This window comes from Camelina sativa, chromosome 4 (assembly GCF_030686135.1).
Source record: "Camelina sativa cultivar CO46 ecotype springtype chromosome 4, ASM3068613v1".
Lineage (NCBI taxonomy): Eukaryota > Viridiplantae > Streptophyta > Magnoliopsida > Brassicales > Brassicaceae > Camelina > Camelina sativa.
In genome coordinates, this window is record NC_141883.1 from 20,363,028 (window position 1) to 20,494,776 (window position 131,749).

Sequence of the window (131,749 nt, forward strand, 5' to 3'; positions counted from 1 at the left end):
AACAACAAGTAAATTCCCTGTTAAAAACGAAATAAAAGTTAAATGATTCAGATTGAACAGGTCTTTCTAGGCTTTGCCGACATTTAGGGTTCTTTTTTTTGGCATATTCTTAAATCTCCATTCTGCTTGTATGAGGTGATCTGCTGAAATTAATCCAAACTAAAATTTTGAATACTCTAAAGTGAATAATACACTCTCTATATTGATTTTAATTTTTTTTTAAATGAAGGAAATAAACAGTACGTAAAATAAAAAAGCTACTCGAGTGGTAAAGAAATCTAGGGTCTCATGACTACGAATCAATGGTGACTATTTTACTAGGTCTAGAGTATACTATATATAGAGTTGTGTTAGAAAGATAACCATATAACTTTGCCTCTGTTCTTCCTATTTTTATTTAATTTGTAAAGGTTAAACTTGGAAGAGCTTGTAAAATACGAACCGTGACGTTATTATAATTATGTGAACTAGGGTATTTTCCGGTTATTTTTTTTTTCTCGGAGAAAGAAACGAAGGGGTGAGAGATAGTAGTGGGCTGAGAGGATATAGAAGACGTAAGAAATTTTTAAACACCAATAAAATTGTTTAGTTACGCTTGTTGCTGTGTGGTTTAGAGCAGTTGAACCGGGAAAATGGTGCATTATAAGAAAATTTCCAAATGAAATATAAATAGTTGAATTCGTATCGAAAAATTGACACAAATTAAACTTAGAAGCTTTTATAGCATTCTGAAAAGTGAAAAAGTTGGACTGAGAACAAAAAGAGACGATGTGGTTGTGGCCACTCAGTTTAGTTGTCACATTAGGAAAAGACATCCGTAAATTTTAGTGGATACGTACGTTGTTTTAATTACAAGCATTTTATTTTATTTTGATTTTAACATGTCATTAAGAGAGAAAAAGTTCTATCTCAATTTTGTGTTATACTATCATGATATCTATAGAATATTATAGTTTGTTAATTTGAATATCGCAAAAGTATAAATAGAAGTCACATAATAAAAATATGCATTGATATATATGCTTTAACAAAAAGATTAATGATTAAAATATGCATCTTTATCAAACATATACATGAGAGTTGAAAACGTATATGTCTTGTATTGATGAAACGATCATGAGCTCTTGTTTCTTTAAAGCTTTGGGACTTTTGGTTTTATGTCCAATTTTCACTTACGAATTCTGAGTTTAGTATTTTATATATATATTTTGGTTGCCTTTCGGTTTAGAATTTAAACTCAACTACTGTAGATATAAATGCTATAGGAAAATATAAGAAGTCATCAACAGAGCAAACTTTTATTTTTATGGTAGATATTAAATAATCAGATGAAACAGTTGGTGAGATAGTAAATGCTATTACAACAAAACATTAATGTATTGTATATAGTAGTAGTAACCAAAACAAGAATTATATCTAGGGTTCTTCTTGTGGGTCGTTCTCCGGAAGTTTCTTACCGGCCGAGTAAAGTACGTGCGGTGTCGTCTTTCTAATTTTCCCTGTGGAATATCTTTCTCTCATAGTAAAAAGTAAATTCCTGGTTTTCCTACCTCTTGAATCAACCAATTTCAGTAGTTGTTTACTCTTTGGGCGTGATTTAATTAGCGAAACAGAGAATCTGATTCTTTGTTCTTCTGATGGTTTGTTTATAGAATGTTGTTGTTTGAGTGTTATTAATTTTTCTTTATTAGAAAAGAGTAATAATACTGATTTGGCATTTGTTGAGAAAATTGCTAGGGTTTTCCTTGCCACCTAATTAATTAGTTTGTGTTTCTGCATATTTTGTTTCTTTAAACCGATTACATTGATTTAGGATGGAGGGGCCTCCCAAACATGAGTTCACCTTGAAGAACCATGAAGGGCTTTTACGTGCTCAAGCTTTTTACAAACGGTGGTTTGGGGCAACAGAGATGGGAAGACATCAGCAGAGATTGAACTCAAGTTATCGGACTCCTGCGGCATGGCGATGTTGAATACATCATCATCATCAGAGACTTCTTCTTCTAGTGGGTAAGTTATATAAAAAATCAAAAAAATAAATCAGAACGCTTCTTGTTTTGTTTCATTTATTTAATTCACCGCTTCATTGTTTTAATTCACCGCTTCATTGTTTTGTTTCATTTATTTAATTGTTAGTGGGATCATTGTCGAGTCCCCCAACATCTCTGAGGCCATCACCAAAGTCAGACTTTCCAGTGCCGTGGTCATTCTACAAGAGTCTCCTATGGGACTTAAGTTCAGGGATCCCTTCGGATTCACCTGGACTCTCAGAGAAAAAGAGAGTAAGCCAGAAATTTGTAAACTGGTAAGTTAGTTATCGGTTGTTTAACCCCAAACCATTCATAGATATCCATTTATTTTAACATGTATATCTGATATCTAACATCCACCATTTCATAGTGTTGGTGTGAAGGTCAGGATCATGTTCTGGATTTGTGCTCTGTTCCCAAAACCCTCATGTGGACCAAGCTCCATGATACCATGTTACAGTAAACAGTATCTTTGGTTTTCACTTGAAGAGGTAATTTTTTCTAGGTTCTCTTAACTAATGTCATAAACATACGTATGTATAAACGCGTCTAATGCATTTTTTTTTTCTTTTCTTCCCCTGTAGAAACGGAGGAGACTAGTCAATTACCATCTCAATTATCAAAACGTGAGATTTGTTGAATATTTTACCCTTGTGTATGTTTCTCAGGATTCTCTCGCTAGCTTCGTCAGCCGAGTAAGTACAGTAATGTCAATCGTCTTTGTTTTGTTTGGTTATTGTGTACTTGACACATTTTAGTTGGTTGCTAATCACTAGTTCGTATTTCTGTAGTTGTTTCGTTTGATCTCAATTCTCCGATGGGCGCAATTGGCGTTTTGCGTTCAGCCACTGTTGAACCATCTTGCCACCAAAGAATACATTTCTGACTATTACGAGAGAGCCGTCGATAAGTACGAGGCACTTTTCGCAAGACTTCCACCCCCTGCTCGTGATCCAAGAGTGTTCCGGCGTGATGTCACTCTGGAGTGGATGGACCTAAAGACGACTGTTGCCGCCTTAGTCGAGTGGCTGCGAACTCAGATTTGGGCTATTGACAAGAACAAGGAGGATGATGCCATGTATCACATTCTTTCGACTGAGATTATGTATTGGAGAAACGAGGGATAAAAAAAAGTAGTTCAGTATTGGATTGCTTATTGATGATGTAAAACTCTCATGGAACTGTTTTAGGTCTTTAAATTTGTTGAAAACCTCATAAAAACATCAAGTGTTTAATTAATCCTCCCTTTTGTCTCTTTAAATTGTATCTTATCTGCTGGATGGTCTTATAGTTTTAGTCTTGTCAAGTCTTGATCAGGCAATGCTGGAAAACTTTGCATATGCTCTTTGTCATATTTCCACAAAGCCAAAGACATCGGAGTAACCACACAAGCTTACTAAACGAAACCCAATTTAATACAAAAGTACAGCGTTCAAAACTGCTACTGAAAAAAATAATCCTTATTCTTGGGCCTAGATCTCCAAGAACTTGTTTCATGCTTGTTCCATTAACATAATACGCATTGCTTTCTTTGGATTTCGGTTCTTGACAGACCATCACTACAGCATCAAAACTCCTTCTGACTTGTTCACTTCGTGGTTTATGCTGCTCATAGTTCTCTATTTTGCTCTTCCGCCTTGTCTTCTGATATTGCCTGCATGAGATTCGATTGGCATGAAGTGTTATTACAACATATTACTCTGTTGATACACACAGTTTCTCAGATATCATAGTTCAGGATCAAGGTTTTAGAATATCAAAGCAGAGAACCGATTCTAGAGTTAAGTTGCAGCTAATCTACCTCTGCTTGAACACCGTTATGTCTCCAACACAGAGATTTGAGGGCTTCGGTTAGTTTCTCACCAGATTCTTCTAAACGGCTTATGATTCCAGCTGATGCATGAGCAATAGCATCAGGTTGTGCGTTTCTGATCTTACAAATCACACCATGTTTTAGAAAGAATTTAAGGCTAAAAGTCAACCTCAGTCATTCTTGAGAATAAAGAAAGACCGATTTTGTAGACTGAACTTTTACTGTATTATTTCCTTAACAGACAATTACAGAGTGAGCTCTTATTTATACAACTTTGAGAAACATTCTAGGTTTTTTGACCACTCTCCTAATCTCAAGACAAGTGTTGAACATCTTCCACTTTGTCGTCTTGTTGCAGAGAGAGACAAGTTTGTTGTACTGCTGGACTCTGTTTTTGTAGTGGGCTTTTCATGTTTAGGCCTGAGCCCAAAACACTTTTGTCTTGGACTTGTTGTTGTAGACATTGGACTTGTTATGGTAGACTCTCAATTCTCTTCGCAAAAAACATGGGATGACAACTCCTCATTGTTTCCAAATTTGCCAAAGTCTCCAAGTGATTCATCGGAATCGGAATCATCATCATCGTCGTCATCATCTTCATCCTCTAGAACAGCAACCCATTCCTGAAGTCAAGAATATGGTTCCTAATGAAGCATGCTAATACATGGCAAAAGTATTCCTCTCATAGAATTCCTTTGTGACTTAGTATAAAAGATGAAATAAAATATGTTAAACCTCCTCATCTTCGTCTTCAATTTCAAAGTCACTATCAGATAGACCCATCAGCTCCATTTTCTTGATCATCTCCATTGTATCAAAACCTACTATTACTTGCTGCAATGCATCCACAACATATTAAAGGTTAGTACAGATTAAGGCAGTGAAAAACCTACACAGAACAGTATAGTCAGCTATAACCAATAAAAACATATTGAAGCTAGAAGGCTGCTTACTGATTCATGTGTGTGCGTTTTGATTTAAAATAATGTTGAATTAACAAAACAAAAAAAATGGAAAACGTCACAAGATAGCCTTCTAGCTTTAGCTAATCTAACAGAAAAAAGAACAGATCTCTCATCCGACAAAACTTGGATTCGAAACACATACCATACACATACCCCATTTCGCTATACAAATTACACAACACCAAACACAATGAAACAAATTTCACAAACACAATTAAAACTAAAACCCAAACTAAAACTAAGTTTGACAGTGTTAGGTAGAACAAACCATGACAGGGAACTAAGGATGATTAATTTTTCTCTTACCTCCATTATGATCTGTTATATATGGTAATATCTGGCAAGAGTATATTCTCATGAACTCCATCACCAATTGAACCTGAAAGCATCAGGGTTCCTTTATTGTTCACCTGAACAAGACAATGAATTTGTTTTACCACAAATATGAATATGAGAAGAAAGCCTAAAGAATCAATCTCTGAGACTTTGACTGGTTCCAAGGTTCACAGAAAAAGTATCTAACGTAGTACTAAATTTGACAAGAAACATAACTGCATTTACTACAAAGTATCTATAAACATAAAGATAAGCTATTTATAAAAACTAGAGTCTATTAACATCTTGAGGAAACCAAAACTCACCATCATCAAGAAGCAGCGTTTTATCTGTAATGTTATTTTTGTATAACATTTAGTTACTCAGTCACCCAGTAGTCAGTAGTCAGTAGTCAGTAGTCACCACCACAGGAGCAAACACAAAACCGGAACACATGAAATAAATACGTTGTAACCCATCTTCCAGCCTTTGCGTATATGTCAGAAAGCAATACGCTTGGTTGTAATTCGATTGCTCAGCTGCTAGTAGACCAATGTCTGTTACAGAATGCACCGTGCAAGCTCCTAACTGATAGCGCTCCCCAGACTCTCTCCCTCGTTTGGTTCCATTGACATTTCTTGTATGAATGTGTAAGCTTCTTTGACCAAGAAGATCCACCATACAAGCCAAATGCTCACAACGTAGAAGTGATCTTGTAATGATCTGTCATGGGTTTGAAATAACTCCGACCTTCTTCTAGTAATCCTGTGTGGCTGCAAGCAGCGAGCGTTGTGACATAGCTTGAATCCCTTTACGGTAAAACCCATCAGTTACATAGCTTCTGACCATAACGTTAATGATGATAACGTTTCTGTCAGGAATTTCATCGAACACCTTGCGTGATGATACCAGATAAGCATAAGTCCGACACCCAAAGACGAATTGATCTTCCCAAATGATTCTGGACCAGACTGTTCTATGTGTTCTGAGATCTGGGTAAGTGTCAAGTACCTGACCAAGTGACCAAGCACGAAAGCCTGTCTCCTGTCCAATTTCGGTACGGACGAAGATACATTCCGTGATTCTGAGCTTCAGAAAATGTACAAGACGGAGATCGACATTGATGCGTTCACATGATCTTTGAAATCGAACATCATCACTCGCTTTGATGCGTGACCAAAATAGTAACGGTAAAATTGTTGTGTCTCCGGGTATAGAGGTTATATACATCAAATGTAGTTAAACCGGATCGGACCGGTCTCACATGGCTACTTTAGATACCAAATCAGACCAAGAGCTTTAGATATTATTGTGTATAATCTTGTTTGCGTTTGTCCAATCCAAGACAGGTGCAAGAGTCATATTGCACAATCTAGTTTTACATACAAAACATATTTTACAAAATATTTCCATCTAATTAATGGATCTGACTGGTAACATACGAAATTGTAAGCTTAAACACTAAACTGTTACTCTAATATAATAGTGCTAAAAGCTGAGAGTAAAGTAAAGTTTTTACTAACGTTTTTGTGATTGACTAATTTTTCTAATTGCGTAGTTTATCACTATTCTTATATTTTATCAATTACACTACCAATCTCACTGGTCTTTGTTTAAAAAATAGTTTTAGGTAGAATCTGAAATGGTCACATACATCGTGCTTTATATCATTATACTTAATATATGTTCTCTTTTACCATCAACCATCTTATAGTTGTATAATTTCTCTTCACCCTTCAAAGCCAAATTACCGCAGTTTTCTTAGCTAAAGATCTTTTAGCAGCTCGATGACCCTCTCTCTCTCACCAACATTTGATGAGAAGCTCTTCTCATTTGTCTTTATCTTCTCCTTTTGGTGTCTCTGTCTATCGGTCTGTATTGACAACAAAATTGTCGATGCCATTCTCCCGTTTTAATTGAAATGGTGCATTCTTTCACATGCTTAATTTAACTCGTAATAACCTAAACAACTCTTACATTATTTTCTCTATCTAGAGAAAGTTAGGTTTGAAATGCATTTGCTTTACATGCTATATTGTCCATAGCCAAAAAAGGACTAAAGCTAGTACTTTTTAAAGAATCTAGTTATTTTTTTTTTTGGTCATCTGAAATTTTATTTAAAAAATTGGTTTCACATCAAAAAAGATTATAACGCCCAAAAGAAAGAAACATAAGCCGGTGGACTACATAAATGACCCTAGAGTCAATAGCCCAAAAGAGGAAAACAAAACTCTAAAGTATAGGAAAACATATTAAAACCAAAGGATAATACAAGAAGGAGAAAAACAAACTAAACTCTATATTTGAACAAAAGCACAAGAGATTCCCACAAAGCTTCCCTATAGAACCCCGTTAACGCCGAAAGCACTAGAAAGACCGGATAAGCTTACAACAAAGACTCCTAGAAGCAAATCAACAGAGATGAAAGCACAAATCCAACGCGACCAGAGACCCAAATATAACTACCAGCACACCTCACCAGTCAATTAGGGAGAACTATAAACATTAGGGTCAAGGCAAAAACCTTACGAATTTAAATAAGTATATGTATGTATATAGAGACAAATTTTAAACATTTGTCAACAAAATTAACGTGTACTGATATTTAAACTGAGATTTTTAGATTTATTCTTCTATCTTTACATAGATAGAGATACATAGCTAGCGTACGTGGAATAATACATGATACGTATCGTTAGTTGACGTAAAGAAAAACCTTTATTTGTTGTTCGAAAGAAATGCTTTCATACGAGAGGAAAAAAACAAATTATATGCCTTCAGAATTGACCTATTTTGGCTATAAAAGGATTCTTTAAGATATGGACTTTACACTCTTTACTCATCCTCTCCATTAAACCCAATCAAAGAGTTTTTTTATTTATTTTTTTCCTTGTAAAAGATGAAGTTCTCTGCTTCTTCTTCTTCTACTTCGTTCACATGGAGAATCTTAATCACATTGGGATGTCTTATGCTTTTGTCCGATGCTCAGCTTACTCCTACCTTTTACGACACTTCATGTCCTAACGTTACCAACATCGTACGAGATACCATTGTCAACGAGTTAAGGTCAGACCCTCGTATTGCCGCGAGTATCCTTCGTCTTCACTTCCACGTTGCTAACTATTGTATGTAACAAACTAACAATATGTATCATATTAATGATTTTTTCATGTTTTTATTCATATTATCATTTGCTTTTATTATTTGAATTTTATTATATACTCCTATTTAAATGAGATTGTATATAAACATTTCAATAGTCTAGTTTATTCACGATATTTTATCTTTATTGCGTAAAATAGGGTATTTATGGATTACAAAAAAAAAAAAACACTCAATGTTTACATCGTACTGGTGGTAAAGATTCAACTTTATATTTATGGATGTAATATACTGACTAACAATTTGACAAATGGTAAATTTTGGACTTTAAAAGGGTTGTGACTTGTGATGCATCAATCTCGTTAGTCAACACGATATCGTTTTGAACATAGAAAGATGCATTTGGAAACGCAAATTCGGCATGAAAGCCGCAGTGGAGAGGGAATGCCCAAGAACGGTCTCATGCACGGATACGCTCAACAATCTGTTCTTGTTAAGAAAATTGGATAGGTCGTTTACTATATTGAAAACCAAAAAAAGATCTTATCACAATAATAAAATTGGTAAGACTACGTTTTATGTTAGGAATTTAATTATATATATAATTAAATTTTTCAAGAAAATATTGGAAATTAAGAAAAACCTTCCTTTGAGTAATATCATCTATGAAATTATATAACATGTTTTTATTCTTTACGCATTAAAATTTTTGAATGATATCATAGGCGGGAGGTCCTTCTTGGAGAGTTCCTTTGGGGAGAAGAGACAGCTTACAAGCATTTTTGCAACTCGCTAATGCAAATCTTCCTGGTCCATCCTCCACACTTCAAGTACTTAAAGATAGATTTAGAAATGTTGGCCTCGACCGTCCTTCTGATCTCGTTGCGCTCTCTGGTAAATTAATAAAAGGATATTAAACACCAATTCATATAGTTGTAATCAGCTGAGTTTTGTTATTAATTTGATCTTATGCTCTTTCTTTTGTTTAGGTGGCCACACATTTGGTAAAAACCAGTGCCGGTTTATTATAAACAGACTATACAACTTTAGCAACACCGGTTTACCCGACCCTACTCTCAACACTACTTACCTCCAAAATCTTCGAGGATTGTGTCCTCGTAATGGTAACCAAAGTGCCTTGGTGGATTTTGATCTGCGTACGCCTACGGTTTTCGACAACAAATACTACGTTAACTTTGGTGAGCGAAAAGGTCTTATCCAGAGCGACCAAGAGTTGTTCTCTAGCCCCAATGCAACTGACACAATCCCCTTGGTGAGATCTTATGCCAATAGCACACAAACCTTCTTCAATGCGTTTGTTGAGGCGATGAATAGGATGGGAAATATCACACCTCTCACAGGAACTCAAGGACAAATCAGATTGAATTGTAGGGTGGTGAATTCCTCCAACTCTATACTCCAAGATGTGGTTGATATTGTTGACTTTGTTAGCTCTATGTGATCGATCGAGAATATATAGTTGACTAAAAATATGTGGCTACAAGAATATATATATATATATATATATATATATATATGTCAAAACAATAAATCGCTCTCAAATGATAAACTTGATGAGCAGGTGAAGATCTCAGTAGCTTTCTATTTTCATTTTTATATATGTTTATTTCAGCCTTTGGAGGTGTTTCTTCAGTCAGTCTAAACTTGGTTTTGGATATACTATCCTAATAAAAATGATTAAAAGTATTATGTAAGTGATAGTATTTTATGATCTTTCTTATCTAATCTTATTTAATCTACATGTGATATGCTCGATTTGAACATTCTAAAACCAAACTATATCATCTACAATAAATCACATATACTAGATCAATCCCCAGTGTGGGTATAGAGATACTAATAGATTGGTCAGATTTAGAGGCATACTAATAAAACTTTTGTAAAAAAAAAGTAACCCAAATCTTTTCATCACAGTTTACAGTTGTACGTCTTATGATACGTAGTATCATTTCATGTCTATAGAATTTTGTTCGTCTAAAATAACTTCTTTGTCGGTGTCGTACTCTTAATAGTAATAAGAGTTATGAGTTATCAATGTTGTTGGAATTTCCCGATTAAGAAATATAGCAACCATGCATGCACCTTCAGACCTATTTCCGCATAAGATTCCCAACTCCTACTAGCAAACAGCACATCAAGATTATTAAATGACATGAAGCCGTGATAAGATGATTCACGCTCCAATGCTACCCTTTAACTTGGAGACTGTGATCAAAATATTCAAAAGACTAGTAAACTATTCTCTTAAATCTTAGACTTTCCCCTTGTTTTAGAATTTTTGTGGCAAGGTAGTCTTATACAATTCCAAATCAATTGCAGAGTTTAGGCTAAAAAAAATTATTTTAATTTTAAGACATTACTAGATATTCACTCGCGGTACACCGCGGGACTATAGTTTTTTTTTTTAACAATGCATAAAATTATTTATTTATTATTTTATCTACATATGTAAATAATGTGTTTTATATATTTTAAATGTACTATAGTTTTAAAGTATAATATATTGTATAATTCCTATTGTGTATATCTATTGTTTGTCCACCGGTTACAAATTTAAAATATCATTATTATTCATATAGTTTACCTTAGTAAACTATTATACTGTTGTTATCATTTGGAATTTTTATTTACAATGTATTTAAAGTATATTTGTAACTCTTGTTTTTTATAATTAGATGAGTATACTACAGTTATAAAAATGTTATAAACTATTATACCGATTTACGGGTTGACAAACATAATTTAGGTGGTTTCATCTATACATATTTTAACATTTTTGTATTTATAATTGTGCAATTCGATTAAAATAATGGAGTGTTTTGTAATTGGATATTTTATTTATTTTTATTTTTTTACTTATTAGTATGGATCAAATCTCTTTATTTTAATATATTAACTATTACTTATTAGTATGGATCAAATATTATTATAATATTTTTGCTTTTTGTTTTTTTGTATCCTATTATTATAATATTATTGTTTTTGTTTGTCTCCACCAACTAAATCTGATTGTTTCCAGCAAAAAAAAACGTTAATTCTTTTTTTTCTTATATCTTTGACGTTCTGTTTTTTTTTTTTCAAATCTGAAAAATCATAAGTTCTTTGTTATGATTCTTTCATATTCAAATAAGAAATAATAGATTAGGAAGCCTTTTTAAATTTAGATTCCATATCTCCAAAATTCCATATCGTTTTCATCTCCACAATTCCTCTTATGCATATAAGAGTATCGGTTCCAGGTAAATAAAAAATCTGTTCTTTCTGTTGTTGATTTCTTAAAAGTGTTTCTGATTTTGATGTTGGGTTTCTGATGGACATCGTTTTTGAACTCACATATGGTAATATAAGGGTTTTTGATCACTTGTAGATAACATGTGGCCACTCGTTCTTGGAGACTATGCTTTCCCATCCACAGGTCCGCCATCTTGTTGTTGTCCATGATATCAATGAGCTATACGGCTACCTCTCTGTTCAAGTTCTAGCCATAGCTGGCTATAGCTGCTACGTCGTGACTTTTCTTGTGGGCAAGCGTCACGTGAGACCGTTCAAGCTTTTGTTGTATCCTCTTTTTTCTTTCTCTAGAAATAATCCTACTGTTGGGTGTGTTGTGGGCAACTGATAAGGGAAAACATTTATTAGCAGCAAAGCCAATACATAACCTTGAGTTCTCTAATGCATAAGCTAAATGGAAAAAATGATGTGGGCTCACTCGGGCAAGAACAAATTCAGACTTCAGTTAATCAATTCTTCAGCCTTTAGTTTTCAAATATATGAACATTCTTATTCTTTTTTTTTTTTCTTTTTGGTAGTTTAAGAATTTGGTTGGTTACCTTTTCAAGAAGACTCTGAACTTGAGGATTTAACAAATGCTTCATCAGCTAAATGGTTGGTTTGAGAAGAAATTCTTCAGCAGCTAAATGGTTTGGTTGGAGAAGTGGAAACATGTTCCGTATCTGTCATGCTTGCAAGCCTAATCATCCTCTGAATTTGCCATTAACAAAAGAACAGAGAAACAAAACAATGGTTACTCATCATAATCCTTGTTAAACCACACTATACAGCAAACAAAACATACAACAATGAAGACTAAGCTTGTGGCTTTGCAAGCTCTAAAGAAATCACTTTCATATACAGTTTGCTGGTTTAACAATAGAGAAAAATGGTCCAGAAACCGAGCTAAAACAAAAATACATCACCAATATCTTCTCCCACACATCCTCTGCTTTTAAGCAGTCTTGCGATCATGGTACAAATGAGACACCACCAATATTCTATGGAACACAAGAAGCATCAATAACCTTGTGTAGAAAGAATACTACTTCATACAACATTATTCCATATACTTGGTGTAGCATAAGAATACCACCAATATATGTGGTTCATGTGTTTATTATGTGTTGTCACTGTCTATCAAATAAACTAACGAAGTGTGTTATGGTCAAGAGATTGATAATTGAACCTCTCCGTTTTAAGTCCTAGAACATAAGCAGAAATACACAATTCTGAGATTAACGAATTGTCCTAGAACATAAACAGAAAATATACATTCAACCTCTACAAAAATCAGTATTTACATCAAATCTAGAAAATTGATAACAAAAGGATTATTAGTTCAAGGATGTAAGATGAGTTTACCAGGGAGATCCAATTACGAAATGAAAGCAGTCTCGTGGTTCTTCTTCTGTCCAAGCCAACTGCACCATAAAAACGATAAAGTTAGTCACAGATTCTAATAAGAAATTGAATAATTTCAAATGTCAGAACCATACAAACCGCAAAGCCATACCAAACGCCGTAATATCCTACCAGCCACCGGATCAAACAGCTGCAGTTGAGAAACAAAACAAACCCATAATCATATCGATTGTTTAGAATCAAAGAAAACAAAAACAAAAAACTAGCAGATAGTAATCAAATTTACCTCTAGGGTCGTGATTGGTTTTATCACTGGAGTTGATCTTAATCCAATAAAAACACGATAAAGAACTGCCGCCTCCTCCGCTTGATCCATAGAATTGTGAGTCCCGCAACAACATCTAGGTTTATAATTATTTGGAAAAGGGTTTCGTTTCTCAATTAGTGATCAATAATAAAGAGCCATCCGAATACAATTATAAAGGATCCAGAAAAACACGCGGATCCTTGTTTTTTCCGACCCGTTTGTAATTGATCCAGTGGCATGGCTTGTAAATAATTAACAACTCTAAGATTTATTTTATAAACATCTCCAAAAATATATATATATATAGATGTAAGAGATTGATTTATACTCCGTTTAGATGGGTGGTAAATTTGGCTTATGTGTGGATCAAAAATTTGTTACTTTAAATATAAAAATATAGGCAACGATTTTGGGGTTTATTAATAAAAAAACTTCTAAATCACAACGAATCATTTTCCTCTTTTTAAAATTTTTATTAATAGTAGGTTCCAAATTGGTTCCAAATTTTTAGAAGTAGATATATCTCTATCTAATCGAGATGGTAGAGTTGACATTTGAGATGCATTTAGATATGGAAGTACAGTTGACTTTTCGAATCCGGAACCAAAGTACTGTTGATTTTATAATTTGAACGGTCGGCACAGTAGTACGAGCTTAGTTAAAACTTAAAAGTAAAAATGTACAAGCAAATCAACTCACTTTTTTAATATCCTTTTGATAGGATAATATATTTATACTGCCTACTCGTATTTGTATATCAGTAATCATAATTGATATATCATACTTTTTACGTGTTTTAGCCATGAAATAAGTCTTATTTATAAAATCTTTTGGGAAAAAAGTCGATTAAATCATGAACTTACACAAAAACACCAATTAAACCCTGAATTTTCCCTTAAATCATCCAATTGTGTTGACAAATCTAATTAAACATCACATTTTATAAAAAACACCAATTAACATATCGCGAAAAATTGGGTAACAGAAGAACTAACATCCGTTTAACACCGTTAACATCTGTTAAATTTAACCCGTTAGACTAATTAAAAAACTCGAAATCCCCAAATCATTCGATCCCTAATTTTACAAACCCTAAAAATCGATTTGGTGCCGAAAGTTAAAAACAAGGGTGTGATTTCGTTTGTTGGAGAAAGAGTTGAAGATCCACCGCGAGATGAATCAAATAGTCTAATTATGTATGAAGCTCAAGAGGACGAGGTCGGAGGAGTTGGACCTTCGGAGGTTGGAGCTGTAGAGGTTGAGGTCGGAGAAGGATTTGATGCTTCGGAGGCTGAGGTCGAAGGAGTTGGAGCTGTAGAGGTTGAGGTAGTCGAAGGATTTGATGCTTCGGAGGCTGAGGTCGAAGGAGTTGGAGCTGTAGAGGTTGAGGTAGTCGAAGGATTTGGAGCTTTGGAGGCTGATGTCGAAGAAATTGGAGCTGTAGAGGTTGAGGTAATCGAAGTAGTTGGAGCTTCGGAGGCTGATGTCGAAGGAATTGGAGCTGTAGAGGTTGAGGTCAGAGAAGGATTTGGTGCTCAAGAAGTTGTATCAGTGGCCGGTGATAAAGGTCAAGCTAAAAAACGGCATCGAAACAGAAGAAAAGAAGCGGTGAAGACGAGGCTATTGAGGCTGAAGTGGAGCATGAAGTGGAGCACGACAGTGAAGATGACTGTGTGGCGTATGATGATGACGACTTCGATGATGTTGATGATGGAGTTGGTGGTGAAGATAACGAAATGCAGGGTGTGGAAGAAGATGTTAACGCAAACATTGCAGACGACTTCCCAGAGGCTGTTAGAGGAATAGAAGATGGTTCTGATTCCGACAGCGGTGATGATATATGGGACGATGACAAAATTCCAGATCCTTTGTCATCTGATGACGAAGACGAGGTCCAAGACAAAGAAGATGGAGGTCGTAGAGATGATGACGATCCAGAGGGTTTGTTAGTAGTGGAGAAAACGTACAACTCTCCTGAAGAATTCAAGCTTGCATTGTTGATGTACTCGTTAAAGACAAGGTACGATATTAAACTCTATAGGTCTCAAGCTTTGATAGTTGGTGCGAAGTGTTGTTATGTGGATGATGATGGTTTGAGATGTCCTTGGAGAGTCTATTGTTCATATGAGAAGAGGAAGCATAAGATGAAGATAGAAGTATATGTCAATGAGCATATATATGTGAGGTCAGGCTATTCGAAGATGTTGAATCGGTCTACAATTGCTTTTTTGTTTGAGGAAAGGCTGAGATTGAATCCAAAGATTACTAAATACGAAATGGCTGCTGAGATACAAAGAGAGTATAAGTTGGAGGTGACTCCAGACCAATATGCAAAGGCAAAGACTATAGTTATGAAAGCAAAAAGAGCTAGTCATGAATCCCAGTTTGCGCGTATATGGGATTATCAAGCAGAGGTTTTGCAGCAAAACAAAGAGTCTGAATTTGAGATTGAGACAATCCCAGGGCCGGTAGTTGGAAGCAAGCAGAGGTTCTTTAGGTTATATATTTGTTTTAAATCACAGAAAGAATCTTGGAAAGAAACATGTAGACCTATCATAGGATTGGATGGAGCATTCCTAAAGTGGGATATGAAAGGTCATGTTCTAGCTGTTGTTGGTAGAGATGGAGATAATAGAATTGTTCCTCTTACTTGGGCAGTTGTAGAAATAGAAAATGATGATAATTGGGATTGGTTTGTGAGACTTATTGCTGCAAGTTTGGGTCTTCATACAATGAGGAATATCGCCCTCATTTCAAATAAACAATCGGTGAGTCTACTATTAGTATATTTAAAGTGTTATTTATACTATACAATCGATGATAGGTCTAACAAATGTTACTTTTTTCAAGGCTTGGTCAAAGCTATCCATAGCGTTCTGTCACATGCTGAGCATCGACAGTGTGCTAAACACATAATGGAGAACTGGAAAAGAGACAGCCACGATCAACAACTACAATGGATTTTTTGGAAAATAGGACGCAGCTACACCACATGAGAGTTTAATGATCGTATGGCAGAGCTAAAGGCCTACAATCCTCAAGCTTACGCATCCCTGCAGCTTACTAATCCACTTACCTGGAGCAGCGCTTTCTTTAGGATTGGTACTCTCTGCAATGACAACCTCAACAATCTAAGTGAGTCTTTTAATAGAACTATAAGACAGGCAAGGAAGAAGCCTTTATTGGATATGCTAGAGGACATAAGGAGGCAATGCATGGTTAAAAATGCAAAGCGCTTTGTCATAGCTGACCGGATGAAGACACGGTTCACAAAGAGAGCTCATGCGGAGATTGAAAAAATGATAGCTGGGGCAGGAGCTTGTCAGAGATATATGGCAAGACACAACATTCATGAGGTATATCAGAATGGTGTTGGCTATAGTGTTGATATGAATGAGAGAACTTGTGGTTGCAGGAAGTGGCAAATGGTTGGAATCCATTGTGTTCATGTTGCATGTGTGATAATAGGAAAGAGAGAAAAGGTGGAGGACTATGTGGATGCTTGTTACACAAGGATAAGGTGGAGAGATATAGGGATGGTATTAGGCCTGTCCAAGGGATGCAATTGTGGCCTAGGTTGAATAGGCTGGCTGTATTGCCACCACCATGGAGAAGAGGGAACCCAGGAAGACCGTCTAACTATGCAAGGAGGAAAGGAAGAAATGAATCTTCATCTTCGTCAAATAAGATGTCACGGGAAAAGAGGGTCATGACATGCTCTAACTGCTTCCAACAAGGGCAAAACAAGCATGGCTGCAAAAATCCTACTGTGGTTTCAAGTGCACCAAAGAGACCAAGAGGTCGACCAAGGAAAAACCAAGAACCACAAGAACCAAGGGTTGGGTCACAAGCTCAACAAGGATCCCAAGGACCAACGGTTGGGTCACAAGCTCAACAAGGATCCCAAGGACCAGTGGTTGGGTCACAAGCTCAACAAGGATCCCAAGGACAAGAAGAGCAAGAACTTGGTCGATATGGATCATGGTTTCAGTGTTCCTCCTAGATTATCTTTATGAATGAATTGTTACTTTGTTTGGTTTGAGTGTTCATGAATGCTGTTTGTTGTTGTGTGAACCAAATGTTTTTCATTAGGTTTGTTTGTTTTTGTCTTCTTTGGTTTAGTGTGTTGAACGTGGATCGATGTTATGGTTCAACTAGTTGTGTGAACTAAATATTTTCATTATGAATGCTTTTTGTTTTCAACCTCCTTTTTGTTTTGTGAAACTCATAGCCAAACCAAATTTATTCATTACCAAAGACACAATACAAAGACACACAACTACAACCGATGAGATCCTACACCAAAGACAAAACACAAAGACACTAGTAACCAAGAACAAATGTTCCTTTTGAGGTTTTACACATTAGAATTACAATGACAATTACAGTAACGCAAAGGCATACCAAGCACAATATCATCAATTTCCATTTATTAAGTTCTCTTTTGCTAAACATTGCATCTTCCTTCAATTCTTCAATCTGAGTCTTTAACCCATCAATTTCGACAGCAACCTCAGATCTTGCATTGCTTATCTCATTGTTAATAATGGAGATTTTCGGCAATGCCTCGACAACCTCTTCGTACACACCTTCTTCCACCCACTTAAACAAATGCTCCTACAATTGTTAATTGATTAACTTTTATCAAAGAAAGCTAGAAAACACAAATTCATTACAAAATTAGTTACTTACATCTCCTCTGGTTGGACAACGAAAGTAAGGTCTTCATGGGTTTTGCTTCGTACTCGACATGTAGATGGCAACATCTAAGCCGCAATGACACTTTCTCGGAAAACCATGGCAACCCCGTCCTCTGTTCTCACAATTTGATTGTCCAAAATTGCAACTCATATCTCAAAATCGTGAAAAAGAGAAGGTGAAGAGAGGATGATGCGAAATCGATTTTTAGGGTTTGTAAAATTAGGGATCGAATGATTTGGGGATTTCGAGTTTTTTTTAATTAGTCTAACGGGTTAAATTTAACAGATATTAACGGTGTTAAACGGATGTTAGTTCTTCTGTTACCCAATTTTTCGCGATGTGTTAATTGGTGTTTTTTATAAAATGTGATGTTTAATTAGATTTGTCAACACAATTGGATGATTTAAATGGCCTTAGGGAAAGTTCAGGGTTTAATTGGCGTTTTTGTGTAAGTTCATGATTTAATTGACATTTTTCCCAAAGTCTTTTTGGTATTTTTAGAGTCTTTTGAGTCTTTATAGGATTTAGCATGGATGGAAGTATAATGGAGCTAAATAGGAGGATTTGGAGCATAATCAAGCATTGAGGCTGAGCTACGAAGTTGGGAGACCAGCTCAAGAGCAAGCATCGATCGATGCTTCATATGTGTCGATCGATGCAGTGTCCACAAGACAAATCGGAAGTTTTCCCACAAGTTTTGAAGATTTACAAAACTGCCCCAAAGTTTTCCATATTTGCATCATTAGTCTCTATTCGTATTTTAGGAATATATATATAGGATTTTTATGGTCATTGTTTAGACCGAAGCTTTAATTTTTCCTGCAACCTTTTGAGAGAGAAATCCCTGAGAGATTTTTAGAGAGCTTTTGGAGAGAAGAATCAAGACTCATTCGAGAGAAGATTCAGAACTCCTTTTCTACTTCTTTTAATATCTTTAATGTTATCTATTTTATTCATGATTTGTGTTTTTACAATTATGTCTGAGTAGATCTGCTTGTTAGGTTTAGAGTTTCTCATTAGGGATTTCATGGATTGTTAGATTGATTAATTGTTTGGATTCATTATCTTTCGTGTTCTTCACCATAGGTTGTTCTTAAAGCTAGACTTTTGATTAGTCATCTGGATTTAGATCTTAGGATTATTGATTGATATGAGAATATAATTGATTTTTCTGACAAAAACCTTTGGTGAGCAAAATTACTTTTTGCAAAGAGATTTTAATTAGTGATTTTGTGAACTTATCTAAACTTGATTTTATTGCTGGTTTTTAACTTGAATTTTGCAAAGAGATTTGGATTTTCGAGTTTTAAAACTTAGATAATATTTGCAGTGAGAACTAATTTATTTTACAATTGTGTTTAGAGTTCAAGAACGGTGCTTAATTATTGAATCCTGCTTACTTAATTAATTGATCTGATTTTCCATGATTTCCTAAGAATTTCCCTAGGCCTAGCGTTTTTAATTCCTAAATTTACAACACTTTTGAATTCTGTTTTGCATTGCTTTTAAATTAATATTTTTGTTTAGCATAATTAAAAGATTATTAAATCTATTGTGTGATCTAGAGTCCTTGTGGATATGATCCCTAAGTATTACAATTGATCTCTTAATTTGAGAGAGTAGCTCAGGCTTAAATTTGAGCATATCAATAATAAAACCACAACTGACGTTCGGCTTAAAAAAACTATCAAATGTGCCATGAACAGTATTCTTTCTTTCCAAATCTGCCATAATCGATTAAGTCTTTTCAAATGTGCCACAGCGATGGGAATTGGCGGACAACTTAAATTGGTGGAAAACACTTTTTACATTTGGTGGACAACTTTAACCTCTTTGGTGGACAACTTTAATTTTTTAAGACAATTTCAACCCCTTCGATTGCCAATTTTAACATTTTTGGACAATTTAAACCTTTTTGGTGGACAACTTCAGCCTTCATGGACAACTTTAACCATTTTGGTGGACAACAATTTATGCCATAATGCCAAATATGGCATATTTCGTAAGATTGAAAACAATATTACACATTTGAAATCTTTTTAAAAAAATATGGCAGATTTGACAAAAATCCCTAAAAAATTTACACCGCTTAAAATTTATGTTTAAATATCCTTATGAATTAACTATGGAACACACAAGGTTCAAAAGTATGTATAGTTTACATGTAAGTTGTAAAAAATTGTGTAGTTTTGTTTTAGGGTGAATTTCAAATGATATAAAGTTTGTTCGACACATGATTGAGCTGAATATTCTTTGTTGGGGCTTTGAAATTAAACATTTTTGTCAAATATGCCATATGTTTTAAAAAAAGTTTCCAAATGTGTCATATTGTTTTCAATCTTACGAAATGTGTCATATTTGGCATTATGGCATAAATTATTGTCCATCAAAATGAAAACAAAAAGGTTAAAGTTGTCTACGAAGGTTGAAGTTGTCCACCAAGGGCCTGGGGGTTAAAATTGTCCAAAATGTTAAAGTTGGCGACTGACAAGATTCAAATTGTCTAAAAAGATTAAAGTTGTCCACCAAAGAGGTTAAAGTTGTCCACCAAATGTCAAAAATGTTGTCCATCAAATTATATTGTCCACTAGTTGTCATTGATGTGGCACAATTGGAAAGACTTAATCGATTATGGTAGATTTGGAAAGAAAACACTGTTCATGGCACATTTAATAGTTTTCTCTTGAAATTATTACATTTTTCCCACTCAGGTTGGACTCAAATGAATTGTAATTGTAAAGCTTAAATAGGTTCATGTTGTTGTCGTCAAAAATGATACTAATAAAAAAAAAGCAATCATTAACCTAGATCCAGTTATCAGTTCAATTAAAAATTTTAAATAATCTCAAACCTTTACCAGATAATTTTATCAGCTGAATGGAATATTATGACCCAGAAAATTTTGTTCGAGCTTAAAACTACAAAAAAATTATGAAAGTGGGTCATAAGCCACACATATTTTAAATTATATAACTTTTGCCCTATTGAAACCAGATCGCTCTTTTAAACATAATTGATTCTTATAATTCACATTTTTATAGAATTTTTTTAATTTATAATCTTGGCTATCGTAATATGATATATACCAATAGTTTACTAGATTATCCAGGTGAAAATGATAAATGTTTAGAAGTTCAGAGTTTAGAAAAAATTGCTGCTATTATCTTTCATGGTGATGATGAAGTCGAAGAACCAATTTTTGGATGCAATTTGAAAATACAATACCAAAATGTTTTGATGAAATGAGAAACATTAAAGATGAACTTTAACAAAATGCAAGGTCAAAAATAGGCAAACCACTAGAGTCACATTTTACTAATTTATATATATATATATATATATATATAGATATTATTGATGAGATCATATTTTTACATAGGATTTTAAAAAATATATTATTTTATTAATTTATTGAATTGTGTCATTTTTTATACTGGTCCAACTCGGAACCGAAAAAATTTATTAATTTATAGTAAGTATTAGTTTAGAAAGTATTAATTTATAGAGATGAATTCTACTGTATATTGCTATTATCATCAGGATTTGGGTTTTGTTGAATACCAATTGGTTGTGGAAATTGGAATGGTTCGGTTAACCAGCTATCAAAATTCCGTTTGGGTGGTTCTTTGGAATCGGAATTGCAACGTAAAAATTGTGGTTCGGTCCGGTTGATATGCCTAGACCTAGGTGTGCTGAATATTGAAGGGTAAGAATATCATTGTCATGGTTGGACCCAATTTGATATATGACATATCCCAAAAGATTGAAATGGCAATTTGATAAGTGGCATACAGTAAAACCTCTATAAATTAATAACATTGGGAACATAACATTTTATAAATTTCTAGTGATATTAATTTATTTATAAATTAATATTTATTATTTTATAGTTGAGATTAATAATTATTAATTTATAGATATATTTCAATTGTTTAACTTCTTAAAAACTATTAGTTGAAATAATTTGAGCAAAAGAAGATAGACTTTCGGATGTTATAAATTTTATGGTATTAGAATTGAATTTGTAATATTAAAAAAACAGTATTTACCATAAATTACAAATACTATAAACAATGTCACTTATAACATGACATACATAAATTCAAATTTATGGATAATAATATCAATTGTCTTATTTTAATAGCCTATAAAACTATCAAACTGAAAATGATGTATATCTAGATATTTGAAAAAATTAAAAAGTTAGCTATTTTTATGACATGTTATAGAGTATTTCCTATTATTATAGTTTGAAAATATACATAACAATTGTTTTACAGATGTGAGCTTTTGCAAAAAATCAAAATTTCAAAGCATACATTATTATGGCCCCGATTGGTAACGGTTGTTAATTTTTGGCTGTAGAGACTTTGACTTTAAAATTTAGCTGTAGAGAATTTGGATGTAGTTGCTTTGACTAAATACTTTAACTGTTAAAATATGATTGTTTACCAACAACTTTTAAAGTTGTAGCTATTTTATTATTATTATTATATATTAATAATATAATTTAAATAAATTTAAATTATCTAAGAATTTAATTTATATCGCAATTTAATAACAAGACTAAATTTTATTAATGATAAATTAAAAAATTAAAAATGTATAAGTCAATCAAATATGTGATTTTGTTTGAACATTCTGTTTTTTTTTTTTGGTGATTGATTTTTGATTGTTTTGTATGTTTTTCTTTCATTGAATAGTTATATGAGTAGTCAAAAATCCATTAAACACTAATCAGTGCATTGTTTTGATTTTTGAATATTACTCTCTTACTTATGATGAATTTCATAAACTTTTTTACACCATTATTAAGGATGATGATGAAAAAATAAAAATTATTTTTGAAGGATCGTAAAAGAAAGAGAAAAAAATGAGAATTATTAATTTGTAAAATTATAATATGTAAAATATATACATCAATATTTTTGGAGAAATTTTTAATATAATGAAGAGAAAAAAAGAATATTTTTATAATTGTTTAGTTTTAAAGCATGATTTTTACGTTTTGAAAAAACAAAAAAAAAACAAGGAACAATAAAAGCATGCAAATCAATCACATCGTCCCTGTCGAATCTCTTTCTCTCATAGTAAAAAGTAAATTCCTGGGTTTTTCTATCCCTTTAATCAACCAATTAGAGATGCTGGAGGAGGGTGTGGAGACTGCTGTGATTGATTTGCATGCTTTTGTGGGTGGTCTTGACTGTTTTACTCACATGGACGATGCTGTGCCACCACCTGAACGCCTTATAATGATGATGCAATGGCCAATGCAGCCTCAACTACCTGATGCTTCAGCTATTCATGAGTGTCTAGGCAATGCAGAAACAGATCTACCGCTAAGGATCACACTCAAGGAGCTTGGTATTATTAAGCTCACATCACAGTTTGTGGCGCGGTATGGGAAGCGTTTTCGCCAAGCTTTGATGATGAGAGTGGCTATGAATCCTCTGTTTGAGTTTATGTTTTTTCGCCCTTCTTCCAAGAAGACAATACGTATGAACCTTGAGTTTATGGATCCAACTGAGATCAGGTTCAATATTTTCACTGTGCTTGTTGATGCGTATTCCAGAGTACTAGTGCGTTCCAAAAGGCTGAAGAAGAGTGATGCTTGTACGAGGGCCGTTCTTGAGAACTTTTTTAACTGTCTTCAATTGGAGAGGCTGGAGGATGGAGTTGAGGAGACTGCTTTGATTGATTTGTTTGCTTTTGTGAGTGGTGTTGACTGTTTTGCTCACATGGACGTTGCTGACTATTCTGCTGCCATGCCACCACCTGAACGCCTTTCAGTGATGATGAACCGGTTAACACAACAAACTCAGCCGCCTGATATGCTTTTGCAGCTTCCATTGGGATCTCAGCTTACTAATCACGGTGTTGGTAAACAATATGAATGTATAGGTGATACTTTACGTGCTCCTATTCCAAGAAGCCTAACATTTAGAGTCCCTGCTATGGGGATCACACTCAAGGAGCTTGGTATTATTAAGCTGACAGCGCAGTTTGTGGCGCGGTATAGCTCTGAATTTTCGTGTGCTTTAGAGAAGGTACCATCGTTTGAGTTCTTGGATCCTTCCGATAGCCGTTTCGATTTTTACATGGGGCTGTTTACTGCGCATAGAAAAGTGTTAAAGTCTTCTATCAAGCTGAAGAAGCCTGATGTTTGTATGTTGTCGACCGTGCTTGAGGGTTTTCACCAACGTCTTCAATTATGGGAGATGCACAAGGGAGTGGAGGAGATATCTATGATTGATTTGCATGCTTTTGTGGGTGGGGTTGACTGTTTTGCTCACATGGAAGATAAAGACTATTCTGCTATCATGGATCCACCTGAACGCACTTCGATGATGGTTAACCAGCTAACAAAAATGCAGCCAGCCACTCATCATGAGTGTGTAGGTGATGACGCACAACCTGATCAGGACGCTCAATCCTCAAGGGAGCAGCGTTTAAGACGTGGATATGATTTTCCATATGCATTTGGTGGTTGGATCACACCCAAGGAGCTTGGTATTATGAAGTTCACAGCTCTGTATGTGGCGCGTTATGGGATGCATTTTTGTCACGATTTGATGAAGAAAGTGGTTATGAAACCTCAGTTTAAGTTTATGGAGCCAACTAATAGCATGTTCAGTTTATATAGTGTGATTGTTGATGCGTATTCAAGAGTATTAGAGCCTTCTGATGATGCTTGTACGACGACTGTTCTTGAGGATTTTTTCTGCCGTCTTAGATTGGAGAAGCTGGAGGTGGAGGAGGAAGAAGCTATGATTGATTTGCATGCATTCTGCTTTAATGCCACCACCTGATCTCCCTTCAGTTATCATGAACGGGATACCTGGAATACAGAAGAGGAAAACAACGGTTTCAAGTGAGCGCCTTCCACTGGATGGTAAGTTTGCAGACCCTTCAATGGGGATGATGCCACGACCCGAGGAACCAGAGGCAAAGAGACAAAAGCTTGACGACAACACACAAAAATAGTGTGAAATAATATAGAACTTTTAAATTTTTACCTAATTCAATTGCCGTAAGTTACATGTTTGTTCTAGACAAAATCTTAAAACGTTGTAAATCGAGGGTAGAAAGGGATTTAGGATTGTTTCCACTTTAACCTCTCTTGCATATTGTTTCTTCCATATGCTTTGTCATCTTTGATAGAGCTAAAGAAAGCAAAATTGAGGTCCTGTTAGAGGGGATTTTGGCATGAGCAAGCATCTTTCTAAAGAATGGGTTGAAACTTCAATGCTCAACTTGTGCAGAGTAACCCACAAACTTGAAACCAATTTAAAACAAAACTACAGCGTTCAAAAATCAATTGAAAAATCGCTCCATGCCACAGATTTATTCTTGGGCTACATCTCCAAGAACTTGTTCATGTTTGTTCCATAAACCTACGCATTGCTTTGTTTGGAGTTTGGTTCATAGAACTGTTTTCTCTGGCGCAGCTTGACAGAAAACTACCACAGCATCAATACTCCTTCTGACTTGTTCACTTCGGTTGCTTAGACGGGTGTGTAGTTGGGAATAATAGTTCTCTAATTTGTCCTTCTGCGTTGTCTTCTGATGTTGCCTGCACGAGTTTCGATTGGCATGTAATGTTATAACATGATCAATTACTCTGTTAATACACAGTTATCTTTAGATAACATAAATCAGAAACAAGATTTTAGAATATCAAAGTAGAGAACTAATTTACCCTTGTCGAGAATGCAAACCGCAATGATTCAATTTTAGCTCCTGCGCAAAGCCTGAGGTCAAAACCCAAGGAATCTATCTCAATCAACTTCACTTCCTGCAAAATAAATAATTTAGTTCGTAACACAACCTGAACCTACAGAAATTTCCTGTTGAATTTCAGTTCGTAACTAGAGCTTCTAGAGTTAAGTTGCAGTTAATTTACCTCTGCTTGAACACCGTTATGTCTCCAACATAGAGATTTTAGGGCTTCAGTTAGTTTATCACCAGATTCTTCTAAACGGCTTATGATTGCAGCTGATGCATGAGCAATAGCATCAGGTTGTGCTTTTCTGACATCTTCCACCTCAACTTCAGTCTGTTCCCAAAAGTTAAATGACGCTAGTAAGCATAAGCTTGCAACAAAAAGAAGAATCTAGATAAGAAGTGAAACTTGAAAACGAGAACCATGAGACTAGTGGAATATGAAACAAAGCAAGAACAAGCGTAACACAGGTTTCCCAGATATGCAACAACGGTTAATATAGAAGAGACAAAACATTTCGCACGAACATGAATAAATTTACATAGCATAATTGAGAAGCTTTATTGCAAACCTGATCCCCTTGTGCTGTAATAAGCTGAATTCGTATCATCTCCAGCTTGTAAAATGCCACCACATTTCTTGGTTTTTCACCCTCCGATGAATCTGCAAGCTTCTCTTCTAAGTTTTCTGCATCCTTGTTTCCGTTCGTACTTGTAGAATTGATGTCAGCAAGTCTCTTTTGGATATCTGAATAATCTTCCACTAAGATATGACTCAAAAGTCCCTGGATAGCAAGGCCAGCTGATGGCTGATCCATCCAATCAACAGGATCATTCGAAGCAACCTAAAGTTGACAAAAACAAATGTGTTAAAAGTTAAACTCAGTCATTCTATTTTAGCCTCAGGAGTTAAAAGGTCTTCCATATCGTTTTTATATAGAATCACAACACATTTTTTAGAATTTGAGACTATAAGTTAACCTCAGTCATTCTCTTTGCAAAGAACATGGGATGACAACTCCTCATTGTTTCCAAATTTGCCCAGTCTCCAAGCGATTCATCGGAATCGGAATCATCGTCATCATCCTCATCATCATCCTCATCATCATCGTCGTCTTCATCTTCATCCTCTAGAACAGCAACCCATTCCTGAAGTCAAGAATATGGTTCCTAGTGAAGCATGCTAAGACATGGCAAAAGTATTCCTCTCATAGAATTCCTTAGTGACTTAATATAAAAGATGAAATAAAAATTGTTAAACCTCCTCATCGTCGTCTTCTCCTGTATCCTCACTGTCATCTTCTCCTTCATTTTCATCATCATCAGTTTCAAAGTCACTATCAGATAGACCCATCAGCTCCATTTCCTTGATCATCTCCATTGTATCAAAACCTACTATTACTTGCTGCAATGCATCCACAACATCTTAAAGATTAGTACAGATTAAGGCAGAGAAAATCCTACAAAGAACAGTATAGTCAGCTATAAAGCCTATAACCAATAGAAACATATTGAAGCTAGAAGGCTGCTTACTGATTCATGTGTGAGCGTTTGGATTTAAAATAATGTTGAATTAACAAAAAAATGAAAAACGTCACAAGATAGCCTTCTAGCTTTAGCTAATAAAACAGAAAAATGAACAGATCTCTCATCCGACAAAGCTTGGATTGGAAACACATACCCCATTTCGCTATACATATAATGTAAGTAGGATATGCATAACATACCACATAATTATTTCCAGAAGTAACAGACTGCATGACATCCTCATCTTCCTTTACTTGAAAGTATAAATCTGCAGAACATTAGGGTAATTCAATTTAAGTTTGACGGTGTTAGGTACATTAGATCATGACAGGGGACTAAGGATGATTAATTTTTCTCTTACTTCCATTCTGATCTGTTATATATGGTATATCAGGCCAGAGAATATTCTCATGAACTCCATCACCAATTGAACCTGTAAGCATCAGGGTTCCTTTATTGTTCACCTGAACAAGACACACTACGGGAAATGTTAGATGCACAAAAAAGGATCATGAACAAAAATAAAGACAGGAAAACAGAAAATGAAGGAACATATTTCCATAAACACATATATGAAGATGAATATTTGAAGCAACCCATAATAAAAGCAAGCAAAACTACTAAACTAACTAACATGTGACCACTACAACAACGCATGTAACATAAGGCATTGGTCCAAACACGTTTTCACAAAAAAAGATAGCTTAATTATGCTGATTGAAAAGACGCAATATAACACCTCAATGATGGTTCTAGTAGTTTCTGCAGGTGAAAGCCTGGAATCTCCGGCATTCTGTGGCAAGGAGGCTCTGATTTCTTCTGAAGGATGATACCTTGATTTGCCAGTTTGCTTTTCTGGATCTGAAGCTGAATCTACGTACTCTGCTGTGGCTTGAATTCGATTCTTCCTTGGGAGTTTTTTTGTTAAATAGTCACCTTTGTACTTCAGAAGTCCACTCCTAGTAAAGTGCATATAAGTCAATTAATTTGTTTTACCACATATATGAATGTGAGAATTTGAAATATCTAAGCAAAAATTCAACAGAAACGATCTTTGAGACTTTGACTGGTTCCAAGGTTCACAGACAAAGTATCTAACGTAGTACTAAATTTAACAATCAAAGTTAACAAGAAACATAACTGCATTACTACCAAGTATCTATAAACTAAAGAGCTATTTAAAAACAAAAATCTATCATCTTGATGAAACCAAAACTCACAACCTGTGAAACTAATATCTAATTCAATGACGGAGCAAAGTAAAATTATCAGTACCCATGAATATGGTTTAGACGTTGAGGCTGAAAGACGCGGCGAGAAGCATAATGGAAGCAACTTCCTCCTTCTTCCGAGGTCGAATTAGAATGATACTCTGCAAAGTAATACAAAGCTCTCATAAAGAATGAAAAGAGGACATTCGAATAACATTAGTTGAACAGAGAGAGGGAAATAGAGATTACGGAGTAACGCCGTCGAGGAACAAAATCCGGTAGAGAGACGTAAGGCCATAATCATCGGTAATACTGCTACTGTTATCTCTAACCATTCGCTCTCTCTATCTCTCTATCTCTCTATCTCTGAGTCCTGAGCTCAGAAGCTGAAGAAGAAGAAGAAGGCTTTGCAGATTAGCCTATCTATTTGGTGAATTTTTCATTACCAGTGATAACGTGTCATATTCTCATTGGTCTAAACCCAAAAAGATATTGTCTTTAAAAGTGTAACTCTCACCATCATCCAAACGCTGCGTTTTGATGTGTAATGTTTTTTTTGTTTAACATTTAGTTAGTTTCTCAGTCACCAAAAGTCACCACAAGAGCAAACACCAAACCGGAACACATGAAATCTATTGGTGTCTCTGATGATGATCTCACGAGAAGTTATCTGTGAGATGAGCTTTGCTGCAACATGACAATCTCCACAAATCCTAAGATTCTTCGTTATTCTTATGGCGTTATTACTGTCTTCTTCCACTGTGTTCATGAGAGCAAACACAATGGCTAACTTCTCACTGTGAACAGCTAAATGCGTCTCTTTATCTTCTTCCTCTACGTCGTGAAGTGCTGATTCTGAATCAGGAACATAACCTAACTCTTTCATTTTCTTTACAAAAACATCCAGCTCTCTGTATATCTCATCGGACTGCGGGTGTGTCCTGTCGCCTACTAAGAATGTATGAATTTCTCCATTGACCTCAACATTGCTTGATCCGGGATTTTTCTTTAACCCTTTACTCTTCATTATATGTCTGATGTTTGTCACTTCTTCCCATCTTCCAGCCTTTGCGTATATGTTAGAAAGCAATACGTAGTAACCCGATTGCTCTGGTGCTAACTGGAAAAGTTTATCAGCTGCTAATAGACCGATGTCTGTATCAGAATGCACCCTGCAAGCTCCTAATAGGGCTCCCCAAACTCTCTCGTTTGGTTCTATTGACATTTCTTGTATAAATTTGTAAGCTTCTTTCACTTTCCCGGCTCGGCCAAGAAGATCCACCATACAAGCCAAATGCTCTAACCTAGGAGTGATCTTGTAATGATCTGTCATGAGTTTGAAGTAACTCCGACCTTCTTCTAGTAATCCTGCGTGGCTACAAGCAGCGAGCGTTGTGACAAACGCAATTGTATCAGGGACGAGACCCGAATTTTGCATTTTCGAAAACAATGCCACTGCATCACAGCCTCTTCCGCTGAATCCATAAGCTGAAATCATAGCTGTCAAAGACACAACATCACGTGACTTCATGTTCTCAAACACATCTCTCGCTCTGTCTAAACATCCACACTTCGCATACATATCGATCAGTGCATTCTCTAACAACAGATTTGGTACTAGCTTCTTCCTCTCAATGTATTCATGAATTTTCTTACCAAGAGACAGAGCAGATGTATCTCCACAAGCAGGTAAAACACTTGTGATTGAGACTGCATCAGGTTCGAACCCATCAGCCTCCATTCGGGAATACAACTCCACGGCTTCAACAGGCATCGCATTTTTCATATACACACCGATCATCACATTCCACGAAACCAAACTCTTTTTCCCCATTTTCAAAAACATATCTTTAACATATATAACGTTTTCAGGAGTTGTATTGCTCACTGCAGCTAACAGACTAGCCATCGTGCCAGCATCATGGCTTATCTTCATAGACTCCATTTCCTTACAAACTTCCAAAGCATCATCAAATCTCTGATTTTGCGCATAACCAGTAACTAACGAGTTCCAAGAGACCACATCTCTCCTTGACATCTCATCAAGTACAAGCCTTGCTTCAGATAAAAATCCACACTTTCCATACATAGAAACTAAACCATTCCCAACAAACAAATTCGAAGAGAGCCCAACTCTTGTAGCAGACCCATGAATCTTTTTCCCAATGACAATATTCCCAGAGCAAGAACACGCCTTTAGAACACACGGGAAAGTGTAATGATCAGGTTTAACATTACATCCAGACATCGTCCCAAACACTTGAATACCTTCACGGTAAAACCCATTATTCACATAGCTTCTGATCATAACATTAATGATAATTACGTTTCTCTCAGGAATTTCCTCGAACACCTTGCGTGCTGAAGCCACACCTTTTAAAGTTGCATAAGCTCTCATAAGTTTAACACCCAAAGACGAACTGTAGCGTAAATCTTCAAGAATGATCCTAGAGTGGACTGTTCCAAGTGTTCTGAGATCTGGGTAAGTGTCAAGTACCTGACCAAGCACGAAAGCTGTCTCCTGTGGTGAATCCTGATCGAGTTCCAATTTGGGTAGGGAAGAAGATACTTTTCGTGATTGAAATTTTCTGAATTTCGGAAAATGGAGAAGACGGAGATCGATATTGATGCGTTTCATGAGCTTTGAAATCGAAACCTCATCACTATCATCAACGCGACTAGCAAGCAATAGCAAATAGCAACGGTAAGTTCGGTATGTAAGCCGGTTATAGAGGTTCAACAGTCAAATATAGTTAAACCGGATCAGACCGGTCTCACATGGCCAATTGGGTTTTAAACGTTTAATTTGATGTTTTAACAACGTAAATCTATAGTACATCCGAGTCATTAAAACTTGATTTAGTATAAAGTCATCTTTGAGCTTTGTAATAATCAGTCACAAGGTTCATAGCTTGTTAATTGTTAATTTGTTATATGTCCCTCGGACATTGTCCCATTGTATATATTTTTTACTAGGTAGGTTTAAGATTTTTTCAAGGATTGTTTTACTTTAAGATATCCATGGTCTTTTAATTTAAATCTAAGACTTTTGTTGTGTAGATAGAATTATTGTCTCTCTTCTTGGTACTTGTTGAAGTACAGAGGAAGGAACTTGACCTGCCAGGTGGGAAACTTAGTTCAAATAAGATTATGGATCTGTATCTAAAACTATTTGATGATTATGTTGCTTGCGTATGATTATGTATGAACCTAATAAAACGTGTGTGTTGCTTGAATATGATTACGTTTTGTAGATCTAACAGATTTTGTTTCTTTCTTGTGCTACCTACACATCCATGAATTTATGAATTTGCTTGTTCTCTTTTTATCCAACCATCTATTTATAACAATTATATGAACTTACAGATGCTATTGATACTTGGGGAAAACATATATTTGGATACTAAGTCTAAGGTACCATATAACTTTGCTGCTCTGTTTATATTAATATGAAACGCCCTGTTTTGCTAATTGCTACCATGTCTTAATCCAAACACTTGCCATATTTAATTATTTATCCTCATTTCTCTCCCTTTCATTTTCTTTTTTCTTTTTGGGCAGGGAAGAGATGAACTTGAACAACTATTAACCTTAATCATGTGTGTTCTATCTGCATGGCTTTTGTTTTTTTTGCCCGCGCACCTGCATGAATTTGACCCTCTCTGATTATGGTACAGTTTGTTTCATGTACTACTTATATCCCAATAATAACTCCCTGTCAATTATTACAATGCATGTAACCTAACCTGAGTCGATTCAGTGGTTTCTGATATGTTGATCTCTATCAGTCTCTCTAGACCTGTGCTTAAACGACCGGGAGTGAAGAAGCATTTGGGCATTAATCCAGAGATTCATGAATCTGTGGCTTTACAGTTCAAGATTGATCTCTGCAAACCCCATCTCTTTTACACCACAACGAGGAAAAAGTATATTATTTTTGCAAGTGTTTAAAGGTATAATAAGCATTTATCGATGCCTTTTTCTTTGTCATCACAAGTTGTACACCATACAATAAAATGAATGTTTAAAGGAATGTTTCATGCCATTCACAAGTTGTACACCATTATAAAAATAAAAATAAAAAAGAAAGTGACAATCATATCTATTCAAAACAAAGAACATCGTTTGCATTAAATAATTAAGCAAAATACATAAAGAGATAGACGAAGTCTCCTTCGCTTCTTTTCATTCATCCATCATCACTTACTAGTCTTGATCATTGTTCCACATATATGATCAGCATTTTCTTTTAAAAACTCACCTTGAGAAAGCAAATACGATTACGAACGCACTAATCTTAGATTCTAGATGTTCAGAGTTCTCAATACCGTCGGGTACTACTTATGTGAGTTTCCCAAATTTCTTCTTTTTTGTTCTTCGTAACTACGTTTTCTTTTCCGAACCTTCGGATGCGTGAAAGACAAAAGACATCGATTACTTACTAGAGATCATGTCCCTTTGTTTCAGGTTGTAACTGTTTGAGATCTGTCGTTACTGTAGATTCAAAAGAGGTGGATATATGTTGCAAAGATATGATCAGTGATCTACCAGAAGCTCTTATTTGTCACATCTTGTCTTTCCTTCCCGTAGAAGTATCGGCTTTGACTTCAGTACTTTCGAAAAAGTGGCAGTATCTATTTACTTTCAGACCAAATCTTGAGTTCGATGACGCGGTAATATATCTCAGTCCAGACGGAAAAAGGGATGAGACAATGTTTATGGATTTCGTGGACAGAGTATTAGCTTTGCAGGGTGATTATCCTATCAACAAGTTGTCTCTAACATGCCGACGTTTTATTGATTCACTTTGCGTCTCTCGTTGGATATCAAATGCCATGGAACGCGGTGTTTCGGATCTTGAATTACGCTAAAATGTGAATTGGGCTAATACGATGATGCGTCCAAATGTCTTTGTGAGCAAGACACTGGTTCATCTAAAAGTAGAAACTGGAAACGGTGTCATCATTGATGTGGAAGATGTTTTTCTTCCAAAGCTCAAGACTCTCCATCTTAATAAAGTTCTATTACAACACAGTGATAATGGCTTTGTGAAGCTTATTGCTAGTTGTCATGTTCTTGAGGAACTAGTTATGAAGAATCTATGTTGGGATGGTTACTGGAAACGGGCCGTGTCTTCAAAAACCCTCAAGAAACTATCATTACTTTGTGAAAGCGGTGACAAAAATCCATATAGTGTGTCGTAGATACACCCAATCTTGTCTACTTGTTTTACTATGATTTTGTTGCAAACAAGTATGATGAATTGAATTTCGATTCACTCGTTGAAGCTAGTATCTGTCTTCAAATGACATCAGATCAGCGTGCAAATGTAAGCTATGAACATATGGTCGGTGATGCTACAAAATTTCTTATGCGGATAAAAAATGTTCATATCCTTTACTTATTTGCCAATACCATTGAGGTTTGTATCTTAATCCCATCATTCTCTTACATTTTTTCTGGCTACTTTGAAGTGAAAACAAACAATTTGAACACCCTTGTTTCAGTTGTGTTACATGCCTTGCAAATGAAGTTAATTTGGTTTTTTTTTTTTTTTTTTCAGGTACTTACTTTCTGCTGTGAGCAAATACCGATATTCAAAAACCTGACTAATTTAACTATTAAGACTCACAAACAGGCAGAATGGGAATCATTGCCGGCTCTACTCAAGAACTGTCCAAATCTAGAAACCCTCATCTTCCATGTACCAAACACATATCCTTTCATATTGCATTTGCTTTACACATATTTCTAAACAAAAATAGATTTTGAAGTTGATTCCTCTACGATTCAGGGAATCCATCACAAAGATACAATGAAATGTGAGGATGTTGACGGATGTCTATGCAAATCTTCAGGTTACATTCCTAGTTGCTTATCATCAGGTCCGGTGAAAGTTCTAAAGATATGGAACTTTGGTGAAATTCGTGATGACTATGATGACATGGAGAAGCAGATGGAGTTGGTCATGTATTTCCTAGAGACAGTGCCGAATCTTGAGCAAATAAGATTATACCACCAGATAAAATTAGAAGAAGATGTGATAAACCAACTTGAGATGTTAGCAACCTCGACGAAGTTTATCTAATCTCTGATGCCTAACATCTGCAGATCTGCTATATGCGTGTCTACAAATCATCTTTTCGGTATCGACTAAATGGGAGATTATCTTTCTTTAAATCTCAGAGAAGATGAATAAAGCTTTCGTGATAGTTTGGTGTTTGTTCTGTAACCTATGACTTACACTTTGGCTTTCTCAATGTGCATTTTCACTTTTGTGTTGAATATACTTCACGTTTTTTAATTATACAAGATTTTAGTTGATTTCTTAATTTTTTTTGGGTGATTTAGACAAATGTTATCCAAATTAGGTAATTTTTATTACTAGAATATTTCGGGTATTTTCAAAATACCCAATGTGCCTTTATTTTATGTTATCGGAAAAAACATAATTACAAAAATGTCATTGCTACGTCAGACGTCACGTCAAAAACGCTGACGTGTAACGATAACCCAGCCATAACGCGTTACAAAGGTATGTTGCGGCTGAGTTATAGGTATATTCCGGCTGAGTTATGGAAAAAAAACATTTGAGTAAGAGCGGACGGCTGAGTTATGCTCTAACTCAGCCAAGCGTTACGGCTGACTTATCAAAATCTGGCTCACTTATCAAAATCTGGCTGAGTTAGAGCATAACTCAGCCAAGCGTTACGACTGAATTATCAAAATCTGGCTAAGTTACGCTTTAACTCAGCCGTCCTTACGGCTGAGTTTTAACCCGATGGTTGAGTTGTTAAAATTTTGGCTGAGTTATCACTACGACACTAATACACGACTGAGTTATCATTTTCCGACTGGCTGACTTATCGTACAACTCAGCCGTGATAGGCTGACTTATCGTACAACTTAGTTGTGATAGGCTGACTTATCGTACAACTCAGCCGTCATACGCTGACTTATCGTACAACTCAGCCATTCGACGGCTGACTTAGTTGCAAAAGATTAATTACTAGAATGTTATTGAGTTACGGCTGACTTATTAAACGTTACGGCTGAGTTACATATTTTCAGTTGATGAAGCGGCTGAATTTGGCAGCAATTTTTTTTGCTTTTTAATTATTGTAATGTTTTTCATGTTGTGACTGAGTTATAATTTGTTTGATGGTTGAGTTTTATATAGACTGAGATATTAATTGTTTGATGGCTGAGTTTTATATAGAATGAGTTATTAATGCCACGTCGGACGCAGCATCCATGTTAGCATTCCATGTCATCTTTATTTTTCCTATGGAAATACGAAATGTCGTTCGACTCTTGTTCTTCAACTGGTAAATAAGTGAACTATTTACCTTCTTCTTCACCTTGTTCTTATACTTCTTCACTTTTATTCTTCACCTAGTTATTTCTACTTGTTCTTCATTTTCTTTCATGGATCCAGTTCCGGTACTAATTGTTTCCGGCAATTGGGTAAAGAAACAGAGATATGTATTTAACACCGACGATAGAGGGTGTATAATTGTGCAGATCGATGGTGGCACAACACACGACAAGCTTGTGGAGCTTGTTCTTGAAGACTACGGATTGGACGCGTTTAGCCATGAGTTAAAGCTGAGCTACATGTTCTCGAACAAGGCACTGAAACTAATGGCGCATGATACTCCACCAGTTTTTGTCTCCAATGATCGACAGTTGCAATATTGTTTGGGACTATGGAAAACCGATCAGCTACGTCTCTGTGTAGAGTTTTCGACGAAAGAGTCTACAGAAACTAGTGGAGCTAGAGGAAGCAGTGAATCGAAATTAGAATCTACATACGAAGTGTACGGTGGGGGATTTGAAGGCACTTGTTTTGATTATGGTAAGATCGTTGACAAAGAAAACGAAGAAGAAGAAGAAGCCTCTGACGAAGAAGAAGACGATGAATTTTCAAGCCGATTTGATTTTTTCGACGACTCCGATGGTGAGTCATCTGATGACGAGCAATTTTCTGTATTGGGCGAGCCTCAGAGTAAAGAAGAGGAAGACCCACCTACTCCGCCTCCTCAGAAGAAAGCTCATAAAGATGATAACTTTGCCGGATCGAAGATGGATCCGGAGGCTATTAGGTTGGAGGTGTCAACGCTAAAAATTGTTGTAGGACAAAGATACAGGAGCAAAAAGGAGTTCAGGAATCACGTGAAACTTATTTTGGTTAGGGATTGATTTGATTTTAATGTACCAGTATCAAATCCGAGACAGGTGGTTTTCAGGTGCTGGGTTAAAGGATTTCTTTGGAGAGTCCGTGCATCTGTACATGGGGATGACCCGGATTTTCATTTTCGTCTATACGATTCGGAACACACATGTTCTGTGACGGAACGTTCTATTAGATCCCGCCAATCAACAGTTGATGTATTGGCAGGTCTATACAGGGACTATCTTGGTGATCTTGGTCCGGATGTTAAACCTAAAAGTGTCGAAGTCATTTTCAATAAGCAATAATGGATGACTTATATGTATAGGTTGAGTTTTTTCCATGTTACGGCTGATTTATAGATTATTTACGGCTGAGTTATTCGAATGTATCGACTGAGTTATCTATATGTTATGGATGATTTATTAATTTGTTTGGTGTCAACAGTTGGGTTATTGGAAGGCATATCGAACGCTGCTGAATGCAAGGCTGATCGATCAAGGAACTCCTAAGGATAGTTTTAGCGAGTTGCCTTCTTACATATAGAAGTTAAGAAAGGAAAATCCGGGTACAGTCACGCATCTTCAAATAGATGATGAAGACAGATTCAAATATGTTTTTATTGCTTTTGGTGCGAGTATTGCTGGGTTTGCTTTCATGCGCAAATTTGTTGTTGTCGACGGAACGTTTCTCCATGGTAGCTACAAAGGGACGCTTCTAACAACCCTAGCTCAGGATGGTAACTTTCAATTTTTCCCATTAGCTTTCGATGTTGTTGACACTGAAAATGATGAGTCTTGGTGTTGGTTTTTTACACAACTCAAAGTTGCCATTCCTGACGAAAAGGATCTTGCGATAATCTCCGACATACATAAGTCAATAGGGAAAGCGATTGGTCAAGTGTATCCGTTGGATTCGCGTGGAATTTGCACTTACCATTTGTATAAGAACATTTTGGTGAAGTTCAAAGGAAAATATTTGTTCCCTCTGGTGAAAAAAGCGGCAAGGTGTTTTAGGCTGTCTGATTTTAATGAGGCTTTCAATGAGATTGAAGCACGTCATCCTGAACTACATGGATACCTCCAACGAGTTGGTGTCCGAATGTGGGCGCGTGTTCATTTCACGGGTGAAAGGTACAATTTAATGACAACGAATATTGCAGAATCAATGAACCATGCACTGTCAAATGCTAGAAATCTTCCCATAGTTCGACTGCTAGAATCGATACGGAATATGATGACCAGATGGTTTTCTGAACGGAGAGAGGATGCGAAATCGCAGCTAACAACGCTCACTCAAGGTGTTGAGAAACTGTTACAGGTAAGTTTACATAACTCAGCCATAACAGCTTTCATATATCAGCCGTAACTATTTCCATATATCAGCCATTACCATTATAGTTTCCATAAACCAGCCATAATTGTTTATATAACTCAGCCGTCATTGTTTTCATAATTCAGCCTAAAACGTTTTTTTTTTTTGTTCTACTCCCTACTAGGACCGTGTCACCGCAGCAAGACTTATGGAGGTACTAACGATTGATGTTGTACGTATGCAAGTGAGATATGGATCATCTTTGCATGTTGTAAATTTGGAACTAAAAAAAAATGCACATTTCGTCGTTTCGACCACGAGAAAATACCATGCATCCATGCAATCGCAGCTGCAGAGCATATGGATGTGTCTCGTATATCCATGTGCGATCCGAAATTTAGGAGTGTTGATTTGGTTAACGGATGGGCTGGTTCAATCATGCCTCCAGATGAATCATTCCCTGCTCCTGAAGCTGTGGATAATCAGAATTGCTTGCCTCCGATTGTTGTGAACCAGCCTGGAAGGCCCAAGAAGCGTAGGATTAAATCATCTTTGGAAGTTGCCATTGAAAATAACCGCCTAGGAAGCAACCAGCATGTTCGCGATGTAAGCAAGTTGGGCTCAATGTGAAAACTTGTCGGATGTAGTTAGGGAGAATTGTTTTATTTTGTGTAATAACTCAGCCGTCAAGTCGTATAAACCAGTCGTTTGCTCTCAGATTGTTGATAACTCAGCCGTCAAGTCATATATATCAGCTATCTACTTTCAGATTGTTTCGTGTGATAACTCAGCCATTACTTACTATAACTCAGCCATCAACGAGACCTTTCGTTTTCCCGTAAAACTATAACTCAGCTGTTAAGCAATATTTTGGCGGGAAACCGTAAGTTAACCTAATAATAAACGCGACCTTTCTTTTAATAACCTAATAATAACTCAGCCATTATAGATTGTTTCTTTTGATAACTCAGCCGTTATGCACTATAACTCAGCTGTCACATGACTCAACGAGACCTTTCGTTTTTCCGTAAAACTATAACTCAGCCGTTACTTTATTATAATTCAGCCTCAAAGTGAGAGTAGATACTAAAATATGGAAGCATAAAAGGTGGATACATAGAACATATTAAGGTAAAACTGGAAATCACTGCTGGAAACCCTAAAGGATCTCAGAGACTTTGAAGGACAACCACAAAAGGTAACAATTTTTGCACATGATTTCATAGTCTCCATAGCGGTGAGAATGGAAACCATAATCCAAACAACACATCACAGAACAAGCGGGTGAAGGGAGTAATGGGCTGTCAGGATAGCGATGGGAGGCTGCGTACGAGTTTTTCCTGGCCGTCTTATAACGAGATAACTCAAACAGAAAATCATTACCGGTTACCATGGCACCCGAAGACATCAGAGGATAATGATGTGCATCATACAGCTGGAGGTAATGGACGGCCATAAATACTTAGTATCCCACATGCTAAGGTGGCATCAGCATCGGCCGGTACAATACGACTGAGAATATGAATCCCACGCTGGATATCTCTATCCTCAGCCACAACCCTTAGCCCTTCGTAGTAAATGGCAATGGGGTTGCCAGCGTCAAAGCATCTGACGAAGAAAGGCCTGTACCGCCTTTCAATTTGGAGGCCACCATCAGGGGCATTGGATGTGTTGATTTGTGATGGATCAGTACAAAGACAATAGATAGCAGCTGTCTTTAGAACTTATTTACTGTATAATGCATTTTTTTCCCTACGACCAGCCCTTAGAATAGAACCAAGTGACCACCATCGATCTTCTGCAGCAAGGGAAACGATTTTTATGAAAACGTCGTCGGGGAGATCCGCCATCTTGGGTGCTCGAGCGGACATAGTGTCGTAAAAAATAATTTTATTCTAGTTTGTAGTTGAGAGGTAATAGACTAAAGAAACGGGAATATTATAACTCAGTCACTTGGTTCTATTTGTAGTTAAGAGGTAATTAATAGACTAATAATTTTATTGTTAAGCAATATTTTGGCGGGAAACCATAAGTTAATCCTTTCGTTTTCCCGTAAAGTTTATAACTCAGCCGTGAAGTCATATATATCAGCCATCTACTTCCAGATTATTCATAGTGATAACTCAGTCATTACTTACTATAATTCAGCCATGACATGAATCGACGAGACATTTCGTTTTCCCGTAAAACTATAACTTAGCCGGTAAACAATATTTTGGCGGGAAACCATAAGTTAACTTAATAGTAGACTCGACCTTTCGTTTTCCTATTGTTTTCTCTTTATATTCATATAATTCACTGTATCGTTTCGGTTTCTTCTTCTCCGCTCTATCATTATATTGCATTTCCTTCGATCGTTGCAATATAATGTTTAATATTAATATAAGTATTACGATATCTCAGCCATTACGGACTTATATATCATTATAACTCAGCCATAACTAACTATAACTCAGCCATAATTCACTATAACTCAGCCATAACTCACTATTTCCATTAAATTCAAATTGATTACATTCACTTCGGCAATTCGCCAAAAAAAAAAAAAAAAGCGACAAGCGTCCTATCAGCGAACTGTGAAGGCTAATCACGAGTCTTCTGATCTCGGCACAAACTGATTCCCATCACTAGCATTCTGGACGGTCCTGTAGTCTCAGAATGGGAGCCGGACCGGATAGATCGGACTCCAATGGTTCTTCCACTACCAGCTTGCTCAGATCAGATCGCAAGATCTGACGATCCCTCCTTAAGGCTTCAAGCCTTTCCATCCGCACTTCGGAGCCCTTGGACACCATCTCCTCCAGGAAGGCACATGGACCTTCTATAGCATGGCTTTCGCGGAAGAAATGGTCCGTTGACACCAGGTAGTTGACGTACCGCCTCAGCCTCTCTACGCTAGCTTGGTAGGCCCAGACGTCCGTGATGCGTGGGAAGTCAGACTCTCCCAAAGGTTCATAATCACCTTCGGGTAGTTGGGCACCACAATACGGGAGACCTGTTCTTCGCACAAGGCATGCTCAGCAAGTAGACGAGTCATGCGCTACTTCGCTAGAAAGAAACGTTCGGCGATGAGCTCATCCAGGACTCGGATAGTCCTTTCCAATCGGCAGAGCCGAAAGACTTGCTCGAGTTTAAGACAAAGTGCTTTGATATACGCACCTAGTCTCTTGCGGCGAGCTCGGTACATCCGGAGTTCCATTCTTAAAGGATCCATGGATGGCTCGATGACGTTGAAACTCGGAACGAGTTCATGGGAACGAGGCGTCTCTGTTTCCTCTTGAGGGGTGGCATTATGCAACGGATTTGGATCGAAACCGCTAGCTTTGGCGGGTGTCCGTTCTCGGGCTCGTTTCAACCATGCAGATCAGGTAGTCACTGGCATCTTTGCTAGATTAGTTCTGCTGCCATTTTAACCCGTATAGCCTGGAAATTTTGATCACATATGCCATCGAAATTCAAACCAAGCGCTAGACATTCTACAAACTTTAGAGCGTACGCGCCACAGTCACCAACCTGTACGTTTTGCGGGACCTTGGAGACACTCTTCTTCCTGAAACTGAACTGACTGAAAGTAGGTGTACGCCATTTGTCAGGAACGTTCTCGTTCATCATTGCTGGAATCATCCGCGCAAACGCCCTACAAGCATTCATCATTCTAATATCACTGTCTTTGTTTACTTGTCCCACGATGCTATCATAGCAATCAATATGCCTTCTGATGAGATCCACGGGCAGCGCCACCCAGTGATTGCCTCTAGTTTGTGGAGCAATATACAGATGATCCACATCTTCTATCCACTTCAAATTAGTCGGTTGATCTGAAGGCATCAAACTTTTAACTAAATCTTCGTAAGAGTTGCCATTGAATTTAACCAGTTTGGATTTCATCTCGAACTGAGCATAGTCACGAACAATCGTCATGGTGAACCACGGGTCTACAAACGCAATGCGTTTGTTGTGATACGGGAAGGGATCTCGTTTGTACCTATCCCTAAGGAGACTCATATACCCGCCCATGTGCTGTAAAAAAGGAAACTGAGTAAAGAACATTAACTCATCCATAATGTAATATAAGTCAGTCGTAAACAATAACAAATCAGCTATTATGTATAATAACTCAGCCGTAAACATTATTACTCAGCCGTCAAGTCATTATGTCTCAGCCGTAAACATAATAACTCAGACATCAAGTTAAACTTACTTCATCAGACAGCCACCCAAATGTATCATGCTTCACTGGCCAGTTCTTTCTTTCGGTGATGAGAGTCCTATAGAATTCAATATTTGATGTTGACTTGCTGAATGGTGTATACCTAAGAAGCAAATAAGGACAGGTTAATATAATGTTAACAACTTGTGATTAACAAGGGGCTAAAGGGTCATACTCGGCTGTCTTTAGGTACTCCAAAAGTTTTTTCAACTTGATCGGATCAACCGGTGCCAGAGGATCATATATTCCAGCTCCAGGTACAGAGTTCTTCCTCATGCACGTCAGTCCGTTGTCTCCAATATAAGGAAAAATTCTCGCTTGTGTAGCTTGTTGTGTATTCAATGCACTTCCATCCGGGGACAGCTTAACACTATCCAGCCTTATAGCTTTAATTCTATCAAGCCTAATCTTTTCCTCCTCATCATCCTCAGATTCAGTTTCAAGGACATCGTTTACAGCCATAAACTCGGCTGTCATATCACATATACTGCTGTCAGCAGCGTTGGCACCAGCGTTTGCATCAGCTTTTGCACCAGCTTCGGCTTCTCCCTCATTCAAAACAGGTTCTACAAATTGCAACGACTTCACGGTAGTAGGCTTAGTAGTCTTTCTACCTCTTCTCTTTGGCGGATTATCTCCAACTTGCTTTTCCACCAAGTCTTTGTCCTTCTTTGCCGCCAACTCTTTGGCCTTCTTTGCAGCCGCCGCCTCATCTTTAGTCTTCTTTGTCGCGACCTCTTTGGCCTTCTTTGCATCTAATTCTTTGTCCTTCTTTGCATCTTTGGCATTTTTCCACGTGTTCAGCCGTTGATTTGGTTTCGTAGCAGCTGGAGACTTCTCAACAAAATTAAGAGGATCATCTTTATCAAACTCTTTATTCAGATTCCTACTGACCCCAGCCAAACCACTGCCATCTACCTGTATGACATAGCGAACATAATTCACACAAAATTCAGATAATGATAACTAAGATAAATCAGACATTACCGGAGGACTGTTGACAGAGTAGTTTTTTTGCTTTTTTCCTGGAATGACTGGTGGACCTTTTGGTGTCTGTAGATTTTCCCGAAGGTATTCTGGTAACAGGCTCGTTATTTTGAAATTTGAACACGCATCATAAGTGTTTTGGTCAGTTTGCCCAACACCCATGGAAAGCACTTGCTCTTTCATCTGTTCGAGTTCACTCTCAACAGCTCTAAACCTGGTATCAATCCTTTCATTCATCCGCATTTCTATTCTATCTCCAATCTTATTATCCAGAGCAATGTTTTTTTCAAAAGTGTCAAACCTTGAGGTTAAATTAGACACCAACTCAACGATAGTTGCTACCGACCCATCTTCTCCAGCATCTTCCTCTTCACTAGCACACTGAACAAATACATAAACCGTCGTAAACAAGCTAACGAAAGATTACATATAATATAAACACACTACACACCATAGCACTTACCTTTATTCCTTTCTTATTCTTCTTCCTCTTCTGTGCAGCTCCTTCACCGGATTCACCACCCTGACTGTTTGAAACGTCCACTTTCTGGACTGTCTGCTTTTTTGCGGGAGGAGATTCAGACTCAACATCTGTTTTAGCTTCTCGCTTTTTCTTCTTATCACTCCCCTTAACATCCCAAAAACCTTTTACAAACTTACCCTCATGTATGTCTTGGATCAAGTGCAGGGTCAGCTTCTTGACCTGGCCACGTATGAAATAGCTCGCTTACATCATCCTTCATAACCATTTTAGTCACACGCAGCTGTTACATGAGATTATGAAACTCATCAGTAAGTTTTAACTAGCCATCACTAAAACATAACACAGTCAACACAAAACATTAACTCAGCCATCACTAAATCATAACTCAGCCGTCACAAAATCATAACTCAGCCACTAATAAACCTTACCTCATCAAGCGCTTTGATCTCTTCAGCAATTACGGTTTCCAACGTTGAACGTGTACGGTTTCCACCCCATTGAAGCAATGGTATGCCACCATTTTTTTCTTTTGTTGCATTCCCAAACCAATCTCCAAAGCATTTGATGGACTCATACGCCCAAGCCTGTAACACGGGTGTAAAATCACTAAGGGTGTACGACTTTCCCGTAGGCTTCAACATCTTTATACCATCAACAAGGGCTTCAAATGCTGACCGACCCCACGGATAAGTCTTCATGGCTTCATCATCAAAAACTCTTTTCGCACTTTCGTATGGAATTCTAGAGTTATCATGCAAACCATAAAGTCCAATGTGTTGAAGAAGCAACAGCCCCAACCATTTACGATGATTAGGGATTTTCCATCCCCGACACACGTTTAATGCATCCCTGAGTTCATTCAATGATGGACCTTCCCCACTAGGCACTTGCAAAAGTCTGAAGAACGCTTTGTGTTCATCTTCAAGTTCAAACCGTTCTTTCGGCATTGGGTCTATGTTTAACCCCGTGACATGAGCAAATTCATTCAACCCAAACCTGATAGGTTGACCACCGACTACAAACCAAAGCTCCTTCTTATGTACCCTTAACTGGTTGCATAGTAGGAAATGTACTACCTTACCAGACAAGACGAATTGGCTATCAACTAGCTTAGAGATTATTCCAATAGGTACTTTCTTCGTTTCATCCCATGCATCCTGTCCTATTGATTCTCTAATCGTAGGGAAATCTCCCATCCTGAAATTGGTATTAATTTCTCTAAACTCTAGATTAGAGATTCCTTCAGCGTATAGTCTTGGGGGGTAATCCCTTGCTTGTTCTTCAGAAATAATCACCATCGACATCTGATAAATAATATAATTCATAAGTAAATCATAAAATAAATCAGTCATAACATAAACCAAACTCATACACAAAGCATAACATAACTCAGCCACAAATACATAACTCAGATCTAAAGCACAAAATAACTCAGTCACCAATACAAAACTCAGATGTAACTCAGCCACATCAACAAACAAATCAGCCATCGAATCGAATAAATCTAACAAATCAGCCGTAAACCCTAAAAGTAAATCAGCCATCGAATCGAATAGATCTAACAAGCCAGCTGTCATTAGAGACGGCGACAATCAGCCGTAAATCATCGATAAAAACCCACATTCAGGCGGAAAACTCGAAACTAAACATTCGACACATACTGGAACGTTTAAACGAAGACGAAGACGACGAAGAGAGAGAGAGAGAGCGATGACAAAGAGAGAGAGAGAGAGAGCGACGACGAAGAAGGAGAGTGCAACGACGAATAGAGAGAGAGCGAGCAAAGACGGCGAGAAATTGACGGCGATAGAGTGGACAATGACAGGAATGACCGGCGACAAGAGACGACGAAGAAAAGTTTTTTTTGTAGTATTGGCGGTTTGTGAACAGTGAAAACTGTTCACTTTCCTTCTCTTTGATATAAACAAGAAAAAATAAATGTTGATCTGAAAAAAACTGCTTAATGACATGTTAAATCATATCTGATGTGTATTTTTTTTTTTTTTTGACCAAAATCGAAAAACAAAACTCAAGGGATAAATTGTAATTACGGGCATTAAACATTTGAGTAATTTTCAAAAGATTTATAGATATGAGTAATAAACCAACTTTTGGATAATATTTGAGTAATTTTTTTTTTTATATATTATTAAAAAGTTGTCACTAAGTTTGTCTTTTTCGGTGTGAGGTGAAATGAAAGTAAACCATTTGATATGCATAAGCTCAGTTATTATATCTTTTGCTTGTTTAACTCTACTATCACATTTATCCTTATTCTCTTTAAACCAATTATTAAACACATTCAGATATCTTATAATATGTGGAACTACTAAAAATTTATGTATACTAGAAAACTCATCAGTATAGGATTTGGCATAGAACTCATCAACTAACCAACCTCAAAGCAAAAAAAGAAAAGGGGTCTTTATATACTTAATGAGATGTCCAACGTTTCAATACGTTTTGTTACGATTATTTAAACCTTTCTTCAAGAAACCCTCAAAATTTCCTAAGATGTGTGTTTTGTAAGTAAATTACCAACCAAACCATACGCAAAAAGTGTAATTTCTTTACCGGGTCATCTTGATCTTGATCATATATCGTCAAAAAATTTCTACTTCCACTTCATGAGTCCCAGTGAGTAACTGCAACTGTGACCACTTATGTTACTATTTACTAATCAAGCCTCCTAACCGAACACAACATATAACACTTAACATATGCAATCTTGCGCGCGTTCATTACTCATTAGCTTCGAATTTGTGAACTTCAGTCTCATGATTATATCTTAAACAATTCTTTAGCAGTGTGGCATTATTAATTCACACTTTGTAAACTACATTCAACATTCGTTTATAGTTTATATACAATGAACTCTTAGTCTTGGCCTCTTAGGTTAGAACTATTATAATACATTTGTTGAGCTATATATGAAAATAATCTCAGAAAGTGCAAAAATGTCAATTTAAAGGTTCCGTGTCAACGTCCTGTGAGTGTGACGTGGCACGTTTATTTGTTTTGATATTGCCAAAAACCTCAAATAGTTACATTTAATTTCACATTTGGTCCTGTTACAGTTTTGTCGTCTTCTTCAGTGCAAGCGAGAGATCGTACGAATTGTTTCTGCAGGGGAAGGGTCATGGAACTGTACATATTGTTTAACCCATCGAGATAACATGAGCACGACTCGAGGCTAAGCAAGTTCGTTTCCTCACAAAAAACCCTAACTCCCCCTCGGCTCTGCTCTTCACCGCCGTGTAGAAATTTCGATCAGGTTCGTCTCTCTGTTTCGAGATTGTTTTTTTGTGCTCATTGGCTCTAAAGTTCTCGTTTTTAGTCTATCCCTTGTTGTGTTATGGCGTTTTTGTGCTCCTTGTCTCTAACTTATCTAACTGTTTACAGGGTTTTGAGTAAATTCTGTTATGGCCTTGATACGCACTTTGTCACTCAAATCTTTGTTCAGTGCTCGTTGCTACCGACCATCTTGCACTGGTATCATTCTTCGTGACAATGATCATGGAAAGAAGCCAAATTACTGCTCTTTTATTCATCAGAGATCCTCTACCAGCTCTATTCTCTCTCAGCCTCTCAGAAACTCTTCTTCACATTTCTCTCTACGCCCTCCTTTTGGTGTCTCTATCTCTATCCTCGCTCAGATGTGAAAGGTCTTGCTGGAACTACTATATATTTGGTGGTGGAACATGTGGCTTCGCAGACAACTACAGTCATAAAAAGTTTCTGATGCTGCTATTAATCCTGTGGTCCATTTTGATGTTGTCCAGCAGATCATTAACAATGTGCATACATTGACAGGCTTAAACTGGTAATAAATCCACACAGCTTCTTGCGTTTTGTGTTGGTCAACTTGCAAGTTATGGCCACTCACTTTAGAATCATGTAGACCTTGGGTGTTGTGTTGGGATCACTTTCCTAGTTACTATATAACATAAGGTTTTGAATGTTGTATTACGTTGTGTTTGAAATGTAAATGATTTTGTACGGAATGTTTCTTGCGAACTATCCTATGAACTGTGTAGAATTTGCATGTAAATGCAGCTCACATGTGACGACAGAACCTCTTGTATGATACTCTGCAGCTAAGCTCTTTCATTGGAATTTCATATTAGTTGCATCTAGCATGCTCCTTCATATCAACCTAACTGTTGTCTTCTTTTTGATGATGTAGGTGTGGTGGTCTCTACAGTGGTACTCGTATTCATTGTTTTTCGCCGGATGTGAAGATTATTTTAGGGTTACAGAGTTGGGCGTTTTGCTGCATGGACCTAACAGTAAGAAACTCTATGATGCTTCATAATCTGTTCAGGCATGTGAATATGTGATTTCTTCGTATTTCATTAGGGGCTTCATCCCAGTAATATTTCTTTGCTCCCCAGATCAATAAAATGGCAGAGAAAGTAGCATCCTTTAAAACAGGCGGTGCACTATGCATGGTTCGCTGATCTTACAACGGCTGATACATCATTCATATTCCCACTTCTAACAGGATTGACTTTCTGGATTGCAGTAGAGGTATCATTAACAGTGTTTTCGATATAAACAAGTATATATTCGTGTGGTTGGTTGTGACTGAATTCTTAAGTTGAGCTTCACAGTGTGATGCAGTCGTAGGTTTTAAAGGCTTAATGCTCTCCAAACATTGGACACGGATGTGGATCATTCCCATGTTTGTTATGGGAATATTTTTTTCCAAGGTGAAGTTGTGATTTTTTACCACGTAGGGAATTTGATAAAACTCAGAACAGATGATGATGTTAATTTTGTGTAAGTTGCAGGGTGTGCATTGCTATTTGATGAGTTGCATGTTGTTCTCCATTGCGTTTATGCACGGTGAGTTTTTCAATTACCTGGAACATCTTGTGGGTTGATGAGGTTGCTATATATCTCTGATCTATCTCTTTTGTGTGTAGTGATTCGCCGTCCTGGAGTGAAGAAGCATTTAGGCATTTCAGAGATTCCTGAATATTTGGACAAGAAGAATTTTTGAATGTAGGCAAGAAAGACACATGAGTTTTGTGTAATCGACTGACCAAAAAAGTTTTTGTTTAGCAGTTTGTGGCATTTATTCACAGTTTGTAAGATATTTTCTTAAACTAAATTCAGCATTCGTTTTGTAGTTTGTACAATGAACTCTTAGTCTTTGGGTCAGAACCATAAGAATAAATTTTGTTGAGCTATATATGAAAATAATCTCAAAGTGAAAGTGTAAAAATGTCAATTACTTAAAAGGTTACAGGGTTTTGAGTAGATTCTGTAATGGCCTTGAGACGCACTCTATCCCTCAGATCCTTGTTCAATGCTCGCTGCTAACAACCATCTTGTAGCGGCATCATTCTTCGTGGTAATGGTCGTGAAGAGAAGCCAAATTACCAGCTCGATGATTCTCTCTCAGCATCTCAGAAGCTCTTCTTCACATTTCTCTCTGTGTGATCCTTTTGGTGTCTCTATCTATCATCGCTCTATGTCGACTTTACATTTTCCAGGCTCAGATGTGATGCAGCATATAATGGGCTTTACGTGAGTGTTTACGGATTTGGATCCATTAGATTTGTTAGCTTATTTTAATTGTTAATTATTTATTTTAGAAAAGATTAGGATTAGAATATTTAGTGTTTATATCTTTCCTTAGTTTTAGATTTGAGTTTATCATAAAGGGTGTTATAAAAGGGATCAAAACCTCACATATGTAATAATCGATTATTGAATAAAAAAGTTTTAAAAGAGCTTTGCCTAAAGCCCAGAGATGAGGACTCTCAACCCTAAGAGCTTGTGTTCAAGTTCTACAAGGTAACACAAGCTCTACAAGGAGGACTTGCAAAACCAGGTCCATATTGTTCCTAAGAGCTTGTGTTCAAGCCCTATCATTTTTGCTTCTTCGTCAAGTTACGACGTTCTAAGCAAGATCCGTTTGAGAATCCGAATTCTCCTGGAGATCTAGTGTTCTCGTCCGTTAATTAAGCTTCCGCTCTCTATCAAGATGTGAATGATGTTGCTAGAACTACTATAGATTCGGTGGTGGAACTCCAACTCCTCCTTGAGATCGTGTAACATCCTCTTCATGGAATCAATCCCCTCAGCCAGTTCCTCCGCATTCTCCGAATTGGCGAGACTCTCGTCTTCCCACCAAAACCCTAAATTTTCATCATCGACATCCCGAGTCGGAGTCGGAGTCTCATCAGCGAGGAAAGCAGCGACAATGCTATCCACAGATGAATGTCCAAAAGAGTAAAAAGAGTTGTGTGAATTAGCAGAAACGGGAGTAGTTATGATTGCAATTTGAGCGCTGGAGAGAAGACAGAGCTCCGACGCTTTGCTGAAAAGGCCCTTCCTACGTTTCGAGAATGTAACAGCTCGTGGTTCTTTCCCCTCAATCTTCTTCTCTGTATCTATTTTCCTCTTCAAGCCCCCCCCCCCCCCCCCAATTGTTATTGATCGATGTTTGTTTTCGAGAGACGATCGAGTTACAAACCAGAGAGAGAGACGATCAATTTACAAACTGAGTTTAGGGTTTTCTCGTGTTTTTTGCGTGTTGCGACTGTTGTGTTGAGAAACAATGTATACTATAGTAGTATTTATAGTGAGACTTTAGCCTCAACTCTCCTTTTTCCTTTTTTTGAACCCTAAAAAATCACCTGAACTCCTTTTCCTTTTCCTTTTTGGAAACGTTAGACGTTTAATTAATTAATTGTTTACTTTTTAAAAAAAAAGATAAGTAAATTAGGTTTTAGTAAAAACGTCCTTCACACTATGCTAACCAATCGTAGTATTTGATGCTAAGCTTCTCAACGTTGGACTTTTGTTGTCACATAGAAAACTTGGTACCATCTTGTGTAACCAAATCAAACATTTCTTCTTTCTTGCATATAAAGATAAGCATTTATATTGAATCCATGTAGCTTAAAACTTACAAGTAAATAATTCAAAACAATCAACTATGCTTATTGACTTGGGCGAATGATGATCAGATCATATTAGAGAGTTAACCAGTTCAAATCTGGTGTACGGAACATGGCCAAGATGCATAGATATGTACTAATAAGTACAGAGACATTACATGGCGAACCAGTCCAAATCCTTAGTTCGAAATTTTAACATCACTAGAAGACCGACCTGCTATTGAACCATGATTTATCCGGACGCATCCAGTTCATGAACTTGCCAAGAAAACTACAACTTGTCTTTGTAAAGACTAGTGAGAAGCAGAGCAATGGGGGTTTTCAGAGTCAGGTTTCTTATACATAAGCTTCGTGTGAAGAATAGTATCCAACATCGAAACAGCTTCAACGACATTCTTGCCTTTGTTCAACATCACGCAGCTCGCCCTGCAAAAAGTTTCAAAATCCAAAATTAGACATAAAGAAACTGTAAGTCTTAACCAGGATCATGTTTGGTGCAAAATATTTTACCTTTTGGCATTTGCAGCATCTGTGATCTCAGCTCGAGTTGGAACACCGGATTTAACAAGTGATTCCAGAACCTGAGTTGCCATAATTACCGGTACACGAGCAGCTTTACAGATACCTATAATCTCCTCCTGTATACTAGCCAATCTCTCCCATCCACATTCCACTGCAAGATCACCTCGAGCTATCATAACTCCCAAAGGATTCGAACACTTCATTGCCTCTAACAGAATCAATGACAAATTCTTGAATCCACTTTCCGTTTCAATCTTTAGAACAACACCAAGATCATCTAGTTTCCTTTTCTTGAGTTCTTGCCTTAGAACGGTAATATCATGAACATCGCGTATGAAAGAAATGCCAACCATGTCAGCATGTGAAGCTACATAATCAAGATCTTTGATATCTTTTGATGTAAGGCCTTTGAAACGGATATCGCTCTGCGGAATGTTAATGGACTTCTCTGATCCTAGTTTTGTACCTTTTGGACCTGCATGAGTGATGGAGACAACTACCTCTGAAGGGCTTGTTCCTTTGATTACTCCCCATATTTTGCCATCATCAAAACCAATGGTTTCACCAGGCTTGACTGAATCAAACAAATAACCGGAAGGACAAGTTAAACTATAAGCTCCTGGAACAGTTACTGAAGGTTCATCGAGCGATCCTTCTCGGGTTATGACTAGTAAATCTCCCACTCTGAGCCTTACAAAAGATTCCTTGGGAGGAACATCTACTACTCGTCCAACTTTCTTTCCCTTGATGTTTAACTCAGTTCCTGACTCAATGTAAGCAGTATCAAAACATTCAGCCACAAATCCGGTACTGGAGAAAACATGAAACTCTTTTGAGATTCTAAGTCTCCTCTTTCTCCCTCTAGCGTCACGTAGTCTTACAGAATCACCAATTTGGAGACCAGCAAGAAGATCCTGGTCTTGGACCGATATAGTAGCATCAGGAGAAACATGAGCAGGAGGTTCTGTTCCTGTGAGAGAGAGCCATACCACAGCAGGAGATACAACATTTCCATAAGCATCTTTCTTTGGTGACACTTTCATCACACAGGGACCAGGTTTTAAGGTACCAGTTCTCAGTTTTGGTCCAGCTAAATCCATATGAACGCGACATGGCATCTCTAGCATCTGAGAAGCTCTTCTAACTCTTTCGATGATCTCACCCCAAATGCTCAGATCTCCATGTGCACAGTTTATACGTATAATGGAAGTGCCAGCTTTAACAATATCGGTTATAAATGTTTCACTCAAAGTAGCTTCTTCACCAACCGTTACCATAATATGAGTACTTCTTCCCTCACGAACCTTACCCAGTAATGACTCTTTGTATGATGATACCCCCCTCCCTTTGTCATTCTTTTTAGTACTTTTGCTCTTGGGATATGTATTATTCCAAGACTCTGTCACAGCCTTGTGGTCGTTGTATGAAGAGTTCATCAACAGATTAATAGAGGCGTTAAGGCTAGCAAGAACATCCAAATCGTTGTTGTCTAAACTTGACAGACCAAGAGAAGCTAGATGGCTGTTGAGCTGCTCAATGTCCAGGGACCTCAAAGCCATGTAATGAACTAAGTTTGTTGCAGATTCCAGATATTTCCTGCAACACACGGTATTAGAAAGTTAAACAATAAAAAAGCCAAAGAATTAGTAATGCAGATGGATATGGAAGACTATACAGAATATAAGTTTTTATAAATCTAGACCTGTCACATAAATGAAGTTGAGAAGCATTCCACTTCTCTGCTGCTAATAGATGTGACTGGAGAGCATTCAGTTTATCGATAACACTAGCCACATTATTGTCCCCATTGATTCCAGAGAGGTGTGCTTCTGACTCGAGATGAGAAAGCTCAACTTTAGACTCTGGAAAGTCAAAACTCCAGGTACATTCTGTAGAGGTATCACCAAAGGTAGCTTCCAATCTGCTGCAACTTCCAGCTTCGCCTTTCCCGCGCGCTAAGTTAAAAGTTAAGGTTCTCGGAACACGAAATCTCATCTGGTTAAGTGATAATGAACTAGTAGTAGTCCTATGCTGGTTGTTCATGAGAGACCTGCTGGAGAAGCAAAGGATCTTGCCTCTCAACAAGTGGCTTGAATCAATTCCCACCATATCGAGTAATTGGATCACCTGAGAAACAAAACCCAAAAACCCTCTATGAGAAGAAACAAACAACGTAACAAGACTTGCATCTTCCTCTCTATATATAAAACGTAGAAGCAAACAACACCCTAGGACAAAAAGAAAAACAGAGAAATAGAAACCCTAAACAGTTTTTTCTATATCAATAAAATGGAAAATTCTAAGTTCTAAAGAAAAAGGAAACGTTCCTAATACGTATCTAGAAAACAATAACACAACCCATAATGTCCCAACAATAATGAAAAGCTAGAGGAGACAAAAAAGACATATGCTCAATATCATCTCTTGGACAGTTCAAATTATGAGCTTGGCTAGTTGTTACTGGAAAGAAAGATACATGTACTCACATTGTTGTTATGTGCTGTGCAGAGATTTGTGAGTGAGGTAGCAGAACTCATATACAAAGCCATCTGTTCCCATGATGAGTGAAGATTAAAGTAATCAATAAGAAGAGATTGGTCAATTGGCAAAGAAATCTAAAGCTACAATGTTTAATTGGTTGACACAGAGTCAGATATATATATACTAGAGATTAAAATTTACCTAGGCATAACCACTGAGGCAAGAAACGAAGGAAAAAAAATTTCAAGTTCGTGAACAAACAAGCATACAACAAATCAAAATCCAGGAAACAAATCATGGATATATATGTGTTTATTGATAATCATATCTAAAGCAAAACAAGTGTAATTGAGATAATTTCTCAAAGGAGAAATAAAACAAAATCCACCGAAACTGTCATATCGTGAGGACAAGAACACGAGTGCAAGAGAAAATACCTTTTGTTATGGTGTTCAGATAATGTATTTGCTATCGTCTTGGGGGAGAAGAAATGAAGAATGAAGAAGAAGAAGAAGACAACTCAGAATTTTCAACTCAGAACAAGAATGATGAAGGAGAAAACAATAAAAAAAAGTGTGGTTAAGGATAAAGAGGGAGTGTGGCGAGCGCGTGCCCCAGATTCATCTTCTGGAACCTAGTAACACGGACGGATGCTGAAAGGTCCATTCATAAACGATGTCGTTTTCGTTTAACCTATTCCATTATTTAGACAAAGAGTTTTCAAATCAAAGCTATGTAAGACCGGTTTAACCAAACCAATAGTTATTTTCAATAAATCTCAAGCTTACCAATAATCATTACAAGAACATTTCCCACCTTTGAAATGATGAAAACGATTCAAATCTCTCAACACAATCTCTCTACCAGAGACCGACGATATATATTTCATCGCGTTATGGCAATCTCCGCAGACCCGTAAGTTCTTGAACACCCTTACCGGTCTTGATTTCGCCGTGCTAATAAGCCCAAATGCAACCGCAATTTTCTCGCTGTGCTGATACAGTAACCTCTCCTTCTTTGTGCCATCATCATCATCATCTTCCTCTAGCTTGTGAAGAACAAGATCCGTATCGGGAACATATCCGCAGCGTTTTATTTCTGTAATTAGCCGGTCCAGTTCATCGTATATTTTGTGAGCATTCGGGTGAGATGTGTCGCCTACGTAGAACTTATGAACCTTATCTCCCACTTCTATCCAACTGCAACCTCCTTCTTTAACCAAGTTTCTCTCTTTCATCTTCTTCCTCATCTCCGTAGATTCTTCCCATTTCCCTACATCAAACCATTCAAGAAAGTTTCGCTTTCACACAAACTTAATTGGTAGAAAAAGAGTTTTATAGGTTTTTGTTTGAATTATATAGATACCTGCACTAGCGTATATGTTTGAGAGCTGTATATAAGCTGCAGGCTCATTTGGGTCAAGCTCTAAGATCTTCCTCGCAGCCATCTTTCCAAGTTCTGTATTACTGTGAACTCTACAAGCTCCAAGAAACGTACGCCATACTAATACATCGGCTTGGAAGGGCATTTTGTTAATGAACTCAAATGCGTCTGTAAGAAGCCCGGCTCGACATAGAAGATCAACCATACATGCATAGTGTTCCATCTTAGGTTTGATATTGTGGTCTTGATACATTGATTTGAAATGTCTCCATCCTTCAGAGACCAAACCAACATGGCTACATGCGGATAATATTGCAACGTAAGTGACCTCGTTTGGCTTCACCCCTTCTTCCGTCATTTGGTTGAATGTTTCGAGTACCCTTTCAGCGAATCCATGTTTAGCAAAACCTGTGATCATTGAAGTCCACGAGATGACATTACGATCTTCCATTAGATTGAAGACTTGGGAAGCTGTGTCAATGCTTCCACATTTGGAATACATAGATATCAACGCGTTGCAGACGGGTTGATTGCACGCCAGCCCCAGTTTAAGCACCTGAGAATGGATTTGCTCGCCTTTTCTTATTGAACCAACACTTGCAACTCCACTCAACAAGCTAGCAAATGTGAAAGCGCTAACACCTAATTCTCTCTCAGTGATCTCATTTAAAAGCTCAAAAGCTTGCTCAAAATCCAAGTTCCTGCAGGTCCCGTCAAGAAAGGTGTTATATGAGACCAAGTTCTTCTCAGAAAGAGATTCAAAAGCTCTCCGAGCATCTTCCATCCTGTCAGATTTAACAAACATGCTAATAACCTAGTTTGCAACACTACTATTCGAAGCAAGTCCTCTTTTGAAAGCATGACCAAGAACCTGTTTACCTACCCGTGGATCCAAAAGATTTCCACACGCCTTGAATGCGCTCGAGAAAGTGAAATGATTTGGCTCAACATGACCTTGGGTTATCATTTCACAAAAGAGATTAATAGCCTCTGTAGCGAGATTACAGTTTTGCATATAACCTGTAATCAATGCCGTCCACGACATAACACTATGATCCTGCATTCTATCAAACACCTTCCTGCAGTCATCTACCGAAATGTCCGCAGAACATTTCGCATACATATCAACTAAACTACACTCAACATCATCCGCAAGTCCCGATCTAATAGCCCAAGAATGCAACTGCTTCCCCAACGACAAATTCTCCAACTCAGCACACGCCGAAAACACAGAGCTTAGAGTGAACTTATCTGATTCAAATCCGCTTAAAACCATGTCCAAGAAAAACCTAACCGCTTCCCTAGGAAACCCCATCTGCATACACCTAGTAATCATCAAAGTCCAAGTAACAACATTTAGTTCAGACATTTTATCAAACACCTTATACGCATTCTCAAGACTATTCTCCCCTTTGACAAACATGTCAATCAAAGAACAACCAACACAAACATCGGATTCAAAATGCCCAGTCTTCATCAAAAACCCTAAAATCACTCTCCCAACTCCAACAAACTCCGAATTCGAGCAAGCTCGTATCACCGCAGTGTAACAGTAATCATTAGGCACCAAACCCAACTCCAAAAACTCAACAAAAAGCCTAATCGCATCTAACTCTCTACCGTTGTTACCCAAACAAGCCATCATCGCACTCCACGAAACAACATCTCGCTTACCAAATCTCCCCATAGACACAAACACATCCTCGGCTTTCGCCGAATCTCCAGATTTCGAGTACAAGCTGATCAACGAATTGTATAGAACCGAGTCAGGCTCGATTTCAAACTCCATCACCCGAGCGTGGACGAGCTTCCCGAGGCGAAAATCGCGTGCTCGGATACAAGATTTGAGGAGTGATGAGAAAGTGACTGAGTCGATGGGACGAATCCCGTCACGAGCCATGAGATCGAGAGCTGAAACCGCTCCACGAAGATCTCCGGCATTGAGATGACGGAGGATCAAACGGTCGGCGACGTTGATCCGATTTGAAACGGACGGCTGAGATTTAACCGGAAGTTTGGCGGGAGATGGTAACGAAAAGCTTATCATCGCCATTGTTTCTCCGGTCCGTTACCGTAACGTATCAAATAAAACGTTAACTATCCAAAATTTACATTATAGCCCCGTCAGTTTATGGAAAATTTAAATACGACACAAAACTATTTAATTTAATCAGCTACATACAGATTTTCATAAGCCCTAATTTATAGATATCACAAAAACCTCAGACTTTGGAATCAGTTTCGTCTTTTTCTCTGAGCTATGGAGATTAGTGTAATCGCGTCATCGTCGGTCGAAAGTGAAATTGGAAGCTGGGATCTCAAGACCGGGAACAAACTGCTTCAATTCAAGCCGTGTGCTTCTCCGGCGCATGGTCTCACCGCCGTCGGCGAGAAATTCCTCGCCGCCTCTCAGCTCCGTAAAGAATCTGCTTCTTCTGGCTCGATTTTTTACTGGTCTTGGAATAAGGTTTCTTCAGCCACTCTCAAACTTGAGTCACTGTTCTTTTTGTTCTCTTTTGAGATTGAAAGTTTCAAACTTTGTTTGATTTTGTAGCCTCAAGTCGAAGTGAAGAGCTTCCCAGTTGAATCAATAAAGGCTCTTACAGCAAACAATGAAGGAACTTACTTAGTTGGTGGTGGAACCTCTGGAGATATTTATCTTTGGGAGGTAAAAGGTTTCACAAACTTTCTTGTGGTTTTAAGCTTAATATGAGTTCAATGGCTAAGTTTGTTTCAATTTGGTGAAATTAGGTTGCGACTGGGAAGTTACTTAAGAAGTGGCATGGTCATTATCGTTCAGTAACATGCTTGGTGTTCTCTGGAGATGATTCTTTGTTAGTTTCAGGATCTCAAGATGGAACTGTTAGAGTTTGGTCTCTTATAAGGTTAAAAATAAACTTTGTGTATTCTCTCAATGCTTGGTTTTGCAGGGCATTGCCTTTTTATACTTATTTCCTTGCTCTTTGTGGTTAGTTAGGCTTTTTGATGATTTCCAGAGGCAGCATGGGAACACTCTTTATGAACACAATTTTAATGAGCATACAATGTCTATAACTGACATTGTCATAGACTATGGAGGCTCCAATGCTTTGATAATTTCTTCTTCAGAAGATCGGACTTGCAAGGTACTTATTTGGATCACTAATCTTATGATTTGTCAACTTCATTGAAGTTTAGCTCGTGTAAATACTTAGCGTTAGAAGGTAGACAAACCTATGTTGTTGCAGATTATAGAACCCTGATATAGCTTTTTCTTTCATGACATTGGTTGGATTTCTAAACCCATAGGTTTGGAGCTTGTCAAAAGAGAAATTGTTGAAAAATATCATTTTTCCTTCAGCCATCAATTCACTCGCATTGGACCCTTGCGGGTCTGTGTTCTATGCTGGTGCCAGAGACAGCAAGATCTATATCGGTGCCATTAATGCCACAAGTGAATATGGGACACAAGTTCTTGGTTCAGTATCCGAACAGAGGTACTTCTAGTTCCTTATATTACAATCGTAGTCAACAATCCTAATCACATTATATTCTTCTCCTTTTTCTAACATCTTCCAAATCCTAATATCTTTATTTGAACTGTAGCTTGTAGTAATTTTTGACTAAGATGGTTTTATGAGACCGTATATATATTTGTAGTAATTCTCATATTTTATCAGATCTCTTAACATGCTGCATCTTATTTTTTTGTGATAATGAATTCGCCTAATGGACTTGAGTTAACATATTAACTTTCTATTGATCAATAACTTTTGTCTGAACAGCAAAGCTGTTACTTGCTTAGCATATTGCGCAGACGGAAACCTTTTAATATCTGGATCAGAAAGTGGTATGGTTTGTGTTTGGGATCCCAAATCACGTCGCCCTGTTCGGACTTTCAACCTTGGAAAAAGTATGTTTGTTTAGCATTTTCTTCTTTCTGGGTTTTACTTCTACATTCAATTAACCCTTTCTTATTTAATAAACTTTTTATCTTACAGATCCTGTGAACAATATTCAAGTTGTTAGAAAAACGATAGTTGCTAATTCCAACAAAGCACAATCTTCCTGGAAAAGACGTGGGTCTTTGATACCACCGCCTCTGGAAAAATATGAAAGATCAGGAGAAGATACTATGGATGGTATTGTTACCATCGAGCCGCTGCCATATTCTGATGTTCCTGTTTACAATTCTTTCCTCAGTGCTGACCTTATCGACGAGCAAGTTAAAGAACTTCAGGTTTGTGTTTCCTCTGTTTTCTAGGTAAACAGGTCTATTTGTTTTCTTGGTAAAATGATCCGCAATTTTCTCGGTTTGTGTTGTTTCAGCAACAAGGCTCTGCAGCAACGGAGATCGAAATGGAAAGACTGAAACTTGAATACAAAAGATCTTTGCAGATGAACGATCAATGGCAGAAGAATTACGAGAATTTGCTTCAGGTGGTTATGGAAGAAGAACAAATCGGTGGTTCCAACTGAAAGCTTTTTTATTGTTGTTTCTACACATTTTTGGTATTACATTGAGAGATATATTTTGTGGAATGGCATATGAACGCGTAAGAACCCAAATTTAGCATTACATCATTTTGTAAATTATACCAGCCATTTTGTACAGTAGCCAAGCCACTCTATTGCTGAGAAGCCTGAGATAATCCCACAAAAGGGGAGACCCTCTTTTGTGGACAGCAGCTTTAATGCTTCGGAGAGATTCCTCCCAGTCCTCACAGAGACGATGAGGATCACTTATAACTGTTGGATCTACGAGTAGTGTAATTGTCATTTTATTCATATAACTTTGACAATGTATCGTCAACGCCTAGAAAAAAGTCAAGAAAAACCAGTTAGAATAATCTTGATTTTAGTAGATCTGATACAAGTCAAGCCTCAAGGACACAAAATTGAACAAAACAAAGAATAATATTAGTAGTGTATATATTAACTTACATGGGGATGACCATAAGCACTTGAGGCTATGCAAGTGATGGGATGTCCATAGAAGCTAACTTCTTCAACGGGACCAACCATGTTCGAAAACGTCATCGTTGTGTTTGACATCACTCTGTTAATTATAGTAGCCGCCACCTGCAAATCAATAACCATAACCAAACTCTAGCTAGTGTCAACTAACTAAACAAAATTTCGTATTGCTTTTAATTTTAATGAAAATGACAATATGTAATTTAGTTCTTATTTAATGAAAATGACCTCAATTCCAAGAGATTTGACAATGATTCTACAAAAGACGTATGTTAGCATTGCCCCAAACGAGTTTTTCTTCCGGTTGATGGTCTTGTGGGCTGTTTTGAGATGTTCCAGCGGGTCATTGCGTAATGCGATAGAAAACGGAAAGACTAGGTAGCCAAACCGATTTCCCCACCAACATTTAGACCCTTTCTCCATCATATCGGCTAGATCCTGATTTAAATCGAAATAAGTCAAATTCACCAGTGACTTGTGATCAGATAAGTAAGTGAGCTAATTATATGAATTTACCTGGATTCCAGTTGTGGGTCTTAAGTTTACAAGCAAAGCTGATCTTAGCCTTATTCTTTTGAGAAGATTCTTTGGCTTCCGTTTAGTTTCGTCTTCTCCTATTAGATTTTATCATGAGATCATTGAGTTGTACACGTTAATAGTATGCAATACTCATTAACATATAGAAGAAAATATTGAGAGTCTATAATTTTAATTACCGTATCTTCTCTCCAGGTATCGCGAGAGACTAGCTTGGGTTACTCCAAGTACAACATCGTTGATTGTCTATCCAACCAAAATATACAAGATATATGATCATAACTTCTTCTTTTTCTTAACTAAGTATTTGAGCATTTAGGCTTTCAAAATCCAAAATATGTTTTTTTTTATATATACAACTACAAGAACTTTATGCATGGTAATGAATTAATGATAGCATATCAAGAAATTTTCACAAGATTATATATATGTAAACTAAGAGAATCTAAGGTGAAATCTTACCATATTCATGGCGTTTTTAATTAGTTTTATATCGTCGAGGCTTACGGTGCGATGGACCAAGCGTAGCTGTTCACTTTTCTTTGACCGGAAGTCACCTTTGATGGGTGTCTCCGTGTCCTTAACGAACAACGTCGTAACAAGAAACTCCAAAACATCACAAACCGTGTTTAAACCCAAGATAACAGCTGTCCAGAGAAGCTTAACCAACCATAACAACCGTGAATCACTTCTTGTAGCGGTTGTTAACAGCGATGACGACCGTTTCTGGTACGGTAGACTCGGAAGCTCATCAGGGTTTGATGTTTTACGCATACAAGCGAGGACGAGAGACATGATTGACATCCCATCGCCGACCGAGTGATGGATCTTGAAAACGGCGACGTTTTCAGCGTCTGAGGTTTTCAAGTCGAGTATGTGAAGCTCCCATAACGGCCTCGAGGTGTCCAAGGGGATCTTCATGAGGTCAGAAACGTAATCTTCGAGAAATGCGTCTGTGTTCTCTATGTTTTGTGGTTTGATTTCGGGTACGATGACGTGTTCCTCAACGACCACATCTGTCCGAACCCATCTTTGGTTTAGTCCATTGTCTCCATCGCTCACCTTTCAAGTAATTTAGTAAATTTTAGTTTTATGAGACATTGTAGTTGCACAAAAAAAAAAAAAAATTGCTTTGACTTTTGTGGACTTACTAATTTACTTGAAAAACGAGGATGCCTGATAAAAGTCTGCTTAAACCCTCTCATAATCACATCTGGATCCATCTTACTCTTAATACCAATCACCGATATAATGTTGCAGTTAAACTCCGGCGCGTGAAACAGATGCGCCGCCGGGCTAAGTGGTTGCTCATCTTCCTTCTCGCCCTCTAATATGTTTCGTCGTGTCGTAATCTCCATGCTGTTGGACTTTTTTTTTCACTCTCTACACTCTTGTTTCCATGTCTCAAGCTTTTTATAGCCTCCATGCTTGTTGTGCGGTGCTATTACAGTAATAGTATTTACTTAGGTAGTTACGTGTATCAGTGTACAATATGGGAAATTTGAACTTACTCTATATTGCTTTATAGTATTTAAAAGTACGTTATTGTTTACTTCTTAGTCACGTTAAAATTAAATTAACAAATATATTGGGTGTATGTTATACAAAAATAGACCCTAGAAAATATTTGCATATGATTTGTGTTTTAGTGCTGAGACCTGAGAGTTTTGTTTTTTTTAAAAGACGTTTTTTGTTTAAGAAAAATATTAATTCGAATAGTTGCCAAAAATATACATGCTTAAAGGTTATATACACACCTGACACCTTTAACTTAGTTTCTTAAACTATTGCATTTAGCTTTCAAATCACGACATGTACATTGCATAAGTATTTCTACTTTGATCGAAAAGTCAAATATGAAAACATGTGACATGTGTATTTGATCGAAAAGAAACATGTGACAAATGGGGGATAACTAAGTACTAATCCTTTACACAAGAAACAACAGCTATTTCTGGTTGTTCTCGTTAATTCTTCATATTTTTGTCTGTAGTTTGTTTTGATATAAGATCTTCAAATTCAAGCATGGCAATGCTACACTTAACTTTCATAGAATTTTCCAATTTTGTTTTATATGGAATTGTTAACACTCGTAATTATTTCTAGCAGACATCATCTGGGAGAACAAATAATTCATCATTTATAGAGAGATTTCAATAGTGTACAAGACTTCTCCACATCTTGAATTAAAGTTCTTACATTTTCTTTTTCTTGGATAAAGGTACTTTTGGATAATGCTATTTGTACAGACTACTTTTTAAATCCAAATAACCAAAATATATGTACAGTCAAATATGGTTGATAGTTTATGTTTTGTTGTTTTAAAGCTTGTTTTGTTCTTACTTTCTTGCAAAATCACAGCATTTTAGATTATTTTAGGTTGTACTTTATTCAAATTGTTGTTTCTTAGGTTCTTCGAGAAGGATCATCAAGAAAGGAGTGTTTTTAAGTCCATCTTTTGAATTCTTATTTTCAGCTTTGTTTGATCTTGAATCCTTTTAGTCTTTTGCTTTATTTTACCTTAATTTGTCTTGTTTCGTTAGTCAAGTTTAAACAAAAACCTTCTTATTAAGCTTAGATTAAGTGAAATTGAATGTGTACATTCCTAATGTGTTAGTCTTTGCTCCTTGAGGTTCAATACATTAAGCACTATAACGATAAGATCAAAGGTGCTGCAAGACTTTATTGAGTTGAACAAAACATCAATGAGAATGAAAATAGAAGATGAAAACAATTTAAGTATATACCAAGCCATCAAGGTATCAATTCAATCATAGTTATTTATACATATTGGTAAATTCCCTTTAACCTTATTTCTTATAGTTTCTTTTGTCTTATTTCATGGTTTAAGCTTTGAGTTTTTCTATAAATCAAACATACAACAGCTCAATTTACTGAGTAAAACCTCTTTCTTGGACAGCAGTTTTTATACTTCTTAGAGATTCCTCCAAATCGTCACATAGTTTATGAGGATCACTGATAACCGTTGGATCGACTGTTAAAGACATCGTCATCTTGTTCATATAACTTTGAAAATGCATCGTCAACGCCTAATGTAGACCAGTGAAATCGTAAAATCTTTACAAAACGGGAAAAAAAAAAAAAAAAAAAAAAAAAAAAAATCAGATAAACAAAATCTTACATGTGGATGACCATAAGCACTTGGAGCAATGTACGTGACGGTATTTCCATAGAGGCTAACTTCTTCAATAGGTCCGACCAAATTTGAAAACGCCATCGTTGTGTTTGACAGTGTTCTTTTTGTCATATGAGCTGCCCTCTGCATTCATTTAGATTCATAAGATTGGATTTTACAGTAAAAGAACAGTTAGGTAATTTCTAGTTTGATGGTATTTTAATCTGTTCGGTGATTATTGGATTTTTATTTTGTCAGGTTAAATGAAACTTAAAGTGTATGACTATGGTTTATCTTTGAACTAAATATAAAGGAGTAATATCTAATAAGACTGACCTGAACTCCTAACAATTTGATAAGTAGATTCCCAACCGCGAATGTAAGAACAGCTTCTAACGAGTTCTTTTTCCGGTCGATGATCGACTTGACTCCTAGGAGATGTTCCAACGGATCATCACATAATGCAATGGAGAATGGAAAGAATATGTAGCCGATCCAATTTCCCCATCTACACTTAGATCCTTTAGCCATCATATCAGCTAGATCCTGTTTTTAATCAAAAATAAAAGACATAATGAAGTTTTTACAATTTATATATGTATATATATATATATATATATCTAAACTTGTAGATAAATAAGATTAATTTGCCTGGATTCCAGTAGTCGGTCTTATGTTTACAAGCAGAACTGCCCTTAGCCTTATTTTTTTAGGCATATTACTTGAATTCTTTTTAGATTCTTCTTGCTCCCCTGCTTTCGTCTTCTCTCCTAATATTTTTTTAATATATATATATATTTAATTTTCATGTTTTAGTAAGGTTTATTCATCCTTAACAGAAAATCATAGATATTTACCGTATCTTCTATTCAAATACTTCGAGAGTCCAGCCTGAGATACTCCAAGTACTACATCGTTGACAGTCTACAAACCGGAAAATCAATGGAAGCAAGATCAATGGAATATTTTCATATATGTCGCGCAACTCTCAAATTATAACTATAAATTTTACATTTCATATATAGGACGCATGGAGAAGTTTACAATCAATATAAATACTAAGTTAAAATGTATGGAGAAAGTTTACCATATTCATGGCGTTCTTGATTAGCTTTATGTCGTCAAGACTTACGGTACGATGAACCAAACGCATCTGTTTGCTCGTACTTAACCGGAAATTGCCTTTTATCGGTGTTTCAGTGTCCTTAAGGAACAATGTCGTAGCAATAAACTCCAAAGCATCACAAACTGTATTCCAAACCAACACAACCGGCGACCATAGAACCATAACTAGCCAAAATAACCGGGGACAACAACTTGAACTGGTTTTTAGCGGAGATGATCCAGAAGACAGCCGGTTGTGGTACGGTAGACTCGGGAGCTCATTGGGGTCCGATGTTTTACGTGTACACGCGAGTACTAGAGACATCATAGACATACCGTCCCCTACCGAGTGATGGATCTTAAAAACGACAACGTTTTCAGCGTCAGAAGTTTTCAAGTCGAGTAAATGAACTTCCCATAATGGCTTGGAGGTGTCTAAATGGATCGTAGTGAGGTCGGAGAGGTAGCTCTCGAGAAAAGCATCTGCGTTCTCTATGTTTTGCGTTTCGATTTTGGGAATGATGACGTGATCCTCGACCACAACGTTTGTCCGAACCCATTTTTGTTCCTGTCTATTCTTGTTCCAAGAGTTCACCTTCAATAAGATTTATTTAAATAAATACTTTTAATTAAATCTTACTGTCTTACAGCTATTGAACTAAAAGTCATATAAACGTAAGAGTATTAAAAAAATTAAATGTAAAATATTGACATGGCAACAGAAACGGGGCAATATGTTTGTGATCATAATTAGACGATACCATGGCGTACATATGCATTAATGCATAGTAAATATATGTGTGGCACTCACCAATTTGCTGGAGAAACGAGGATGCCTAATCAAAGTTTGCTTCATTCCTTCGATAATCACATATGGCTCGATCTTTTTCTTTAAACCAATCACCGATATGATGTAGCAGTTAAACTCCGGCGCGTGAAACAGACGTGCCGTCGGGCTAAGCGGTTGCTCCTCCTCCTTTTCTTCCTCATTTTCCACTGTTGTCTCCGACATGTTCTGTCGTCGTCGTCGTGTCTTAATCTCCATAGTTTAGTTTTCTAACTTTGTTTTTCTCTCTCTAACACATATTCTGTTCTTTATAGTGTCCAAAATCGTGCTGTGCCAATATTTCTTTATATAACCGTTTGGAAACTTTCAAATTTGATTATTCGTTTAATTACTTCTACTTTATTATAGTTTGTGAAGACTATAACTTAGTCGTGCGTATACATCGTCAAACAAATACCAACTACAGTTAATGTTTGGGTAAGGTTTTGACTTTTAATCCATGTGACTTTATCTTGAGTTGACTTTCCATTTTTTAGTGTGTGACAATATGTAACATACCCAAATTCAAATGTGGGTCATTTTGAAAAGTACAGCCCATTAAAGGCCTAATTGAACAAAAGTAAAGGGTTTTGCGTCACATTGTATGTTTGTGTACATGTTTATACTCGCATACATCGCCGTCTTTGTTTTGGCGAGAGAAGAGAGTTTGTGAACCCTAAGTCTCTAACCCTAAGCCTCTCTCTCAAGGTTGGATCTCACCATCATCACCGTCTTCCTCATGTTGTTGCCATTGTTGAGAAGGAGAGAAAGAGGTCACGGAGATTTGTTGTTCGCCACCGTCGATCACCACCGTTAGTCAGCAAGCCATCGTGAATCACCGGAGTTTGAAACCATGTGTTAACCACTGTCAGCGGAGATGTCAGCCGCTGTCTCCGTAGCAGCCGTAGACATTGTCGAGGCCGTTAAGGGTAAGGAAATCCTAGATTTATTTTGTAACTTGCGGGATAAGTTTTTGATATTGTCTTGATGGATTGTTGCTTTGTTGTTGTTTAATTGTTGAGTCATGAGGACGTAGCCACCATGGGCTGAACCATCTCGTGGAGCCGCTGAACAGATCCGTCGAGAACAGTTGCAGAGGTAAACGATGAAGCTTTAGTCTCGTGTGTTGTGTTTTGTCTTGTTGATTATTGAACCGATGAGTTACGAAGCTAAACCAAGACACGTACGGGATTAGTATGAATTGGGTTTGTTTATTGATTAATCTCGATTATGTGGTTGTGCAAATAAAATTGGGATTACTGAACTCGGACGTATACATGGTCACATGGGTTTATTAAATCATAAGATTTTGGTTTAATTTAATTATTAAGCTAAATCTTATTAATTTATTTGGAGACATTGGTTTAGGTTGGTTCAATGGATTAAATCATGGATATTGATTTTGTATATTATTGGGAAATAATATTTGAGCGGGAATGTTAAACCGTTGCAGACCGGGATTGTTGTTAAAGCAGGAGTTATTGTTGCAAGTGCTAAACCGAGGATTCTATTTGTGTGGCTAAGGTGAGGACTAGTTGGTGTCTTCTACGTTTGGATAGTTACTTAGTTTAAGGTTAAGCTGAATATACCTATATGTTATATAGTATATAAGTAACGTATATTTGAATGAGTGTATATCTTATTTATATGATTATAAATATATATTTATTATAATATTTAAGAACTAGAATAAATATGAGGATAGAAAATGAATGTGTGTTGATTGATATTAATGTGGTTGCGTGAATTCATGTTGTGGTGGTAAAATAAGTGTTTGTGTGTGAGGAGATAGGTGCCAAGGGCATGTAGAAGCGGGTGAGCCGCAGAGAGTCCTACAAGGAGAATGCGGGTAGATCAAGATTGGCTGACGAGCCAGCGCATTATTGTGCGTGGAAGAAGTGCGAGAAGCACGAGGAATCCAGATACGCAAGTGAAAATGTGCGTGGAAGAAGTGCAAAAAGCACGAGGAATCTGTATACGCAAGTGAAAATGTGCAGGAAGAAGTGCGAAAACATGAGGAATCCGGTAATGCACAACGTGCAGAAAGAAGTGCGAAAGCATGAGGAATCCGGTAATGCACAACGTGCAGGAAGATGTACGAAAGCATGCGGTAATGCACGGGTTGGCGTGTCTTGACACGTGGTATCATGGGACGTACGTAGTTCCATTTCTTTGCTGTGTGCGTATGATTGTGTGTCACAGGATGTAGGACACAATGATTGTTGCTTGTCTTAGGTTTAGACTTTGTGATTGTGTAAGCGTATTTGGGTGTAGAGACTTCGGGAGCCCTAAGGCTTTCCCTCACTGAGTAATTATCAATTGCTCATTCCTCTTTCTTTTGCAGGTTGGTTAAGTTATGAGTTCGTTATGCAATATTAGCTGGTGATTTTGCATTTAAAGAGCTTTTGGGCCGGGCCAGCGAGTCAACCCGTTGACCATCTCCGGATACCAAATTTGGGTATTACACTATATTATTCTTTTCTTTACATTATCTTGTACCAAGACTATATCATCTGAGATAATACAGTAGATTTTCTTGAGGGGAGAGGGCTCAGTTTAGTTTGAGAATTTGATATTTAATATTCGGTTATACGAAAATAGTTTTCAAATAAAACAAAATTTTGTATCAGATCTGATCGATTTGTAGTAATTTAGTTTTGCACAAAATTTTCAAGTAACATAAAGAATTAGGAAAAATTTCATGCGCGGTTTCGGTTATATTAGTTTAGTAGTAGTATATCTCCTATATAATAAAACGAAAGTACACAACATTGTTTTGTAGACTATATAATTTTAATAAGTTGGTTACAAATAGGTTATAAATTAAATTTTATATTATTTGTATAGTCCAGATTTATTGTTTCCAAAAATCTTAAAAATAATATTCTAAAGAATCATTTGATATCATCTAACTTACCATATTAATTTATTTTATTAAATTATTCATCAAATAAAATTCTTTGATATCTAACTTAACATATTAATTTGTTAATTATCATTATACTTCACCTTTCATTTTTATATATGAGTCTATTTTGTGAAACAAATAAATTATCATATTATTTATTATAATTAAAAAATAGTTTTGATTTTGGATATACCATAAATTAAATTTTTAAAAACAAATATTAATGATTCAATTTATAAAATATTCAAGTTTTATTAATATTATTCTTAAAAAATAATATCTATTGAATTAAAAAATTTACAGAGTAATGGGTCAAAATTTGAATATTTAAATTCAGTTTCATACTTTTTTGTTGAATTTTATAATTTTATATAATATAATAAACTTTAAATAATTTATTTTGAAATATTTTTAAAATATTGAAACTTGATAATAAAGTTGGAAACTATAAACACTACTCTAAACTGGTTTGTTATAGCAATGTCAATAATATGTCACTATAATATAAAATAATTTCAAAAAAACAAGTATATTAAAACAAAAAGTATAACAATATATTAAATTACTCATAATATTATAACTTGCTTTTTAAAAACAAAATTCACAAAATTATGTCTTATAATGATATTCAAGTCATGAAGTAGAATATACATTGTTGAAATAACTTCACGTACATAAACTAATACAACATATTAAATTTTTATTTTAAAATAGAAATATACAAAATTACATTATCTAGCACGGATACTTATCTAGAATCATTAACAATATAAAACTTACAAAATAAGTATCTTTTTCAAGTCATCATATTTAGCATATGATTTTATTGCATAATATTTTATCCAAAAAAACTTTCAAAAACAATCACAGAAATTATATTTTATATAAAAATTACAATATAAATAAAATGAATTTCAATCCGTGCTCTAGCAGATATTTTATAACTACAAACCTATATAAAATTTAATATTAAAAAATATATTTATAGCAGATATTTTTAATATCTAGTAAAGACAAATATACTTACACATAAAACTATCGATTTGTATTATCGAAAAAATGTTTATTGTTAAATTAAATACAAATTTAGTAAAAATAAATAAATTTATATGTAATATAATTTTTATCTCATTAATGGAAAGTAGTTAAAATACATCATTTCATTAATGCTCATTTCTTCTATCACAAAATGAAGCAGCTTCACAAACAAATGAGCCAATTAAGCTTTACCAACCAAAATATGTAGTTTTGTTCTGGTTGATAGGATTTCAAAATGCAAGCATTGTAACGTTATATACGGCTTGTAGGGACAAAATGTCGCCAGCGATGTCTTTTTATAAGTAAAACCTACAATTTGGTCTCATATAGCCAAAAAAAAAAGATGGAAGCAAAAAAACATTGGTAAAAATGCTTTTAATCTTCATTTTATATATTTCATATTGTCCTTTTCATGTTTTAAGCTTGTAGTTTTCTTTTTCTCAAAAAAAAAAAAGCTCAATCTACTGAGTAAAACCTGTTTCTTGGACAGCAGCTTTAATACTTCTTAGAGATTCCTCCAAATCATCACATAGTGTATGAGGATCACTAATAACAGTTGGATCGACAGCTAAAGAAATCGTCATCTTGTTCATATAACTTTGAAAATGCATCGTCAACGCCTGATATAGTCCAATCAAATTTTAGTGATTAAACGAAAATAAAAGAAAAAAAATCAGATAGATTAAAATCTTACATGGGGGTGACCATAAACACTTGGGGCCATGTAAGTTACGGTATGTCCATAGAAGCTAATTTCTTCAATAGGACCAACCAAATTTGAAAACGACATCGTTGTGTTTGACAATGCTCTGTTTATCACATGAGCTGTCCTCTGCATTCATATAGATTCATAAGATTGAATTATACTAATAAACTAACATAAACAAATGAACGGTTAGGTATGTAGTTTCTAGTTTGGTGGAGTTTTATTAGGTGATTAATTGGAATTTTATTTTGTTAGATATTAATTGAAACTTTGAAGTGTATGACTATGGTTCATTTTTGAACTAAATATGATAATAATGTATACTAAGACTGACCTGAACCCCAAGCAACTTGAGAAGTATTTTCCCAACGACGAATGTAAGAACAGCTTCTAACGAGTTCTTCTTCCTATCAATGATCGACTTGGCTCTTCGGAGATGTTCTAACGGATCATCGCATAATGCAATAGAGAACGGAAAGATAATGTAGCCGATCCAATTTCCCCATCTACATTTAGATCCTGTAGCCATCATATCAGCTATCTCCTGTTTTTGATCAATAACAAAACAAATTATTTAAAAAAAAAATTATAAACCCATATATCAGTATTTGTATTAAGTAAATGATGTTAAAGATGCCTGGATTCCAGAAGTCGGTCTTATGTTTACAAGCAGAGCTCCCCTTAGCCTTATTCCATTAGGCATATCACTTTTAGATACATCTTGTTCCCCTGCTTTCTTCTCCCCTAATATATTGTTCATAACATATTTAAATTTCTTATTGTTATATAGTAAGGTTTAATGCTCCTTCAAAAAAAAAGCAATCATAAATAATTACCGAATCTTCTCTTCAAATACTGCGAGAGGCCAGCCTGAGACACTCCCAGTACGACATCGTTAACAGTCTACTAACCGGTAAATCAATGGAAGCAAGATCAATGGGTCAGAATATTATCATTTATGTACATCTCTCAAATGTTAAAAATAAACCTGACATATCATATAACTAACTTAAAATGTGTGGAGAAAATTTACCATCTTCATGGCGTTCTTGATTAGCTTTATGTCGTCAAGACTTACGGTACGATGAACCAAACGCATCTGTTTGCTCTTTTTCAACCGGAAATCGCCTTTGATCGGTGTTTCAGAGTCCATAAGGAACAATGCCGTAGCGATAAACTCCAAAGCATCACAAACCGTATTCGAAACCAACACAACCACCGACCATAGAACCATAACTAGCCAAAACAACCGGGGACAACATCTTGAACTGGTTTTTAACGGAGATGATTCAGAAGCCAGCCGGTTGTTGTATGGTAGACTCGGGAGCTCATTGGGGTCCGATGTTTTACGCGTACATGCTAGTACTAGAGACATCATAGACATACCATCCCCTACCGAGTGATGGATCCTCAAAATGGCGACGTTTTCAGCGTCAGAGGTTTTCAAGTCGAGTAAATGAACTTCCCATAATGGCTTGGAGGTGTCTAACGGGATCGTAGTGAGGTCGGAGACGTAGCTCTCGAGAAAAGTGTCTGCGTTTGCGTTCTCTATGTTTTGCGTTTCGATTTTGGAAATGATGACGTGATCCTCGACCACAACGTTTGTCCGAACCCATTTTTGTTCCTGTCTATTCTTGTTCCAAGAGTTCACCTTCAATAAGATTTATTTAAACAAAAATGTTAAAAATCAAGTCAAACTTTAATATAAACAGATAATTCCTGAAAATATATTTGCTAGAATATAGTGTGTTACTTATTCTACACACATTGTTACACTTCTCCGTAAAAAAATGCGTAGCACTCACCAATTTGCTGGAGAAACGAGGATGTCTAATCAAAGTTTGCTTAATTCCTTCGATAATCACATCTGGCTCGATCTTTCTATTTAAACCAATCACCGATATGATATTGCAGTTAAACTCCGGTGCGTGAAATAGACGTGCCGCCGGGCTAAGTGGTTCCTCCTCCTCTTCCTCTTCCACTATTGTCTCCACTGTATGCCGTCGTAGTCTTCGAGTCCTGATCTCCATAGATTTTGGTTTCGATATTTGTTTTCCTTCTCTAATTCTTTCAGTGACGACTAAATAATACTTTCTTTCAAATTCGATTATTATTTTGCTTGCAATCTTTCCTTTTATGTTGGGTTTGAGGTCAAACTTTCCATTGTTATATTATTCCTTTTCTTTTTTGTTATGTTACCTACATCCCATTAACCAGTAGTACTATACGAATAGATTTTCCCATGTTTGCAAAGTTATATTTTGGGGGGTGGGGGGGGGGGGGGGGTGGTGGGGGGTTAGTGTTTGGGAATCCGGCTCGGTTCAGTTTGAGAAATCTGATATTTAATTATTCGGTTATTGAAAATTAGGTCTCAAATCCAAATTTTATTTCATGAGTTTGGTCGGTTTGTCATAATTTCATTTGGTTCGGTTTTAACTTTGGATATGTATAAGAGAATGTTGATAAAATGATAACATAAATAAATTTGAGACAATTGTAACTTGTAAAAGAACTTCTTTGTTGATTCTGTATAATATTACAATAGGGTCTTCTTGTACGTTATTCCCCCATATCAATACAATTACAATTGTACATATTGGTACGTACTCACATCCTCAAATCTATTTGAATAGTTTCTTAATTATTCTTTTTCTTTGAATAAGAAAACAGAGATTTGACTCAATCTAATGAGCCGGAGCCTCTTTCGTTAACAGCATCTTTGATGCTTTGTAAAGATTTCTCCCAATCGTCAAGTAGCCGATGAGGATCACTTATGGCCGTTGGATCTACAGTCAAAGAAATCGTCATCTGGTTCATGTAACTCTGGAAATGTATCGTCAACGCCTATTTAAAGACCAATAATGAAATCGTCAAATCTTGTTCAGTAATGCAAACAAAAAGATGTTAATACTATACATTATTAAAAGAAAAAGAACTTACATGGGGATGGCCATACACACTTGGGGCCATGTAAGTGATGGGGTGTCCATAGAAGCTAATTTCTTCAATAGGGCCAATTAAATTTGAAAACGACATTGTTGTGTTTGACAATGCTCTGTTTATTATCTTAGCTGCCACCTATAATATTCATTTCAATTTATAAGATTGGACAGTATAAGGACAAATATAATTTAATGGTGCCATCAAATAATTCAATACTAACCTGAACTCCAAACGATCTGATAATGAATTTACCGGCGATGAACGTTAGGGCAGCTTCGAACGAATTTTTCTTCCGGTCGATGATCCCTTTGGCTCTTCGGAGATGCTCTAACGGATCATCCCGTAAACCGATCGAAAACGGAAAGACTATGTAGCCGATCCAATTTCCCCATCTACAATTAGACTTCTTGGCCATCATATCGGCTAGATCCTGTTTTTTTAAAACCCAATTTTATGAAATAATATACAAATAATATGTATTATACAATCGTCGTAAACACACAAATACGAAGCCATAAGGTATATGAAATTACCTGGATTCCAGTGGTGGGTCTTAAGTTAACAAGTAGAGCTGATCTTAGCCTTATTAGTTTTGGCATATCATTTGAATTACTTTTAGATTCTTGATCTTTTCCTACTTTCTTCTTTTCTCCTATTAAACACAAGATTATTGAATTTCACTTGTTTAAAACATGAAAAAATGTATATGCATGTCAAGAACGCTCACACACATATATACATCTACTTATTTAATTACCATATCTTTTCTCCAAGTATTGCGAGAGACCAGCCTGAGTTACTCCAAGTACAACATCGTTGACAGTCTACTAAACCAAAAAATAATAATTATATATAAACTTAAATCAGCCGTTGATAATAAACACAAATTAGTACACTTAAAAAATCTTACCATATTCATTGCATTCTTGATTAGCTTTATGTCCTCTAAGCTAACGGTACGATGGACTAAACTCATCCGTTTACTCTTACCTGACCGGAAATCGCCTTTGATCGGTGTTTCAGTGTCTTTAAGGAACATTGCCGTAGCAATAAACTCCAAAGCATCACAAACCGTATTCCAAACCAACATAAGCGCCGACCATAGAATCATAACCAACCACAAGAACCTGGAATCACCCCTTGAAGCGGCTGTTAACCGGGAAGATGTAGAGGACGACCGGTTCTGGTTCGGTTGAGTCGGGAGCTCATCGGGGTTTGATGTTTTACGCATACAGGCGAGGACAAGGGCCATGAGAGACATACCGTCTCCTAAAGAGTGATGAAACTTCAAGACAGCGACGTTTTCGCCGTCGGAAGTTTTTAAATCGAGTAGGTGAAGCTGCCATAATGGCTTCGAGATATCTAAAGGGACCGTCGTGAGGTTGGAGACGTAGCTCTCAAGAAACGCGTCTGCGTTTACGTTACCGTTCTCTGTGTATTGCGTTTCGATGTCGGGTACTACGACGTGATCGCTAACGACCACGTTTGTCCGAACCCAACTTTGTGTTTGTCGTTTCTTGTTTCCATGGCTCACCTTCAAGTAGGTTATATTATTCAATAATAAATGTTAAAAAGATAATAATAAGCTCAAAACTCAAAAGTAATAAATACAGTTTCCGAGGGGAAATGCGAGTGTCGGTTAAAAGAGAAGAATAAGTATATTTGAAAGAAAGTGTAATCTACACATGAGCAAAAACATTTGTGTATGTACACTCGTTTCATTATATCATGAAAGCTAATGTATCGAAATATACTTTTAAATAAATAATATTTTCAAAAAGCTATAGTTCTAGGAAATATGCTTAGATATCATTTTGGGTGGAAATATATTTGTACTAATATTTTGCTAGATTTTCTTATAACCAAAAAAAAGGAAACTTATTCTCCCATTCTCGGAATGCATCCAAACTTCTTATAAATCCATTGTTGACCAAATATATTTCACTGATGATTTGGATTTCTTTCGTACTATTGTCTAATTGTAATAATATTATTCCACTAGTGTCTGAATGTTTCTACATTATTATTTTTATTTTGTTTAAAACGTTTCTACATTCTTAAAATTTTCCAATGTGATATTGTAAAGTGTAGACCAAAAAAAAAAAAAAAACTTAATTAGAAAAACAAGTGCCCTAAAGATTATTGGTCAAAAGAAACACTATGTCCAGTTCTCGTCGACCACGCAAACCCAGAAAAGTCGATACCATCAAAAAATATATATATCTATTTTTTTGATACATACATGATACAACACAAGTTAACACTTTATTTTTTTTAATATTTAGCTTAACCATTAGAATATTTACCAATATAAAAAAAAACTAGAAATTAAAATACGATCGAGCTGATTAGGGGGGGGGGGGGGGGACTCACCAATTTACTGGAGAAACGAGGATGTCTAATCAAAGTTTGCTTTAACCCTTCGGTAATCACATCTGCCTCGATCATTTTCTTGAGTCCGATCACAGCGATGACGTAGCAGTTAAACTCCGGGGCGTGAAAAATACGCGCTGTCGGACTAAGCGGTTGCTCCTCTTCTTCTTCCTCTTTCCTCACGGTTGTTTCTGATGTAACTCGTTGTGTCTTAATCTCCATAGTTTGCTGCCTAATCTTTCTTCTTTTTTTTCTCTCTCTTCTGATCTTTTTTTTTTTTTTTTTTTTTGTAATATTCGCTCTCTTAATATATAGCCTCCAATGGTAGTAGTGTACCACTTACTTTTTATATAACTTTCGGAAATATTAATTAAATCTAACTGAATAAACTAGTAACACTCGGGCCCACAATTGCATAAACCAAGTTTCCTTCATCAAATAAATTAATACTCCCTCTGTGTCACCTAGATGGATGTTTTGACACTTTCACACATATTAAAAAAAATTTAGTTTTTATTTGTAAATTAATTTATAATTACGTTTTGGTAGAGAGAAAGTATAAACCAATAACAATTCAAAATTTTAAATATTTTCAATGATTACTTTTTGAAATTTACAAAACATCAATCTTTGTGGGACAAAAAAATATATCAAAACATCAACCTTTATGGGACAGAGGGAGTAGTTGACAAATATTTTACTAAAATAAAAGTTTGATAATGATTTCTATATTATCTCATATATGTCAAAGTCTTAATAATTATGTTGTTAAGAATTATTTAAGAGTCACCATAATACACCTAATCCATTTCATTTTTGTGGTTATTATGGTTTCAGAAAAAATAAAACTGTATATTTATTGGGATTTTTATACTTCAAATAATAGAAAAAAAATTCTTATAATCATACTTTTAGATTTCAATTTTAAATGTTGAAAATTTATGTTTGTCCATAGTTTTTGAGGTTTATAATTAAATTCTGGGAGAGGTTATGATATTTGATTTTTATAGGGTTTAATTTTGGATTAATTTCTTAACTTTTAAAGATACTGACTATTTTATCAATTTTGGTATAAGATATTCATAAAATATTTTTTGACTTTAAGATTCTTTTAATTTAGTATATACATATTCAAAACTAAATTAAATATTTTGATGAATGTAGTGCAATATAAAATGAACCTATGGTGGTAAAGTTATTAATTGTAAATTGTAAAGTAATTGAATAAAGGGTGATTTTAACTAGGATTTATAAATCAAAGAACCAATAACACATAATTTTAACAAAGATTTAAAAAATCAATGATCCAGTAACACCCCTAAGTGATCTAAATGAAATTTAATGGATAGTGGACATTTTAATTACTGTTATGATATTCATCCCAAGAAATATAAAAATTGTAAGACATTTTAAATATATCAAAATATTAGTAACATTTTAAGTATTTATGTTATGACATTTCACGAACACATTGTAAGAGACGAAATATAAAAATTTGTTCTTACAATTTTGTAAGTGGTATACGATTACGATGGCTTGATTTTCATCCCAAGTCAAGACATCTTAACTTGATTATTCATCAATATGTAAACCTCAAAACAAAAACAAAACAATGGACATTTCGAAAACTTTGGAATACAATGAACTAATGAAGACACGAGAAAATAGATGGTTAAACTTATGTAGTACGTACAAAGTAAGTTACGTTGTTCAACCTAAAAAATTAAAATTACATGGTTTGACCTCATTTACTCTCCATGATGGGGAGGAGAGTTGATTTTTAGGCTTTTAGATACAAAGAACAAAAAAAAGGGACTACGTCGACGGCGTATTGTGGTTCTGATTGGCTGACGGTCATACGTTCCTAACTACTAGTACTAAATTATGAATTACTCCCATAATTAATGGAATACAATTTAAAAATTCTAAAAGGCAATACAACTTGTTTTCTTCTGCAATGGATTAGGTTTTTCTATGCATACGACATTTTTTTTTCCAGTTTTCCAAGATATTTCATATATCAAAATCAATAAAACTATATGACTACGTATGACCGTTACACAAAAAGACCACAAAATTTACTAAATTAATAATATCCTGTCTTCGGTTTCTATATTATATGATATGAATTTATTCGAGTAGGTTACAATAACTTTGTACGAGTGGCCAAAATATACACACGCATGTATAGGAGAGGGGAAGAGGGGAGGGGGGGGGGGGGGGGGGGGGGGGGGGGGCGGGGGGGGGGGGGGGGGGGGGCAAGTGTTCTGAACATATGATAAAAACAATAACAAGATAAGTCCTTTTTTTTTTTTTTTGAACAACAACAACATAAATCCATGGTCTTAACGTGACGACAACACAAATCAATAATAATTACATTGGCCATATAAACCTGTTCATCATCATACGGCCTTTATATTTCACAACCATATATCTATAGTTTACATTTATATATGTAGTTTTATATAGTAGTAAATATATAACTACAATACTAACTTCTTAAATTAGGATACAATAATCTACGTTATACGTCCCTTCTAAAATATATATTAAAAGAAAGTTGGTGGATAAGAGCTACTCCAATACCGGTCAAGTTTTATTAGTAATACTCCCCCTAGCAAAGTTCATGATATAGGTTTCACTATTATGTTTTGATGGGAGTTTAGCATCTCCGCAGATTTTTGAAGACGTTTGATAACTTTTTTTGTGGGGTTTGTGATTGTGCACTACCTCTAATGATTCGTTATTGTAGCGATTTCAGTGGACATTTTTTGGTATACTTTGGTCAAACCCACTTTTAAACAGTCATGGATATATTCATGAACTGCATCCCTGAAAACAAGTCTCTCAAATCTCTACGACTCTTTACCAAATTCATACGTCGACCGACTATTATGAACCAGACAAAACGGTCTATCGTTCTCATTTTGTATGACTTGACATGTGGAACTCCGAACTTTTCTTATATATCAGTTTGAATTAGTTCTCTATGTTTTTTGTTTGTTTGTATTATGTTACATTTACATATTAGTATATTACAATAAGAATCTGTTCTTTTTGTTCTTTTCTGTAATGAAAAATTAGGAGAAACAGAGCAAACCCCAACAACTTTAAACAGAGGAAAAAAAATCTAAAGATGAGCTTTTTACCACCCAATTGTCAATGCAATCATTAATTTTTTTTGTAATGATAATTTTTTTTGTAGGCTTTGAAATTAGAAAATTAAACTCTTTCCGTTTTTCAGGTTTGATATTTTCTGAAAAAGTGGTTCCACAATACTGTTTGCTAAATCTTGTATAAATTTTCTAAGTTAACCATACTAGCTAGCTAGGGTTAAAGATCAATGAAAGTATAAACAACTATTTAACTAGAAAATAAAAGTTTTAAGTGTAGTAGGTATTACCAAAAATGAATCTTATCGATATGTACAAAAATTAAACACCTAACATCATGAAACTTTATATTTTAAATATACAAAAACACAGTGTTAAAAACAATCATGATAAATTGACTTTTAATTAGTAAACTTAGTATAATACCAATCAAAAAGGTGTTTCGCTAAGCATTGAGAAATAGTAATTGGACATAGCGGTTGAAGATAAGAAGATCAGAAAAGTAAACGAGTGGCTCGTCACCATTTAAATGTTGGAAATGGTTAGTCTACTACTCTACTGTCATTCTTGAAATATTCTTGAAAATATTAGATTTAAGTAAGTGGGTCTTGATCGGTCGCCGATGAAACACACAAGTGAAGAAAAATTACTCATATTTTTTTTCTCAATGAACCCCCAAATTATAAGACGTCGCTGGTTTTATAGTAAGGTACAGAACTAGAGTTAGGCCAATTTAAATTTTCAGCCCATAGTCTTGTATGGGGAGAGTGATTGTAAGCCCATGGTAATGTCCGTAACTAGAGTTAGGCCAATTTATCGTGAGCAATCTATACTAATAATAATAATAAAAAGTAATAAAAAGTACGAGCTATAAGCTTGTTCACCTAGGATTTTAAACCACCAATAGAGATTAAACATCTCACTAATTAATATTTTTTAAAATTTCCAGAATTTTTAATATTAAAAATTATTTTAAACATCCTATCAGGATTTGACATGTCATTCATTAATATTTTTTAAATTTCCAAAATTTTTTAGAAAAAAGAAAATTTTAAATTTATGGAAATAAAAGAACTATGTACACTATACCACATCGGTTAGAAAATTTTTAGACAATGGTTCAGAACCATTATATAAATAAGATTAATATGCTTTTAACAACGAATGAGTAGGAAATCTTGATTTATCAGGCGTCCCAGTTTAATAGTTTTATTCGGTTTGATCCAGTTTTTTATTTGATCAAACTAAAACATTAAAAAGTTTCAAAAAATATATTAGAATATTTCAAATTTTTAAAAGTTTAAATATTATAAATATTGAAACTTTTAAAAGTTATAATATTGAAACTTTTTAAAAGGTTCAAATTTTATATTTCAAAACCTTTTAAAAATTTAAAATATTATAAATATTGATGTAATACATAAATTATCTTATTTATCTACGTTTGTGCTTTTTATTTCTTATGAGCTGTAAAATATATTTTTGTGTATGATTTTATAGATGAGTTGATATTATTTCATTAATTTTTTTATTTTTATCTTATTTTTTATTTTTGTGAGAAAAGAAATGATTTTGTTCTTGGAGTTTGATGGGTTAACAAATTGTGTGGTAGTCTAAAAAAAATGTTTTTCAGTGGAAGAATGTGAAGAAGTTGACAAGGAAGAAGAATAAAAAGAGTATAACGAAGAACCAAACGGTAAAAGTAACGATGACAATTACCCCAAAATTTGACAATGAAAATGACAAGAAAAAATATGAAGAATAAGAAAACATGAAATAAAAACAAGAAAACATAAGTTATAGCGATCAATTAAATATGAAAACGAGTTAAAATCATGATGATAAAATTGTTCTATTTTACTGGTGGTCAAAAATATTGTTTAGGATATGTGAGGTCATCAGTTTGATTCGCCTCGCCTCGACATCGAGTTAAATTCATGATTTTTTTATCAGATTTGATTTTATAACCCAACTGATTTTTATATTTTTTAAAAATGTGTATCTGAAATTTATTTTTTTTCTTTAACACTAATTTAAATTTTTAATAAAATAATATTTTATTACCGTCATCAATTATATATAATTTTCATCAAAATATATCAAATAAACCACGCGTAACGTGAATTCAAAACCTAGTATATATTAATATATATACGCATAATTGGCCTAACTATAGTTATAGGCCAATTTATTCTGGTCATTATATCTTGGCCGAACACATGACTCCACGCTTCTTTTTTTTTTTTTTTGGACAAAGACTCCACACTTCATTACCGCAAATATATCATTGATCTGACTAGTCGCGTTATTAAATCCTTTTTTTTTTATTTTCAAAATCTTTTCAAAAAGTCTTCTTGACCATGTCACTGTGTCAAGAAGGAACACTACTAGCCAGCAGCCAAGCGATAAGAACCGGACATGAGTACCGGATTGGGATGAGATTTGTTTGCTCCACAGCACTGGTCGAATCGCTTAGCCCACACTCACCAGCGATCCACCACCAATCGTCTAGTAGCTCATGAAAATCTATTCTGAGCAATATATATTAATATATATATATATATATACATATATAAGAGAAAGTATAATACTGGCTTTAATATAATGACACAACATCAAAACGTTATGTTTGTAGATCATACTTTACAATATGTAAAGGAAGTTTGTGAAAAAAAAAAGGTTCTTCAGGTTTGATCCATTAAAGACATCTATTTGATACTATTTTTGGGTGAAATATTACTGGCTCAATTCATTTTGTAAAGTACTATTTTTGTCTTTGTGTGTTACAAGTTGTGAGATATATAGGTTGTTATGTTTTCATATCGTCGCAACCAAATCACATGGTATGTCATCCATCATCATTATTTTCGCAATCACTATTATCATTGGTTCGTTACAATAATGTCTTTCCTTCGTTGTTAATATTAATTATGTTAACCAAAACAAAAAAAAGAGCCACATGTATTGGTACGTACTATTATACAACATGAGAAAATATAGGATTACAACGAAATCTATAAATAATATATATAGCTGGATCTGTGCATATCCCGTTGATATGTTTATATATGCATGCATAAAGCCATGGTAAAAGTATTATTGACCTTATAAATGAAAGTTTGATTTATTCGGTAGTACAATTATATTCGAATCTATGCATGCATCGTTTACAACTCTATTTTAAAAGCATCTACTTTATGTTTTATTAAAAGATGACTTGACTAGCTATGACTACTTTTCGTTTGCTTAACCCCGAATCATAAGTTATAAAGTAGTATAAGAAAAAAAAAAAAAAGGAATTGAAAAAGAACTACTGCATTCATTCATCCTTTTTATCCAAAAAGAAGAGTAATACATTCATTTCGTCGAATGCCATGCACTAACAACAACAACAACAAAAAAAAAAAAAAAAAAAAAAAAAAATGTAACATGTCTATCTCAACATATAATACTAGATCGAATCCTTAATGGAAACATCGTAGTCTAAAAAAAAACAGATTTTAGATCAGTAGAAAGTATCATGGTTATGTGGAATGATAATTGATATATAATACTAGACCAAATCCTTAATGGAGAGAACTCGTAATCGAAAAACAAAAAGCAAGGTTAGATCAGTATGACGTATCATGGTTTATATGGAATGATTATCTTTAACTAATAACTATAATATGATTAATCTTTTTATATGGATTATAAAGTGCGGAGCCAAAAAATACACAAAACACCATGGTGGTGGGTTCCGATATTGATGACAAAGCATCAACTTCTTATGTACTAAATTTTTCATTTATAGTATTTTTGAATAAGCATAAAAACAGTATTATACATTACAGTGTTGGTAAGTCTATGCTTGGAATTTTATGGCTGTCAAATCAATATTTATAAATTTTAGAATGGTCTCAACATAGTAGATTTACGATAGAGGGAAAAAAAAAGTAGATTTACGATACAAATCGCAACAACTCATTCTACAAAATTTGTTAGACGTAAACGTCTTATGGACGTAAAGTTAAACAATACACTTGCAACAGTATCGCACAATTTACAGTTTACCAATATACTTCCATTAACGATGTGGCTATTCTAGAAGACATTTTATTTGGTTAGGGGTTGCTTCAGATGTAAATATGTAGAAGATCATTTTGGTAGTTCTTTACTCTATAGTAATCTACACTCATAAATTTTTCCTCTTATGGGCTATTAACAAACTGGCCCTTTCGGCACTCATGTACAATACCTACAACATGAATACTTTTTAATTTTTAACATTAGTAGATACGGTCCTGCTTCTTTAAATTTATTTTGACGTTAGTACATTTAACCTCATTCATTTAAATTACATTAGAAACAAGGATGTTGTCACTGTGTACAAACAAGATTCTTCTACATATTGATCTCGCTTAATGTTGTCTATGTTCCTCTTAAAGTGTAGTTCTAGTTTGTTCAAAAAAAAAAAAAAGTGTAGTACTATAGCTTCAAATAGTAAATACTATACTAGCATGAATCCTCTGCATCAAACTCCATTTGAACTTCGTATAAGCCATCCGAAACCATCATATCTTGCACTTCACACATCCGAAATTTTTTGGATTTTGGAGGGTCATGATTACACTTGATCCACCCTTCTGTCGGCATCCTCCATGGCATTGATCTGGTGCTTCATAAACACATTTTGGTTTGTATTAAATAATGAGATTTAAAAAATCCATATGGTCACACGGATAGAGAGGTAGAAATTAAATTAAAGACACCTTATGAATCTTTCCATTCAAGCAACAGACTTTTATCTATGTTACTTTTTATCATTTCTTTTGGAACAACCTTTTCCAATAGAATTTAACTAATTTAGTCAGAGCATTACTAAGAATTTTTGTCTAATAGATATATTATCTTTTCACGATGTTTCTTAACTTTCTTTTTAGTTTTATAACAAAATGAATGTTACATTGTTCAGATCATAATAATACTTTTCATCTCGTGTACATTATATAACCAGAAAGCATTAGTATCGAAGAACTTATTGTTAATTGACGTATATAAATTATGCCACAGCTTAATACTTACAAACAATTATCACATGGATTTCTATATAAAAAACAAGGATTGAAGTTTAATTGGTTAGTTTGGAGTCTTCAAAATAAAATACAGATTTTGAACTGATATGAAAACTTACTCCTTTCTATTTGCTAAGAGAAACTTACTCCTTAAGTTAGCAACTTTTGAAATTAAAAGAGAAAGGTGCGATATAGAACTTTCTAAACATTATTGAACATGTTCTGATACTTGACTAACCATATTGAAAGAGATGGCATAATCACTTTAATTATACAACACACACATCTTATCTATATATGTTTAAATATTCGTTTAAGAAAATTAACGTCTAAAATATATACTGTATATGCTTAGTGCTTTGGTACGTCCCAGTCTTACTGCATAACTACAAAGACAACGGGATTTAATCTGAGTCAATATTTACTTATACAGTTACATATTTTACATAATCAAATTAATATAAGTCTTAAACACGTTTTTGTATTAAGTCAGGGTTACGTGTAACTGGTATATAAACAAATTTCGAGATATATTATCACCCATGTAAATGCATGTCTCATGTCTAACTGGTATAAACAATCATACAGATTTATCATCCATGGAATTCACTAGGTACATCTATTACAAAATAATATAACTAGATTTAATTTAAATCCGTCGATTAAAAGTTATGCCATATTTAAAAAATAAATAAAAAATGAACAACGTTGAAAAAATAAACATGAACAACGTGAGGTGTCTGTGTAATCAGAAACAATGGGGGTCTTTTCTATAGTCGCATTCTGGTATAGTTGAGGCGTTTTTTTTTTCTTTCTTTGATAGGTTGATTTTGGAACAACAGATTGATTTATTATGAAAACAAAATGTATAGATTTTAATATATTTCTATGAACTGTTTAAGTGTTTATAACTATTTCGGAATAGTCATAAGAGAATATTACGAAAAACACTCAGAAAATAATGTTCACTATCATTTCATTAAGATTAACCTTGGTTGGTAGGTGCCAGCTCATGTTCTTTAATAGCCACATTGCACTTATATAAATTATAAGATTTATATGTAAATGTTTTAAATATACCGAACTTTTACTATACTGTATGTTTTCGATCCCCAAATAATCTAACGTAGTATTCATTACTAAATTAACTACCACCAACATTATTTTGATACATTATATCGTAATGTTGGCTTTTAATGAACTGTCGAAACTGAACGGCGCAATTACTTGTATGTAGAAAATTAGTAAATTACTCTAAAAATATTCTCAAAAGATATGTGACAGATTTTTTTTTCTAATATATAAAATTTTTTAATACATGTCGATGAATAGAAACAAAATACGATATATGTTATGAAAAATAAAGATTTGAAAACATAATACGTATGATTTCAAGGAATTTTATATTCTAAAAAATTATGTCGACGAATACAAGCTCACTATCAAACGAAAGAATAACACAAGTAATTAGAACTAGGACACAAGTAAATTGATAAAGCAAATTTTGTTCTTATGGTAAAATGAATAGTTCAATGACGCGTGTCCCACCAATAAGCACCACTCACTCTCAAGTCCTCAATATATACTTCACATACAATCCTTTCACTCACATATATAAATACACACGGTCACACACATTGTTTTAGAATGTAAATAAAACACAACCAAACTGAGTAAAGAAGAGACACTAAACCAAGAAACAAAATGGGATACGAAAGGCTCGGACCATCCGGACAGGCAACTGGTTCGGTCACAAACTCCACTACTACTACTACAGCTCCGATCCTAAACCAAGTTGCCACATCGTCACAACCGGAGAACAACCATCGGAGAAGCAAGAAGAAGCTTGTAGTGTCATCAATCGTCTTAGCCATCGCACTCATCCTCGCCGCCGCGATCTTCGCCGGAGTAAGATCACGTCTCAAACTAAACCAATCCGTCCCAGGCCTAGCTCGTAAACCAAGCCAAGCTATCTCTAAAGCTTGTGGATTAACACGTTTCCCCGAGTTATGCGTTGACTCACTCTTGGACTTCCCCGGCTCACTCGACGCTTCCTCTTCCAAAGATCTAATCCACGTGACGGTGAACATGACGCTTCACCACTTCAGCCACGCTCTCTACTCATCTTCATCCTTCTCCTTCGTCGACATGCCGCCACGTGCTCGCTCAGCTTACGACGCTTGCGTCGAGCTGCTAGACGTTTCAGTGGACGCGCTCTCACGCGCTCTATCCTCAGTCGCATCATCCTCCGCGAAGTCGCAAGACGTTACGACGTGGCTTAGCGCGGCTCTGACGAACCACGACACGTGCACAGAAGGGTTCGAAGACGTCGACGACGGTAAAGTGAAGGATCAGATGACGGCGGCGTTAAAGAATCTCTCGGAGCTTGTTAGCAACTGTCTCGCGATATTCTCGGCGAGTCACGAAGGAGACGACTTCGCCGGAGTGCCGATACAGAACAGGAGGCTGTTGGGAGTGGTGGAGGAGGAGGGAAGGGACGAGAAGTTCCCGAGATGGATGAAGAGAAGGGAGCGTGAGATATTGGAAATGCCGGTATCTCAGATACAAGCTGATATTATCGTCTCGAAAGACGGTAACGGCACGTGCAAAACCATATCGGAAGCTATCAAGAAAGCTCCTCAGAACAGTACTCGCCGGACTATCATCTACGTCAAGGCCGGAAGGTACATTTACGCTTTTACCCTTCGCATTTACCAATGTTTTTAATGACTGTTGCGTCCGTGAATGACGAAAGTGAAAACTATAAGAATTCTGTACGGAAGGTTTAATAATTGCGTATCTGACTCTTACTGTGATCTCTGTGTTTTATTTTTGTTATTTGGAAAAATAAGATATGAAGAGAACAACCTCAAGGTCGGTAGGAAAAAGATCAATCTGATGTTCGTTGGAGATGGGAAGGGTAAAACTGTCATTTCTGGAGGGAAAAGCATATTTGACAACATTACTACTTTCCACACGGCGTCGTTTGGTGAGTTCTTAATAAACCTCACTCTTCCTTTTTACCATTACCTTTTTCACTTTTTTGGAACTCTTTTCAAATAATACAACAATAATGATAAATAGTTTAAAGTGAAAAAACACGTAGAACCCAATGTTACTATTGCAATAAAAAAAATACAAGGAAGATGTATAAATTGATACACTAATCTTTTGAAGATCTTTTTAGTGCCATAAAAGTTAAAGATTTTTTTGTGTTGATTAAAATCTTAAAAGGGAGCTACACGGTGGTCAACATTTATGATATAATAAATGTTCCTTTTCTTTTGCCGTGGTTTAATATATACTTTTTGATATACATATTTTTTTTTTACTGAAAAGGATATTTTATTAATATATAAAAGTTAAGAATGAAAAATATATATACTTTGAGAGGAGAATTATTGGAATCAGATACATGAAGAGGGGCCATGAGCTAGGCTGTCTATAGATATCGGATTGATAGGGTTTTTTTTTTTTTTTTTTAAAGTGTCTGATTTTAGATTCTCTTAAATTCAGAAATTTTTACGAATATTAGTTGTCTTTTCACCACTTGTGTGTTTATATTCTTTCATATGAATTATGGACCACTAAAAGAAAGCTAATATATTTATGTAAAACTTGTAACTAGTAGTAGTAGTAATGTACTCGAACCAGTAACAAAGTCAATATAATGGACCACCTAAATTTTTGTAAGATGGTGATATTTGATTCCCTTTTCCTGTTTTGGTATTTTCTCAAACTTTTTCGCCGAAGGCACACTCCGTAATCCATTTTTAATATTACATTTTTTCTTTTAATCGTTTCTTTCATATAAACCAGTTTTGAAACAAACGTCATTTACCCATTTTCGGCCACTTCGGCTAAAGAAGAACCTTCTTACCGCAGACTAAAACTTTAAATTACTTTTGACCAACTTTCTATCACGCATGCTTGTTAAGACTTAAGACCTAAGTTGTAGTTCTTACGTAAGTCTACTTCTTATGTTCTAGTCTTCTAGAGAGTTTGCACACACAAAAAAAAAGTCTTCTAGAGAAGACCATGATATAGTTCTTCGAAAATCATTGAAAATTCAAAATCAATGATCATATAAACTATCATAAAAATCTAAACAAATGTACTTGTTTGGGAAGTTTTGGTTTAGCAACAGTTTCGGCTCAGTATCTTAGAAACTTCAGTTTGATCTAATCTTATAATGCTTTTTTGGTAACACTATATAACTTTATTTATTGGATTGACTTTTCCATATGATTACGATTGAATTCGGTTAGGTAAAACACACTAACACTGAATCGGACATCCTATGTGACGCTGCCGCTTATCCAACTAAAACTCACATGCATGTTGTTGTGGTTCTTTATGTTCATTTAATACACACAACTCAAATCATCGAACATTCTTTTGATAAAAAAATGTTTATATACTACTTTACATTCATCTTCTGTGTCATTCCTAAATACCCACATCCACTTACGCTCATGAATAAATGCATACTTGATACTCCACATATGTATGCATTGCATATATATGTACAGACACGCACACATGATCAAAACACAGATATGCAATTATGCAAACACAAATAGAAGAATATGAGCGTATCGTAAGGTTCGAAGTTAGGCCGCGCAATTACTGACCACACATATTTGTATATAAAAAAAACATGCATGATGGGAGACAGAGAAGAGTAGCATTTATTAACATATATAGTTGGAGGTGGGTCATGGCTCATTATTTAGTTGAACGCGTTAGAGACCACTAGCTCACTAGTTTTGTTAATTTGCATACAACATTTCTAGGTAACGACATTTCTCGCATACTAGTTTTTACTTTAATTACATATAAATAGATATTTGAATTCGTTTCCTCTGACTGCATTTGTTGCGTCTATATTTAGACCTTAAACATGTATATGTAGTTTTTTGGACTTTTGTAAATATTTTTATTTAAAGAGTTGGTAAAACACAAAACATAATTATGCTTTTTCTTGTTTTGTTTTTTTGTTTTCCAGCTGCGACCGGAGCTGGATTTATTGCAAGAGACATCACATTCGAAAATTGGGCCGGTCCAGCAAAGCACCAAGCAGTGGCACTCCGCATTGGAGCTGACCACGCGGTGATCTACCGATGCAATATTATCGGTTACCAAGACACACTATACGTTCATTCAAACCGCCAATTCTTTCGTGAATGCGATATCTACGGTACTGTCGATTTTATCTTCGGGAATGCAGCTGTGGTGCTACAAAACTGTAGCATCTACGCACGTAAACCCATGGATCTTCAGAAAAACACAATCACGGCTCAAAACAGAAAAGACCCGAACCAAAACACGGGAATATCGATACATGCGTCAAGGGTTTTGGCCACATCCGATCTCCAAACGACAAACGGTAGCATCCAAACGTTTCTAGGCCGACCGTGGAAGCTATTCTCTAGGACGGTGTATATGATGTCGTATATCGGTGGTCATGTACACACGAGAGGTTGGCTCGAGTGGAACACAACATTTGCTTTAGATACGTTATACTACGGAGAGTATATGAACAGTGGACCGGGGTCAGGTCTCGGGCAACGTGTGAAGTGGCCTGGGTATCGAGTCATCAATTCAACTGCCGAGGCAAACCGGTTCACGGTAGCAGAATTTATATACGGTTCGTCGTGGTTGCCTTCGACCGGAGTTTCGTTCTTGGCCGGATTAAACATATAGATAGAGAAAACTGAAATGCTTATGTTTTTTCCGATGAATTGTTTCATTCTTACTGGTCCTTATATTAATGGACATATCATTAATCCTATAAATATATATTTTAACTTTTAATTGTATTTTCTCAAGAGGTATTATCCAATAAGATCGTCTCGAGGATAATTTTTCCATTTCATTTTTATCTTGACAAGGTCAATGATCCAACTCGATCGGTGCGATTACCACCATACAATTTTTTTTTAACTAGTTTGAATTACATACATTTTGATTTTTGAATATAAATATAAAGTTCATATTGTGTCCTTAAAACGAAAATAAAATAAAATTTACATTAATTCCTTTGTGTGTGTGTGTGACAAAACGAGAGCTAAAAAGTCCAGCGACATTATTTTCTTGAACCGACTAAATGGGTTGTATTCAAACAGTTTAATATTGCACAAATAAGTATGAATTGGATGTGTCGGTGCTGATGTGGTGGTGAAAGAGACTGAAAGAGGAACCGAATAGGTCACGGCCGATGACCGACACTGACAGTAGGGTCCACAATTTTGAGAACCTTATGTTCTAGTCGTTCCATGTTCTGTGACTTAACTATCAATATTTCAATAATACGAAAGCACCAATTTCGTCACTTTCCAAATTACAAGAACAAGAACTGAGATAGCATTACATATCATTGAGATAGCATTCACATAAGTAAATTGACGACACAAGTATAGCTAAGTTATGTAACCTCTAGTGGTTTATTTGCTTCACGTCAGCAATTTGAACCTGCTAAGGTCATTATATTATATACATCAAACAAGAACTCATGTATAATTAATTACCCATCTACCATATATAAGTCTAACAAATTAGTTATATATAGTTCTACTTTTCAGGAAAAAAAAAAATACCCCATCATCAACCATACTTATTTTGCGAAATAAATAATCCACAGAACAAGAGCCCAATGATTGAATAATGCATTTTAGAGTTAGGAGACCGAAATATACGATCTCGTTAATGCGATTTTCAGATGTTTTCGAGTTTGATATATCCAGTTAGTAAAAGATAATCCAAGTATATACTTCCAATAATGGTAAAACTAAAATTAAGTAAGTTTTATTGGATCTAAATTTGAATCAAGTTTTTCTCTCTTTTTTTTTTTTGGAGAAAAACTTACTTTTCGAAAGATCCATGCTAGAATAAAATCCAAACATTCTACAAACAATATTAATAATCGTCACGTTGAGGTTCCAACGCCGCAACGCGGTTCTTATGTGGTTTTAAGCTCAACCGTATTACTGTCTCCAATCAAACGTTGATCCACATTTGTTCATTAAATAAAAGTTAATAATAAACTATGCAGCAAACTCACGAAAAAAGAACCTTGCTTCTATCTTTTTTTTTTTTTTTTTTTTTTTTTTTTGTCAAGCACCTTGCTTCTATCTATCTATGCAGCAAATATGTTGCGTTTTTACCATTTTGCTTCGAATGTTCAAAACTCAAAAAGATTTCAAAAAAATATTAATTCATCATTCATAATGTTAAAAATTATCTGTCACAATGGATATAAATTTCACCTTAAAAGTATGTTATATATTAAACGAGGTAAGATCATTAATGATAAAAACAACAATGGATCGCTACAAAAAAAAAAAATCGAGCTAGTGGCCCAAAAGAGCCCATATCTGAATTGGCCACACCAAAACCACACTTATCCTCGTTCCCAAACAAACCCCTAAACCTCATCGTCTCCAAAAACTCCTAAAACCCTAAACCACTCTCTCATTTCCATCTCAAAGGAACCATTTCTCCACTGAGAAATCTCAAACATTTCCAACCATGTCGATCTCCAAAGCCGCCTTACTCAACCACCTTCAAACACTAGCGAGATCCTACCGTCCACGTGTCCCGCCGCAGCCATTTCTCGCCGTCCGATACATGTCATTCGCGACCCAAGAAGAAGCCGCCGCTGAACGTCGCCGTCGTAAGCGTCGTCTTCGTATGGAGCCACCTGTTAACTCTTTCAACAGATCTCAGCAGCAATCTCAAATCTCTAGACCGATTCAGAACCCTAACATCCCCAAATTGCCTGACTCTGTGGCTGCTGTCGTAGGGAAACGCCTCGATCTACATAACCACATCCTGAAACTGATCCGAGAGAATGATCTTGAAGAAGCTGCTCTGTACACTCGTCACTCTGTGTATTCGAATTGCCGGCCGACGATTTTTACAGTGAACGCTGTTTTAGCGGCGCAGCTTCGGCAAGCCAAGTATGGAGCGCTTCTGCAATTGCATGGATTCATTAACCAAGCTGGTATCGCGCCTAATATCATCACTTACAATTTGATTTTCCAGGCTTATCTTGATGTTAGGAAACCTGAGATTGCGTTGGAGCATTACAAGTTGTTTATAGAGAACGCTCCGTTGAATCCTTCGATTGCTACTTTTAGGATATTGGTTAAGGGTTTAGTTAGTAATGATAATCTTGAGAAAGCTATGGAGATTAAGGAAGATATGGGTGTTAGAGGTTTTGTTGCAGACCCTGTTGTTTATAGTTATCTTATGATGGGGTGTGTGAAGAATTCTGATGCTGATGGTGTGTTGAAGCTTTATGAGGAGTTGAAGGAGAAGTTTGGTGGGTTTGTTGAGGATGGTGTGGTTTATGGGCAGTTGATGAAGGGGTATTTCATGAAGGGGATGGAAAAAGAAGCCATGGAGTGTTATGAGGAAGCTACTGGAGAGAATTCAAAGGTAAGGATGAGTGCTATGGCGTATAACTATGTGCTTGAGGCTTTGAATGAGAATGGGAAGTTTGATGAGGCCTTGAAGTTGTTTGATGCGGTGAAAAAGGAACATAACCCACCGAGGCGTTTGGCTGTAAATTTGGGAACTTTTAATGTGATGGTTGATGGGTACTGTGCAGAAAGGAAGTTTGGGGATGCTGTGGATGTTTTCAGGCAAATAGGTGATTTAAGGTGTAGTCCTGATGCTTTATCGTTCAACAATCTGATGAATCAGCTGTGCGACAACGGATTGTTGGCTGAGGCTGAGAAGCTTTATGGTGAAATGGATGAGAAAAAGGTGAAGCCTGATGAGTACACATTTGGGTTGTTAATGGATACTTGTTTCAAGGAAGGTAAGATTGATGAAGGAGCTGCGTATTACAAAACAATGGTTGAGTCAAACCTAAGACCGAACTTGGATGTGTATAACCGATTGCAAGATCAGTTGATTACAGCCGGGAAACTCGACGATGCAAAATCCTTCTTCGATATGATGGTGAGCAAACTCAAGATGGACGATGATGCTTACAAATTCATCATGAGGGCGTTAAGCGAAGCTGGTAGACTCGATGAGATGCTCAAGATTGTGGATGAGATGCTAGATGATGACACGGTCAGAGTGAGTGAGGAAATACAAGAGTTTGCGAAAGAAGAGCTGAGGAAAGGAGGAAGAGAGGGAGATCTGGAGAAACTGATTGAAGAGAAAGAGAGATTGAAAGCAGAGGCAAAGGCGAAAGAGTTAGAAGAAGCAGAAGCAAAGAAGAAGAGTCAACAAATTAACATAGCTTCATTAATTACTCCAAAAGTAGTGGAAGCAAAGAAAGAAGAGGCAAAGCTGCAATGGGAAAATGAAAATGGTGGTGTTGAAGAAACCGATGTGGTGGAGATTGCTCAAGGAGTAGAAGCAGGTGGATCAACCGGTCAGGATCTGCCTTCTTGCTGATGGTCTTTTAGTACTTAATTAGAGTCTCTATTTATCTTCCTATTATTTAACTTTATGTAATTAGGGATTTGGTTGGGACAATAAGCTATAATTTGTCTTTTGCTATAATGCAGGTTTGGCAAAATCCTTTTTTCTTTTTCAAGTTTGCTTCTGCTATTTTTTTAACATGTTCTTTAGCAACTTTGGCCATTTGTTTTACTTAATGTCTGTGTATACTTTTCTTTAATAATCTGACAGTTTGAAATTAATAGTGAACGAGATGTTTAGGAACATTGATTTTCAAATTACCGTACAGGAAACAACAGAAACATATCATGATTAGAGAAAGCCTAGAAAATTATAGATTATATACACACACGGTCAAGTCAAAACCAAAACAAATAAAAAGACTAGAAACGCAGAACCGAAGCTAACCTTTCTATACCAAACCGTTTTACTACCCTTCCAGAAAATTTATTTAAAATCTATATCATCTCTCTGATAAGAAGAGGATTTCCATGGAAAAACATCAAAAGTTAAGCTTGGAAACAACTTTTTATAGTGAAAATAGGATTCCTTCAGGAGGAAGGGTCACTGTCACTTAGAGTTCCATGCGTCTTTGCTTGCTCTCCTTCTATCTGGGTGTGTTCATTTGCTGGGGCACCACAACATATAAACAAATCAATGTTAGCCATAAAAACTTTTCAGGTAGAGATATTTGAGCTTTGAGTTAAAACCGAAACAAAGATATGATCATATAGACGATTCCATGATTTGCTTCAACGGACATATCAAAGTTTGGACTTAGGTTGAAGCATCTTAACTATGATAGAAGAGACATGAGAATAAGTCTCACGACCTAATTTGCCGATGAACTCTGAGTCAAGCATAGAACAAACTCTTCTTTCTTCTTGCCAAAGTTGAGGACAGCATGCTCACGGAGCACTTGCTCTCGCTTCATGTCCTCCAGCGTTTTGTCCTTCTTCCATTTCAGCTCTTTCATTTTCTTTTCTGTCTCATTATAGTTGTCCATTGTGTGTGAAGCAATTGGCTTTGCAAATCTCACGTTCACCTGATCACTGAAAATTGCATTGGTTTTAGAACTTCGGAAAACAGCAAGAAGAAAAGATAAGAACCCAAAGAGAGAGAGAAATAAGGTTTCGGTTTATAAAATTGTGAGAATGTTACCGGTTTCCAAGGTTGATGATCCCCGGTGTCCTGATGATTCCTCCATCCAAAGATACTGCACCATCACTTATGCATGGGAGGGCACTAATCATATCGACCCTTGTTTTGTAAACGTGAAGGCGGGAGAATAGACTGTAGAACAAGGTCTCACGAAGACCATATCCATATGATGTGACACAAAGCAAGTAAGCTGGATCGATTTGTACCATATTCACTGCAAATCCGAGAAACCCGGGAGGACACTCACCATTAGGCAATTTTGGTTTAAGAAGATCAAGCCTTCTTTGCGGATCATCAGCTATGTGCTGACCAACATACGGCCTAGAAGTCATCAGAAAAGGATTGCAGATGGAATTGTATCTAATTAAATTTGTAATACATCAAAATGATTTAAACAAAATTAGTACCTCAGGTTCTCAAGGCAGATGACATCAAAATTGTCTTCAATCGTTCTGTCAATTGAAGCGCCAAGTCCGTGAAGGCCAGCATTTCTATCAATGTTGCCTTGGTTGTCATAACTCTCTAAAGCTGTAACATTGTCATAATTCTTGCATACAACTGCCAACATCGAGCGCGTCCCTAAATAATTTGACAGAATCCTGCATTTTTAAAATACCACGAGAGAAACTAGTCAGTTTTCAGATTACAAAAATATAGCAAGAAAGGTTTGTCACAATAGAATCTGTGACACTGAGAATTTGAAGGTAAACTGAAAAAAGTGACAGTGAAAAATGGAACTAACTGGCTGAGGTTCTCATCATTGACCTTCGCAAGTTTCGCTACAACACCAACAACACCTTTTGTCTGCATCCACTGAGAAGCCTGAGCGCCATGACTAGTCTCAACTAGACCTAAAACTCCAGCAGCTGATTTTTCGTGGCGAAGGATCTGTTCATTAATATCTTCACCTTGAAGATTGGCATCAGAGTTTTCACTTGTAGGAGCAGGAGACGAATGAAGCTTGCTCATATGAACTGCAAAAGACATTTGTAATTCACAAGAAAATCTCAATCCACAAAACAACAACAAGTAGCTGGCATGCAGCTATATGCAAGGAACAAATAGATCTCAAGAACCTTGCAAGTCGAGGATTGCTTCATCCAATTTGGTTTTCTGAGCCTTGAGAAACTTGAGATTATCCTCATGCTGTTTGATTTTGTTACCCATAACTTCAAGATCAGACTGAAGCCTCTTGGAATTGAAAATAGCAAACTCAGCTTGAGCAATGCCTCCTCCTCCTACTCCTCCATTCTGAGTTTCATTTCTTGGAACTGGTGAAGATTGGTCCGACCCCATCATCATCGGTGATGGATCTCGAACATTCGAAGGAGTGCTCTGAAACGAAATCTACAATTCAATACAACAAACAAAACCCTGAATCAAAATCCACTCTATCATAAACCTAACTCTCAAATTCGTGTAAAATCTATAAACCCTAAAAAATTTATCCAATGTGGGCCGCATGCAATAAAAAAGAAACGAAATTTCGAGAGTAGATACAGTAATATACAAGAAATTTCGAGTCTTTCGTCTCCAGATTCACAGAAATCGCAGAGAGATGTTGATCGCGTAAGAGAGATTATAGACTTTAAAGTTCAGATTTTTACGAGTAATCACGGTGAGATTAAAGAGAGATTCTTCAACTAACCTGATGACCAGACGGATACATTGCTCCCACAGCTTCAATGTTATCACCGGAGAATCTCTCTATCTCTCTCACTCTCTCTGCTTTGGCTTCTTCTCCGGTCTCACCGAGTCTTGCGAGGATTTGATTTTGCAGGTTTTTTTAGTCTTCTTCTGACATAAAATCACAATTGGTGTGACGTTTTGTAATTAAAAATATACCCAAAAAAAAACGATAATAAAAAGAAAAATACTTTTTTTTGGAGAATCTCGAAAATACCACCATTTTAAGTTTTTTTTTCTAAATTTATCACATAAGTTAAAATATTCCAAAATTAACACAAATTTATATATTATTTATTTTTTTTTTTTTAAATTAATTTACCTCTAATTTCAGTTCTTCTCCTACATGTTCTAATACTTAGCTCACTTCATTATTTTTCCTCAGTTTTTCCTCTCTCCGCCATCCCAAAAAATCATAAGATATAGTAATCCGTCGCTGACACAGCTTAGATCCCTTTCTATTCATATCCACCATAATCGAGACCTAAAGCTTAACAAAAACAACCCTAACGAATCCCAAGAAGCCTTTGTCTCTCCTTCGCAGCGTGATGTTGACGGTGATGACTGATCGAAGCTACCCGAGCTCTCTTTGGTAACATGAAGAACTCCATAATTTGCTGGTTCAGTCTATACTCAATTTGCTTCCGATGCTGATGTTGCGTCCTCTCTTCCTTTGCTTCGTAATTCTCTCGGTTCTGATGGTGATAACGATGAAAAGATTGAGAATGAGATGATAGTTAAGGCACTTGAGATTAAGAGGAAAGCGATGAAGGAGTTATCAAAGAGTCTTTGGTGAAGAAAAACAGATTTGGGATTAAGTATGCGACTAATGTGACCGATCGTTTTGGTAATGTGATGATTGAAGCTACGACGTTGAAGTGGTTGCCGGAATTTCAGAGCCGAAGTTCACTCTTTGCGCTAGGACGGTTATAGAAGTCTCCAGTTTTGTGCCTATTGTTCTTAAGCTTCATTTTTTTTGGTGTTACTTAGTAGTGTTTATTAGTGCCTATAAGGTGTTCGATGGTTGGTCTCTAAGAGAAAACAAATTAGTTTTTTCAGTAATTTGAGCATAATGAAGATTAATTTCATGATTAACCGAAATTATGTGGAATTGTATGAAATCATGTTTGCCATAGAATTTGAACTTTGCCCAAATAACAGTGTCATGTGTTTCTGTTTGCACTTTGTTTTAATAGTGAAATATATGAATTAAGGAAGAATTGTATGAAATTTGGGAAGGATTTACAAAATTCAGGATGACTTTCATAAAACAATTGGATTTCCTAATATAACAAAAATGAAAACATTACCCCTTGCTTATGGAGAAATCTACTAATATTTGACAAATTGAAGCAAAAGACACAAAAATATAGAGTTAGAAATACATTTATATGAATTTAGGGAGGTTCAATAAAATTGAGGAAAAACTCATTGAAATTCAGGATGATTTTCATAAACATAATGGTTTAAAGATTACATGAAGCTTCTTATTCCAATCATTATCTACAACAATAGAACCAAGCTGATACATAAGGCAAAACATAAATAAAACATTCAAAAACTCATTTCTTTAAATTTATGAAGAATTACATAATGTTTAGGAAGTGTATCATCATATTTAGGAAGACGTTCTTCAATTTTAGGAAGGTTTTCCTAAATATTCAGAAATCCAAAAAAAAAAGATATGTCGTGTTTACATTCCGTCTCTCAGATCTGGCCCGATCACCTTCGGTCATAGGTTTAAACTGAGAACCATCTTCTTGATTCCTTCCCCACAATCCACTTTCCTCGTTCTCTTCCTTTTCTCCTCCACCACCACCGCCTAACCAAACCTCACCACCGTTGTTTCCGTCAAGAACATCGCCAAAGTCTATCTTGTACCGTTTAGGAAGGTCTTCCTAATATTTACGGATCCCTTCCTAAATTTTCAACAATGCTTCCTGAATTTTAGACAAGGCTTAATTCAATCAATTTTACTAGTACAATGTAATGTAATGTGAATATCTATGTGTCATTGGTGAATCTCAACCACAACTGGTATGGTAAAACACTCTTCACTCAATCCAATCTGTTTACTAAGTAGCAATAGAGTGACACATATCAAAACACAATCTACTTAAATCAGAAACCAAACTTTGTTAAATAAAGATTGGAACCTATTCAACATACCTCATGTAGCAACAACCATCTCTCTCTTATTGGTACAAAGAGTATCTGCAGAATCAGAAAAAAAAATCATAACTTAAAGCAGGATTACAAACTTCACAAGCAAACATAAATCAAGACAACTTACAATTTTTCTACATCTAATAAAGAAATCTATCTACCCTTTTATGGATAACAGAAACCCACACAGCAAGATCCAATTTTGAACACAACAAACACTTCAAGCTCTCATTTTTATCCAGATTGATTTTGTTCTACCAACAATATTCATACCATTCATTAATCGCAATTTCATAGATAAAGAAGATAAAACACACAGAAAACTAACAATGGTAAAAAAATTATCAACTTTTTGTTTACCTTTGGGAGTGGTCTTCTTCTTAAAGATGTTCATGGCGTCTCTTCTTCTCTCTTCTCAAATCGAAATAATGTACAATAAAGAAAAAAAACCCTTTGTTTCTTCATGTTTTTGAAGAACCCTAAATCAGAAAACAAAGTGATCTGAGTGAGGATGATGAGAAAAGGCAAAAGTTGTATGCTTTTTTTTAGCTTCTCTCTCTCCCTCTACCCATCAACAAATTGTGCCATGGATTCAAAAATAGTCTAAACCAACACGATTCACCAACCATAAATGTTCGATTCAATCTCAAGCCAATTGTAAAATCATGGCTGGAATAATTTAACAGTAAGGGTACCTAAAGAAGGTTTTGGCTGAGAACGGAGTAACAGAGTGAAATCATGGCTGGAATAATTTAACGGCGTAGTTTTTTTTTTTTTTCTTCTTCTTCTTCTATCTGAGATCGGAATTGATACGCGTCACCGGAGCTTTGCCACGACCATCGCCAAAATCTTCAGTGAAGCTATCAAAATCGCAAGTATTATAATTAATTTTATTATTTAAAATAAAATGAATAATGCTAATTTTGGAACATTTGAGCGTATGTGCTAACTTTGGAAGAAAAACTTAGATTAGTGCTATCCTAGGGTTTTTTTTTTTTTTTTTTTGTTGTCAAATATGATTTTGGAAATTTGGCTGAAAATGTCAGTTTCGAGTAAAACTTTCTTAGAAATGCCTGTTTGATTATTGTCTTGTGAAAGACGAAAGTACCTCTTAATGGTAAAGGCGGGTAAATTCAAATGACCGACGTTAATGCTGATGCGACACATATTAATGGTAACGAGTCTCGGTCAATTAAGTGTTTTAGTGTGTTAAAAAAGAGTTAATGGCAGTTAATGATGCCATTGTTTAGGAGTAAACCTAAACAAATATGAAGAACACGATTGGTGAAGAGAAGGTGGAGTTAGTGGTGGTCGAAAAATCGAAGGTATGTCTTCCCATTTAATATGGGCATTTTCCAAAGAAACATGTCGTAGCATTTAATTTGGCCAGTTGCGAAAGAACGTTATTTATGGTTGGGGGAAAAACTAAAATTCTCTTGCATTAATTGTGGATAATTTTTTTTTTCATGTTTTTGCAATGGTGCAAAAAGGAATCAAACGACGGGTGGGGAAATGATTCAAGCTTAGGTTACAAGAATGGGAAGAGAAAATGATTGGAAGAGAAGATGAAACCAAAGAGAAAGAGGAAGGTGAATTCGAAGACAGTAATTGATGATATTGTAGAAGGATCTAATACTCGTTGAAACATTGTGGAGGGGGAAAATGAACAAGATGCAATGGACATGTTAGTGGATTAGTATGAAGAGACAAATGGTCTATCAGGCTCAATATTGAGAAATTTGACAGAAACTTCACCCCAGATAGAAGAGTATGAGGGTCCAGCCGAGATGTTCGACTATGCTGACCTAGGAGGTGAAGCATTGAGGATCTCTAAGGATGAGCCAAATTATAATTTTGACAAGTGGACATAACATGTTAACAAAGATTACCTGCCTGAATGGGATCCTTACAAAGGAAGGGTGGAGAGGGAAATGGAACCCATAGATTTTGGACTTGGATAGAGTTAGACGAGCAGTTGCGAGATCAGGACGTCGATATGTTGGTATGTTGTCCACAATCAATGCAACAGGCAATAGACAAGTTTGTCAAACAAAAATGCCAACAATTTGTCCACCAGGAGATGGACATCTACCTTGGCTGTTGGATGTGGTCCACCAAAGGCACAACATTACCAGTGTCTGCGTCCTCATCTGACCTGCAATGGGGAAAAGTTGGTATGTTGTTAGTAATGGACCAAACAGAAAGACAAAGGAATTACATAATATTTATGGACATATACAGTGACTGTTGATTCTGGTCCACCAAAGGATCAACCTTTCTAGATGGACCTGCGTCGTCATGAGACCTGCAATAGGAAGATTTGTTGGTTCTTGATTCAGATGGGCCAACCGGATATGATCCACTCAAACGAACGAACAACACAGACAATAATGGTGGACATATATACCTTGGCAGTTGGATATGGTCTACCAGAAGCACCACATTTCTAGAGCATGAGTCTCCATCAGACCTGCAATGGGGAGTGGTTGGGATACTGTTACTAATAGACCAAGCGAATATGATCCCTCCAACGAAAGGAAGGACATAATGATGTTGACATATACCTTGACTATTGGATTTGGTTGTCAACGACAAGAGGTAGACCAATACCAGTGCCTTTTTCTTCATTAGACTTGTGCGGAACAATAAACAAATTCTTCAGACCCGAGTGATATAAACAACTCAATCGAAGACCATGTTAATTGTGGACAATCATCTATTATGATGTATTTGGTCCACCATTTTTCAGAGATACATGGTTTGGAAGTTATTTTGGTTAACATACACAGTAAACAATAGATAAAAAATAAGAACGTTAGATGTGGTGGACAAGAACCTGGTATTTTGGATATGGTCCATCAAATGAGATGACCTGTAAGACGAACATCATGTGTTGTTAGAAGTGGAATAAAGTTGGAAACGGTAGTCCGATATGGTGGACCATATTAATTAGAGGAAATAAATGTTGGACTAGTACCTATGATGTTGGATCAGGTCCTCTGCCTTAGATGACCTGCAGGGTGGATAACGTTTATGTTACAAAACAACCAAAATCGACCTAACAGAAATGGTTTACCTATTGAAGGCAAATAACATTAGTGGACAAAACCTGGGATGTTGGCTCTTGTTTACCAGATCGGTTGTCCTGTAAAATGTAACAAAGTTTTTTGTGTAAAAAGACACAAAACACCAAACAAAGGAGACAAGATTTTGTTGGTAGACAATTGATTTACCTATGGGCGGCGGTGGTGGCTAGATTTCCAGCACTAAGAATGGACGCATCTAACTCAACATTAAACAAATTTAAGCAAGGGTAAAGGATAAGTACACGATAACATAAAGCCAAAAAATTGCAAAATAGTTCACTATCGTACCAAGCGTCAGATTTTTGAACACCATAACTAGTCTGCGGGGCTTCCCCTATAGCGGCAGATGGAAGCAAAGCTGGAGGATTAGCATGTAGAAATGTCTGGATAAAAAATTCATCACTCACAAATGCTGAATCTAACGGTTTGTCAATCGCTTTCAGAAGATGAAAAGTCGATACTCGGGGAAGTCAGAATTATGAGAAGAGAGAGAGTCAGAATTATGAAAATTCGACCATTGGTTTGTCTCGCCGAAGTATTGCATTTACCGATGAAACAATTAGCAACTCTTCCTACTTTATGTCACCTTTCTCAAAAAAAATAAAAATAAAAATAAAATATCTCATATTAAAATGCTTAAGTTTCGCGTCTGATGAAAGAAGGGCATAAAAGTCTTCTTACAATCCCTGTGTGGCAAACAGAAAAGATGTTCTCATAAGTGACATAACTGAGAAAGTTTGTCGATTCGGCTAATTTATCAAAAATTTATCTTTTTTTATAAAAAAAATATTTTCTTTGATGTATTTTAATTTTAATTTGTCTTTCTTCATCCAATTATGAAGCTTTGTTTTTGGATTTGAAAAATTAGTTCTCGTGTTGAGAGGAGGTGGTTAATGTATCTCATTTATATGTGTTTTAGAGAAGAGTTCTTCTTATTTTTGAAGGCTTGTGTGTTTCGTAAAATTTTAATGGAATTGCTTATGTTTTTAGTTTAAAGGTTCGTCACATTTAATTTTAGGTTTAAGTTTTTCCACCTTGTTTTAGTGTTTTTTGTTTTTTTTTATTAAGCTTAAATTAGGAAGTATTTTTGTTTTCCACCAACTATAATTATTGGAACTTTTATATCGTTCACCAACTTAAATTTCGTTTTTTGAGCTTTTATTTCATCTTTTGATACCAAAAACTAGTACATTAATTAAATTTCAGATGACAAAAGAAAAAATAAGTATTTTAATTTTATTCAATTTAGTCGTTAGCAAAGTACTGTGTCGTCCTTTTGTTTTTATTTATACGAAGACAGTGTTGGCAAAAATGAAAGGCCCATAAAGCTTTGGCTATGTGCTTCATACTTTTCCTTTATGAGCCTGAGTGCCTGACTATGTCACTTTTGTATTCTGAGTTCGATACCAATACGATACATGTCACACCAGTTTTTCATCTTATCTAACTGGTTTCGACATGCTTTAGGTTCGTACGGAGAACTTTCTATGTGTGTATAGATATTGTCGAACGCCGTGCGGCTTTCCATACAGCAAAACATGTGACATGATGTTATGTTTTTCCCCTTTAAATGCTATATATACTACATTGTATATGTTGTAACATTTATAAGAAATGTTGAATTTAATCTTTATTTACATCAGAAGAAAAAAACACAGCTCTCTAACAATATTTTGATGCATGTATAAAATATAGTTTAGCTACTCGTGTGGATGTATATATATAAGACTCATATGAGTAGTGAAACCGAGTGGTGGTCCAATTTGGAGTTGGAGGTGGTGTAGGTCTTGGGTCCTCCATAAAGAAGTTAGGTCGCCGTTATTAAAACAACTGCACATTGTCATATTTGTTTTTTTGTTCTTTTAAATCTGATTAAGTTCACATTAAAAAAAAACATTAATTGGGTGTCATCTATATTATTATTTTTGAAGTACATTTTGTGTTATGCCCCTTGAAGTTTTGGTTGTTTAATTTATTTTATTTACAATATTAACCCCTAACTATTTTCCTAAAATAACAATTCTTGGAAACTCATTTAATGGAACTATTTAAATCGGCCTAATTTGATACATTTATTGCCATAAATATCTTGACAATATCTATACATTTCCGATTTTTCCAAAAACAATTCTACGCATAAAAATTTTAATCCTGTAAAAATCTCCAAACATATTGTAATAGATCTTTAGAGACTGTATCATCTCTTAAATTTAAATGACACAGCCGAGTTTGAGTAACAAATGATTACAATCGCAATAATTATTATAACATTAATAAAGTTCATAAAAACGAGAACCCAACTTTAGAAACTCAATAATCGGGTATATTTAACTTTAGCATCAAGAAAAACATTTAACATAATATATACCGTGTTAAGAAACTGAATATTATTTTGCGATAATGTTATCAACTCAAATAGAAAAACACTAAAATCTCTCTTTATTATTACGGATCGTAAATTCCTTGCTCATCAAGCATTTTCCATGTATAAATATCAACTTCACAAACGAAACATAACACACCACCAAAACCACTAATACAACAGTTTTGAAACACGGGTTAAACCACTAATATGACGGTTTGTTGTTATATAGCGGGACATGTTATTAACATGACAGTTTGCATTAACATTAGTATAAATATAAAATATTATTAATTCGGTTTTGAAACACGGGTTAAAACTTCCTTTAATTATTTGGTTAATACCACTAATATAAGAATATTATACATATTAAATCAGGGTAATTTAACTAAAATTTTATAAAACAATTAAATCATTGGTAAAATTGTGACTTAATCCGACTATAGCTTAGAAATTATATATGTATGTATTTATGTCCCCTATTATTGTTATAATAATTGACAATCCAAACAAAATTATTATTTAATTAAACAAAACAAACTAAATATAAAAAACAAAAAAAATAAAACGTTATTATTTTTTTAAAAAATTGGTCTGCGGTGTACCACGGGTTAAAATCTAGTTTTTGTCAAATTCCTAAGGTAGGTGACTCAGTTCAAAATACAAATATCTTTTTAAAAAAATATAAACTATGCAATTAATTAATTAACACTTTGAACTTAATAGTCGACCAGACTTATACTAAATAGTCAATAAGAGAAAAACAACTTAAGTAACAAAAACATTTTGGTCAGATCCATGCAGGGTGTTTCGAAAAGTAGTAGAAACATTTTTGGTGTCTTACGATGCTCTTTATTTCTCAGATAACTCTCAATAAAGTACTGAAAGACTTTGTTGCGACTTGCCAGTGTCGTAGACTTATACGTTTGTCATTTTCTTTTTGCACAAAGCCATCCAAAATCCGTTGTGATGTATCATAAACCAGATGTTCGATACTTTATTCTTGCTTTCTATTATACTGAAGGAATGTTGTACATTTGTATGCAACAAAAAAGCAATAACTATCGTATTTTAAAGCAAAATTAATGCATTTTTTCTCCTTGATCTAAATATTGACGAAAATACTCAATGCGAATGGAAATCGAAAATATTGTGGTGAGGAAACTTGTGTAAATTCTTGAAAGGATTATCAATATATGTGTTCAAGAAGAACAAGACTTTGCCAATTGTAATAGGTATTTAGTAAATTGATAAAAACCTAATTTAAATTGTTGTAATAACATGATGAACAAAAACATTAAAAAAATAAACTGATTTGGAGCATGACAAGTCACAGCAGTGGTAAAACTAGGTAGGAACTGTGTTAGGATAAAAAACACAAAAAGATCAACAACTAAAGAGGTGGCTGTTGGATTGGAGCACATCCGTTTATCGAAGTTTGTATCTCCACAACCACTACTCGAGAGCGATGAAGATGATGAAGTGTTGCAGTTCAACATTGACTAAAGTGATATTGTTTCATCTTCTCAGTTTTCCAATGCCTAATCGACTTTTTCATTTAATAATACAATAACCAAATGTTGTAAGAAAAATATATACATAACCAAATTTGAAATTTTGATTTGTAATTTGTAACGTATCAAACATTTTTTTGTCAGTTTGTTTATATATTATATTGTTTCGGATAAATCTATACTCATGTCACAAATGTTATAAGTCATAGCTTTTTTAATGTGTATTAATGATTATATGTATGTGATCCAAATTTCTTTTGACTATAAACTAGCTGATAAAACGAGAAATATAAGTTAATAATATCATATCTATTTTCAAACTTTTTTCTCACCGACATACAAATTAGGAATATTATTCAAAACTGAATTTGATCAAGATAATTTAGCTCATCATGCACTAAATTTATTTGTCGAATATAACTATAAATTCTTGAAATATGTCTCGGTGTCAACTAGAAAATTTCTCTGATTACTACATCTCCGAAATATAAATATATCTTATCAGAAATATATATATGTAATTAACAAATATAGAACTTAGGTCCATTTTTTTTTTTTTTTGTGTACAAAGAACTTAGGTCCACAAGTCCACAAATTTAAAAGAAAAAAAGTCAAATATATTTTAAATATAACAAAATATATAAATACAGAATTCGATCATTACAAATGTCAGAAGACATAATACAAAAGAAAAAAATGGCGATTGGCCTTAAAATAAGAAAAGACAAAAGTAGAGAAAACCTCGTGAACTTCGTAAAAACACTTAACGGCGTTTAACCGAACCCCACGTGACTCCGTTAATGATTTTCATTTCATTATCGGTGGTAAAATGAGTGAGACATCTCCTCTCTTTCTCTGTGACTTCTCTCTATCTCTCACCTCTTCTCATCTCTTCTCATTCTCTCTCTCTCTCTCTCTCTCTCTCTCTCTCAACTTCAAGAATTGCTTCAAATGGTTTGATCATCACATTTCACAAACATGTAAGTTCCTAAATTCACATATATGTCTAACTTTTACACATACTGATCGCATGTTGTGGTATAATATTCTTTTACAAAAAAAAAATGTTGTGGTATAATATTACATTGTTATACATTCTAGTTTTGACTATTTCTGAATTGGTTTGGCTATATATTGCAGTATTTACAGCAACTTTTTGGAATCTTTAAACATAATTACGAATTTTTCATTAATTGTTCAGTAGTAGCTAGTAAGAGATCGCTTACGATCAAAGAGTTTTACTGGAAATTATGGGGAAGAAAGGGAGTGGTGGATGGTTCTCCACGGTGAAGAAGAAAGTCTTCAAATCCTCTCCTAAAGATTCAAAGGTTCTAATCACACCTTTAATTTTTTTTTTGTCAAGCACAATAGTTATATATACATATATTTTAATGTATGTTAGAGAAATTAGGCATTAAGTGGGCTATTTAGAAGTATCATGAAGAGGATCTTCATAAGAAACCATTGTTATAGCATAAAGAAAGAGACAATAAAAGTACAAATATACATAACGTTTTAATTTCTAGCAGTGCTAACGAAACATAACTTGAATGATAAGATATAGCTAATACGACCACATAACTACTCCTTCATTAGTAAGCAAATTTGTTTTAATGTCTTTTTCTTCTTGATTGAAAGCAATTTCCATATTAATTACATACATAACTATTTTTGTTGCAATGAACCATATATTTTCTTATTTTTGTACCTGTTTTATGAGGATTCGTAAACTATATTTACGTTTACTATAGCTTAAAAGGGGAAAGCAAACTATACGAACTTTCATCTTATAAATGTATGACAAGTTGTGTTTCACAAAGTAAATGTTTAGACCGTACCTATTTATTAATTATAAGCCGAAAAAGATTGGTCCCCTTGTGAAAGAGATAGACTAAGAAGGCTCCTTATAAGAGCATTAAAATATGATTTTTATGACTCCTAAAAAATCTTTTTTCTTTTCAATCTCCCAATTTTCATGTGCATTGCTTTGTTCCCTCGCCATCACTCCACCCCATTTAATTTCCCCACCTATAGATATAGTATACAATTCATTCAACTTGTATCAATCTATATATAGATAGGCATATATCTTCACACTACTATAGTATATGTTCTTTTTTACCACTATTCAATGTTTAGCCCTACAAATCTACAATCTTTATCATTTTTTACTTTATACATGGGATCGATCTCAACCCCAACTCACTGAATTTCAACATTTACTGTCGTCTTATTATTAAAAATATGACCGTGATAAATTTATGTATCAGAATTTGATTTTGAGTTTTGAGTTTCGACTAAGATGTCAATATATCAATATACTAGCTTTTTGAACCAAAAAAATATCAATATACTAGCTTTGTACAATTTAGGTTAATCTCTATCAATTTTGTTTCTCAAATTACTATAGTGGTAATGTGCAAAACCAAATAGTAGGAGAATATAAAACTAAAAGGATGTAATCATTAGCCGAAAAAGCTTATAAAGATGGAAAGGTTCATCAAATTAAATGATTACTACTATTAATATTATGGTCACACTTTGATTTAAATACATGCAGAGAGAGAACAACATTGGTAGTAATAATGCCGATAGATGGCAGCAGCAACACGATACGCAAGAAGTCGTGTCGTTTGAAAATTTCCCGGCGGAAAGCTCACCGGAGATCTCTCATGACGTCGAGAGTACAGCTTCTACTCCAGCAACCAATGTAGGAGACAGAAAACACGCTATGGCTGTGGCTATAGCCACTGCAGCTGCCGCTGAAGCCGCCGTTGCAGCTGCACAAGCTGCCGCTAAAGTTGTTCGCCTTGCCGGCTACAACCGCCAGACGGAGGAAGATAGTGCCGCCGTGCTCATCCAATCGCACTATAGGGGTTATTTGGTATTTGTTTCCACCTCTATTTACCATTTTACTATCAACTCTTACCGGTTCTCATGTTCCACAATATATCTTTAAGAAACATTCCTGCTTGGTCTTTTTCTTATAGGCGAGACGAGCACTTCGTGCTTTGAAAGGACTAGTTAGGCTACAAGCATTGGTCCGTGGCAACCATGTACGGAAACAGGCGCAAATGACTATGAAATGTATGCAAGCTTTGGTTCGTGTCCAAGGTCGAGTCAGAGCGAGAAGGCTCCAAGTGGCTCATGACCGGTTTAAGAAACAATTTGAGGAAGAAGAGAAGCGGTCCGGGATGGGAAAACCAAACAACGGTACATATTGAAAATAATTCCAGCACATATCAAATCACCTACTATATTTACATTTATAGTGGTGACCATAAAAAATTAAATTTGTATCGTTAAATAGGGTTTGCTAATCACCAAACCGAACGAGAGAAACCAAAGAAATTGCACGAAGTGAACCGGACTAGCTTGTACCAAACTCCAGGAAAGGTAGTGAGGAAATGTCTTACGTAGTACTCTTATTTAAGTAATTACACTGTTGGAATCATTTTAGCTAATGTCTAATATACAGGAAAAAGAGAAGAGTGAAGGAATGATGAAAAGAGAGAGGGCTCTTGCTTATGCATACACTTACCAGGTTGGTCACCACTCTATTTTCTGCTAAATTCTATTGCCTTCTTATTGTTCCAAAAGATATGCATTATAGGTCCTTAAGCATCTTTCATAATGATTTTTTTTTTTTTTTTTTTTGTCAAAACTTTCATAATGATTTGGTTTACATATTTTTTTTTTTTGTCAAAACTTTCATAATGATTTGGTTTACATATTGAAGCGACAAATGCAACACACAAATGGTGACGAGACAAATGGGCCTGATAGAAACCAATGGGCTTGGAATTGGCTTGACCATTGGATGTCTTCTCAGCCATACACAGGCCGTCAAACTGGCCAGGCTCACGGTCCCGGACAGTACAATCCACCTCCGTATCCGCCTTTCCCGACAGCCGCGGCAACCACTACATCTGATGATGTATCCGAGAAGACGGTGGAAATGGATGTGACCACTCCTACTAGCTTCAAGGACAATATAATGGGTCTTATCGATCGAGAGTATATAGACTTAGGATCATATAGACAAAGCCATAAGCAACGGAAAAGTCCAACGCATGTACCAAGCTACATGGCTCCAACAGCATCTGCAAAGGCTAAAGTTCGAGACCAAGGCACAACTGGCAAGCTACATGGAATTTCTTTTATGCCGTATTGGAACTCCTCGACCAAAAACGGGTCGATTAATGGATCAGGTTGTGATTCATCAAGTTCGGGTGGAGCAATAACATCAAGTTACCCTGGTCCTAGGAGTCCTAACACAAAATCTGATATCCGACGTAAGCCGGTTAGTCCTAGTCAAAGTCCTACCGGGTTTGGAAAGAGAGGTTGGAGGCATGATCATTAGAAGCAAAGTACATCTTAAATCTTGAATAAAGACTTACATGTGCGTGGTTGGTTAATTGTCTTGTTTGAAATATATTTTCGTTGTTGCATAATTGTATATGACATTAATAATGAACATGTCATCATCTCAAGTTTTTAATGTCACGGTCTAATTTTAAAAAATCCCAATTCTACTTTGAATATGGGACTCAAAACTTCTTATTACAAATAATGCAATTGAAAGAAAATGAATAGCATGTTTTAATTAGTTGCACCCAAAAGTTCTGTTGGTGATAGGAAGTAACTGATGATATAATTTTGTTACTAATGATGATCGTTCCATCATTAGTAACCAACCACTTAAAAAGCAGTGTGTGATTGATAATGTTTCTGAGTTAACTAAGATTGACAAGCAGAGAAAAAGAAAACATGGAATTGTAATTTTCATTTTAAAAAGTAATCAAGAATTTCATGCTGTCCGAAGACGTGCGTACCTTAGATCATTGCATTTTTTTTCCCCTCTTTTCTCTCAAAAGTTATTGTGTTAAACATGTACTTGAATTTGTTATGATCATAAGACATGATCATAAGCTTGTTACTTACAAAGAAATTAATTTACAAAAAAATAATTTGATCTAATATCATCTTTGAAGGGGATTGTTCAATTCTAATAGACAACATCAATGGTCTTTCAACCAATGCAGCTATATGAAACATTTGTCTCGATATATCATTCTAGGCAATGAAGTTCAAACACACAAAGTTCAGTTTCACACGTCGTGATTGTAATGAGTCAGCCCATGTTTTAGCAAGATATGGTTGTATACGAAATGAGTTTTATTCAGATTCTGTGTATATGCTTCCATGGTTAACTTCTACTTTGTATCACCCAAACATTGGTTAGTTATATAAAATGACCTTTTCGACGAAAAAAAAAAATATAATATCATCTAATTGTTTGACAATAATGAATATCACATCTACTGTTCTATAACTATTTTTTCTAGTTGTTACAAGTTATACCATCAAAACTGCAATTGAACTACCATTGCATTTTTTAACAAAAAAAAAAAAAAAAAAAACTACCATTGCATTTTATTCAATATGTTCATATATAATAAGTTGAGTATAGCTGAACAAGGTCCAACGGCTCAAGGCAGCTGAAATCTTTTGTGACAAAATATATTTGACCACTTCTTCAAACATTGGAGTTCAAATCAAACTAGATGATGGTAACTTTTTGAGGATTTATCACCAAACCAATTGATTTTTGTTTTTCTTTAAATTAGATGATTTTTGAGTTTGGCATTGGTGAGAGAGTAAGTTTGGCTAGTTTGTTATTCTTTCGAGCTTGTTTTAAATCTTTCCTTTTTTTTTGGGGTTTATTTTACGATTTCAGTTAGTCTCTCCGTAACTTAAGGTTTTGCTTCCTTTCGATTTTTTTTTGCTTGTAATCTCTACAAATATTTAGTGTTTCCTCAGCACATCTATACTAATAAAAAATAGGAGCTATAAGCTCACAAAACCGTCCACATAGGATTTTAAACAACCAATAGAAATTTGACATATCACTTATTAACATTTTATACAATTTCCAGAATTTTCTATATTAAGCATTATTTTAAACAATCTATCATGATTTGACATAAAATACATCTAAAGTTTAAAATATTTTAAATATTTAATCTCTATTAAAAATTTTAAAGTTTAAGAATTACTAAATATTATATATCAAATTTTTTAATATCTTGAAAATATCTTACTTATATCCGTTTGTGTTTTATATCTCTTATGAACTGTAAAACATGTTTTTGTGTATGACTTTACAAATGATTTGATACTTTTGCAGTAAAAATTTTATTTTTAAGTCTAAGAAAGAAGGATTGATATCGCAAGACCTTGATTTGATGTTATTTGAGTTTAAAGAACAAGGATCGATGAAAAGCACAAATATTGTTTTAACTATACATGTGTTCATATTACTTTCTCTGCAAGTAAGGATTTTGGTTTGAGAAGTTTCGATATGTGTGGATCTAAAACCGAATAAGCATATGGATGAAATTATCAATAATTGGGTGCATGTGTTGACTATGCTGGTCTTCATAAATTGCACAAATTTTATGAGAAAATAAATTATTTTGGTCTTGGAGTTTGATGGGTTAACAAGTTGTGTGGTAGTCTTAAAAAAGGTTTTTCAGTAGAAAAATGTGAAGAAATTGACGAGGAAGAAGAAGAAAAGGAGTATAACGAAGAACCGGACGGTAAAAGTAACAATGTTAATTTGATGGGTTAACAAAGTACCATAAAATTTGACAATGAAAATGACAAGAAAGGATATGAAGAATAAGAAAACATTGAATAAAAAACACGAAAACATAGGTGATAGCGATCAATTAAATATGAAAAACGAGATAAATTATAAAATTGTTTTGTTTTTCTGGTGGTTAAATAAATAGTTTAGAATATGTGAAGTCACCAGTTTGATTCGCCTCGCCTGGACGTGAGTTAAATTCATGATTTTTTTTATCAGATTTGATTTTATAACACAACTGATTTATATTTTTTTTTTAAAATATGTATCTGAAATTTATTTTTTTCCTTAATAGTATTCTAAAATTTTCTATAAGATAATATTTCATTACCGTCATCAATCATATATAATTTTAATCAAAATATATATATAGATATACGTCACGCCAATGTATCAATTTATCGCATTATTAATTAATTAAAATGTAGATGACACAATTTTGATATTTTTTAATTTGGGGTTAAATGCATAAATATAAAAATTTGATTTGAGAAAAAATAAATAAATAGAAGGAAACAAAAACAGAATGCGAGGGGAACAAAAAGAGCGAGCGTATCTCTCCGCAAATGATGGGGACAAAAGTGGCCTAAAATCTGAGACTCTGAGGTTTTGAGTGTTTGTTTGTTCAACAAACAAAACAAAAAAAAAAGTCGGAGGTTTTGAGTTCTCTCTATACCAACACTCACTCATCGCTCACTTCCTTCCTTCCTTAAAATCTCCGACCTAATCAAAATACACATTTGCATCTCTATTGCTCCTCTGTCGAAACCGTTACTGTCTTCGAATTGGATCTCTCTTTCGAGCAGAAACACCCAATTGAACAATCACAGTTCCTCAGGTTTTGATTCCACTCTCATCATCTGAAAAAAAAATTCCAGTTTAAATTAGTTGAAAGGTCGAAACTTTTTTTTAGTCTACTACTGGGTTCTTTAGTTTCTTCTATATAGGAGGAAACTCATCGATTTGTTCAGGAATTAGCTAGTGATTTTGAATTGGGGTTTTGCTTTTAGTTTTTATAAAGCTTTGTCTTTTTTTTTATTGTTCTTGAGAAATAATAAACATTTGCATTGCACCTACTACTCTCAAAAGTTTCACTTCTTTCTGTTTTTTGTATTGTTTAATTCATTAGTATGCTTCCTGGGAATTTTTATAATCTTTAATAGATAGCACTGTTACTAATAAAAGATTTAAAGAAGATCTATATGTTTGTTTGTTTCAGATCAAAATCTATTGGTTTACTTTTGAGAGCTTGTGGATTCTACTTCTTGTCTGTTTCTTCTTATTTAGATTTAGTTGTGGATCAAAGCAATATAGTCTTGTTTCTTATTATTTTAAATGGTAACATTTCTTTCTAAATCAAGAAGTCTGTACTGAATCAAAGGGTGCTTTATCTAGACGACTTGACAGCTTGGATCTTCTTATGTCTTTCTGTTTATAGCATTTTAAAGTAAGATTGTGGTTTTCAAGTGTTCTTGGAACGTATAGAATGAAACAGGTTTATGAAGATTGAGGTTTTATCTGCATTCTTATTTGGCAATTTCTCCTTTTTATTCTTTCCACAGTGACAGGGAAAGCTAGGCTTGAGGTTTGAGGATACCGTTTCCTCTCTGTCGATAAGAAAGCGGCTACAATGCCCGAGTCCCACGAAGCATCGAATTACGATGAGGTATCTATGCAGCAAACCATGCTCTTTTCTGATGGTCTTCAGGTAGATTATGAGTATTGCTAAAAACTTCATGTTTCTGATCATTTCTGTTAAGTCTCCATCCGAATTAGAAAGAGAATGAAACTAAGCACAAAGATATGTTCTATGTGTGAAAACGATATAACAGTGAAATGATTATTAAGATCCAAGTGTGGTTAGTTGTTACAATGTTCAATCATATGTTGGTTTTTCAATATTCTTTAAGCTGCTCTTTTATTTGCTCAGGACTTGAAGAATCTGCGAGCACATTTGTATTCGGCAGCTGAGTATTTCGAACTGTCTTACACTACTGACGATAAAAAGCAGATGTGAGTACTGTAAGAATTACCGCTTCAGATTAATTGTGTCATTGAAAATGCTCCTTTTTTTCTAACTAGTTAGTTGTTACACGTTAATGCAGAGTTGTAGAGACTCTGAAAGATTATGCCGTGAAGGCTCTGGTGAATACAGTTGATCATTTAGGCTCTGTTACATATAAAGTGAACGACTTTATCGATGAAAAAGTCGATGAAGTAGCAGAGACTGAACTTCGAGTGTCTTGCATCGAACAGGTATATAAATATTCCTCTAAAAAACTTGTATTTTGTCCGTAAAGGTTCCTACTTTAAGTTCTTTCTCACGTCGATTTTTCTTACCGAGTGTGTTTTTGTTGGAAAACAACAATGTGATGTGATGGGGGTTAGAGGCTAAGGATGTGCCAAGAGTATATGGATCATGAAGGGCGTTCACAGCAATCACTTGTGATTGATACTCCAAAGTTCCATAAACGATACGATACATCTTACCCGGTAAAATTCTCTCTTTCTCTCCCTCTCTCTCTCACACACACAAGTTCCGGGACTCACAAGCAAAAAGATGCATTCTTCTTTATCAGCGGGTGAGATTATGACTGCTACCAATCTTGAAAAGCTTAAGTACTTTGGAAGTAGTTTAGAGGATGCAGATGACTGGAACCAATTTCGAAATGGTAATTTTGTATTTCTCTATGTTTACTCTGTAAAAAAATCCAAAATCCAATTTTCAAGATTTCTTCCTAACTCAGTTTGGTTTCCTCTTTCCGTTCTTTTAAAGCTGTCCGTGCTACAATACGGGAAACACCTCCACTACCTGTTAGGTAAAAACACCAAACACATTTGAAGCACAAAGGTAATGTGAAATCAGATGATTTTAACCGTGTTTCCAACCTTTTCAGAAAATCGACATCTCAGACTTCATCTCCACGGCTACCACCTCAACGATCAGCAACCTTTTCATTTACCTCTACCATTCCGAAGAAAGAACAAGGTAAAAAACCGATATAGCTTAATTACAATCTTTAATACACCGATCTTTTATTCATGTTTTAGTGTGATTTAATCAGATAAGATATCAGTTTCACCGCATCGGTTTCCGCTACTAAGATCAGGATCAGTAGCTACTCGGAAGTCAGCATCAATCAGCCGACCAACGATACCAAGCAAGAGCAGATCTATAACACCTATACGGGTATAAAAGAGCTTCGATTCAATACCAAAAAAAGTTGTTTGTTTCATCACTTTTATCTCTTCTTGATTCCTCTTCTTTTACATTTTTTTTTCCAGTATCCATCAGAACCAAGAAGATCGGCTTCTGTCCGGGTGGCATTCGAGAAAGAAAACCAGAAAGAAACAGAGCAGCAAGTACCTAGCAAGAGCAAACGACTACTCAAGGCGTTGCTTAGTCGACGCAAAACCAAGAAAGACGACACTCTCTACACTTTCTTGGACGAATACTAAAATGCCATTACCGGTTTATCTGTGGATGCGCTCTACTGAACCGGAATATTGTGAATTTTCATTTTTCTTTTTATATATATTATTAATACACTAAAATTAATAGAGAAAATATATATTTTTATTTTGTTGTTACGGACTTACGGTAATGTAAACAGAATTTCTATTTATTGTGATTGTGAAAGCAACTTTTACAATTTTAATATTCAAAACCACCAAACACAAAAATGAAGGAAAAAGTCATTTATACATGTACTCTCTCAAATGTGCGGATTTTTTCCTATACAAATTATTAGTGCCAGTTTAGACGTCGATTTGCTCCTTTCAATTCAAAAAAAGATTAAAAATCATTAATATCTTAAATCTTTTTTATTTATAATACCTTATTGTATTTTCTCTCGAATGAAATGACAATCATTCTCGATATGCTTCGTTCGCTCATGAAAAACTGGGTTTGTGGCAATCTATATTACGGACTTGTTTTCGCAACAAAGACGCATTGGTTGGTCGTGTGAAACACCAAGATCTTGGAGAACACGCTTCAACCATAAAAGGTCTTTTGTAAGATATGTCATTGCACGATATTTCGCCTCTGTAGATGACATACTCACAATGTCTTGTTTCTTGGCTTTCCATGAGATTGGAGACTCGCCAAGCTGTACAAAATACCCAAATACAAAACGCCGTGAGTTCTTACAACTCGACCAATCAAAATCACACCATCCTGTAATCTGAAAATTATGTTGTGCTTTGAGTAGGATCCCTTGTCCAACAGTCCCGTTCAAATAACACACTGCTCGTAACGCTGCTTGCCAATGATCTACCTGTGGAGTCTGCTAGAACGTGTACACAATAAGCCAAATCTGGTCTTGTTGACACCAAATAGATCAATTTCCCAATCAAACGTCGATACGGTTCGGGATCCAGAAGCAAAGGTGAAGTAGATCATGAGAGACTATGTGATTGCTCCAACGAAAACGCAACAGGTTTACACCCCATCAAACCTGCTTCCTGGACAATCTCCAAAGCATATTTCCTCTTATTTAAATAAAATCTTTGTGAACTGTGGGCAACCTTAATGCCTAAGAAGTATTTCAGAGCACAAAGATCCTTCATTGTGAAACAAGTAGCCAAGTAGGCTTTGAAGGTATGCATAGCGGTATCCGAGTTACTAGTGATGATAATATCATCAACATAAATCAATAGATGTATTCGTATCCCACCTTTGTCAAACGTAAACAGAGAGTAATCAGAAAGAGATTGTTGAAATCCATACTCACGCAATGCTGTCGTTAGCTTCTGAAACCAGCAGCGAGGAGCCTGCTTCAAACCATACAAAGACTTGCGCAGTCTACAAACCTTCTTCTCATCACTTGCAAAATAACCAGGAGGAGGCTTCATGTAATCTTCTTCGGTGAGATCTCCATGGAGGAAGGCGTTATGCACATCCATTTGATGGCAAGCTAATTGTTTCCAGAAGCAATTTCCAAGAACATACGCACTGTTTGCATTCGAGCTACCGGAGCAAACATTTCACCATAGTCTTTCCCTTCAATTTGACTGCTACCCAAAGCAACCAAACACGCCTTTTATCGCTTTATGGATCCATCAGAGTTGAGCTTAATCTTGCAAACCCATTTTGAGCCAATTGCTTTCTTGCCTGGTGCTAAATCTTCAATGGTCCAAGTTTCATTTTCCTCAAGAGAAACATGGCCTTGGTCCAAACTTTATTTTTAACCTCTTGTTAAAACGATTTTGGCTCAACACCATCTGTGATTGCAACCAAATATGCTCAATGGGTAGATGAAAATTGGGAATTAGTAATATAATTTTCGATAGGGTACAAATATGTAGAATTACCCAGCATATGTATCTGAGCAGAGTTAGTCTGATAATCTTTAAATCGAATCGGCGGTTGACGTGGTCGCTCGCCCCTGCGAATGGGAATAACCGACGGTGCTGTCGGCATAGAGAAGGAGGGCACACGCAGAGTGATAGGCGAACAGGATTCAGGTCATGACTCCGACAACGAAGATGAAGAAGTCGACGATGCAGGATTGGCGGAGGAAGAAGATGAAATCGAGTCTGCTGATGGGCTTGTAACATTTGGTGTTGCTAATGGGCCTGAAGAAACAGATGGAATGATAAAGGAATAAGAACTGGTGGTCCATTAAGGTCTTCGTCCAATGGGTCTGTTGAAGGAGAAGCCCACATCGGATCATCTTCTGGCTCTGTTTCGTTTCCAGCCGACGAATGTGGTCGTGATACAAAGGGGAATTCAGATTCGCAGAAAATCACATCACGAGAGATGAAAAATTCTTGTGTTTCGAGATCATAAAGCTCCGAGCCTTTTTACGATATGGGTAACTAACAAAGACACACCGTCGACTACGTGAAGCAAATTTATCGCTTTTATGAGATTGATTGTGAGCATAACATAGGCTTCCAAAAACTTTGATATGATCATAGCTTGGTGCTCCTCCATGTAATTTCTCATATGGAGTAAGTCCGTTAAGAACTGAGTTAGGAGTGCGGTTGATTAGATAGCCTGCCGTTAAAATGCACTCCCCCCCCCCCCAAAAACTGATAGGAAAATTGGCCTGAAACCGCAAAGCTCTCGCGACATTTAAAATGTGTTGGTGCTTTCTGTCGACACGTCCGTTCTGTTGCGATGTACCCACACAGGAAGTTTCATGAATGATTCCAAGAAAACAAAGGTAGCTCTTCATGCTCGTAAATTCCGTGTCGTTGTCACTACGAACCGTTTAACTTGTTATTGAAATTGTCTTTCAGCCATCACAATCAAACTCTGTAAATTTGAAGATGTTTCTGTTTTGTCATTTTGGAGATAAATCCACACACTTCTTGAGAAATCATCAACAACTGTGAGAAAATATCTATCACCCGAGGAAGAAGAAGTTCTATAAGGCACCCATAGATCAATATGAAGAAGTTCAAAAACAAACGATGTTTTATTATCACCAAGTGGAAAACTAGATCTTGTTTGTTTAGCGCGCATATATACATCGCACGCCTTATTGGAAATTTGAGAATCAACAAAAACAGAAGCATTCGGTAGGAACCAACAACAACTCTTGTAGAAGGATGACCCATGCGATGATGCCACAACTCATAAGCTTTTGATCCGTAGTCTACACCGGTGCAGCCAACTCCATTACACAAAAGCGGAAAGTTCCTGAATTACATTTCCCCACTCCAGTCATCATCCTCGAAGCATGGTCCTGAATAACAAGGAATTGATCAGCCAACTGCACTACACAACAGTTTTCATCCATAAACTGTCCCATTGATATAAGATCAGACTGTAATTCCTCAACAAAGAAAACAGACTTCAAAATCAGATGAGACCCTAACACAATTGTTTACTCCTGAGAAGAAATCCTTTCTCTTCCATCAACAAGAATAACCAGAACCGGTGCCATTGTGACCCCATATCCATGGAGTGATGGTTACCGAAACCTCTTCAAGCAAACCCCTTTAGACCATGATACCTCCCATCTGATCCCAGAGCTTATTCAGGTGTTAACCTGCAACAATATAGATCTTACTCACCATCATTCGCCTTTAAGGCTAAATTTTAGTTTGAAAAGTATCGGCATTATGGCCGCATCTCATCTTGTGGTGGTTACTGAAACCTTTTCAAGCAGACCCCTTTAGACCGTGAAACCGCAGCCAACCTCTCCCTTGCCGATGATTTGCAGATCTCTGTATCTCTTCTCACGTTAATGAGAACTTCGGCCTTGAAACCCTCTTCAAAGTCACTTAGTATGTTGACCGTGACCATTACTTCATTCTAAGCTTCGTTCGTGGATGAATGCTCGACAAATCGTGTTATCTCTTGCGCCAATTTGCTTCATAGCTTTGGCTTCCAAGCTGTTAAAACTCAAACAAATTTTTAGCAAGAAAAGGATTCAAACCATTAAAAGTTTTGGACCAAATTTATTATAGCATTGTGTTTACTTAGTTTGATTATTTTGACAGTTACACATAGCATATAGTTATCATACTTTTAAATATTTGCTTCATTATCATGATTTTTATATTTCATCTGCGGTGGTGGTGGATGCACATGACGACCCCAACCGTTGATTCTCTGATGATTTGGTGGTGGTGGTCGCAGGGGACGACCCCAACCGTTGATTCTTTGATGATTTGGTGGTGGTGGAATACTCTAACTGTAAGTTGTCTCATGATTTGGTGGTGGTGGAATACTCCAACTGTTGGTTGTCTCATGATTCGGCGGCGGTGGAATAATCCAACTGTTGGTTGTTTTATGATTCGACGACGATGGAATACTCTAACTATTGGTTGTCTCATGATTCGGCGGAAGTGGAATACTCCAACTGTTGGTTGTCATATGATTTGGTGGCAGCGGAATACTCCAACTGTTGGTTGTCTCATGATTTGGTGGCGGGGGATACTCCAACTGTTGGTTGTCTCATGATTTGGTGGTGGTGGAATACTCCAACTGTTGGTTGTCTCATGTTTTGGTGGTGGTGGAGTACTCCAACTGTTGGTTGTCTCATGATTTGGTGGCGGTGGAATACTCCAACTGTTGATTGTCTGATTCTTATAAATCATCTGCGGTGGCGGTGGTCGCACAGGACGACCCCAACCGTTTATTTTCTTATCGTGGCTTGGGTTTGAGCTTGTTTCCGGATGATCCATCATTTTTGGGATTCTTTCTTCAACATACATTATTTGTTTTGTTTGGTGAAAAAAATTCAAAAATTATCTCGTATGCAGATCTATTTTGAAGTGAGTGAAAATTTTTGTTACCAATCAGAGAAATAAAAAAATCTATGAAAATATGCATTTTTGTTACTGATATTAGTTACCATATTTCTTGAATCTTGGACGGTGTGAGGAACTCCATCTCCATGGCTCTCTCCAAACTCTAAAAGAGAAAAATTGAATTCAATAAACAACCATACTATTAGATTGTAAGTGTAATATCAATTTAAAAAAATAGATTTTTCATATTAAAAATGTAAAACTATCTAATTAGAAGATTTAAAATATTTTTAAATTACTTAAAGAGCACAATGGAAGAATGAGCATGAATGATATGAGAGGCAGCAGTTTCATCTTTCAAATATTTTTTTTTTCGAAAACACAAGATATATATTTTGGTTTTGTTGTATGGAAGAGTAATGCATAATTCTCTATATATATATGCACAGGTTCATAGTTATCCACCAGTCAATGTATTGTAAAATGATAGATATTTTACATATGCCATTAGGCAATTATGCACTACGAATTTAAAACAAGTCAAAGTAAATATTTTGATCAAAGGTTTTATTTTTAGATAGTCATCATATTTATCATTAGTTATCAAAATTTTAACATTTTACATCTTGGTCAGTGTCTAATTAACATTTTGATGACTGGTTATAAATATGTTGATTATCTGAAAATAAATCTTTGATCAAAAGATTTACTTTGACTTGTATTATATTTGTAGTACATAGTTATTTGAAAAAATTAAAAATAAATTATCTATGGGACATTTACAAAAAAACGGTTTTAACTATACCTTTTTACATAAACATTCTTTCTTTTTGTCTATTTTCAGTACTACTATTTTCTATATAGGAAATGATTAAATTCTAAACACTAAACTTTTATCCCTCAAAAATATAAACTACATGTAAAAAATGAGAACCCAAACCTAAAAAATATCTAAAATTTAGTTTAACAAATTGTAATTATGTAAAATAGGGCAAACATGAAAATGACAAAAAAAAAAGATATTTACAATAGGGTATTGCTAACAATTTTTCTTTAAACTTTATTTAATATATAAATGATGTATTTTAAAAGAAATTTAAAAAAAAATATTTATCTCCAGTATTTAATGGACATTTTTTGACGGACTAAGTTTAAAAAAAAAATCATTTATTTTCAATATATAAGCATATGTTACTCTTCTACAGCGTTTGCCCGTGGGTAAAACCCAACAAGCGAATAATTTAGGCAGCAAATGTGTATAAGTAGTTTTAGGGACATGATTTTAAGAAAACGCTATTTTAGTGTAGTGGTTAAAGAATTAATCAATTGCTTGAATCCATTTTTTGGTAAAATTTTGTTTGAATACTTGATTGATTTTTTTTAATTATCAAGATAAAAAAACTTGTGACTCAACAAATTAATATACTATCACCAATTTAGTTTTGAAAACACTAATAAATTTTTTTCGATGATGCAATGTTTTCCAATATGATTATTTATCTTTGAGTAATTGTTTTTTTTCTTTATAAAGAAATTGAAATGGCAATCATAGATTTTTTAAAAAGATACGACTCATCGAGAAATATCACGAGTTCAACCTTTTTGGTTTTCAATATTATGATCACATGTGATTGTGAATTCCTCTTTCTTATATATAATCGGAACCAGGAAGTCTAATATGCGTGAAACTGAAAGAACGAAAAAACAATACTAATTGATATTACAATCAGTCTTAAAACGTATGATTTGAGTCTTCCACTTAATCTTTCTACACATGCAGTTAAATCTAGTCGAAATACAAATACTGAAACGTATACACACTACTCTTACCAATCAAATATCTTACATTTATACAACTAAAATTGATACATCATTAATGAAATTTTGAAAAGCTTCACCACATGAACCTACTCAATCTTTAAATATTTGATTCATCGTTGCAAATTATGCATCACAAGATTTAATAAGTTCAAAAGAAAAATTCATATTGAGTTTTAAATTGTTTTGATCTAAGCTTTAAAAGAGTAAGAGAGAAACCAAATCAAGTAAGAACAAATCTTGATCTTGAATTGTGTACGACATAAATATTTTGAAGATTGTGTGTTATAAATAAGATATAGTAACATGTTCAAATCTCAATTGATGTGATAAATAATATATGATAACATGTTCAAATCTCAATATATATATAAGATCTTTTGGATAAGAATATTATTCAGAAATATATTGGTAATGATACATAACAACTCTACTCCACTTTGAGCCTAATACAAACCTAACATAGTCAGTTTATTTGTGGTCAAAGAGAAGTGATGAAAACGGAATCATATTTGAAGCGTCACAAATGAAGTTTAGGAGTTATACTCAACTCTTTTTTTATTTTCTTTTAGTTTTAAATAATAATTAATATTTGGTTTTGTTTTCAAGTTTTATTTTCCTTTATAAATTCTCATGTAATCTCATTTAAGAAATCATCCAAATTTTTCATAATAACCTTTTATTTTGTGAGAATGATTCTCATTTAAGCTCCTCGTAAACTTTTCGATTACTTGATACGTATATCCAAACAATTAACCCGTGGTGTATATATTTGTGGTTTGACAAATCAACTGATTTCCACCATCATTTGTGGTGCCATTCTACTAACCAAGGCTAATTGTTGCAGTGTAAGATAGTATCAGGTGGTGAGTTTAAATAATATATTCACTGTTAAATCCAACAAAACAAAAATAAATATAGATCTTATAAATAAAATTATACAATCCCTTATATCATAAGGGTGATAGATACCAAACTCAACATTATTAGTTTTCTTTGTATTCTATTGTTCGCTTCGTAACTAAAAGTTTCCCGTAAAAATGAATATACTTTAGAATATCTCCATTTTTCTTTCTCTCCTTACTATATTTTCTGATAAGTAATTTATTAATCTATATGACTCACTATATGAGATAAATTTGAACAATTCTATAAACAGTTTTTGAAATTTAGAAAATATACTCTTTTTGTATAACAAATTTATTTTCTATTTTTAAATGTTGTCGAAATAACATTACCTAATCATGGGATGGTTGAGAGTCTAAGTGTGTCATAGCACAAATCCATCTCGCATATAGTGAACCAAGTGAACGTGTATCTGCAGAAACAGCCATACCCGCCAGCATGTCAGTGGACATGCGACTTAGCATTTGCGACATGTCGTAAATGTATAGAAAGTTAAACACTTGAATATATAATTTTTTGATAATTATATAATTTATAATTAATTTAATATAATTTTATATAATTATATAATTTGATAATTAGTCATCAAAATGTTAATTAGACACTGACCAAGATGTAAAATGTTAAAATTTTGATAACTACTGATAAATATGTTGACTATCTAAAAATAAAATCTTTGATCAAAATATTTACTTTGACTTGTTTTAAATTTGTAGTGCATAATTGCCTAATGGCATATGTAAAATATCTATCATTTTACAATACATTGACCAGTTGATAACTATGAATCTGTGCATATATATATATATATATATATATATATATAATCATGCATTACTCCTCCATACAACAAAACCAAAATATATATCTTGTGTTTTCGAAAAAAAAATTATTTGAAAGATGAAACTGCTGCCTCTCATATCGTTCTTGCTCATTCTTCCATTGTGCTCTTTAAGTAATTTGAAAATATTTTAAATCTTCTAATTAGATAGTTTTACATTTTTAATATCAAAGATCTATTTTTTAAAATTGATTTTACACTTATAATCTAATAGTATGGTTGTTTATTAAATTCAATTTTTCTCTTTTAGAGTTTGGAGAGAGCCACGGAGATGGAGTTCCTCACACCGTCCAAGATTCAAGAAATATGGTAATTAATATCAGTAACAAAAATGCATATTTTCATAGATTTTTTTAATTTCTCTGATTGGTAATCAGTATTTTCACTCACTTCAAAATAGATCTGCATACGATAATTTTTGAATTTTTTTCACCAAACAAAACAAATAATGTAGGATGAAGAAAGAATCCAAAAAATGATGGATCATCCGGAAACAAGCTCAAACCCAAGCCACAATAAGAAAATAAACGGTTGGGGTCGTTCTGTGCGACCACCGCCACCGCAGATGATTTATAAGAATCATCAAACAATCAACAGTTGGAGCATTCCACCGCCACCAAATCATGAGACAACCAACAGTTGGAGTATTCCACCACCACCTAATCATGAGACAACCAACTGTTGGAGTATTCCACCACCACCAAATCATGAGACAATCAGCAGTTGGAGTATCCCGCCGCCACCAAATCATGAGACAATCAGCAGTTGGAGTATCCCGCCGCCACCAAATCATGAGACAATCAACAGTTGGAGTATACCGCCTCCGCCGAATCATGAGATAACCAACAGTTGGAGTATTCCACCGCCGCCGAATCATGAGACAACCAACAGTTGGAGTATTCCACCGCCGCCGAATCATGAGACAACCAACAGTTGGAGTATTCCACCGCCGCCGAATCTTGAGACAACCAACAGTTGGAGTATTCCACCACCACCGAATCATGAGACAACCAACAATTGGAGTATTCCACCACCACCAAATCATCAAAGAATCAACGGTTGGGGTCGTCCCGTGCGACCACCACCACCAAATCATCAGAGAATCAACGGTTGGGGTCGTCCTGTGCGTCCACCACCACCGCTGAACTATAAAAATTATGATAATGAAGCAAATATTTAAAAGTATGATAACTATATGCTATGTGTAACTGTCAAAATAATCAATCTAAGTAAACACAATGCTATAATAAATTTGGTCCAAAACTTTTAATGGTTTGAATCCTTTTCTTGCTAAAAATTTGTTTGAGTTTTTAATTTTGTTTCTTTTTAATTATCAAGATAATAAACTTATTGACTCAACATATTTGATCTACATATTCAATTTAGATTTGAAAACACTAATAAAAATATTGATACAATAGTTTTCTATATGTTTATTTATCTTTTAGTAATTATTTTGTTATTTATAATGAATTTGAAATTACAACTCATAGTTAAAAAAAAAAGAAAAGACTACAACTCATCAAAAAATTCATGAGTTCAATCTTTTTAATTTCAATATTATGAGCACATGTGAATTCCTCCTTCATATATATAATTAGAACCAGGAAGTCTAATGAGTAAAAAAAGAAAAACAAAATACTAACTCATATTATAAATATTCTTCTAAATGTGTTATATGATTCTTCCACTCAATTTTTCTAAACATGCTGTTAAAAAAACTAGTGAAAATTACCAATACTGAAACATATACTCTTATTACCCAATTAAATATCTTACATCTACACAATTAACAATGATGCACCATTAATCAAAATATGAAATGCTTCACCATATGCACCTACTCAATATTTAAATGTCTGATCTACTCAATATTTCAAACTAAAATTCTTACTGAGTTTTTTTTTTTATACAGACTTTGAAAGAGCAAAAGAGAAACCAAACCAAGTAACAAGAAATCTCGATTTTTGGCTTTTGAACATAAAACATTTTGAAGATTCTGTTTTACAAATAAGACAAGATAAAGTTTTTATATCTCAATAATAACATACATAATTAATAAAATTATTAAACTTATAACTATTTTTTTATATATAACAAGATATTCTTTTAATATAATTTAAAACTCATTAAAGTTTTTTGGACAAACACTTTCTTTCATTAATCAAACGAAATCAAGTTCATACAAACCATCGGAAATGAGATAATGGAGTTTAACACAAAGTAAAAACAACATCAAGGGAAGATATGAGCTACAAGAAGATAGCTAAAGTAGTTCGACGAAGACTCCATGACAGCTTGGAAGCCAAAGCTAGGAAGCAAATTGGCGCAAGAAATAACACGATTTGTCGAGCATTCATCCACGAACGAAGCGTAGAATGAAGTAATGGTCACGGTCAACAGACTAAGTGACTTTGAAGAGGGTTTCAAGGCCGAGGTTCTCATTAACGTGAGAAGAGATACAAAGATCTGCAAATCATCGGCAAGGGAGAGGTTGGCTGCGGTTTCACGGTCTAAAGGGGTCTGCTTGAAAAGGTTTCAGTAACCACCACAAGATGAGATGCGGCCATAATGCCGATACTTTTCAAACTAAAATTTAGCCTTAAAGGCGAATGATGGTGAGTAAGATCCATATTGTTGCAGGTTAACACATGAATAAGCTCGGGGATCAGATGGGAGGTATCATGGTCTAAATGGGTCTGTTTGAAAAGGTTTCAGTAACCACCACGAGATGAGATGCGGTCATAATGTAGATACTTTTCAAACTAAGATTTAGCTTTAAAGGCGAATGATGGTGAGTAAGATCCATATTGTTGCAGGTTAACACATGAATAAGCTCGGGGATCAGATGGGAGGTTTCATGGTCGAAAGGGGTTTGCTTGAAGAGGTTTCGGTAACCACCACTCCATGGAGATGGGGTCATAATGCTGATCCTCTTCAAGCTAAGCTTTAGCCTTAAAGGCGAATGATGGTGGATAAGATCCATATTATTGCAGGTTATCACTTGAATAGGCTCGGGGAAAAGTTGGAGAGTGTATGGTAATCACCGCTCTTTAGAGACGGGGTCATAATGTCGCTCATCTTCAGGCTTTTACAACCAAAATTATCAATACTAGGTGATTCGAAAGGCAGTGTTCTCGGATAAACTTTGTACCAACCTAGCATCCATGATTGAGTATATTCCAATTGCAGTCTTCGGACAATTGGTTCTAAAACTCGACACAAAAGAAAGCTACGGAAAGACAAAGAGAGATTTGGATCATACCTGGGCTTTTATATAAATCTTGGATCACACCTTTTATAAATGGGCCTTAGTGAGAGAAGGGGTGGGCCTAAGCCCATCTGGCGGAATAAGTGGTCCAGACGTAGGACACTGATTAGGTTTTCGTCGCTGTCGTTCGTCTTCTCTAACTGCATCAGAGCAATCACCAGATGGAACCAAACTGACAGCTTCCCGAGAGCTCAAAGTTGGGGATTAACAGATCTGGTTGGAGCGCAGGGAGAGGTGTGGGGACCATAATCAATGATGAGATCCGGTGGGAAAAGGCTTCGAAAGAGACCAAAAAGGGGCCAGCTTCTTGAGATCTGAGGATAACGGAGAGATCCGCTTCAGATTTGATAGTTGGGGCGCCGCTGGTTACTTTGAGATCAAGTTTGACGGAGAAAGGAGGCTCTTCGGGAAACACATCTCCGCTTTGAACGAATAAGTTATGCCGGCGAACAAAGATTTACATGGGAGGATTCAGAATGATTGAGTAAGTGGCCAGACAAAAGTTAAAACAAAAATCTTTTGAAATCAACATATGCTGACCAATATATATATATATATGTATTTTGTATGAGTGTAAATTTGTATTCACCAAAAAAATGATTTTTACAATAAATACGACATTAAGCTGAGTGTTTTTAATCAAAGAGAATATAAGTCTAAGACCTACGAGTATGAAACCAGAATTGGAGACCCTCCTCATTTCCTAGATTTCCAAAACGTTGAATTGAGCTAAACCGGTTTATGACATTCTTATTTATGATCCTCACAAGCTTATCTGACGGAATATGGAAGTCAACATGGCGGCAAGGCGCCTACCATTTCTCTCATGCCACAAACTGTGAATCGATATGATCTGGAAAACATACCTTAGTGTGGAAGTATACAACTTGACTGAGCAAAATCAAGTGAGATGGGAAAGATTTGACTCCAACTTGTAGTGTATCAATCATTACATTTGACTCCAACTTGTAGTGTGTCTCTTCTACTCAAAATAGGCAAGATTTGTGACTACCTTTGGTGTGTCTCTTCTTGAACATGTACACGATCCAACCTTTCATGAAATGTGTCAATCTCTGCCCTCATCAACTCCTTTCATTAAATGTGTCAATCTCTGCCCTCATCAAACGTGTTCTAGAAACGAAATTCTAAGTTATATGAGGAAATAAAATCGAGGGCCGGTTTTATGCAATCAGAATTAAGGAGTTGGGTGGTTTAATTCCAATTTTTGGTTTAGGAAGGGAATTTTTGGATTAATATTAAACCAAGAGAGGTATAGTTAATTCTAGTTTAATTTTAATTTTCTGGGTTGATTTAAATAAAATATTATTTTGGGATTTTCGGTCTTCTGTTCAGTTTAGAGTGTACTCGACTTGATAGGTATCATCACCAAAACTTTTGAATGCACTTTTGGTTGCAAAACTCTCGAATTAGCCCAAGTGCCTCTTTAATCTTCTTAAGGTTGGCTTTCATCACTTGTCCAACGGGTACAAGGATGACTTCATTAGGTTCAAGCTTAGCTTTCGTTTGATCGTCTTTGTTGATTCCCATTATGACATCAATTAAGATATGAAAATTTTATCATATCTTATTTATAACACACAATCTTGAAAATATTTATGTTGTCTACAATCCAAAGAGTTGAGAGTTTAATTATTTTTTGGTTTGGTTTCTCTCTTGCTCTTTTAAAGCTTGGAACAAAACAATTAAAAACTCAATAGGAATTTTTCTTTTGAACTTTTTTAATCTTATTATGCATAATTTTCAACGGTGAATCAAACATTTAAAGATTGAGTAAGTTCATGTGGTGAAGCTTCTCAATTTTTGATTAATGGTGCATCAATTTTAACTTCAAGTGTAGAAAAATTGAGTGGAAAAGACAAATCATACGTTGTAAGAGTGATTGTAACATCAATTAGTAATTTTTTTGGTTCTTTCCGTTTCATAAATATTAGACTTTCCGGTTCTGATTATATATACATCATTGAGAAATTCGCATGTGGTCATAGTATTGACAACTAAAAAATATCTATAATTGCCATTTCAATTTCTTATAAAAAAAAATAAAATATAATACTCAAGGACAAATAACATATTAAAAAGTATTGCATCTTTTGTTAATGTTTTCAAAACTAGATTTATAAAAGTGATATGTAGATCAAATTTGTTGAGTATTAAGTTTTTTACCAGAGAAATACTTAGGTTCACTCCTAGGATGAACCTTCTTGTTCACTTCTTTCTTTTCAACGAATAAGAATCTTTTATACATTATCTTGTTTAAAAAAAAATCAAAATCAAATTCAAAAGCATTGCATATTAAGGAAACAAATTCTGTATAATTTTTTTAAGAAAAGTTAAATATTGGCTTGGTTTAGATTTTACAATTAGAATAAAATGATGTATTGGTTTGGGTTTACAAATAATGTGATTAGGGTTTAGATTTTACAATTCAAACAAAATTATAAGTCGGTTTGGGTTTACAAATGAAGTGGTTAGGGTTTTTACAATTAAAACGAAATTATATGTCGGTTTGGGTTTACAAATGAAATGCTTAGGGTTTTAGATTTTACAATTAAAAAAAAATTATATGTTGGTTTGGATTTACAAATGAGATGGTTAGGGTTTAGATTTTATAAGTAGAACGAAATTATATGTCGGTTTGGGTTTACAAATGAGATGGTTAGGGTTTAGATTTTACAATTAGAAGGAAATTATATGTCGGTTTGGGTTTACAAATGAGATGGTTAGGGTTTAGATTTTACAATTAGAATGAAATTATATATCGGTTTGGGTTTATAAATAAGCGGTTTAAGTTTTAATTTTATAATAACGTATACAGATTTTGTTTCCTTATTTTATAAGGATGTGAATAAATAGGTTCTTAAATGTATTATTAGATGTCATATTCTTATTGGCTAAAATAAGGAGAAGTGAACGAAGGGGTTCACTTTAGGAGTGAACCCAAAAATTGTTCTTGATAAACATAATCTCTTAAGCACAAAGAGTGTGAGATTGAGGCATATTAGACTAACACAAACACTCTCTGCCTCACCTTATTTTCCCATCCGAAACTGGCAAAGAAACCAAGTGTGGCCGTCTTTTCCCACTCTGAGAGGATGGTCCATATACTGTATATATATATAGATTCTATGTATACTAAATTAGTTTTGGAAAGACTATCATAATCTTTTAATATCAGTTTTGCAGTATAACGCCTAGACATATGCTTTACAAGAGCTAAACGGTTGTAAAAGTTATCAATAACACGATTAAACAAACTTAACTTTCCAAAAAATAATGATAATTTATGAACTATGTAATTCTACAAGAAAACTACAATTTCATAATATTTGATGTAACCTTTAAACTTTTATAAAGTAAAAAAAAAATCTCATTAGCCAATTTTGGAATAGTTTCAGACTTTCAGTACGTTATTCGAGCCATACAATTCACATGTTTGTAACAAGCTATCAAAAACATATTTTATTTTTGTAGAGACTAGTTGAGCTATACGGACTATTGTACAAAACATTAACACATTACGAGAAGACTAACCGAGATTTTTAGAAACACTAATTTTCACTTTAATGTAAACCATTTTGCGGGTTAAGATGGATTACGATAAATTGACAAGATGGATTACTTACTATAAGTTGACAATTTTAATACAACTTTAGAGATTTTTATAACGTAAAATTTCTCATTACCGATTAATAAACTAGTCTTAGTACAACTACACATTAATATACATCTCATACTTAGTGTTTCTATAATCTGGTAATACTACTATTTAACACGTTATAGTAAGAATTATACGAAAATATTCATCACGGATTGTAAACAAGCTAATATATATAACAAGATGATAACCCGCACTGTGCAGTGCGGGAAAATATTTACGTAAATTTTGATTTATTAGTTACAAAATAATAGTATTATCTTTATTTGATTTATTCTACGTATTTTATAATTTGTAAATTTAATTTACTTAGTTTCATACTCCCGTTTCGATTATAGTCGGTACAATAAACTTAATGACTTACCATTTATTAGGTTTTGGGTATAATTGCTTAAAGTTTTTAGAACTGGTAGAATCAAGAAAACCCTTATTTACTCTTGATCCGATTTACAATTTGTAGCAGTATTGAGTCAACGTAAAAAATGAATTAAAGTGCAAGAAAATTATATGAGTGGGAGGTAGAATGGAGTATAACAAAATATTTTTGTTACTAAAACTCATTGATCTCAGTGCAAAATCATAAAATTTAAATATTTATAAGTACCAAATAAGTTAACCCGTAATATATATATATATATATAGATGTTTTGAATAGTGTGACAGGACAATATATTACCTCTCCTACGATAGGTAATATATATATCAAATCCTCTGAAATTTTGAATTAATTTGTGAATGAGCGAAATCTTTTAGAAAATAAAATCATCAACTGTAAAAAATTTTCTAAAAAAAATTGTAACCCGCACTGTTTAGATAGTGGAGGTTTAATAGTTTTCTGTGGATAATTATTTTTATTTTTATTTCGAATGATCAAAATTAAAATAGTATACCTATAACGAGTACATCTTGACTGAAGAATATTTCATTCTAGATAGTTAGCACTTGGAAATATATAGATAGTTACTCGTGCTATACATTTTATAATCTTTTACATTTCATTTACTTAGTTTCATACTCTAATTTCAACCCGTTTTGGCTACATGATACAATGTTCAAATCCGTGAATCATATAAATTTGGTAAAATCCTAAAAATAAAACAAAACATGTATTGAAGCGGTCATATAAATTTGGCAACAAATTAATAATAAGATTCTGTTATTATATTTTGTAATTAAATACAGTGGCATTTTGTGTAATTTCTTACATGTAGATTTTAAACAGAAACTCTAATTTCAACCCGTTTTGGCTACATGATACAATGTTCAAATCCGTGAATCATATAAATTTGGTAAAATCCTAAAAATAAAACAAAACCTTTATTCAAACGATCATGTTTAAAAATCTCGATTTAACTTTTTGATTTATCTTTTAGTTATATACATTATATTAAATAAAATATAATATTTGTGATTTCTTAGATTTTAATAAAATATCTATGCGTCGATGTGCATTGCAAACAAA

The 131,749-nt window shown here is 35.2% G+C and overlaps 15 protein-coding genes, 3 long non-coding RNA genes and 5 pseudogenes across 39 annotated transcripts; 12 read left to right on the forward strand and 11 right to left on the reverse strand.

The window, feature by feature from the left end:
• Positions 1 to 1,814: 1,814 nt before the first annotated feature.
• On the forward strand, positions 1,815 to 3,253 carry LOC104783939 (uncharacterized). The gene is made up of 5 exons (XM_087509457.1): positions 1,815 to 1,968; positions 2,137 to 2,305; positions 2,401 to 2,521; positions 2,615 to 2,725; positions 2,822 to 3,253. Exons 1-5 carry the CDS (start codon positions 1,815 to 1,817, stop codon positions 3,155 to 3,157), a joined length of 891 nt encoding a protein of 296 aa, XP_087365583.1. The 3' UTR covers positions 3,158 to 3,253.
• A 4,760-nt stretch (positions 3,254 to 8,013) lies between these two features.
• LOC104783940 (peroxidase 34-like) lies at positions 8,014 to 9,718 on the forward strand (annotated as a pseudogene). The gene is made up of 4 exons (XR_015596913.1): positions 8,014 to 8,252; positions 8,560 to 8,717; positions 8,951 to 9,119; positions 9,215 to 9,718. The product of XR_015596913.1 is annotated as a peroxidase 34-like (transcript).
• Positions 9,719 to 11,385: 1,667 nt separating this feature from the next.
• Positions 11,386 to 13,458, reverse strand: LOC104780738 (uncharacterized). 5 transcript variants are annotated; one of them, XR_766806.3, is made up of 5 exons: positions 13,168 to 13,458; positions 13,033 to 13,071; positions 12,882 to 12,940; positions 12,077 to 12,227; positions 11,386 to 11,861 (listed from the first exon to the last, which is right to left on the reverse strand). It is a non-coding gene; the product is annotated as an uncharacterized LOC104780738 (long non-coding RNA). The 5 variants fall into 5 exon arrangements; XR_766805.3 differs by having other exon boundaries at positions 13,020 to 13,071; positions 13,168 to 13,438; XR_002037719.2 differs by having other exon boundaries at positions 13,016 to 13,071; positions 13,168 to 13,331.
• Positions 13,459 to 14,382: 924 nt separating this feature from the next.
• On the forward strand, positions 14,383 to 17,191 carry LOC147946017 (uncharacterized; annotated as a pseudogene).
• Positions 17,192 to 23,030: 5,839 nt separating this feature from the next.
• On the forward strand, positions 23,031 to 24,873 carry LOC104783942 (uncharacterized). Its single transcript, XM_010509037.2, has 4 exons — positions 23,031 to 23,763; positions 23,836 to 24,284; positions 24,336 to 24,582; positions 24,794 to 24,873. Exons 1-4 carry the CDS (start codon positions 23,031 to 23,033, stop codon positions 24,871 to 24,873), a joined length of 1,509 nt encoding a protein of 502 aa, XP_010507339.2.
• A 235-nt stretch (positions 24,874 to 25,108) lies between these two features.
• LOC104783943 (uncharacterized protein At3g49140) lies at positions 25,109 to 31,073 on the reverse strand. 2 transcript variants are annotated; one of them, XM_019244695.2, is made up of 12 exons: positions 28,867 to 31,073; positions 28,599 to 28,735; positions 28,414 to 28,510; positions 27,878 to 28,097; positions 27,500 to 27,602; positions 27,339 to 27,406; positions 26,873 to 27,016; positions 26,593 to 26,760; positions 26,184 to 26,456; positions 25,793 to 25,945; positions 25,589 to 25,684; positions 25,109 to 25,462 (listed from the first exon to the last, which is right to left on the reverse strand). In XM_019244695.2, the coding sequence occupies exons 2-12, from the start codon at positions 28,651 to 28,653 to the stop codon at positions 25,382 to 25,384; spliced, it is 1,458 nt and encodes a 485-aa protein (XP_019100240.1). In that variant the 5' UTR covers positions 28,654 to 28,735; positions 28,867 to 31,073; the 3' UTR covers positions 25,109 to 25,381. The 2 variants fall into 2 exon arrangements, with proteins under 2 accessions (XP_019100240.1, XP_087366545.1); XM_087510419.1 differs by lacking the exons at positions 28,414 to 28,510; positions 28,599 to 28,735; positions 28,867 to 31,073 and having other exon boundaries at positions 27,500 to 27,616; positions 27,878 to 28,017.
• Positions 28,871 to 30,987, reverse strand: LOC104780739 (putative pentatricopeptide repeat-containing protein At3g49142 pseudogene; annotated as a pseudogene). Its single transcript, XR_015596911.1, has one exon. The product of XR_015596911.1 is annotated as a putative pentatricopeptide repeat-containing protein At3g49142 pseudogene (transcript).
• Positions 31,074 to 32,657: 1,584 nt separating the features above from the next.
• On the forward strand, positions 32,658 to 47,344 carry LOC109132513 (putative F-box/LRR-repeat protein At3g49150; annotated as a pseudogene).
• A 3,037-nt stretch (positions 47,345 to 50,381) lies between these two features.
• On the reverse strand, positions 50,382 to 54,127 carry LOC104780740 (plastidial pyruvate kinase 4, chloroplastic). Its single transcript, XM_010505263.3, has 5 exons — positions 53,872 to 54,127; positions 53,440 to 53,502; positions 52,656 to 53,080; positions 50,942 to 52,549; positions 50,382 to 50,857 (listed from the first exon to the last, which is right to left on the reverse strand). The coding sequence occupies exons 2-5, from the start codon at positions 53,500 to 53,502 to the stop codon at positions 50,725 to 50,727; spliced, it is 2,229 nt and encodes a 742-aa protein (XP_010503565.2). The 5' UTR covers positions 53,872 to 54,127; the 3' UTR covers positions 50,382 to 50,724.
• Positions 54,128 to 54,179: 52 nt separating this feature from the next.
• On the reverse strand, positions 54,180 to 56,870 carry LOC104780742 (pentatricopeptide repeat-containing protein At3g49170, chloroplastic). Its single transcript, XM_019244696.2, is given in 2 exon segments — positions 54,180 to 54,706; positions 54,800 to 56,870. Coding segments are annotated over 2 exon segments (2,559 nt in total). The 3' UTR covers positions 54,180 to 54,218.
• A 51-nt stretch (positions 56,871 to 56,921) lies between these two features.
• LOC104780744 (protein ROOT INITIATION DEFECTIVE 3) lies at positions 56,922 to 59,373 on the forward strand. The gene is made up of 8 exons (XM_010505266.3): positions 56,922 to 57,284; positions 57,372 to 57,485; positions 57,569 to 57,702; positions 57,795 to 57,942; positions 58,106 to 58,293; positions 58,582 to 58,709; positions 58,798 to 59,036; positions 59,126 to 59,373. The coding sequence occupies exons 1-8, from the start codon at positions 57,078 to 57,080 to the stop codon at positions 59,273 to 59,275; spliced, it is 1,308 nt and encodes a 435-aa protein (XP_010503568.1). The 5' UTR covers positions 56,922 to 57,077; the 3' UTR covers positions 59,276 to 59,373.
• Positions 59,279 to 61,695, reverse strand: LOC104780743 (wax ester synthase/diacylglycerol acyltransferase 4-like). Its single transcript, XM_087510421.1, has 7 exons — positions 61,462 to 61,695; positions 60,773 to 61,372; positions 60,490 to 60,556; positions 60,290 to 60,387; positions 60,002 to 60,211; positions 59,741 to 59,878; positions 59,279 to 59,612 (listed from the first exon to the last, which is right to left on the reverse strand). Exons 1-7 carry the CDS (start codon positions 61,666 to 61,668, stop codon positions 59,373 to 59,375), a joined length of 1,560 nt encoding a protein of 519 aa, XP_087366547.1. The 5' UTR covers positions 61,669 to 61,695; the 3' UTR covers positions 59,279 to 59,372.
• Positions 61,696 to 63,201: 1,506 nt separating this feature from the next.
• Positions 63,202 to 66,048, reverse strand: LOC104780745 (wax ester synthase/diacylglycerol acyltransferase 5-like). 2 transcript variants are annotated; one of them, XM_087510422.1, is made up of 7 exons: positions 65,362 to 66,048; positions 64,534 to 65,145; positions 64,304 to 64,370; positions 64,098 to 64,198; positions 63,783 to 63,992; positions 63,453 to 63,590; positions 63,202 to 63,360 (listed from the first exon to the last, which is right to left on the reverse strand). In XM_087510422.1, exons 1-7 carry the CDS (start codon positions 65,593 to 65,595, stop codon positions 63,202 to 63,204), a joined length of 1,521 nt encoding a protein of 506 aa, XP_087366548.1. In that variant the 5' UTR covers positions 65,596 to 66,048. The 2 variants fall into 2 exon arrangements, with proteins under 2 accessions (XP_087366548.1, XP_087366550.1); XM_087510424.1 differs by having other exon boundaries at positions 64,098 to 64,216; positions 64,534 to 65,127; positions 65,356 to 65,596.
• On the forward strand, positions 65,998 to 67,484 carry LOC147946018 (uncharacterized). Of its 2 annotated transcripts, none has more exons than XR_015596917.1 (3): positions 65,998 to 66,305; positions 66,399 to 66,474; positions 66,830 to 66,925. It is a non-coding gene; the product is annotated as an uncharacterized LOC147946018 (long non-coding RNA). The 2 variants fall into 2 exon arrangements; XR_015596916.1 differs by lacking the exon at positions 65,998 to 66,305 and adding an exon at positions 67,169 to 67,484 and having other exon boundaries at positions 66,337 to 66,474; positions 66,830 to 66,900.
• Positions 67,485 to 69,682: 2,198 nt separating this feature from the next.
• LOC104783944 (wax ester synthase/diacylglycerol acyltransferase 5-like) lies at positions 69,683 to 72,231 on the reverse strand. The gene is made up of 7 exons (XM_019244152.2): positions 71,834 to 72,231; positions 71,062 to 71,679; positions 70,865 to 70,931; positions 70,666 to 70,772; positions 70,363 to 70,572; positions 70,017 to 70,154; positions 69,683 to 69,942 (listed from the first exon to the last, which is right to left on the reverse strand). Exons 1-7 carry the CDS (start codon positions 72,056 to 72,058, stop codon positions 69,784 to 69,786), a joined length of 1,524 nt encoding a protein of 507 aa, XP_019099697.2. The 5' UTR covers positions 72,059 to 72,231; the 3' UTR covers positions 69,683 to 69,783.
• A 298-nt stretch (positions 72,232 to 72,529) lies between these two features.
• Positions 72,530 to 75,696, reverse strand: LOC104780746 (wax ester synthase/diacylglycerol acyltransferase 6). Of its 4 annotated transcripts, none has more exons than XR_015596919.1 (7): positions 75,345 to 75,659; positions 73,882 to 74,505; positions 73,729 to 73,798; positions 73,505 to 73,623; positions 73,192 to 73,401; positions 72,969 to 73,106; positions 72,530 to 72,872 (listed from the first exon to the last, which is right to left on the reverse strand). XR_015596919.1 is itself a non-coding variant. In XM_010505269.3 (7 exons), the coding sequence occupies exons 1-7, from the start codon at positions 75,564 to 75,566 to the stop codon at positions 72,708 to 72,710; spliced, it is 1,545 nt and encodes a 514-aa protein (XP_010503571.2). In that variant the 5' UTR covers positions 75,567 to 75,696; the 3' UTR covers positions 72,530 to 72,707. The 4 variants fall into 4 exon arrangements, 2 of the variants coding, with proteins under 2 accessions (XP_010503571.2, XP_087366551.1); XR_015596918.1 differs by having other exon boundaries at positions 73,962 to 74,505; positions 75,345 to 75,658; XM_010505269.3 differs by having other exon boundaries at positions 73,729 to 73,795; positions 75,345 to 75,696.
• Positions 75,697 to 84,989: 9,293 nt separating this feature from the next.
• LOC104780747 (putative pectinesterase/pectinesterase inhibitor 34) lies at positions 84,990 to 89,387 on the forward strand. Its single transcript, XM_010505270.3, has 3 exons — positions 84,990 to 86,198; positions 86,367 to 86,503; positions 88,523 to 89,387. The coding sequence occupies exons 1-3, from the start codon at positions 85,219 to 85,221 to the stop codon at positions 89,218 to 89,220; spliced, it is 1,815 nt and encodes a 604-aa protein (XP_010503572.2). The 5' UTR covers positions 84,990 to 85,218; the 3' UTR covers positions 89,221 to 89,387.
• A 1,363-nt stretch (positions 89,388 to 90,750) lies between these two features.
• LOC104780748 (pentatricopeptide repeat-containing protein At3g49240, mitochondrial) lies at positions 90,751 to 93,073 on the forward strand. Its single transcript, XM_087510426.1, has one exon. It carries the CDS (start codon positions 91,045 to 91,047, stop codon positions 92,929 to 92,931), a length of 1,887 nt encoding a protein of 628 aa, XP_087366552.1. The 5' UTR covers positions 90,751 to 91,044; the 3' UTR covers positions 92,932 to 93,073.
• Positions 93,074 to 93,249: 176 nt separating this feature from the next.
• On the reverse strand, positions 93,250 to 95,945 carry LOC104791150 (protein DEFECTIVE IN MERISTEM SILENCING 3). 8 transcript variants are annotated; one of them, XR_015596921.1, is made up of 7 exons: positions 95,747 to 95,926; positions 95,175 to 95,445; positions 94,841 to 95,072; positions 94,506 to 94,697; positions 94,099 to 94,403; positions 93,770 to 93,989; positions 93,250 to 93,565 (listed from the first exon to the last, which is right to left on the reverse strand). XR_015596921.1 is itself a non-coding variant. In XM_087510427.1 (7 exons), exons 1-6 carry the CDS (start codon positions 95,765 to 95,767, stop codon positions 93,770 to 93,772), a joined length of 1,257 nt encoding a protein of 418 aa, XP_087366553.1. In that variant the 5' UTR covers positions 95,768 to 95,945; the 3' UTR covers positions 93,250 to 93,565; positions 93,735 to 93,769. The 8 variants fall into 8 exon arrangements, 4 of the variants coding, with proteins under 4 accessions (XP_087366553.1, XP_087366554.1, XP_087366556.1 ...); XR_015596920.1 differs by having other exon boundaries at positions 93,735 to 93,989; XR_015596923.1 differs by having other exon boundaries at positions 95,175 to 95,433; positions 95,747 to 95,906.
• Positions 95,946 to 105,583: 9,638 nt separating this feature from the next.
• LOC104780751 (protein IQ-DOMAIN 21) lies at positions 105,584 to 109,330 on the forward strand. 2 transcript variants are annotated; one of them, XM_087510431.1, is made up of 7 exons: positions 105,584 to 105,892; positions 106,114 to 106,240; positions 107,473 to 107,796; positions 107,903 to 108,125; positions 108,223 to 108,308; positions 108,391 to 108,456; positions 108,652 to 109,330. In XM_087510431.1, the coding sequence occupies exons 2-7, from the start codon at positions 106,163 to 106,165 to the stop codon at positions 109,273 to 109,275; spliced, it is 1,401 nt and encodes a 466-aa protein (XP_087366557.1). In that variant the 5' UTR covers positions 105,584 to 105,892; positions 106,114 to 106,162; the 3' UTR covers positions 109,276 to 109,330. The 2 variants fall into 2 exon arrangements, with proteins under 2 accessions (XP_087366557.1, XP_087366558.1); XM_087510432.1 differs by having other exon boundaries at positions 105,629 to 105,892; positions 106,117 to 106,240.
• Positions 109,331 to 112,103: 2,773 nt separating this feature from the next.
• On the forward strand, positions 112,104 to 115,225 carry LOC104780752 (protein ABIL2-like; annotated as a pseudogene). Its single transcript, XR_015596924.1, has 10 exons — positions 112,104 to 112,402; positions 113,133 to 113,272; positions 113,495 to 113,577; positions 113,670 to 113,820; positions 113,953 to 114,057; positions 114,144 to 114,236; positions 114,341 to 114,383; positions 114,462 to 114,553; positions 114,630 to 114,754; positions 114,850 to 115,225. The product of XR_015596924.1 is annotated as a protein ABIL2-like (transcript).
• A 7,232-nt stretch (positions 115,226 to 122,457) lies between these two features.
• Positions 122,458 to 127,733, reverse strand: LOC147946019 (uncharacterized). Its single transcript, XR_015596925.1, has 2 exons — positions 126,606 to 127,733; positions 122,458 to 122,911 (listed from the first exon to the last, which is right to left on the reverse strand). It is a non-coding gene; the product is annotated as an uncharacterized LOC147946019 (long non-coding RNA).
• Positions 123,329 to 124,637, forward strand: LOC147946020 (uncharacterized). The gene is made up of 3 exons (XM_087510433.1): positions 123,329 to 123,454; positions 123,591 to 123,649; positions 123,795 to 124,637. The coding sequence occupies exons 1-3, from the start codon at positions 123,400 to 123,402 to the stop codon at positions 124,518 to 124,520; spliced, it is 840 nt and encodes a 279-aa protein (XP_087366559.1). The 5' UTR covers positions 123,329 to 123,399; the 3' UTR covers positions 124,521 to 124,637.
• Positions 127,734 to 131,749: the final 4,016 nt, after the last annotated feature.

Coding starts and splice junctions, on each gene's coding strand:
- LOC104783939 (XM_087509457.1), top strand. CDS start 1,815: ATGGAGGGGCCTCCCAAACATGAGTTCACCTTGAAGAACCATGAAGGG. Junction 2,522..2,614: donor TTTGGTTTTCACTTGAAGAG/GTAATTTTTTCT, acceptor CTTCCCCTGTAG/AAACGGAGGAGACTAGTCAA. Junction 2,726..2,821: donor TCGCTAGCTTCGTCAGCCGA/GTAAGTACAGTA, acceptor GTATTTCTGTAG/TTGTTTCGTTTGATCTCAAT.
- LOC104783942 (XM_010509037.2), top strand. CDS start 23,031: ATGCTGGAGGAGGGTGTGGAGACTGCTGTGATTGATTTGCATGCTTTT. Junction 24,285..24,335: donor CAGCCACTCATCATGAGTGT/GTAGGTGATGAC, acceptor TCAAGGGAGCAG/CGTTTAAGACGTGGATATGA. Junction 24,583..24,793: donor AGAGCCTTCTGATGATGCTT/GTACGACGACTG, acceptor GTAAGTTTGCAG/ACCCTTCAATGGGGATGATG.
- LOC104783943 (XM_019244695.2), bottom strand. CDS start 28,653: ATGATTATGGCCTTACGTCTCTCTACCGGATTTTGTTCCTCGACGGCG. Junction 26,761..26,872: donor GAGAAGACGACGATGAGGAG/GTTTAACAATTT, acceptor TCTTGACTTCAG/GAATGGGTTGCTGTTCTAGA. Junction 25,946..26,183: donor TTACAGCACAAGGGGATCAG/GTTTGCAATAAA, acceptor TTTTGGGAACAG/ACTGAAGTTGAGGTGGAAGA.
- LOC104780740 (XM_010505263.3), bottom strand. CDS start 53,502: ATGGCTTTGTATATGAGTTCTGCTACCTCACTCACAAATCTCTGCACA. Junction 52,550..52,655: donor CAACTTCATTTATGTGACAG/GTCTAGATTTAT, acceptor CGTGTGTTGCAG/GAAATATCTGGAATCTGCAA. Junction 50,858..50,941: donor GATGCTGCAAATGCCAAAAG/GTAAAATATTTT, acceptor AACTTTTTGCAG/GGCGAGCTGCGTGATGTTGA.
- LOC104780744 (XM_010505266.3), top strand. CDS start 57,078: ATGGAGATTAGTGTAATCGCGTCATCGTCGGTCGAAAGTGAAATTGGA. Junction 57,285..57,371: donor TTTACTGGTCTTGGAATAAG/GTTTCTTCAGCC, acceptor TTGATTTTGTAG/CCTCAAGTCGAAGTGAAGAG. Junction 57,486..57,568: donor GAGATATTTATCTTTGGGAG/GTAAAAGGTTTC, acceptor TGGTGAAATTAG/GTTGCGACTGGGAAGTTACT.
- LOC104780743 (XM_087510421.1), bottom strand. CDS start 61,668: ATGGAGATTACGACACGACGAAACATATTAGAGGGCGAGAAGGAAGAT. Junction 60,388..60,489: donor ATACCTGGAGAGAAGATACG/GTAATTAAAATT, acceptor AAAATCTAATAG/GAGAAGACGAAACTAAACGG. Junction 59,613..59,740: donor GTGCTTATGGTCATCCCCAT/GTAAGTTAATAT, acceptor ACTTTTTTCTAG/GCGTTGACGATACATTGTCA.
- LOC104780745 (XM_087510424.1), bottom strand. CDS start 65,595: ATGGAGATTAAGACACGACGACGACGACAGAACATGTCGGAGACAACA. Junction 64,371..64,533: donor TCAAGAACGCCATGAATATG/GTAAACTTTCTC, acceptor TCCGGTTTGTAG/ACTGTCAACGATGTAGTACT. Junction 63,591..63,782: donor TCAAATTGTTAGGAGTTCAG/GTCAGTCTTATT, acceptor AAATGAATGCAG/AGGGCAGCTCATATGACAAA.
- LOC104783944 (XM_019244152.2), bottom strand. CDS start 72,058: ATGGAGATCAGGACTCGAAGACTACGACGGCATACAGTGGAGACAATA. Junction 70,932..71,061: donor TCAAGAACGCCATGAAGATG/GTAAATTTTCTC, acceptor ACCGGTTAGTAG/ACTGTTAACGATGTCGTACT. Junction 70,773..70,864: donor GTATTTGAAGAGAAGATTCG/GTAATTATTTAT, acceptor ACAATATATTAG/GGGAGAAGAAAGCAGGGGAA.
- LOC104780746 (XM_010505269.3), bottom strand. CDS start 75,566: ATGGAGATTAAGACACAACGAGTTACATCAGAAACAACCGTGAGGAAA. Junction 73,402..73,504: donor GACCCACCACTGGAATCCAG/GTAATTTCATAT, acceptor TTAAAAAAACAG/GATCTAGCCGATATGATGGC. Junction 72,873..72,968: donor GTGTGTATGGCCATCCCCAT/GTAAGTTCTTTT, acceptor GTCTTTAAATAG/GCGTTGACGATACATTTCCA.
- LOC104780747 (XM_010505270.3), top strand. CDS start 85,219: ATGGGATACGAAAGGCTCGGACCATCCGGACAGGCAACTGGTTCGGTC. Junction 86,199..86,366: donor ATCTACGTCAAGGCCGGAAG/GTACATTTACGC, acceptor TGGAAAAATAAG/ATATGAAGAGAACAACCTCA. Junction 86,504..88,522: donor TTTCCACACGGCGTCGTTTG/GTGAGTTCTTAA, acceptor TTTGTTTTCCAG/CTGCGACCGGAGCTGGATTT.
- LOC104780748 (XM_087510426.1), top strand. CDS start 91,045: ATGTCGATCTCCAAAGCCGCCTTACTCAACCACCTTCAAACACTAGCG.
- LOC104791150 (XM_087510427.1), bottom strand. CDS start 95,767: ATGTATCCGTCTGGTCATCAG. Junction 95,073..95,174: donor AGCAATCCTCGACTTGCAAG/GTTCTTGAGATC, acceptor TGTCTTTTGCAG/TTCATATGAGCAAGCTTCAT. Junction 93,990..94,098: donor ATCATCAACCTTGGAAACCG/GTAACATTCTCA, acceptor TGCAATTTTCAG/TGATCAGGTGAACGTGAGAT.
- LOC104780751 (XM_087510431.1), top strand. CDS start 106,163: ATGGGGAAGAAAGGGAGTGGTGGATGGTTCTCCACGGTGAAGAAGAAA. Junction 106,241..107,472: donor CCTCTCCTAAAGATTCAAAG/GTTCTAATCACA, acceptor AAATACATGCAG/AGAGAGAACAACATTGGTAG. Junction 108,457..108,651: donor CTTATGCATACACTTACCAG/GTTGGTCACCAC, acceptor TACATATTGAAG/CGACAAATGCAACACACAAA.
- LOC147946020 (XM_087510433.1), top strand. CDS start 123,400: ATGAAACTGCTGCCTCTCATATCGTTCTTGCTCATTCTTCCATTGTGC. Junction 123,455..123,590: donor TCTTCCATTGTGCTCTTTAA/GTAATTTGAAAA, acceptor TTTCTCTTTTAG/AGTTTGGAGAGAGCCACGGA. Junction 123,650..123,794: donor TCCAAGATTCAAGAAATATG/GTAATTAATATC, acceptor CAAATAATGTAG/GATGAAGAAAGAATCCAAAA.